Genomic DNA, 141,397 nt, shown 5'->3' on the forward strand with positions numbered 1-141,397 from the left:
TTGAAGTAAAAAGTATATCACAAAATTCTGTAGACATCGTGGTTGAAGTAAAAATCACACAATGCTGGAGAAGCTCAGAAAGTCAAACAGGGTCCTTTATTTAGCAAAGGTAAAGATAGAGAGCCAATGTTGGTCGGTAAACTAATGGAAAGTATTCTTAGAGATAATATGTAAAAGTATCTAGAGAGGCAGCGACTGATCAGGGACACCCAACATGGGTTTGTGTGGGGAAGGTCATGTTTGACAAATCTTGTTGAATTTTTTGAGGTGACTAGGAAGGTTGATGAGGGTACAGCAGTAGATGTAGTCTATATGGATTTCAGTAAGGCTTTTGATAAGGTTCCACATGGAAGATTGGTAAGGAAGGTTCAGGCGCTAGGTATTAATGTTGAGATAGTCACATGGTTTCAATGGTGGCTAGAAGGTAGATGCCAGAAAGTCGTGGTGGACAACTGTCTGCCAGGATGGGGGCCGGTGATGAGCGGTGTGCCTTAGGGATCGGTGTTGGGTCCCTTGTTGTTTGTCATTTACATTAATGATTTGGATGATGGTGTGATAAATAGGGTTAGTAAATATGCAGATGATACAAAAATAGAGGGAGTTGTGGATAGTGAAGATGATTTTTGGGGACTGCAGAAGGATTAAATTGCTGAAAGAGGGTGGATGGAGTTTAATACTGATAAGTGTGAAGTGCTTCATTTTGGGAACAATAATCAAAGCAGGACATAATCAGTGAAGGGGAGGAGATTGAGGAATGCAGAGGAACAGGGAGATCTTGGAATAATAGTTCATTGTTCTTTGTAAGTGGAATTTCGTGGATAGAGTGGTAAAGAAGGCTTTTCGTATGCTGGCCTTTATAAATCAAAGCATAGAATATAGGAGCTGGAAAGTGATGTTGGCTGAGATGGCCTGCTTCCGTACAGTAATTGTTATATGGTTATATGTTATATGGTTTTGGGCTTGAGCCCTTCATCAAAGTGATTGAAATAAAAACACAAGTTTCTCCAGCATTGTGTTTTTACTTTAAACAAGCTGGGTACCAGTTCCTTGACCACAACACTGCAGGTGGGTCTGGTGGATCTGATAGTCTTTTGAGGAAGAAGAAAGATGGTGGAGCACTGTAATTCACTAGGTAACAACCGTCAGCCTCATGTGTGTGTGTGTGTGTGTGTGTGTGTGTGTGTGTGTGTGTGTGTGTGTGTGTGTGTGTGTGTGTGTGTGTGTGTGTGTGTGTGTGTGTGTGATTTAAAACTTTAAAACTTCCCAAGATTTATATTACTCTGTGGAAAGAATGACCAGGTATTGTGACTTTCAAGGGCTGGAACGTAACACAGAGCTTTATCCAGGTACCTGGTCAGGACAAAGGTCAGTTTCCATGCGCTTGCATGGAGAGTCATCTGACCACCCAGATAGGAAGCAGGTGAAAAGTCACTTCCCACTGTCAATCAATGTCAGACCCACTCATCGGTAAAGACACTTCCAATTGGTCCTCCTCACCTAAAGTCACATAGGCCTACCTTGGCTGACCCACGAGCCGGCTGTAGGATAAAAACCCAGCACATGGGCTAGCTCACTCCCTTTTCACTTTGGAACTAATTTTAAACTCCACTCCAGGTTTTGAGTAGTGGGCAACACAGGATGACTAATTGTAAGGTGCGCGCCAGTGAAGGGTGGGGGCTATTTGAGGCATGCACCTGCGAGAGGAGTCTCACCCGTTGTAACTGGCAGATAGAGATATATAACTTTGTTAATTGGTGTGCCATGCCTGCTCGTCAGGGGAGGAGTGACAGATACTGTTGTTTGAACCTCCTAAATAACATGGGTATAGCTTAGTTAACTTGTAGCAGAGGATTACTGGTTTGCAGGCAGGTGACCATGTCTCCTGCTGCGCATTTGTGTCATATGTAAATAAAATTCTTGTGCTCAGGATTGTTCTCTCTGAACATGTTCTCCCACCAGAGTGCGAGAAAACTTGGCAAGAATGCAAGACACTTGGCCAGTGTGCGAGACACCTGTGAGAGTGGCAGCAACTGGGCAAGAATGGGAGGCACGGAGAGATTCAGAAGCATTTGGAGGGGAGAACTTGGTGAGACCGGGAGATACTTGTGAGTGTGGGAGGTGCTTGGCTGGGGGGGTGGAGGGGGAGGTTCTTGGCAAGAGTGTGAGTTCAATTAGTATATTTCCTCATGTATTTACCAATTTGTCCTAAAATTGATTTTCGCAGTTCCACCAACTATTTGTGTTAATGAGTTTCACATTCACACTGCTGGGTAAAATGTTTCTCCTGAATTCCTGGTTGGATTCATTTAAGTCTGAATTACTTGCGATGGCTAGTTTCAGCCTTGAGAAGTAGTTACTGCTTGTGGAATAAGTGTACAATAGAGACAGAGAACAGTCAGACAGTGATTTTATTTCTAACATCTCCTTCTTATCAATAAAAATTACAGATCAGAATCCAAACAAAATGCTAAAACTTCACATCAAAGATGTTTCACATCTCCTGATGAATTACAGACATGGGCCCTATTTTCATGACTTCTATGATTTTTTTTGGTGATGCCACAGCCACTATATAATAACATAGCAAGAAGAATAAGCAAATACTGTTTATGAGGAAATCAGAAAGTTTCAGATAGACTGGACTTGGGTCAATTTCTGATGCATTCGGTTATCTCGTTAATGTTGGATATTCTTGAGGCAGCAATTACTTAGCGCAGCCCAGGATAGTGCACAGGCAGAGGCAGGGAAACAACGTGAGAGGCTAAGGAAGAATTACAGCAGGGACAGGACGCTGATTCCTGGGTAGCCCAGCTCAATACGACAAAGTTGGGTTGGCAGTAAGAACTTCTGATTTTGTGGCTGGAGCACATAGAAGCCCAGCTTGCAATGAAGGAAGTGCATAACCTCACAAATTACCGAACCAGGATTTTACCCCATCACCAGCCACCTCAAAATCAACAGAACTGCACCTGAAGAAACTCATACTTGATGGAGGAAGGGTCAGGGCAGCACCAAGTTAACACTATATAAGCGAAGATGGTGGGGAATGGATGGGTTTGTGTTGTACACTACAAGTCTTCCCATTATTTCAGTTGGTGTTTGTGGCAGTGTCTAGCAGAATACAGTTTTTTCATTTAACACTTTAATGGGGTTCACTCCATTTATTCTCCCTTGTGGAAGAATTAATTGACAGGATACTGGACATATGGCATTAGGCACATCTGCGATCTTGATTAATGGCTGTTTTCTCTTGCTTTACTTGGTGCATCTGGGGATGTCACGGTACTGGCGACAGACACTTAGGCATTGTTTTTATTGCATACTACAAGTCACTATGTGTGGGCCAAAACTTGAGGAGACAGAGACTGATTTCTTTTCCTCATTGTGTACACTCAGATTGTTGCTGGGATGTCATGTGATGATTCATTGTATAAAGTGCAACTGCTAAGCTGTTACTCAGAGAGAAGCACGACAGGCTGAAGATGCTGTGATTGTAGTAAACACACCAAAATGCTGGAGGAAATCAGTTGGTTTTCTTTCCAGCATCTATAGGAGACAAAGATATATTGTCGACGTTTCGGGCCTGAGCCCTTCTCCAAGGAAAAATCAGAACAGGCAGAAGCAGGATAGATCAGGAAGTCTCAGAATTCAAACAATGGGGGAGGAATCGAGACCAACAAAAGGTGTTAATTGGATGTAATAAGGGAATAGGTAGAATTTATCATGTCAGTGTGAAAGGAGACAGAGAAAGGAGAGACAAAGGGGGAAAAAGGAAGGTGGGGTGGGGGTTTAACCGAAAGCTGGAGGTCAAATATTAATGCCTTCTGGTTGGAGGTTGCCCAGTCAGAAGATGAGACCCAATTTATGGGTGGTCTCAATCTGGCAGTGCATGAGACCATGGACAGACGTGTTGGCAAGGGAATGGGATGGAGAATTGAAATGGGTGGCCACTGGGAGATCCACACTATTGAGGTGGACAAAGCTGAGATGCTCAATAAAGCAATTTCCCAGTCTGTTTCCAGTCTCTCCGATGTAGAGGAGAGGGTCGGTGGAGACCGACTCTCTCTCTCTCTCTCTCCTTGGTACCAAGAAGATCGGATTGAGAATCGGAGTCAAGTGATTATTGTGTGGAAAAATGCTTCAACACCCTTGCTCCCACATAAGAGGAGTACAGGAAGAAGCAGTTTGTTTTCATCTAATAGGTATACAGTTGTTTAGCACCTCATTTTAATACTTTTAATTTTTGTGAGTGTAACCTGGTGGTTTGCTGATTCACTTGATGCACAGGAAATGTCAGAAGACATGGAAATCTCAGCTCAATTGAACGGAATCCAAAATGTCCAGTATATGCAGAATGACATTACTGCGTTAGTATGTATGTCATAATTTGGAAATGTTTGATTTGGATTGGGTAACTAATGTGCATCTTCCCTAACAATTAAATTGTGTAGCTCACTTGGAAAAAAAGACTTGAATGGCAAAACCAACTTATCACAAAAAATATTTAAAATACCTTAAAACATATAACAGTTTCAGCACATTGAATCATGGAATTTACAGGATTGAAAGAGACTAATTTGCCCAATACTTTTATGCTTTAAGAAGACTTAATACTCCATCCTAATCAATATCCTTCCATTTCTTTCTCCCTTGTCTTTATCCAAATGCACCTATCTGGTTCTGCTCCTCCTAGTGATGGGATGAACTGGGTCTTTCCATCAAATCTCCAAGATGGTCATGTTTTTCATGAGGTAAGCATTTAACAACAAGATGATCCTCAATAAAATGAAATGTTTGGAATAATGATTGTACAATGGCTTAGGAAATCCTAAGAACAGTCCCAACTCCCTGTGATGTAATCAGTCATTTAGGAGGGGATGTATTTTTGTCTGGTTTGTACAAGGAGACTAATATCAAAAGTGATTGGAAGTTGAAGGATACAACAGAAAGCCAGTCTATCTGTCCCATATCTCCATGCAAGCAAATAATTTTAATCATATATTGGCTGACAACCCTTTAACCACTCCATCCACCAATTGAAACAAATCTTGAATTTCGAATGAGCTTTGGCTACAATTCCAAACCCTGGGATTGTATGCCTTGAGCTCTCAAAAATCAGCTTCACTGAGAGTATTAAAGCCATGAAAGGAATTGTTCATTTACTGAGATTGTGAAAAAAGTTAAATTAAATTTAAATTTAGACCCACAGCAGGGTGACAGGCTGTTTTGGCCCACGAGTCCATGGCGCCCAATTACACCCAATTAACTTACAACCTCCAGTACGTTTCAAACAGTGGGAGGAAACTGGAGCCCCTGGGAAAAACCCACGCAGACATGAGGAGAATGTACAAACTCATTACACACAGTGAGGATTCGAACCCCAGTGTCGATTGCTGGCACGGTAAAGGGATTGCACTAACTGCTAGGCCAACCATGCTGCCTCAATATACCAGAGACAGGGGTTTTATTGTAAGACTTGAAACTACCAGTGAAATTGAAAGAGGAGGATTGATCCACTACATAGATGAGCTTCAACAGGAGATTTAATGTAATTCAACATTACAAGGTACTAAGAAATGACTGGCCTTGGAAGTGAGGAACAGGTAGCAGTAGCAGAATGAACAACATCCCTAGAGTAGTACCCTTCATAGCAGGTATATTTGCCAAAACCATTCCAGCGAGAATTCTCAAATATATAAAAGTATGATAAAAAGATGATCACTTGCAAAAAAATAAGGCCTCATTCAGTAACATATTGTACAGACACACAATCTTCTGTCCAATCTTCATATGCTCATAGTCAGGAAGAGCCACTGTTTAAATAAAAAAAAACTTATCAAAATTTGTTAAAAGGAGTGAAAATAATCCTGTTCAGCTGATATTTCTGTCCAGTAAGTAATATGACAAGTAAGTTGGGAGCACCTCTACTTCTCAGGAGTTTGTAGAGGTTTAGTAATGACATCGGAAACCCTGGCAAATTTCTACAGAAGTGTGGTGGAAAGTGCGCTGACCGGCTGCATCATGGTCTGGTATGGAGACCCCAATACCCCTGAGCATAAAGCCTTGCAAAAGGGAGTGGACACAGCCCAGGACATCACAGGCAAAACCCTCCCCAGCATTGAGAACATCTATGGGGCACACTGCTGTTGTAGAGCAGTGGAATCCACATCACCCGGCACACGCTCTGTTCTCACCTGCTGTTATCATGAAAGAGGTATAGGTGCCACAAGACTCGCACCACCAGGTTCAGGAACAGATTTATTGATATTTTTCCTCTCTGTATTACACAGTCAGTTTGTTTACATTTCTTTATGTATTTACATGTATACACATATACATTTTGGGTACATTTTTTGTCACACTGCCAGTAAGTGGTAATTCTGCCACGTCTGCAGGAAAAATAACCTCCGGGTTGTATGTGATGTCATGTATGTTCTCTGACAATCGATCTGAAATCTGAGCAGGAGCCCATCTATCTAGATCTATTTTAGGTCAACTTTCATCCTGCACTGAGAGTGCAGCTCAAAATAGTGTCATCTTTGAGTAGAAATATTTATAGTTGTTCTGTAGACGACTCAGGCAGGAGGTAAAACAGTGCAGATATACTTTTTTTAATACAAAATTATTTTAGATGAAAATTTCTCAGGTGGAAATAAACTATAAGGATCAGAGGAGAGGGAAGTTGGTCTAATGCATCCCTCTGAAGCTGTCAGATATTGTTCATTGTTTCTCATCTCCCAGTGGAATGGCTGCCTGCTATTGATAGTTAAGTATGACATCCCCGCTTCCACAAATGCTGGTGGTGTCATCTGTATAACTTAACACTTGGCCTGAAATATTTAACCCACAGATTTTCAGAGAGCTTTTTTAATGTATTTTTTTACTATATCTGTGAAAGGGACTCGTGTAGTTCACTGTCCAATGGTGCTGGTCCCGGGATAGATTTGAGTGACAGGATTGAGGGTTTGCAAAATGTTTTGACTGAAACAGTCACTTACCTGCATCAAGTTCAAAGTCACTTCACCAGTCTGCCGGGTATCACAAATCTTAAATGATCCTATATTGAAAACAGAACATGAAAGTTAACAATAAACAACACTGTGGTAGATGAAACACACATTTCAACTTCTGTTGGGATTCTGTTGACAACGTGGTTCAGTGAAAAAACACTTGATGAAGGGCTCAAGCATGAAACATTTTGGTTCTGTATCTTTACCTTTGCTACATAAAGGCACTATTTGACCTGCTGAGTTTCTCCAGGATTTGTGTGTTTTTTTCAACTTCTGTCACTCATTATCTATGTACAAAAATTAATTAAAGGTGCTATGTGATGATTTGAAGTATTAACAAGGAAATTGTGCTTGAATTTTAATTCTAGTTCTTATTGACTAAATTGAATTCTGGAATCACCTATTTACAGTTGAGTACTGATCGGGCAGATACGTTCCACCACCAAGGGCTAATGTAGATTGAATGCATCAAAATTGTATTCTATTTCATCTGGCCTGACATGATCCATGCTAAATTTTCCAAACAAAGATCATTTGTAGTGGCCCAGCGTTTCTCCTAAGAACAGGGGAAAAGTCCTTTAATTCCTCGTCGGTTACAGACATTTTTTTTAGCCATTTTCCCCATTAGTGGCTTGTGGATGGAGTCAGAGGATGGTAGTGGAGGGTTGTTTTTCAGACAGGAAGCCTGTGATCTGGCCCATTCTGCCCACTGTTGTTTGTCCTTCATATTAATAATTTTAAAATTTTGAATGTAAATTTAAATTTTAAGTTAGGCATACATCACAGTAACTGGCCATTTCGGCCCACAAGTCCGTGCCACCCAATTTACACCCAATTAACCTACACCCCCAGTATGTTTCAAAAGGTGGCTCCTCAACTCTTCCTCCGCCACATCGATGACTACATTGTTGCTGCTTCATGTACCCATGATGAGCTTGATGACATCATCCACTTTGCTGCCAGCTTCCACCCCAACCTCAATTTCACTTGGTCCATCTCTAGCAACACTCTCCCTTTCCTTGATCTCTCTTTCTCCATTTCAGGAGATACTCTTGACAGACATCTACAAGCCACCAACTCCCTCAGCTACCTCAACTACACCTCTTCCCACCCTCTCCCCTGTAGGGATTCCATTCCATTCTCTCAATTCCTCCATCTCCATCGCATCTGCACCCAGGATGAGGATTTCTATGCCAGATCATCAAAGATATCCTCCTTCTTCAAACAATGTGGCTTCCCCTGTACCAGCACTCACCCACATATCCTCCATTACATGCACATCTGCCCAGGCCCCCTCCACCTCCACACACAAGGACAGGATTCCCCTTGTTCTCACCAACCACCCCACCAGCCTCCAAATCCAACACATCCTCCTCTGCTATTTCCCCCACCCTCTACATGATCCCACCACTGCACAAATATTCCTCTCTCCTCCCCTCTCTGCCTTCTGCAGGGATGCTCGCTCTGTAACTCCCCTGTACACTCCTCCCTCCCATCAATCATCCCCTTTGGACCTACCCTTGTGACCACAGGAGATGCTCCACTTGCGCCCACACCTCCTCCCCATCACCTTTCAGGGCCTCAAATAATCCTTTCAAGTGAACTCGTGAATCTGCATGGATCATCTACTGCAACCAGTGCCAACAAATTTGAGATCTTTTTTAAAAATATCTTGCTGATGGGATTATTAAAATGAACATCTCGATACCAAAGTTTTTGATGCCAACAGGTACATTTGTTCATGGATATCAGCAAAATGAAAGAGAATATTCCAGCAATGTTGCTGCCTTACTGACTAGATGAACAAGAGGCAAAAATACATCAGAACAAGAGCATCTCCAAGGCACACCCCATCCTGACTTAGATATACATTGGTTTGCTGATTTGTTGGATCAAAATCCTGCAAGGACCTTCACCATCAATGTGCACCAACATCTTCCCAAAGATATCCTGTAACAAGGGATATGTGCTGGTCCTGCCAGAGAATATCCATAGCTTGTTGTCTGGGAATTACTCATTCCTGATCAATGTTCATAGAACATTACAGCACATAAACAGGCCCTTCTGCCTAACCCCAATGACGTGCACATGGACCCCTCCCATCCGTGTACCCATTCAAATTTTTCTTAAATGTCAACATTGAGCCTGTATTTACCACTTCAGCCGGCAGCTCTTACTGCACTCCTACCACCTCTATGTGAAGAAGTTCCCCCAAATGTTCCCTTTAAACTTTTCACCTTTCACCCATGTCCTCTTGTTCTTGTCTCACCCAAACTCAGTGAAAAAAGGCTGCTTGCCTTTACTCTGTCTGTACCCCTCTTAATTTTATCAAATCTCCCTTCATTCTTCATGCTCCAGGGAATAAAGTCCTAACCTGTTTAACCTTTCCCTGTAACTAAGTTCCTCAAGCCCAGGCAACATCCTAGCAAATCTTCTTTCAATCTTATAGATATTAATTATTGATTTCACCCCTCAACCAACATTATTAAAATAAACTAACTACTATTTGCAAAAGATTGGCCAGTGTGTTTCTTAAATTACAACATAACTGTAAAGTTCATTAGGAAGGATTGATTTTCCCAAGGGAAAAACAGCAGAAAAATCAGCGTGCTGTTCGAAACGTGGGATCATCTATCCAATAGCTTATGCTCTAATACTCACTGAATGCAGTCTCCAATCGAACCATGCAACGCAAGAAACTATCAAAATCGATTTGCAGGTATGCATCTGCATATCGGATGACCAGAATTTGCAGTAATTGGTTGTTGAGATGAAAACCTGATGACCAACAAGAGATTAGGTTTAAATTGAGATATCTAAGAACAGATGGAGGTGCACAGAACTTTTCAATCTTCTATTCTAGCACATTGGGTAAAAGGGATTGGGTAAAAGTTCAGAGGAAAGGGTCAAGCCCGAAACGTCAATTATGTATTTTTATCCTTGCAATATAAAGGACACTGTTTGTCCTGCCAGGTTTCTCCAGCATTGTGTTTTTACTAAAGAATTGCTGGAGGAACTGAGCAGGTCAAGACGGCGTCCATTGGTAGAAATGGTCAGTCAACATTTTGGTTCTGGGCCCTTTGCAAGGAACCTGGAGATAGTTATCCTAAGGGCCAGTAATTGTCAAAATGTCTATCTCTTTCTCTCTTCTCTCTTTGGCTTGGCTTTGCAGATGAAGATTAATGGAGGGGTAATGTCTATATTGTCAAGGCAAAGCACAAGCCAGGCCCAGCTGGTTCCTTACCAACATTCTTGACAGCAGATCGAAGCTTGTGAGCTGATATCATCCCTGATTTGTCATAGTCACACCTCAGGAAAGCATTCTGCAGAGGCAATGAAATCACAAAATGAGAACCAATGGATCACAGTCAAAACTGATTTCTTTTTCTTCTTTGCTTACCTTCCAAATGATCAACCGCTTCCAAAAAATCTTAAATTCTTCAAAACCAAGTCCTCCAATTTCATCTTTCTGTGTTGGCAAAACAGTCAAGGAAACACAAGAGTAACCCAAGAACTGCGGATGTTGGAACCTTGGTCAGACAATGAGAAGCTGGAGGGACTCAGGTGCCATTGAGAAAGGGTTCCCGACACAAAGTACTGAGTTCCTCTCCATGCCTGTCCCCCGAGTCACTCAGGCTTGCCTTTGTTTGCCAAGGAACATTTCTCAATATCTGAATTTTTTTTGATTCATGTATCTTTCATAGTTCACGTTAGATGACCAAAAAAAAACCCTAAAAAATACCTGACACCATGGAGTACTTCCTGCCATAGAAATTTTACATCACTAAATATTACTCTTGGTGAAGTTGTCACACTCTGCATGCTGGAGACCTAGTGCATGGTATTTTAATATGGCATGATAACAGTCCCTTCTGCCTATCCACCAAAATATGCTAATTAACCTACAAACCCTGCCCATTTTTGGAGATAGAGAGAAAATTTGAGCATCCAGAGCAAACCCTAGGTACTCTGATATTTGATTTAACAACCATACATTTTCTGGGGGCATTGAAGCTGAAGGATCCAGTGGTCACTAGGGTGCAGTGGCCAGAACTCTTGCCCATGTTATCAGCACATGGTTTCAAGCCCAATCCAAGAGACACTTGATACGACCTGGTGCTTTTATGGTGCCCTGCAAGAAGTCCTATACATTTATCCACATGTTACTCTGGCTTAAAACATTTGTATTCATTAAATGCAAAAAATTTCCAAATGATTAATTTTCATAAAGAAGTGAGCAGGTGGAGACACTCTGCTCCTCAAAGCCTGCCCCACCATTTAATATGATTGTGCTGGTCTGCCCTAGGCCTTGTTTCCTCATCTGTCCCCAGTTCCCCCAAGTGCCCTCAATTTCCTGACCTCCACTCATTTAACAATCAAAGTTAATTTGGCCTTTGCAATTTGAACTCATTTCAACTGGTAAAATGCTCATCAGGTTTGCAGAACCTTGACCACAGGATACATTGTACAGGGACACGATGCTGCGACATGTCTCAATGTCAAAATTCTCTATTCCCATGTTCATTTCTGCAAAACAAACACAGTTAGTGATGGATCAAAGTTCCCAGTCTGCTTAGCAGGAGGCCAACATCCAGTTTGCGCACAAGGCTCCTCAGCACCAATCTCTCTTGTGGCCATAAGAGTGCTGCTTGTCGCTTGATTCCATTGTAGGCCAAGGAGCACAGCGATTGACAGCCCCTCACGTTTTGTGGCGGGCTCCAGAAGAGGAAGAGTTCCCCAACCCAAGCCACACACATACCCTCCCACCTCAATATTCCCAGCCCACCCCCCCCCTCCACGGTCTGCTAATTCTGATTTAATTCCATAACCTTGCAGTGGGAACCTCTGGACTCCCAACGTTTGTAGGCCCCCGACATCAATATTACACCTGAGAGGTAGGGGACGGTGCCTCATCACTACGGGTAGCAAGGGCCAGACTAGCATAGTCCAAAAACAAACTTCAATACATCATCTTAACCTGAGTTAAGCTTCCGTACAAAGCGAGCACGTTCTTTCAAGAACCATATATGTGGGAAACTCACGTTTTGAAAACACATTGAACAAAATATTCTGAAGTTCATAAGCATTGATGATGAGATCCTGAAAGAGAGCAGTAGAAAAGGTTAAGGATGAAATTAAGTTGTGGTGGGTCAACGATCATCACTCCCAAGCCGAACTCCTGGTAATGTCCCATCTTACCTCCTGAACATACACCATCTTCACTCTGGATCCTAACCCATCCTTACTGCTGATATTCCCCCTTTCTCAACTCTCATGCATCCTTTCCTCCCTCCTAAAACCCTCACCCCTCATGCCTGGACCAACACGGTTCTCCCTCCTAAATCCCTTGTCCTCATGGCTAGACCAACTCGATCCTCCCTCCAAAATCCCTCATACACATGACTGGACCAACTCGATCCACCCTCCTAAATCCCTCGTCCTCATGGCTGGACTTTCCATTATCATCATTACAATTTTCTATTCTCACTCCCGATACTCTGGCTGCCCTATCTCCACCAAAAATCTTGTCCCCACTCAACAATCTGGGCCTCTCTCCCAAGCCTCACTCCCTCTCCCAACTACTCTCCTGATCCACTAGGCCATTTTCCTGATCCACCAGGCCATTTTCCTGACCCTCTGAATCCCTGCTCATAATGTTTGTTCTTGACATTCTCGTTCTTTACTTCTGAGACTCTAGAACACCAGTCCTGTGTGTTTAGTCCCACTCCTGTATATTTAGTCCCACTCCTCTGTGTTTAGTCCCTCTCCTGTGTGTTTAGTCCCTCTCTTGTGTGTTTAGTCCCACTCCTGTGTGTTTAGTCCCACTCCTGTGTGTTTAGTCCCACTCCTGTGTGTTTAGTCCCACTCCTGTGTGTTTAGTCCCACTCCTGTGTGTTTAGTCCCACTCCTGTTTTTAGTCCCACTCCTGTTTTTAGTCCCACTCCTGTGTTTTTAGTCCCACTCCTGTGTTTTTAGTCCCACTCCTGTGTGTTTAATCCCACTCCATATAACCCTATACAGCACAGAATAGGCCAGTTTGGCCCTACTAGTCCATGCCGGAACAAATCCCCGCCCTCCTAGTCCCAGTGACCAGCACCTGGTCCATACCCTTCCAATCCTCTCCCCTCCATGTAATTATCCAGTCTTTCCTTAAATGTAAATAATGTCCTTGTTTCAACCACCTCTGCCAGAAGGTTATTCCACATCCCAACCACCCTTTGCGTGAAGAAATTTCCCCTCATGTTCCCCTTATAATTTTCCCCCTGCAATCTCAAACCATGGACTCTGGTTTGAATATCCCCCACTCTTAATTGAAAAAGCCTATCCACGTTGACTCTCTCTGTCCCTTTTAAAATCTTGAACACCTCCATCAAATCCCCCCTCAATCTTCTACGTTCCAGAGAAAAAAGCACCAGGCTGCTCAACCTTTCTCTGTAACTCAAACCCTGACATCCTGTCAACATTCTCGTGAACCTTCTCTGCACTCTCTCTATTTTGTTGATATCCTTCCTATAATTCGGTGACCAAAACTGCACACAGTATTCCAAACTTGGCCTCACCAATGCTTTGTACAATTTCATCATAACATCCCAACTCTTGAATTCAATACTCCAATTTATGAAGGCCAACATTCCAAATGCCTTCTTCACCACACCATCTACCTGAGTATCAGCCTTGAGGGTACTATTTACCATAATTCCTAAATCCCTTTGTTGCTCTGCACTCCTCAATTGTCTACCATTCAATGTATATGACCTATTTAGATTTGCCTTTCCAAAATGGAACACTTCACACTTATCCGTATTAAATTCCATCAGCCATTTCTCAGCCCACTCCTCTAGCTTTCCTATATCTCTTTTTAAGCTACGGTAATCTTCCTCACTGTCCACAATACCACCAATCTTTGTATCATCTGCAAACTTACTTATCCAATTTACCACCCCTTCTTCCAGATCGTTAATGTATATAACAAACAATAGTGGACCCAGGACCGATCCCTGAGGAACTCCACTAGTCACCGGCCTCCAATTTACAAACAATTTTCTACCAGTACTCTCTGACACCTCCCATCCAACCATTGCTGAATCCATTTCACTACCTCCTTATTTATACCTAATGCCTCCACCTTTTTTCCTAACCTCCTGTGGGGAACTTTGTCAAAAGCTTTACTAAAGTCTAAATAGACAACATCCACAGCCTTCCCTTCATCAATCTTTTTTGTAACCCCCTCGAAAAACTCTATAAAGTTTGTTAAGCATGATCTACCCCTGACAAAACCATGCTGACTACTACCTATCAATCCCTGTTCTTCCAAATATTTGTAAATGCCATCCCTCAGAACACTTTCCATCAACTTACTCACCACAGACATTAGACTCACAGGTCTATAATTTCCAGGCTTACATTTGGACCCTTTCTTAAACAGCAGAACAACATGAGCCACCCTCCAATCCTCTGGCACTACCCCCGTGACCAGTGACATCCTAAATATCTCTGTTAATGGCCCCACTACCTGTATACTAGTCTCCCTGAGTGTCCTTGGGAATACATTGTCCGGACCCGGAGATTTGTCCACCTTTATCTTTTTTAACACTGCCCTCACTACCTCCTCGGTTATCCTTATATGATTCATGACTTCCCCACTATTTTTCTTTACTTCAACTGGTACAATATTTTTTTTCCTAGTGAATACCGAGGAAAAGAAATCATTTAAAATTTCCCCATCTCCTCTGACTTTTCACATAGCCTACCCTCCCTATCTACAAGGGGTCCAATTTTATCCCTCACTAATACCTATAGAAACCCTTTGGATTTATTCTTACTCTGCCTGCCAAAGCCTCTTCATACCTCTTTTTGGCCTTTCTAATTTCTTTCTTAAGATTTTTTCTACACTCCTTGTAGTCCTCTTTCAATTCCTCATCACCCTGCTGTTTATACCTCTTGTACACCTCCCTCTTTCTCCTAACCAAATTTCTAATATTCCTCGAAAACCAAGGCTCCCTATGATTTCCAGCCTTTCCTTTGATCCTCACTGGGACATATCTACTCTGTACTCTCCAAATTTCTTCTTTGAATATTCTCCATTTTTCATTTACATCCTTTCCTGAAAAAAATCATGTCCCACTCAATACTCCCCAAAGCCATTTTCATTCCTTCGAAATTTGATTTTCTCCAATCCAGAACCTCAACTTTAGGCCCTTCTTTGCTCTTCCCTAAAACTACCCTAAAACTAATAAGAGTTGTGATCACTAGACCCAATTTGTTCTCCAACATTAACCTCAGACACCTGACCTATCTCGTTCCCTAACACAGTGTTTTGTCCCACTCCTGTGTGTTTAGTCCCACTCCTGTGTGTTTTTAGTCCCACTCCTGCTAAATATCAGACAATATTTCTGCTCACCTTTCCTGAGATATGCTCAAACACAGCTCGGAACTGCTTCTCTTCTTCACTTTCCTCCTGAGGTGTCCTTTTTGGATTGGGTGGCTATAACAAAAGTTTAGAACCATAGAACATTACAGCGCAGGAACTGGCCCATTCAGTTCTTATCGTCGGTGCTGAACCATTTTTCTGCCTAGTCCTCATTGACCTCCACCCATTCCTTAGCCCTCTATACCCTCCCATCCATATACCTGTCCAAATTCTTCTTAAATTTTAAAACTGAGCCCATATTCACCATTTCAGCTGGCAGCTCGTTCCACACTCCCACCACTCTCTATGAAGAAGTTCCCCCTCATGTTCCCCCTGAAATTTTCCCTTAACCCATATCTTCTGGTCTCTTTCTTTCTCTAGTTATACAAATTAACTTTCATTTCCAAGTGTCATTTCCTTCAGGACTGATGTCAGTTAAATCTGACAGAGACAATGTGTGAGATGCCCACGTGAGAGACGCTATGTGGTAGATGGGTACCCAGGCACCTGCCTGTTTTTGCCCAGGTCCCTTTACTTCCTACGGATACTGCATCATCTGCTGAATTTCTTCAGCACGTTTGCGTAATGCCCTCAACCCCATCAGAATCGGAATTTATTGTCATGAACAAGTTGCAAAATTTGTTGTTTTGCGGCAGCGTCACAGGGCAAACATTCATATAAACCATCTTATAACCATAAATAAAAATAGTTCATGAAAAGTCAAAGTTAGGCAGTGTCTTTGGTTCATTGATTATCCAGGAATCTGATGGCAGTGGGAGGAAGCTGTCCTCGTGCCGCTGAGTCCTCGTCGTTAGGCTCCTGTACCTTTTCCCTGATGGTAGCAGAGTGAAGAGGGCATGGCCTGGGGGGTGGGGGGGGGTCTTTGAGGATAGAGGCTGCTTTTTTAAGACACTGCCTCATGTAGATGTCTTCAAAGGAGTGAAGTCTCGTCCCTGTGATGTCACAGGCTGAGTTAACAACCCTCTGGAAATATTTTTCTTGCCCTGAGCATTGGCACTTCTGTACCAGGTAGAGATGCAGCCAGCCAGAATGCTCTCCACGGTACACCTGTAGATGTTTACAAGACTCTTTGGTGACAGACCAAATCTCCTCAAACACCTCACAAAGTATAGCTGCTGGTGAGCCTTCTTCATGATCGCATCAACATGGAGGCTCCAGGACAGATCCTCGGAGATGTTGACACCCAGGAATTTGAAGTTCTTGTTTAACTCCACTTCACCTCTGCTGTGCATTCGAACCTTGCCCCTGCCACCTGAGCATAAGACCCTGGGCTGACAGCATCCGTGAAGAACCTAATGAATGACCCCCTTGTTGTCCCCATCTCTGGACTCTACCCTTTCAATGCTGTTAGAAGGTGCCAAGACATAAGAGGTCAGTGAGTTCTTGATGGTGCTCTAGGTCAACTTTGGTCTCTCAGCCAACAAAAGAAACACAAGAAAATAGATGAGGAAGCCAAACCAGCACCTCAAAATGGCTGATTAGCCCCAGACACCATTTCCTCTGTGTCAGCTCCTCACTCCTATCCAGTGATGTGTATGAAGGTAGGCAAATCTCATGAGCCCGATCAGGTACATCTGAAGGCAGTGTGGGAAGCCAGGGGGGAAACTGGATGTTGAGATTTTTGAGTCATCATTAAGTATAGATGAGATACCAGCAGACTGGAGGGTGACAAATGTTGGGCCTCTCTTCAAGAAGGGCTGCAGGGAAAAGCCTGAGAACTCCAGATTAGTGGTCGTTAAGTCACTAAAGGGTATTCTGAGGGAGAAGATATCTGTGCACTTGGATGGGAAAAGACTGATTAGGGACAGCCAGCACAGCTTTGGAAGTGGGAGGTCACGTCTCACAAACCTGATTGATTTTTGAAAATATGGCCAAAAAGGTTGACAAGAGCAGGGCAAGGCATTTGATAAAAGTTCCGCACAGTTGGCTGCTCTGGAAGGTTAGATCAAATGGAATCCCAGGAGAAACCGCAGAATGGATAGAAAATTGGCTTCGTGGTTGAAAGCATAGGGAGATGGTGGAGGGTGGCTTTTCAGACTGGAGGCCTGTGACTAGTGGTCTGCCACAGGGTTAGGCACCAGCCTTGGTTATCTATATCAAAGATTTAGAGGAGAATAGGCATGACATGGTAAACAAGTTTATGGATGACATTAACATGCCTGGTATTAACATTAACATGCCAAAGATCACAGCAGAGTCTTGATTGGTTGGGCAGAGGAATAGAGAAATGTGAAGTCTTGCATTTTGAGAGGTCTAACATTGATCGGGCCTACCCAGTTAATGGTGGAGATTGAGGGAATGTGGTGGAGCAGAGGAATTAGCATTGAGGTTAGCACAATGCTATTACAGTGCCAGCCACCCAGGTTTGAATCTGGCGCTGGCTGTAAGGAGGTCATATGTTCTTTCTGTGTCTGCTTGGGTTTCCTCCAGGTGCTCCAGTTTCCGGTTTCCTCCCACCCTTCAATAACTTACAGGGCTTGCAGGTTCATTGGTGCATTTGGGTGACAAGGGCTCATGGGCTGGAAGGGACTGTTACTGTGCCATATGTTGAAAAATTTAATTCAGTACAGGTACATAGTATCTTGAAAATTGTGTCACAGGTAGATAGGTGGTCAAAAAAGCTTTTGGCCTTCACCAGTCAGAGTACTGAGTAGAGAAGGTGGGAGGTCATGTGCAGTTGTACAAGATGTTGGTGAGGCCCAACAGTGTTCAGTTCTGGTCATGGTGCTGCAGGAACAATCTTGTTAAACTGGAGAGGGTGCAGAGAAGATTGATGAGGATGTTGCTGGGACTATAGGGAGGTTGAATCGGCTTGGGCTTTATTCCTTGGAGTGCAGGTTGATGAGGAGTGATCTCATAGAGGTGTACAAAATCATGGGGGGATTAAATCGGATGAATGCACTGAGTCTTTTGGCGAAATTTTTTAAAATTAAATTTACACCTACAGCACAGTAACAGGCCATTTCAACAAACAAGCCTGCGCCGTCCAATTACACCCAATTAACCCACAACCCCCGTTACATTTCGAAGGATGGGAGGAAACTGGAGCACCCAGGGAAAACCCACAGACAACGTACAAACTCGCTACAGACAGCACGAGATTCGAATCCCGGTCCCAATCGCTGATGCTGTAATGGAGTTGCGCTAACCGCTACAGCAACCGTGTTGCCCGAGAGTGGGGAAAATCAGTAATCAGAGAACAGATGTTTAAGGTGAGAGGGAAGAGATTTAACAGGAACCTGTAGGGTAACCTAATTGCACAGAGGGTGGTAGGTATCTGGAACAAGCTGCCAGAGGAGGTGGTTGTGGCAGATACTACTGAAACATTTAAGAAGCCTTTAGATGGATACATGGATAGGGTACATGTGCCAAACCCTTGCATGTGAGACGAATGTGGGTTGTCATGGGAAAATTGGGCCAAAGGCTTTATTTCCACAATGCGTGACTCTCTGATCTTCAAGTACCCTCAAAGATCCGGCCTCCACAACACCTCAGGGCAGGAAATTCCAGAGATTCCTCATCCTCTATATTATGTGCTCCATTTTTTAGTCCATTTTCATTTGTGTGGGACTGTCACTTTAAGAGAACAGATTTAAGAAACCCTGCAGGCTTTACAGTGTCTGAGAGAAGGCAGTGTCCTTAAAACCCAGGTGCAGTGACCATGTGACCAACAGATTAAGACTGAGTGCGCAGTTTTGCTCAGGGGCCGTTTCAAAGAGACAGCACAGGCGCAAGGAGCTCTTGGAAGAAATACTGTGCTGGATTGGCTTCATGTGTGGCTAGAAACAAACTCTCTGATTTCCTCCTGTCTGTGATAGAGGAATATGAAGGGCACTCTGGGACTAAAAGAGTGAAGGTCACTTTTGTTCAGTTGACCCACGGAAAGGGTTCTGAAGGCAGAAGAAATACTGCATTTGGATGGTGACCAGTGTGAGGGTCACTTGAGTTTGTCTGACCCACAGAAAGGGTGCTGGAAGCTTTGTGAGCATCATTTGTTTCGTGCTTCCTACGCCAAAGACATTTTGGTTGGCACTCATCTAAAAGGACATTGAGCTCAAAACAACTCAACAAGGGTTTTGTAAGTTGTAAACATTCTGTCAGCCCCGAACTCTTTCACCCACTTTGTGAACTGCTAATTTCATCTAAGGCCTGCATGTCACATCGATTTCAATTCTACGTGTCATCACTGAATTTCTGAAACTGAACTTTGAACTGCTTTTTGAGAATTGTGCCTTGAACTGTAGTGGCTTGGAGTATTCCACACACACACACACCAGAATATTCGCGTATAGATGGGAGTTAAGCTAGATAAGTTTAGAAAAGTTTAGGTCAGTGTAAATAAATTAGATAAGGTGTTATATTGTTTTTCTGGTCACCCATTTATAGGAAGGACATCCATCATTTGGAAGGGGTGCAGAGGAGATTCACCAGGATGTTGAGGGCTCAAGTGTAGGGAGAAGTTAGAGAGGCTGGGTATTTTTTGTTAGTGAGTCGAATGGTAGGGGTGATCTTGTAGAGGTTTATAAAATCATGAGGGGCATCGACAATGCCCTCAGTCTATTTACAGGGACTGAGTAGAACTAGTTTTAAGGTGAGAGAGGAGAGATTTAAGGAGGAACTGAGGGGCAACTTTTCACTCAGAGAGTGGTCTGTATCTGGAACATAATGTCAGGGGAAGCGATAGAAGCAGTAGAGGCTGTCTCATTAAATATATTTAAGGCAGATTTAGATTTTTGCACAATGATGGGGAAAAGGCAGGTAGGTGGAGCTGAATCCACAGCCAGATCACCCATGATCTCAGTCAATGACAGAACAGGCTCATAAGGCATGATGGCCGACTTCTGCTCCCATTTATATCCTACAAGGATGGGCTTTACTAGGAGAGTTGAATTAGTTGAAGGAGCTTCAGTGAACTTAATTGGGTTAAATGTCTTCTCACAGTGGAATTTAATAATATAATTGTGTTCAAAAGGCATTTGGACAGATTTATGGATAGGAAGGAATCAGAAGGACAAGGACCAAATGCAGGCAAATGGGACCATCCCAGAATGCAAATTTGGTCAGTATGGATGAGTTGGGCTGATGGGCCTGTTCTGTGTTGAGTGTCTCCATAACAGGTCAATCTGTCCCACTTGCTCCTGCTGCTATTAATGCTCCACTCAGTTCTCTGCCTGTTTTTCTAAGTCTATCGGTGTCACCCTCTACACCCTTCTCCCTTAATCCAGCCTCCTCTAACTGTATGTATGCTATTGATCTCAATTACACTCTGTGGTAGTGGCTTCTGCAATCTCGCTGCTCTTTGGGGAAGGAAGGTTCTTTCACTGCTGTCGTAACCTTAAGTTAGGGTTCACTTGCACAGTTGGGCTGTGGTTGAATAAGCTTTACTTCTTTGTGGAGTTCAGACAGACAGACTGTAACTGGGGCAAGTGCCACCTGCTCTCTCACTGACATGTTTGCCTCATGATTCAGGGAGTAGATTTAGGACGGAGATGAGGAGGAACTGCTTCTTCCAGAGAGTACTGAATCCATGAAATTCTCTGCCTGAGGAAGCAGTGAAGGCTGCCTCATTAAAGATCCAGTCAGATGTTTACTGATTAGGAGAAGAAAGGTTTATGGGGAAAAGGCAGGTAGGTGGAGCTGAGCCCACAGCCAAGGCAACCATGGCCAACTGTACTAAGTCGCATCGGGAGACTGAGAGCTCAGCAGAGCTGTGGTATTATCCACTCAGGACGTAATCAGGAACTTGGCCCTAATGAAGTAAATTCAGAGACCATCCCTAAATTGCTCAAAACAAATCAAAACCCTGCATTGGAAGCACAATCCAGTCTGTATTGTGCAGAAATGTGTGAACATCACCCCAATTCCCTGAATAGATAGACATTAAGCACCCACCTCTGGTAGATCTGCACCAATTTTATCTCCCAGTTCACTGCAAATGAAAAGCAAGTATTAGTCACAGCAAATGATCCACAGTAATTGAAATATATATCAAATAAGTAACACCTCAAAATACAGTTGGAGGGAGATAATGATACAAGGCTTGGAACCTGTCGAAGGAGAGGAGTTTTCGCTCCCTCAGTGCAGTTCTTACTATCTTTTGAAAGGGAGTGAAGACACATTTAATTGTCACTTAAAACAGAGAACTGGATTAATACTTCTATTTCTGAGGATGTGGGAAGAACAGGGTCTAAGTGGCTCTTTGAAAGAGCTGATTCATCCTGATGACCTGAATGTCCCATTCCGTGCCTTATCACTTCTTGATTAGTAAAGTCAACACAGACTTACTGTAAAGCCACAACTTACGTGGATTTAATTTGCTTCTCTGAAAAGATTCGAATGAGAAAATCAGCCTCCTCTTCGGGTTGAAATGTTGTAGGAATAATAACATATTCCCCTGGTGGAAGTTTAAATCTTCCACAGATTTCCCTCATGTTAATATATGTCTTACTCTTTGCTTGCGAAGCGTGAAATCGAAAGAACTCTTTCGGCAGATGGTCAACTCCACTTTCAGCCTGAAAAGCAAATTCCCTCTTTTAGTTTATTGGTAGTCATACTCCATGATGGTCCTTCTGTTGTAGAACACAATTACATTAAACAAACCACTGGGAGAAGACATTTAACCCAATAAAGTTCACTTTGAAACTCATCTTCAACAAATCCAACTCTCCTAGTAAAGACAATCCTTGCGGGATAGAAATGGGAGCAGAAGTCGGCCATCAGGTCTAACGAGCCTGTTCTGTTGTTGAATGAGATCACAGGTGATCTGGCCGTGGATTCAGCTCCACCTACCTGCATTTTACCCAGAACCCGTAATTTTGTACAAAAATCTAAATCTGCCTTAAATATGTTTAATGAGACAGCCTCTACTGCTTCCTGGGACAGAGAATTCAATGGAATCACTATTCTCTGGGAAAGTTCCTCCTCAACTCCATCCTAAATCTACTCCTCTGAATCTTGAGACTGCGTCCCCTAGTTCTAGTCTCACCTTCCAGTGGAAACAACTTTTCCGCCTCTATATTATCGATCCTTTTCATAATTTTATATGTTTCCATAAGATCCCCTCTTTCTTCAGGATTCCAGTGATTATTGCCCCAGGCAATAATCCGGTGGTTTGTGGTCATTAATATTAATGAGTAAGCTTTAATTTTTAATGACTGATTTTGAAGGTATACATTACCCAACTGCCTTAGTGAGATTAGTTGTGTGAGAGTTCTTCAGCAACAACTTGGGCTCTCCTATGCTGCCAAGTTGTCCATCTGAACAAGTCCCAATTGTCTGCACTTGCACTAAATCCCTCTAAACCTTCCCTCTCTATGTCCCTGTCCAGATGTCTTTTAAATGTTGGAATTGTACCACTTCCTCTGATGGTCCCGTTCCATAAACCCACCACTCTCTCTGGGTGGAAAAATTGCTCCTCGTGTCCCTTTTAAGTCTTCACTCTCTCACCTTAAATCCTTGCCGTTCAGCTTTCATTGCTTAATTTGTCCTCGGGTCTCTGGATTATGGCGATTTAACGACTGCACCACCACCATCGTGACATCTTTCCTCTTATTGAAATTGGGTGGCACAGTTGGGATAGCAGTTTGTGCAACACATTTACAGCGTCAGAGATTAGGACCGGGGTTTGAATCCTGTGCTGTCTGTAAGGAGCTTGAAAATTCTCCCTGTGTCTGTGTGAGTTTTACCTGGGGGCTCCGGTTTCCTCCCACCGTTTGAAACATACTGGGGCTTGTAGGTGAATTGGGTGTAAATTGGCAGCACAGACTCGTGGGCCGAAATGGCCTGTTACCGTGTGGTATGTCTAATTTTTTTTAAAAATGACGTAAGACAGAAAAACAGGTAATAAATATAAAGGGATAAATAAATATTTACAGCTGCAGTTAGTGCAAAAAAAGTGATGCTTCGATTGTATTTGGAAACTGAAACGAAACTCTGCACAGCACCTGGTAAATGGCAAACCCAATGGTCTGCAGCACCGCACCCTCCTTCCGCAGTTTGCGTCTGTTTTTCTGCATGAGAGCCACCACCACGGTGCATTCATTTTTGCCATCCTCCTGCTCCTCGTCCTCTTCCAGTAGCTTTATCTTGTACTGGGGGTTGATCCAGAAAGTCTCTGCAACCAAATCAGGCACACACTTCAGTCCCCATTATAAAAGGAAATACTCCGACATCCACCTTTATTCCACAGGACTCATTAATCCAAACTGATAACTCACTTGTCCAAACCAAAACATGGATCATTCACCTTCAGCACCTGGTTCATGAATGCAAAGGGCGACCAGGCACCAACAGAACTCTGTGAAACGCAAAAGTCTGCAGACACTGTGATTGGAGTAAAAACACAAAATATATTGCCGACATCTCAGACCTGAGCTGATTCCTTGAAGAAGGGCTCAGCCCCGAGACGTCGGCAATATATCTTTGTCTTCTATGGACGCTGAAAAGACCAGCTGAGTTCCTCCAGTATTTCAGTGTGTTTTTACCAACAGAACCTCATGCTGTTCTGAATTTTTTCCGATAGTGCTGTCAGTGTTTGTAATGTGAGAGGATCAAGGGCCAGCTAACCTCACATGAGATCTTTAAATACCACCCAAAAACCACCAGACAATCTGATCTTTTTTCTAAATATTGCTAACCCATGAACAGATGAAAGTTCAAAGTTACACTGAAGTATTGATAAATCTGGGCAAAAAGTTGCTTTCTGCATCCCTCCAACCATCTGAGATATCTGCACACTTTCAATTCTAGCGGCTAAGCCTAGGATCTGGAAATCCATCCTTAAACCCTCCAACTACCCTCTGGTCACTTAGTTAATGTTAAATCCTACCACTTGGACAAAATTTTGTGATACCAGACTTAAATTCGCCTTTCTGTGGTTCTATTTTGTACTTTGCCTAATTATGAAGTGCATTGGGACTATTCACTGCACCATGGGCATTATATAAATGTACATTATTTCTGTGTGGGTTCTGTGGGAGATGACAACTGAAATGAAGTCTGACATAAATGTGTTGTTTGATGATGAACTTGAAGGTGGATCTCCCCTATCGCTTTCATTTACCAACAGAAACTACTTCTATCAGTTTTCTTAAAATTGGTACTTGCTGACTTTCTCCCCACTCCCGATGTGTCAATGGGGTAAATGGGTTATTTTAAATTTAAACTTAGACACATAGCACAGTACAGGCCATTTCGGCCCACAAACTGTGTCGCCCAATTATACCCAATTAACGTTTTACACCCAATTAACTTACTCCATCGGTATCCTTCGAACGGTGGGAGGAAACTGGAACCCCTGGGGAAACCCATGCAGACATGGGGAGAACATGCAAACTCCTTACAGACAGCCTGGGATTCGAACCCCAGTTCCAATCGCTGGTGCTGTAAAGGTGTTGCACTAACCGCTACAACAACCGTGCTGCTCAAATTTAGACATTCAGCACGGTAACAGGCCATTTCAGCCCACAAGCCCATGCCATCCAATTACACCCAATTAACCTACTCTCCCTGGTACATTTCAAACAGTGGGAGGAAACCAGAGCCTCCAGGGAAAACCTATGCAAATATGGTGAGAACGTACCAACTCCTTACAGACAGCATGGGATTCAAAATCCAATCCCGTGGCGCCAACCACAACACCCCCTAACCGCTCTGCCAACCACACTGCTCCCTGATTTTGACTGGGTGTTAACTGCATCACTGATGTGAGCCTCGCAGGCTGAGCCAATATTTAATTGCCCATTCCTAATTAGCCTTGAGAAGGTGGTGAGGAGCTGCCTTCTCGAACCAATGCAGTACTTGAGGTGCGGGTCGACCCACAGTGCTGTCACAAAGGGAATTCCAGGATTTATTCCAAAACTGGGATGCTGTGTGGCTTAGAAGTGGTGCTCTCCATGCTTTAGCTGCCTTGGTCCTTCCAGCTGTCTGCAGAGTCTGTGCATCCTGCGGATGATACACTCTACAGCTGCTGTGTGCCAGTGTCAGTGGCAGAGGGAGAGGATGGTTGTGGATTTGGAGCTGGGGCTATCAAATGGGCTGCAATGTCCTGCATGGTATAGAGTTTCTTCAATAGTTCACAATTCATTGTCATAGAATAGTCTTGCAGGGAAACAGGCCCTTCAGCCAAATGGGTCCTTGACCACCCAGTTGTCTACCCAAGCTAGTCCCATTTGCCTGCATATGGCTCACATCCTTCTAAACCCACGGTTTTCAAACTGCCCCCCCAAACTCACATTCCACCTTAAGTAATCCCTATGCCATGGGTGCTCTGTGATTAGTAAGGGATTACTTAAGGTGGGATGTGAGTGGAAAGAAAAAGGTTGAAAACCAGTTTTAATTGTCCCTAATTGACTCGTTATGTGCACGGTTTCATAACTCCAAAGGAAATGGACCAATGACAAATTTTTCTCAAACAAAATATTTCAGTAACATTTGGGTCTAGAACATTTGGGAAAGGTTCTCAACCTTTCTTTCCTATTCAGATACCACCTTAAGTAATCCCCTCCATGTGCCTGTCCAAATATCTTTTGAACATTACAATGGCAGCCACCATGGGATGGGTACAATTATAATTCACAGAACACATGGATTTCTTAGTATGAATGTGTGAACCAGTCGGTATCCACCTTTAAAATAAATGCTTTAAAACATTGCCAGACACAATCAGTTGAGCAGAATCAGTGGGAGAGAAAGAATGACTGGTGTTTTGGGCTGAAACCCTTTATCAAGACAGGGGTTGTTTTAAACATTGTCTTGTTTCCAGAGCAATGGCCCATCAGAAAGCTGCAGTAAAGGCTGCCATGGAAATGAGGGATAATGTGGGAAATGGTGGGGAGGAGCAAATATCATCAATATGTGTAACTACAAGGCTTAGTGATTACGTATCTGCACCGTGCATTACGTAGAAAGCAGCAAAAGAAACATGATGGGAAATCCAACAACTGAGATAGGCTGAACAACAAGCTCCAAGGCTGGTAGGTGCAGAGGGTTATAGACTGAAGGATAGAGGACTCCTTATTCCTGAATCAACAATCTACGGCAAGATTTGCTCCCTTTTTTTGTTGAATATAGATCATATCTTTAAAATCCAATTTATTTCAGACAAACCAAGAAAGGACATACACGGTGAATGGTAGGGCACTGAGGAGTGTGGTAGAACAGAGGGATCTGGGAATACAGATACAGAATTCCCTGAGAGTGGCGTCACAGGTGGAAAGGGGTGTAAAGAGAGCTTTTGGTACATTAGCCTTCATAAATCACAGTATTGAGTATAGGAGTTGGGATGGTATGGTAAAATTGTATAAGACATTGATGAGACCAAATTTGGAGAATTATGTGCAGTTTTGGTCACCTAACTACAGGAAAGATATCAATAAGATAGAAAGAGTACAGAGAAGATTTACTAGAATGTTGTCTGGAGTTACAAGGAAAGGTTAAACAGGTTAAGACTTTATTCCCTGGAGTGTAGAAGAATGAGGGGTGATTTGATAGAGGGATTGAAAATTATGAGGGGGATAGACAGAGTAAATGTAGATGGGCTTTTTTCCACTGAGGGTAGGTGAGATAAAAACCAGAGGACGTGGGTTAAGGGGTAAAGTTTAGGGGAACACGAAGGGGAACTTTTTCACACAGAGAATGGTGGAAGTGTGGAACGAGCTGCCATCTGAGGTGGTAAATGCGGGCTCGATTTTAACATTTATGAAGAATTTGGACAGGTACATGGATGGGAGAGATATGGAGGGATATGGACTGGATGCAGGTCAGTGGTTGAGGCAAAAATAATGGTTTGGCACAGACTAGAAGGGCTGAAGGGGCCTGTTTCTGTGCTGCAGAGTTCTATAGTTTTAATTGCATGAATGGAAGCTGTAAACCCATTGAGATATGTCAGGCAACCTGTAATGTTATCAGGATAGAGCTCAATCCCATTTCCCAATGCACAATGGATATAAATAAAAGCATGATTGCAGGAATAAAAACCACATCTATTATTCGTAAATACAAAAAGGCAATTATACATCTCACTTCCAGGCATGTGTAATTCAATAAAAACACACCAAAGTCCTGAAGGAACTCTCTCAACGTCCTGGGGAGACAAAGATCCATTGCCCAAATTTCAGGCCTGACCCCTTCTTCAACGAATAAGCAGAATGAGCAAAATAACAGGAAGTCTCTAAATGGAGACAGCGCCGGCCGGGGGAGGCGTCCAGACCAACAAAAGAGGTTAATTGGATTTGATAAGGGGAAGGGTTAGAATGTCTGCGCGAAAGGAGATAGGGAAGGGAGAGACAGAGCTAGGGGAAGGCGAAGGGGTGAAGAAGTTGGGGGGGGGTGGGCGGCGGAATTAACAAAAGCCAGGGAAGTCAATATTACTGCTGTCCAGTTGCAAGGTGCCCAGACGGAAGATGAGGGGTTGATCGTCCAAATTGCAGGTGGTCTCAATCTGGCAGTGCATGAGAGCATGGACAGCCATGTCGGCAAGGGAATGGGATGGGGAATTGAAATGGGTGGCCACTGGGAGATCCACACTATTGCGGTGCTCAATAAAGCCATCTCCCAGTCTCTCTGATTTTCTTCAACTACTATTCATTGTGAACATTACCTAGGAAATTCCTGCACCCTCCTGCTGTGCAGCCTTTGATCCAGATCCCTTCAAAACAAGTCACATCCCACTTGTGACTGGTATTGTTGCTTAACGAGTCAGGTGTAAGATTGCAGACTTCCACTTTGCTGAAATGTCTCTTGAAATCATCAAACGCCATCCTACAGAAAACAGAGAAATAAATAAGTGAATGTGGGAGTTGTAGAGGGCAGGGGTGCCTCAACTGGAGGTTGGTAAAGCTAATTCAACACAAGTTTTTTGAAGGCAAGGTTGACAGATGCTTGTAAGGCTACGCAGGGGAGAGATTGAAATCGCAAATATTTTTTAAAGAACAATTACCATTACCAAACAGCCTCCATCCACACCAATGTTACAGGTCTTTGAAGTAAATGGTAGAGTGGAAAAATAAATCACATTGAAACAATGAGAACACAGGAAGAGGCAAGGAGAGGTCCCATGGAGGCTGCAGGCTGCTGGAATCTGCAGTCAAGGGGCTCGGACTGGGCTGCGGGCTACTGGAGACTGGCTCAAAACTGGCTGAAGAAGTACTGGCTTTTGGAACTGGGATGCGAGGGGATGCCGAGGGCGCTTTAGGGTTCCTAATCATATCAGAGTTTGGGATCTGGAGCTTGGGTTGCCGATGGTTTGGACTGAACTCTGTGTGGCTGCGGAGGCTGTGGGAGCACTGGATGTGAATCCACAGACACTCGATGACTCTGGGGGGTGGGGGGAATAACGACGACTTTCCTTTGTTTCTCTTTCTTTGACTGTAAGAGGCACTTCAGGCAATTTCTGCTGATGGTGAATCTGTCTGCTTTGCAGCAGGCAAAAGGCAGTTTCATGTAATATGACACTGTTTTTATTACATAACAATAAATTGAATCTTGAATCTTGAGAATGGCTTTCATTTTTCATCTACAGGGCACTTCTTGAATAGGAAATTATCAAATTATTCCAATTGGAGTCTAAGTTTTACACAAGACTATTTCAAATGCATGTTCTATGTGGGGGAAAAGCAGAAACGGCACAACAGGAAGTAGTCTTTGCTCTGTTGTGTTAGTTCTCTGGAGGTTCTCCAATCCAATGCTTCCATTGATGTGGTGATAAGAGGGGTTAATCAAGAAAGTCTGCAGATGCTGGGATTGAGTGCCACATGCAAATACGCTGGATAAACTTAAGGCTCACACGGCATCCGTAGGAAGTAAGGAGTAACCAATGCTTTTGGCATGAGCCCTCTGTCAGGATTCAGGAAAAACAGGTAGACGCTCAAATAAAAAGGAGGGGGGAGGGGAAAGGAGGGTAGGAGCACAGGTTTATGGGTAAGAGGTAATAAATAGGTGGATACAGGGACGGGACTAGAAAAGAAAGAAGCTGAGGTGATGGGGAGAGGGCAGAGGGTTAAAAAGGGTCACTCTGAGAGGTGAAGGAAGGGAGGAGTGTGGGGAGCTGGAGAAAAGGATTAGGGAAAAAGAGAGATTGGGAGAGGGGAAATTGGAGAAATCGGTTAATGCCATCTAGTTGGAGACTCTGCCCAGATGGAATATCAGGTGTTGTTCCTCCAATTTGTCAGCGACCTCAGTTTGAAAGTGCATGAGGCCAGTCAGACATGTCTTTGTGGCAATGGAGTGTTGAATTAAAATGGTTGGCCACTGGGAGGTCCTTGCTTTTGCAACGGACAGAGCAAAGGTGCTGAATGAAAGAGTCATGGAGGGAAATTCCTTCTCCTTGTATTGCAGTCATCCTCTTCAAACACAGCGTACAGGCAGGCCCTTTGGCCCACTCTCACCATCAAGAATCCATCTACAATGATCCCATTTGGTATGTAGCCTTCTTTGCTTTGGTGATTCAAATGCTCGTCCAGAGGCATCTTAACTGCAAGGACCCGCAGTCACTTCTCAAGTAGTGGGTCCAAACTCCAACCATCCTCGGGGTGAAGATATTTCTTCGATTCCCATGAAACCTCATACTCCTCACCTTAAACCTGTGCCCTCTGGTCTTTGGCACCACTTTACTGATTCCGTACCAAGGAAGCCACGTGTACACAAAGCCACGTTATCTGCATACACATCAAGAAACACGGGCTCCCGCAGGGTGCTTGCACTGTCACCTAGCATAGATAATTCCAGGAACCCTCTATTATATGGGCCACAGGTCACCTTCTACTTTCTACATTCAAAGGTCCCATCAAGCCCACTAGGGAATGTATCCCCTGATGGGACATGATTGAGACGTCTTTAAGTGGAAAGGAGAAAGTCGATCATCAAAGGATAAGGGGAAAGTTATGAAGAGAGACTGTGTATCACCTGCCACAGGAAGTGGTTGAGGTGAGTTCATTAGATATATTCAAAAAGGAGTTGGATGTGGCCCTTTTGGCTAAAGCAATCAATGATTGTATGGGGATCGTCCAAAGGAGGAATAAGGCTCTGAGGATGAATGGTCAGCCATAATTGTATTGAGCAGTGGAGCAAGCTCAAAGGAATCCTGCAGGAGGGCAAGGTGCAAGGGAACAGGCAGCATCCACTCCCCCATCACCCTTTCTGTCAGTTCAACGGGCATTCTTATGAATGAACTCTTTATTGGCCTAAATATCACCTCTACATGGCAGGGAGCACTTGATGGCACAGTGGAGCAATGCTGCCTCACAGCTCCAGTGGCCCAGCTTCAGTCCTGACCCCCGATGCTGCCTGGGTGGAGATTGCAAGTTCAAGTTCTCCTTGTCATGGCATGGATTTCCTTGGCAGCCCCAGTCTTCCCCCCACCACCCCCCGCGCCACAGTACTAGGATGTGTGGGGTTAATAAGTTAACTGGCGACTGTAAATTGTCTCATGTGCAAGCAAGTGGAAGAATCCGAGGGGAGTCAATAGGGAGGTGAGAATAAAATGGGATCAGTGCAGGATTCGTACAAATGGATGGACGATGGTTAATGCAGACTCTGTGGACAAGGGGCACAATGTCTGTGCTGCATCATGCCATGACTTGATCAATCAACTTTGCTAGTTTCTGAGGAGGCTGAAACGGGCCCTTTTATATCATAAACTTTGGTATACTTTACCAAAACTCGCCGTCATCTTTGGAGATCACGTTTAGCCTGCGGTAATCAGTGGCATCCACTGCCTTCCATTCAGGAGAGCTGGAAAGAAGAAGGGAACGTTATACCCTCTTTGTAGCAAGGGGCTGTAAAGTTCCTAAACTAGAGAATTGGTGTCTGTCTGAATTGGGCATGAGCTGAAATGCAGTTCGACTTAACGGTTTCTCATCTCTGCCTCCCCTCCAGAGGACCATTGTCCTGCTGAGAAACTGCCCCATGAAACATCGGTCTTGGGTGGACTGATCCCATGTTCATTGTGAATTTCAGTGGGATTTCATCTGCTCAATACACCCCCTGGATCCATGACAGCAGCAGTGGCTGTGTGGCCGGGCTTTTGGGGGCAGCTCTGGTGAGGAATTTCTTGCCCAGATCCCCATACAAAGCAAGTGCGCATTCAGCGCCCAAGCACATTGCTGTCGAGCGGGAAAGAGAGGCAAAAAAATCTGTTCATTTTTTAAATTTTGAATTTTAAATTTCAACGTACAGCGCAGTAACAGACCTTTTCAGCCCACAAGCCCGTGCCACCCAATTTACACCCAATTGACCTACAACCCCCGGTATATTTCATGCATAAAGACAAAAAAAAGCGTGTGAATTTGCATGGCCATGAACTGAGACAATCTAGAGCAATGAGTCCAATAACACCGATTGGGAAAGGTCAAACTGGCTGAGTTTTATTCCCACTCTCCTGCAGGAGTAACCTACAAGGGGAATTTAAGATGATAGATGTGATTCTTAGGGTTCATGTAAAGAAAACATTTCTACCTCTGGGGGCAGGCTACAAATAATTTATAAATAGATAATCATCGCTCGTAAATCAAGTGAAGAACTCGGGTTTAATCTTCCACATAGAGAGAGCGATGAGAATGTGGGAGTCACTGAGGTGAATCCAAGGATGACTCAAGACTGGCAGGATGGGTGGGAGGAGGTTCACAGAGACACAGAGGCAGAGCCTGTGCTCTGCCTTCCATGTACTCTCTCCAGTTGCGAGATTCCTGATGATTAAAGATGGCAGCAGATTATTTGATGAATTGGACTGTACTACAGTGATATAATTGCTCCTTTCTTCCCCATCACCTACTCATCACTCCAGGGTCCATTCCATTCCACTTGGCCCCAGGGATTCCGGACACGGATCATCAGCACTGGTCGACCTCTGTAGTTTACCTTCGAAAGAGAAATGCAAGGAAGCCATTGCTTATTTATATTCAGTCATAAACAAGACTAAGAGCTCATTTTAAAAAAAATTATTTATAAATATATATAGGCTTTTAGAGATATAGCACGGTAACAGACCCGACCAGGCCATGAGCCCATGCTACTCATCTTTGGAATGAGGGAGGAAGACCCAGCACCTGAAGGAAACAACGGGGAGAACATGCAAACTTCTTACAGACAGTGGTGGGTCACCGGTGCTGTAATATCATTGCGTTAGCTTCTAATACTACAAGCAAGGAATGACGATGAATAAAAGCACAGTTGAGTGAAGGGTTCAGAAACAGTGGAGTCTTTTCCAAACCTCTTCTACGCTGTATCTGGAATTGCAGGGGAGACTATCGGGGAACAGACTAGGGGTGTTAAACCCTCACTCGAGTTTAGTGCGACCCTCCACCCCCCCGAGACAGTGGGTTACTGAATTACTATTTCTCAATGGAAATGTTTTTTTTAAAAGCATAGAAAAGGTAAACAGCCCATTTTTTTTTTGCCCCAGGGTAGGGAAATATAAAACTTGAAGGCATAGATTTAAGATGAGAGGGGAAAGATTTAGAGGGCCTTCATACAGAGGGTGGTTGGTTTGAAGAAGGAGCTGCCAGAGGAAGTGGTAAATTGTGCACAGTTTGTTTTTTTGTGGTAATTCTGCCCCACCCACAGGAAAAAGAATCTCAGGGCTGTATGCAATGTCGTGTGTGTACTCTGACAACAAATCTAAAATCTGAAATCTAAAGGCAGGGACAATTATAACATTTAAGAGTCATTTACACAGGTACATGGATGGGAAAGGTTTATGGGCTGAGCTTGGGCAAATGGGGTGAGCTGGCTGGCATGGGTAAGATGGGCTGAAGGGTCTGTTTCAGAGTTGTAGAGCTCTATGATTCTGAGCAGGAGGTGGACTATTCTGAGTCTACGTCCATCTCAGAACTTGAATATGGTAGACCCCAAATCCATTCCCTGGAATAAGCCCCAGTGATAGGGGAGCTCCCCAGGTCAACCTCTCAGGTGTGAACTCCATTGTTCAGGAAATTTCTTGCTCCATCACTGGAAATTAAACAAGGTTTCCCAAGATTCCTCTCTATCCTAAGCCACATAACTCAGACAGATCGCAGGATGAGAGTGGACAGCCAGCACCTTTATCCCGGGGCATCAATAGCCAATAGTATTGGATCTCTGTTTAAAGGTGTTATGGCCCTTGGACAATTTTATTTTTGACTGAGGACAGGAATGAACCCACTGCGGGGGATTTGACAGATACTAGGAGCTGTAATAAGACTGGGCTACCACTAGGGAACTTTGACAGCTGACAAAGCACGGAACCACATGCTGGAAGTCCGTGGGCTTGAAGGACAGCGAACCTGTGGCTGTTAACCTCTCTCCACCACCAATGGGAAGAGCTGGAGGCAGCGCTGGGCAGTTAAAAATCCCCAGCATGCTAGTTTTGAAGGACTGGAGTGCAGGCAGTCAGACAGCCAGTCTGACTGTGCATGCTCACCCAGCAGCTTCAGCAAGCCACATGCTGAGTTGCTTTGTTCACGAGTGCTAGCACTGCCACCTGGAGCTGTATGTCAGTGGCTCACCCAGTAGTTTCAGTGGAAAAAGGAAGACTGAGCTATTTTGTCCATGAATTGTTCTGACAGCAGTTTGGGGTACTCTGATGCGCAGTGTGCGTGGGACTGACCAGAGCCTCTCCCATCCCCTTTTAAGTGAAGGACTTTGTGTGGCAGGAATCACGGGACCACTCAAGCCAGACTATTCAAAGGAGAAGTCTTGCATGACAGAAGATCACTTGTTAACCCTAAAAAGGACTTTGGCGGCATGAACCTCATGTGGTGACCAGGAGGTCATTGTGAAGATTCCTGAGTAAAGGATGGTTGTAGCCACCATATTTGAACCTTGAGCCAGTCTCGTGTTCCCTTAATGGGGTTGCAAGTCTATCGGGACCACAGTCACCTGGATACAGCCTCAAACTAAAAGACCAGTGGGCAAGGAAACAAATAATCCCAAGCCTGGAGACCAGATCCATGAGCTGTTCCTTCTTGACTGACAGACTTGACGTGATTTATGTGGGGGTTTTGTTTTGGGAATTTTGGTTATTTTTGGGGCATTTCAGCCTGGACTGTAATGGTCTGGGTTTTCTTCCACATATACTGTGTAATAGTTTGTTGTTTATATTGAGTTGCTATTAAGGCTGGTGTTCGGGTGTTATGTTTATTGGGTTAATTCTATTATTGTTAGCTGGTTAATAAATCTTGTGTTAAACTTAACCCATTTGTTTATGTGCCTCCAAATTGCTGCTGGGGAGTGTTACAAAGGTGAGTGGAGGAAAGTTTAGGGGAGATGTCAGAGGTAGAGGTTTCTGCACAAGAGAGTGCTGGGTGCCTGGCAATGTATTGCCAGGGGGTAGTGGTGGTAGACACTGGTACAAATGGGACATCAAGAAGACTCTTACATGGATGTGAGAAAAATGGAGGGTTATAGGTGAGGGAGAGAAGAGTTAGATTGTTGTGGAGTAAGTTTACATAGGTCACCACAACATCGTGGGCCAAAGGGCCTGTACTGTGCTGTAATGTTCTGTGATTCTATTCCAGATTCTAGGCTATAATGAGTCCAAAGAAATTCCCAAAGCCATTCCTGGGAAACCTTCAGGGAAATTGATGGATCAGAGCCTTACAAACCAGAGAAATTCCTGAATTAATTCCTGATGGAGCCAGAAAGGCCATGGAAATCCCTGGTCTGAAGCACGTCCAGGGAGATCCCTGATCTGTCTTTTGGTCCCAACTAATGAGAGTGTGAAGGTCCCTGGGACTAAGGGTGGGACATAGATGAAGATTCCAGTGATCTTGGGATCCTTTTCAATCAACTAGAAAGGCACATGAATATAGAATTGGTTCAGGTACCAGTGTCAGGTGGGAATGATCAGTGCTGTCAGATATCGCTTACTGGACAGTAACTCAGCAGCACCCAGTACCAAGGCCAGCATCTGTACCCTGATACTCATGGGTGCCAGTCTCATGATCCCAGACTGCAGCAAGAATGAGGATCAACATGAACGGAGTAACAAAGGCCAAACAGTGACCAATACAATGGATATTCCAGGCTGGATGCCCCATTATTGGAATATTTTATTTTTGATTTTCCAAAGACTCACGCAAATCCAATAAACAAAATATTACATTCTCTTTCCATGTAATATGATTTATAGAGTCCTTATTTTCCCCTCCTTACACCCTCCCTTCCCTATTCCTTAAATTATAAAAATACCAAAATATAAAAATACAAACAGGTCGACTACCTCTTATCCAAAATGCCTGGGACCAGAAGTGTTTTGGATTTTGGAGTACCATTTTAAAAATGCACTCATTCATTCAGACTTAAAGATACATGTATTCACATTACAGTGCAAATATTTACACTCTATAATCCACTACTTAAATCCACTATATTCCCTTCACCAATCGGGATTTCTGAACTCTGTTACGTATTATGTATTACTTTATGGGACCATGGACAAAAAAAATTCGGATTTTGGATCATTTCGGATTTCAGGTATTCAGATAAGGGGTACTCAACCTGTACTAGGCAAAGGAGTGAACAATACATACAACTCACTAATTCACTTCAGTGAGTCAAATTTGCCAATGTATCGAACAAGAGACTCCTGTAAGGAGTTCATACATTCTCCCCGTGTCTGTGTGGGATTTCCCCGGGGGCTCCAGTTTCTTCCCACCCGTTCATTGGGTGTAAATTGTAAACAAGTCCCTCTGTTCTACCGCACTCCTCAGTGCCCTACCATTCACCATGCATGTCCTTTCTTGGTTTGTCCTTTTAAATTGCAACACCTTACATTTATCTGCATTAAATTCCATCTGCCGTTAGGTGTAAATTGGGCGGTACGGGCTCGTGGCCTGTTACCGTGCTGCATGTCCAAATTCTAAAAAATTTAAGAACTTACCTGGTCAACACCAGTAATGGAATATGCATGACCTTTGATGAGTCCTGTCTGGGTCCGAGCTTCTGTCTCAGCCACGCTCGTAATCTACAAGGTTAAGAAGACTGCGCTTTAAAGGTAAAGGTTCCATGATTGTCACATAATACTACATTTAGAATGTAACATACATGAAATTCTTTATCTTTTGTCCACTGTAAGGCAGACAAAAAGTCACTACTTTGTCCAAAGCCCCTCACAAAAACCTACAGCACCTGGTGTTCCTCGGCTGTCTCCCCTCCAAGTATTGACCAGTCCAGTGCCTGCTTAGCTTCCAAGATGAGACAATCCCAGGTGTAATCAGGCAATTACGTACCTTAACAGCATGAATAATTTTGTCTGTCACTGTACCTTTAGACTCATTGACTTTTGACCAATTTTCTGCTTCACCTTTGTAGATCCTGATACCTAGTGATCCAGTATCTCAACCTTGAATACACTCGACACCCATCACTTTCCAGAGAGAAGATTTCCCAAGATTTATAACCCCTCTCAGAAGAGGAGTTTCTCTTCTCAACCCAAATAGCTGACTGCTGGACTTGAGGCCAAGCCCCAGCCCATTCCTCGACCTTCCATCCAAGGATGACAAGTCTCAAGCCATCTGCATTGTCAATCAGAATCTTGAATGGCTCAGTGAGATCACTACTCATTATTCTAATATCTAGAGCAGGGGTGTCAAACTCAAATTCACGGAGGGCCAAAATTAAAAACTTGGACTAAGTCGAGGGCCGAACTAAATACTTATTGAAAATTTTCAACAACATCTGCATGTTTTCTCTTCTTTCAACATATGTAATGTTAAACTTTTTCTTATTAAAATAAATGTTTAATAATAGTTTTGGATAAACTCTTTCCAGAAGCATTAACAAATGAGAAATAAAATATTCAATAAATAATATTTCTCTATAGAGGATTTGTCAAATGTTGCTAGTGTGCTGTCGAATAGTAAAATCTGAGGGCTATTGAGAATGTGGGAGAATAACATGATTCCTGAAACAATCAAATGGGTGACTGATTGTGGGCATGAACTCGAGCAGGGTTATCTGCCATGCCCTTTTTCCAATGGTACAGATATCCTTTGATTTACACACTTTTCAAGTTTTATGCCTAATGAGCTTGTATCCAGGTGCAGGACCATTTTTAACCAGGAATATATTTATCACTGTGACATGAAACTATTGGAAGATCGTTTTATCCTGAGATTAAAGTTCATAATACTTACTCAGGCCTGTGTGTGGGAGGGCGGGGTTTGCAGGCGATCAAGTTGGACAATGACAGTGCGGGGGCATCGGCTCTCGCTCCAGGGCGGCAACTCGGCGGATCAGCGGCCCCGTCACCGTGAGTCACGGGTCGGCCTGCGGCCGGGAGGGGGAGAGGGCAATGGTCCTGGCGAGGTCAGGCCCGAGGCCTCCGGTTCCGGGCGCTGGGAAGTGGCCTTGGCTTCCCCCGACACCGGCCAGGCCGCGCTGCGGTGGGGGGGCGGGCGGGGGGACACAACAGTGCGGGGGCATCGGCTCTCGCTTCAGGGCGGCATCTCGGGGGATCAGCGGCCCCGTCACCGTGAGTCGCAGGTCGGCCTGCGGCAGGGAGGGGGAGTGGGCAATGGTCCTGGCGAGGTCAAGCCCAAGGCCTCTGGTTCCGGGCGCTGGGAAGCAGCCTTGGCTTCCCCTGACACCAGCCAGGCCCCAAAACCAGAGTCCACGGTGAGACCCTGCAACGTAAACAGAGGAGGTGGGGGCGATTAGCAGGATGACGCCAACGCATTCTGGGATTTGTTATATTACTGTGCATGCCCTATACTGCGCGGCGGCCAGTGGGCCACCTCTAATACATTTTTGAAACGATCTTGCGGGCCAAATATAATTTGGCCCGTGGGCCAGAGTTTGACATGTGTGATCTAGAGGGTCCAGCTCACCCTTACTCAATCTCTCCTCACAGGACAAACCCTTCATCCCTGGAATCAATCTCGTGAATCCATGTTGTGGTGATTTCAAACCAGGATGATCTTTTTTGAGTTATAGAGCCCAAAACCTTGCTCAGATGTATTCTCTCCAGAATCCAGAATCAAGACTTCTTGATTAGTCATCGAATCCCTGACAAAATGAAGAAAATCCCAAAAAGGGAGGATGCTGAAATTCTGAGCAAAGAGGAGCTGGAGGGAACTCAGTGGGTCAAGCAGCATCCGTGGAGAGAAAAGGAGACTCAATGCTATCAGGCCAGGGCCCTTTCTTGAGTCCCAGACCCTGGTCTTAAAAAACAGTCCTGGCCCAAAATATTAAGTGCCCATCCTTTGTCTGTCTTTAACATATAGGGTCTTACCGCATATTGTGATCACATTGATCCTGACCTAATTGACCCATTGAGCGGGTTTGCTAATTTCTATGAATTTAGTCTCCTTCCTGACAATTCTAAGCTTATTGGGAGCCAGCAGATCACACTATGGGTTTAGGAACACCACTAGATTCCAAAGCCAAATCCCAGCGAAGTCCAGCCTCTGGTGGTCATAATGGGAACATCATAACCGATATATATGTGGCTGCTTTGGAAATGGGGCGGCCCGGTTGGCCTAGCAGTTAGCACATTGCCATTTCGGCACCAACGACTGGGAATAGGGTTCGAATCCCACACTGTCTGTAAGGAGCTTGCACATTCTCCTTGTGTCAGCGTGGCTTTTCCCCGGGGGCTCCAGTTTCATCCCACCATTCAAAATGTGCTACGGGTGTAATTGGGAGGCCAAAATGGCCTGTTACTGTTCTGTATGTCTAAATAGTTTTTAAAAAATTGTAATGAAATTGGCAGGATTTAGTTGATGATGGCTTGTGGCTGGATGGAAACGTGATGGTTTAAATACGGGGAGTTTCAGTGGCGGGCACTACATTAGACAGGGTTTTTTTGTCATTTCAAATGTATACTTTATTCATGGGACACCTCTTTCTCTACCTTAATTGTTTAATACACTCTTTTACAATATGTCAATGTCTTTCATTTTTCTTAATAGAGTCATGAAATTTGACAGAACAGAAACAGGCCAACTTGTCCATGCTGACCAAGCTCTCTACCCAAGGTTTGCCCCATAGGCCTCTAAATCTTTCCTACCCACATATCTGTCGACATTTCACTTAAACATTACAATCCTACTTACCTCTCCCATTTCCTCTGGCAGCTTGTTCCATGCACCCACCACCTTCTGTGTGAGTAAAGTGCCCTCTCATATCCCCTATAAATCTTTCTCTTTTTACCTGAAATCTATGTTTTCTAGTTTTAGATTCCCCGAACCTGGGGAAATAGACAATGACTTGTTTACATTAAGCCAAACACAATCTGCTGGAGGAACTCAGGGAGATAAAGAACAGTGGACATTTCAAGCCGATCCTCTTTATTGAGGCTGTGGAAAGGTCAGAGGCCAGTGTAAAGAGAGCAGGGTGGGATGAATGGGATGGGGGCCCTATGTGGGATTGGTGAACTAGACCGAGGTGAAACATGACAGTCAATGGCAGTAGATTAAAGGGGGAGAGAGAGGCAAGAAAATCCATGGAGGCGGGTGGAGGAGGATGAGCCAAACAGAGTGGAATGGGTGATGAAAAGACAAAGGTTTCCAGTGCTGGAAGACAGGTGACGTAAAGAGAGACGAGATGGAATCGGGGTGGAAGATTAATATAGTGGAGATTTGGAGATGGAGGGGAATGGAACCAAAGAGGAAGGGAGACAAGAATGGGTGGGGGGGGGTGGCTGGGTGTAAGTGAATGGAAAAGGGTTTAAAGTGAACATCTTCTTAGCAAATGCACAGTCCACAAAGATGTGGGGGACTGTCTCCTCTCCGTTGCAGTCATCTCAGGGACAACGTGCATTAGGGGTGATATTCCAGTCAAGCAGGATCTGACCAGGAAGACTCTTCTCTCTGCCCACCAGACCAGGTCCTGGTGCTTGATCATGAGCACGAACAGTGAGGCATTCCACCAGATGACCTGGACAGTCTGCTCAGGGAACCACACTAGATTATCCACCAAGTCCTTGCCCCTCAGTGTCTGCAGGATGTTCTGTGCTGTCGACTCCTCAGACAGTAACTTTGTTTATTCCTAAATAAGCTTTTTTCACAACAAATCAAATCTATAGAGTGCAAAGTATTTTTCCTGTTCGTATTTATTTGTACGTTGTAGTGTTAACCATTTATAGCACCTTTGTCACCAATATATCCTCAGAAGCTCTTGAACGCAGCTCACTGGTGTGATAGTACAGATCTATCACCAATGACAAAAGGCAAAGGAGGAAAAACCCAACACCCAACCCCAACCAACCAATTTTCCCCTGCAGCCGCTGCAACCGTGTCTGCCTGTCCCGCATCGGACTTGTCAGCCACAAACGAGCCTGCAGCTGACGTGGACTTTTACCCCCTCCATAAATCTTCGTCCGCGAAGCCAAGCCAAAGAGAGAGAAAGAGATCACCAATGTATATAGTGTATATAGTTACATTATCTAGACTGTGCTTACAGCGATTGGCTGAGAGCTAAGCCACGCCTACTGTTTGGGCCTTAAAGGGTTGTGTCCCTAGCCAGGTCGGATCATTCCGGACTGGTCGGCCACCTGTGAAGAGCTCCTGTCTTTTGCTAATAAAAGCCTTGGTTTGGATCAACAAGTCTTTGATTCTTTCGACGAGCTCTACAACTGGGTACAACTTTGAATACTCACGTCAATGGAGCATCCCAGCATGCAGTTCCGGTTCAGTGCCTTTTTAATGAGGGTGAACAAGTTGGGGGGTGCTTCGTTCAAATTAAACACCTCTCCCATCCCACCAGTGAAGTCTTCCATGGCCTCCAAGGTGTTGCCTCCTTTCAATGACTCATAGCTTCCATAGAGCCTGCCGAGGTATAGAGTATTTACACAAATGGAGCACTTGAGGTGAGCCCCCTCTCCCCTGCCCACACCACCATGTCCTTTCACCTTCTGCTTCCTCTGCACTCCTTCCTTGTCCCTATCTGCTGATACTGGGATCTTCCTTCATTTGCTCTCCCTGCCCCCTGCCAGAGGTACATCACCCAGAGCATCTTCCTGCACCTCAGTCTCCCAGATGGATGGAAGTCCCAAGCCTTGTATCATTGAATTAAGACATCCTTGCCTCTATACTCAAAACCCCTTGCAATATGGCCAATGTGCCATTTGTCTCTCTGATTGCTGCACCTATAACAGCAGAAATCAGATAACGGCAGGAAAGAAAGGATCCTTGAATCTGGTGAAGCGTGATCACATACTCGTGAATTTCCTCCATGACCAAAGGGGTGAAGGGTGTGCGGCTGGGATGCCATCAGTCTTTTATTCCATTGGCTGCTTTTACAAGGCAGCGGGAATAACAGACCATCCACCACCTCAAACACTGCCCCTTCCTCGCCACCATGCCGCAGTTGCAGTGCGTCCTGATTGTTAACCGAGAGCACCAATTCTCGAAGTCTGCTCTGACAGCTTTCCCGAGCCTGCAACCTCCACCCTCCAGCAGCAGGTGTACAGGTTCCCCTGCAACCCACACACCGCCTTGTCTGGAAGTACATTGCTTTTACTGAGGGGAAATCCTGGAATTCCCTCCCCAAAATGTGGCAAGAAGCCAGCTCACCAACCCCTTGCCAAGGGCAGTTAAGAATGGGGAATTCATGCTGCCCTTGTCATTGATGGTCACTTCTACATGGACAGATTTGTGAAGAATTTGGCGCTGACACTTACTTGGCGTAAGCTTTCTCCAGTAAGGCACTCCAAAATTCATCGTTACTGGCAGAATGTAGAAACACTAGGCGGTTCCTGAAGGTTGGCAAACGATCATCGATCACAACATCCACCCACTCGTTGTACTGCCAGAACTGGAGAAGAGCACAAGAAATTTACTGGCAGCAAAGACTGCATTCTTAACCCATTAATGGATGCCCAGGACCATGCTTAATGAGCATCACTGATTGGACAGGACTATGCATTAAAGCTCAAGTTACGTGGGAAAGCAGGAAACTCTGGGACTGGTTCTTCTCAGTGCAGTGAAGGTTGATAAGACATTTAATGGTGGTGTTCAGAATTAAAGAGATGACTACTGATGAAGTGGTTTCTATTGAAAGGATCTCAGACCAATGCAGACAAAGAAAATGTCTAGAATCTGTTATCCCTCCTGCCCTGTCATCCACCTCTCCCCAACCTTCCTTCACCAACTCTTTCATCTTCCTTTATTACTTTTTCTGCTCCTTACTCTCCATTTCCCTCCACCCTCCCTCTCCTCCACCTTCCTTCATCTTCCCTTTAACACCTCCCTCCATCATCCATTCCCCTCCATCACTCCCCCATCACTCCCTCCCATCCTTCACCCTCCCTGCCCTCTATTCCTTCCCTGCCTCCATCTTCCCCTCCATCACTCCCTCCCCTTCTTCAACTCCTCCCCCTCTCCTCCATCTTCCCCTCCATCACCCCTCCACTCCATCTTCCCCATCACCCAATCCCCTCCATCACTCCCTCCACTCCTTCACCCTCCCTCCCCTCCTTCATCTCTTCCCTGCTTCCATCTTCCCCTCCATCACCCCCTTCCCTCCTTCATCCCCTCCCCTCCTTGACCCTCCATGCCCTTCTTCATCCCCCCCTTCCTTCGCCACACCGTTTATCCTTCATGGTTTTTTCACCCCATCCTACCTTCCTCCTTCATCTCTTTCACAACCGCCTCTGCTGAAACCTTCCTTCCTGACACTGTCCTTGAGAACTTGTTGCCTTTGCCTGGATCCATCTCCATGGTACATGAAGTGTATTTCATAATGACCAGATTTCCTTCAACCCCTTTATGTTCTTACTGTTCCTTCCACCTGACCTTTATCCTCTTTTCCTCACCTTTCGCTCTTCTGTCTGCCATTTGGCCTCCCTACATTTTCTGCTGCTCTTTCCTCATCTCGCCCTTAGGACCATAGAACATGACAGCACAGAAACAGTCACCTGTGCCAAACCATTTTTTTTGCCTAGTCCCATTGACCTGCATTGACATAGCCCTCCATACCTCTCCTATCCACGTACCTGTCCAAATTCTTCTTAATGTTAAAATTGAGCCTGCATTCACCACCTCAGGTGGCAGTTTCTGTGTGAAGAAGTTCCCCCTCGTGTTCCCCCTAAACTTTATCCCTTTCACTCTTAACCCATGTCCTCTGGTTTGTATCTCACCTACCCTCAGTGTTTATACCCCTCATAATTTTAAATACGTCTATCAAATCTCCCTTCTATGCTCCAGGGAATAAAGTCCTAACATGTGTAACCTTTCCCTGTAACTCAGTTCCTGAAGTCCGGGCAACATCCTTGTAAATCTTCTCTGCACTCTTTCCATCTTATTGATATCTTTTCTGTAGTTAGGTGACCAAAACTTGCACACAATACTCTAAGTATGGCCTCACCAATGTTTTATTCAACTTTTACATAACATCCCAACTCCTGCACCAAATACTTTAATTTATGAAGACCTATATGCCAAAAGCTCTCTTTACAATCGCCACTTTCAGGGAATTATGTATCTGCATTCCCAGATCCCTCTGTTCTACCGCACTCCTCAGTGCCCTACCATTTACCATGCATGTCGTTTCTTGGTTTGTCATTTTAAATTGCAACACCTCACATTTATCTGCATTAAATTCCATCTGCCATTTTTCAGCCCCTTTTTTCAAGGTGGTCCAGATTTCTCTGCAAGATTTGTAAAACATCCTTGCTGTCCGCAACACCTCCAATCTTCGTATCATCTACAGACTTGCATGGAGTCCCCCCTCTCCTCTTCCTTTCCTTCTCCTCTCTGGCTGATCTGCCTTATGCATGCATTGCAAAGGACCCAAAATGCGTTGATTTTTGACCAGTTGTTCAGGAAACGTACCCGAAAGTGAAAGATCCCTGCGTAATTTCGGTCGAAGGTCTGATCAGGTGGGACAACCTGGTATAGCATCTTTTCGTTCAGGGTCAGTGAGGCGACAGCGGCAAGGAACCAACAGTCTCCTGGAGGAAGGGAAACGAGGTGGTAACAAACACTTGCAGTACAAAATCATGAGAGGAATAGATTGGGTGAACGAACAGAGTCCTTTGCTCAGAACAGGGGAATCAGTAACCTGTGGACACAGGTTGAAGTTAAGGAGGTGGTGAGGAAATATGGGGCAGTGAAGAAATAGGGGGGAGTGAAGAAATAGGGGCAGTAAAGATATAGGGGGCAGTGGGGAAATAGGGGATGGTGAAGAAATAGGGGGAGGTGAGGAAATAGGGGGCTCTGAAGAAATGGGGGCAGTGGGGAAATAGAGGGTGGTAAGGAATTAGGGGGCAGTGAAGAAATAGGGGGCAGTGAGGAAATAGGGGATGGTGAAGAAATAGGGGGAGGTGAGGAAACAGGGGGCACTGAAGAAATAGGGGGCGGTGAAGAAATAAGTGGTGGAGAGAAAATAGGGGGCGGTGAAGTAATAGGGGCAATGAAGAAATAGGGGCGATGAAGAAATAGGGAGCGATGAGGAAACAGGGGCAGTGAAGAAATAGAGGGTGGAGAGGAAATAGAGGGCGTAAATAAATAGGGGCAGTGAGGCAATAGGGGCGGTGAGGCAATAGGGGGCAGTGAGGAAATACGGGCGGTGAGGAAATACGGGCAGTGAGGAAATTGGGCTGGTGAGAAAATAGGGGGCGGTGAGGAAATAGGGGGCGGTGAGGAAATAGGGGGCGGTGAGGAAATAGGGGGCGGTGAGGAAATAGGGGGCGGTGAGGAAATAGGGGGCGGTGAGGAAATAGGGGGCGGTGAGGAAATAGGGGGCGGTGAGGAAATAGGGGGCGGTGAGGAAATAGGGGGCGGTGAGGAAATAGGGGGCGGTGAGGAAATAGGGGGCGGTGAGGAAATAGGGGGCGGTGAGGAAATAGGGGTGGTGAAGAAATAGGGGGCGGTGAGGGAAAAGTAGGCAGTCACCACAGCGCTACCACTAATCCCCTCCCCCCCACTCCACGGTGCCACCACTAACCCCTCCTCCCCCAACATTGTATGGGGTGGAGGTGCTCGGGATGTGATGTGTAGGCCAAGGGAATGGCAGCCTGAGAAATGTTGGGAACCTCTGGTTTTGAAGGATATGGGCCAAGCACAGGCACTGTGGGTGGGTCATTTTGGTCAGCATTAGCAGGCTGGACTGAAGAGCCTGTTTCCTCACCCCATGACTTGATAGCTCAGGAAAAGAAATTCTCCTGGGAACACAGGAACACTGAACCCATTCCATTCCCACCCCCCACCCACCCCCCCATAACATGGGGCATGGTGGACATCTCAGACCAGCATTCATTCTGGCTGCCTGGGACAACGTAGCTGCTGATAACTGGTGTTTCCTGCCCACATCCACCATAGAATCAAGAGACACGCTTGCTCTGTCCACAGAGCATCCTCTGGTACAGAAGAAAAACAACTTTGGGCAAACAATGAGCTGCTGGAGGGACTCGGTGGGTCAGCAGTATCCGTGGGGATTCTTTATCAAGAGTAAAACAGAAAGGGGTGACATTAAGAGCGTGAAAAGGAAAGGTTAAGGATTTGAGGAGGAGTCGAGAGGTGATAAGGTATTGGACAGAAGGTGGGAGAGGTGGAGAGACCGGTAGAGATGGAGCCAGCGAGTGGATGGTGCCGATCATCTTTCTGGCCCACGTCAAATAAACAGACATGTAGGAATTCAGTGCAATTTCTTTCCCTCAATTTCCAACCCCAAAACTCAATTGTAACACAAAGCAAAACTGCTAATCTAAAAATCAATCTGATTTGATACATTTCGTATCAAATCGGTATTAAATAAAGTTTCAGACTCACTGGAAATGGGACTATACTTGTTGGGATTCAGATGAATGAGAGGAATCTCATGCTGCTAACCCGAGACCCGAGCTTGTTCTGTGGGAGGGGTCATGGCATTGCTGCCTTTATTTGGGGAAATCAAGGGGGAGGAGCCACGGATACAGTCAGCAAGGGCCAGAGCCAGCCATACATGTTGTAGCACGACTGAAGGCGCTCAGAGACAAGTGAGGAGTACAGACACGCTTTTAATAGCTTACAACCAAAGGCCAGTAGTCACAATAGTCCTCGGGTGAATCTGAGGCAAGGTGGGAGAACCAGGGTTTATATTGGAGTAGGTGGGGGTGGAGCCCTGGGAGGAGCCAGCCATCTGAACTGTACATAGACAGTGAATTCCAGTTCACTACACATGTACGAACAGAAATACAGTGGTTCCACCACACCACGGTTGGTGAAACTAGGTCTAGGAGATCTGGGGGAGTAGATTTCAGATGGAGATGAAGAGGAAGTGCTTTTCCCAGAGAAAAGTGAATCCAAGTGTTTTAAATTTAGAGATTCCACACAACAGCAGGACCTTCCGTCCACGAACCTGACCACCTAAATACTCCCTTGTGATCAATTAAAGTGACTAACCCTGTAACCTTTAGAATGTGGTGGGGGGGGGAACTGGAGTACCCAGTGGAAACTCGTGGCCACGGGGAGAACGTACAAACACCTGGCGGATCTGTGGAATTCTCTGCCTAAAGAAGCAGAATTATCTCGTTAAATATATTTAATACTTCGATAGATGTTTGCATAGTTGGGGAATTAAGGGTTATGAGGAAAAGGCAGATAAGTGGAGATGAGTCCACAGCCAATCAGCTATGATCTTATTGAATGGTGGAGCAGGCTTGATGGGCCAGATGTTCGATTCATGCCCCTATTTCTTACATAATTATATTAAGGTTTCTATGGGAAGGTTTCAATGCTGTTATTTTGGAGAGGTTAAAGTGACTAATGACAATAATGTCCATCAGCTCAAGATACCATTTTTTTGTAAGGGAAACCAATGGAACTCATTCCGCAAATTCACTTACCCAAATCTCCCTGGCAGATATCTGTCCTTGTCGCACCACCAACAATAAACTTAGGGTTGCTTGAAATCTCCTGTAATCAAATCAATCCATTTTTAAATGTATGGAAGCATTTATAAAAGAGATCTCCAACAAGACTTAGGGCGGTACGGTTGGCGCAGTGGTTAGCGCAACGCCTTTACAGCACCAGCAATTGCGACTGAAGTTCGAATCCCACACTGTCTGTAAGGAGTTTGTACTTTCTCCCCGTGTCTGTGTGGGTTTTCCCCGGAGAATCCGGTTTCCTCCCATCATTCAAAACGTAGGTTAATTGGGCTGAAATGGCCTGTTACCATGCTATATGTCTAAAAAAAGAGTCACTTTCCTGCTTTTTCCGAGTGGACCTGCAAATCCTTATTTTTCAATTTTCTTTCCCGTTCTCTCTGCAAGTTACTGACAAATCTGATTCTGCGTCGCAACAAGCTGATGTTTGAACAAGACCACCTCCTCACTGCTTCCACTGTTACAACAGAACACAGAAACCACTGAACACAACTCAAGCCATCACCGAGAGCAAACTGCCCTCGGTTGGTGCCATCAGTACCACCTCTGCCTTGGGAAAGCCACCAACATTCTAAAGGACCCATTCCACCCCTGTGACACTCTCTTCTCCCCCACTTCTGTCAGGCAGCAGAAACATGAGCATGAAAACACAAACCTTCAGATTCGAGGACCATTTCTTTTCTTTGTTATATCTCTTGAATGGACCTCTCACTGGCAAAAGATGTTACCCTGTACTATTTAACTGGTTTTCTCTCTTTACCCTGCACCATGTCTTTGTAACACTATTTCCTGCATTATTTAACTTACTGTAAAATCCCCACACTGAATTTTTTGTTTTATTATTCACTACCTCCTGTACTTAAAAATGGGTTGACTTGTCTAGACAGCACTCAGTACAAAGCTTTCCACTGTACCTTAGTATGTGTGACAATAGACAATTCAATTCAACTTAAGTGACGTGTGCACACAATCCACTTCTTCTCATCCTTTAACTACTTTCTCTCCTGCTTCCCCCCTCGAATACAATGACTTAAACTACGCTCTATGTCGCCAAGTTAAACATCTGGACCACTTTCTGAGCACCAAAGTTTTTCCTGCAAGTTCAACCACATTTATCATTAACTACCTTGCGCCAGTTACTAGTAATAACATTTTCTATCTATTGATCTTAATCAGGTCTTTTTAATTAAAAAGGCATTGATTACATCAATAAAACAGCCCTGATCCGAAATTTTGACTTACCATTTCTCAGAATCAAAATCGGAATTTATTGTCATGAACAAGTCATGACGTTCATTGTTTTAAGGCAGCATCACAGGGTAAACATTCATATAAGCCACGCTACAAAAATAAATATTACAACAAAAAAATCCAAGGATGCTGCCTGAGCCCACTGTGTCATTCCAGATTCTCAATGTTTGCGCATTCATAAGATTGTATCTAAAGATCTTCTCGGTCATTGAAATCTCTTTTGCAACTTCTCCCGATATACACATACAAGTTTAACAGCACTGCACTGATTTTTAATTCTAATCCACTGGAATTGAAGCTCCTTGCTTTGGTCTGCCACTTGTATTAACTAGGGGTCGCCACCTTTATTTGTGTATGCCTTTGCTTTTCTATTCCATTGAAATATTTTCCAGAGAAAGTAGAGTCCATTGTCTTTTCATACACGTCTTTTCATCCCTCCTCCCCATCGGTGTGATCTACCGGGATTGTTGTCTGAAGAGGGCGCACAAAATTATTGTGGACCCCGATCCACCCTGCACACAGTATCTTTTAGCTGTTCCCGTTGGGGAAGAGATACAGGAGTATCAGAGCCCGCACCACCAGGCTGAGGAACAGGTTCTTCCCAAGGGCAGTCCTGTACAAAACAATTTTTTTGATCGATAAAATATTTGTCCTGAATGTGTCTTGTTTGTCTGCATGTGTGTTATGTCTGATTGTGTGCCTGCGTGTTTTGCATTGAGGACCGAAGAATGTTGTTTCGTCGGGTGGTACTTGTACAATCAGATGACAATAAACTTAACTTGACTTAACTAAAGGGCATTGCATCAGCACCCACACTGATCTTCCATGGAACTGATCAAAACTCCATGAAAAGTAGTGCCAAGGAGCACCCAGATTCATGTTAAAAACACGATGTCTGTGGTACTTGCTGGAATCTGCTGGGAAGTGAGTCAGAACAAAGCAACCTTCCCTAAACATGGGACCTCTGCAGAAATGGCTGAGAAAGGTGAGGCGGTATGTGTGGGCAACAACATTTGCTGGGGTGTCTGGACACCTCCATTAAGTTGTCCAGGTGATCAAGGGGCTAGTGGGAGAGCTGCCACTGATTGAGAGCCTGGGGGTCTATAGGTCTGTGATCAATGGGGCCAGGAATCGAGGGGACAATGGTGGGAAGATGGTCAAGGGAAAAACGATGGAAAGAGTGCTGGTCAAGGGGGCGGGTAGTTTGGTGAAACCACTATTGTATATATTTTCCATATGTAAATGTCATGACCTTTCCTGGTTGACCCTGCTCTCACTGGCTGGCTCATGACTCCTCTCCCTTTCTTCCCCATAAAGGCTGTCATACCACAAGCCTGCCCCCAGTTCGAGTCCGGGTCAATGTGAGCGACAAACACAGGGATGCTGTCCATCGCTTATAAATAAAAGCTTTCAGTTTCAACAACTTTCAGTCTTTGTGCAATTGATCATGCATCAGGTCGTGATTGAGAAGCTGGTGAATGAGTAAGGTTCTTTTGTCCCAGTTGGTGACTTCTAGGTAAAGTGATCGCATAAAGAGCATAAAAAAAGGGCTAAAATTCATTTGTACAACTTCACAACACCAACATAAATAGGTCAACATGATCAGAGCAATGTTTCTGAGTGATTTAGCACAAAGGTTTGTCTCCTGAATTTCTAGCAGAAATTTTGTTCTCTCTTGCACTTCATCCCCACTTTAAAGACCTCCAAATGGATGCCAACATTAACATACTCCTCTCGGTCTACAAGACCCTTGCATACAGAACATGCCTCCTGTAAACTAGAACCAGCCCTGTCAAGGTTCCTCTGAGCCCCTCAGAGTATTTTACCACCTGTGGCACAATATGTTGTGTTTTATATCGTATATGGATATGTTTTGGGAGATAAAGTGTGGCAGGGTTTTTAGTGCAGGTCAGATACAAACACTTCAAAGTAGATCTCATTTAAAATAATAGAGCTCTGCTCAAGCTAGACAGGCCTGGCTCCGAGGGCCTTTGCAAAAGGGCTTATAGAGACATCACTAATGGACTGATGTTTTGAAAAGCAGTCGCAGGCTCTCTGAGTGCAGTTTGCTGTTCAAAGAGGGTCATGCAGTTTTGCAAGCAGAGAGAGTAAAACAAGCTTTTCTCTGAGTGAGAGAGAAAGAGAATTCAGTTCAGCAGCAGCAGTTGGGACTGGAACAGGACAAGCTAGAAAGCTTGTGGAAAACCCCCATTTTGAAGACGAGTTGTGAGTGCCTAGTATAGCCTGGTCAAAGACCTCGTGGTCCATACAAGAGGAGAGGACAAGCTGCCTAATGTTTCACTTGAAATAAGAAAGAGGTAATCATTTGGAAACCCCTGATGGGGCAAGTTTCTTTGGCAAGACACTGACATGGATCAGTTTGTGACCAGCGAACAACATATTTTCAGCTTTTTGCAAAGGTTGCTGAGAGCTCCAGATAGCCAAAAGAAAAATGGCCTCTTATGCTCCAAAGTATATTAAAGGGAAAAGCACAAATTGCATACTCTAGTTTGACTACAGAGCAAGTGGCAAATTATGATATTGTTAAACAAACAATATTGAAAGCTTTTGAGTTGGTTGCAGAAGTCTATAGACAAAAATTTAGGAGTTTGGTGAAAACATGAAACCAATCTTATATGGATGTTGCTCTGGGAAAATCTGTATGTTCTGACCATTGGTGCACCTCAAAAGGAATAAATAATGATTTTGACAGATTAAGAGAATTTATATTAATTGAGGAAATTAAAAGGTGTGTTCCAAATGAGATTAAATTATACCTGGATGAGAGAGACCTGGGGACATGGCAGCAAACAGGTAGATTAGCGGATTATAATGCCCTGATTCACAAAAATACATTTCAGAATAGTGAACCTGTTCAGAAGGTTAATGTGGAACAGTTTAGTAAACCTGTTCAGAAGGTTAATGTGGAGCAGTTTAGTAAACTTGTTCAGAGGGTTAATGCGGAGCAGTTTAGTAAACCTGTTCAGAGGGTTAATGTGGAGCAGTTTAGTAAACCTGTTCAGAGGGTTAATGTGGAACAGTTTAGTAAACCTGTTCAGAGGGTTAATGTGGAACAGTTTAGTAAACCTGTTCAGAGGGTTAATGTGGAACAGTTTAGTAAACTTGTTCAGAAGGTTAATGTGGAACAGTTTAGTAAACCTGTTCAGAAGGTTAATGTGGAACAGTTTAGTAAACCTGTTCAGAGGGTTAATGTGGAACAGTTTAGTAAACCTGTTCAGAAGGTTAATGTGGAACAGTTTAGTAAACCTGTTCAGAAGGTTAATGTGGAACAGTTTAGTAAACCTGTTCAGAGGGTTAATGTGGAGCAGACTATTAAGTCTGAAATTAAGCCTGGTGAGAATGTTAAAAGAAAAGATGAAGGTAAGGTGAGAAAGGACAGAACTTCTGGATTTGTATATCATTTTTGTAAGAAACCTGGTCATGTTATTGCGAATTGTTTAGTGTTGAAAAAGAAACAAGGAGTTTTACCAGAAGCATGTATTCAGACAGTTGAATTTAAGGAGAGCAGATGTTTCAAACCTGGTAAGGGTGTTATGGATGTTTTCAAACTTTTGTATCATTGGGCCTGGTTTCAGTAAAGGAGGGAGAATCACAGGTTCCAGTTAAAATTCTTAGAGATACTGGGGCTGCTCAGTCACTGTTGTTGGAAAATGTTTTAACTCTTGATCAAAAGACTGACACAGGGGAGACAACTTTGATTAAAGGTGTTGGAGGTGAGGTAGAGTCAATATCTCTTCACAACATCGTGCTGAATTCAGAATTAGTTAAAGGGCCTGTTATAGTAGGAATAATTTCAAAGTTACCCATGCAGGGAGTCTCATTTTTATTAGGGAATGATTTGGCAGAGGATAAAGTTGGGTCAGTTTTGAGGTGAACAAATCAGCCTTGTAAGGATGATGTTGAGGAGAATTGTGAGATATATCCTGCATGTGCTGTAACCAGGTCTTTGGCTAAGAAAATGATGAGAGCAGAGGAAGATCCAGTTGGTAGAGACTTACCCAGTGCTTCTGAAATAGTCTTGAAAGAGCAGGTTAATTGTGAGAGTGAGGATTTCTCTTTGTCAAGAAAAGAGTTAATTCAGCAAAAGAGGACAGATACAGATCTTAGTGACTTAAGGACAAAGCAGTAAGTGAACAGGAGATTAAAGAAATGGCTTGTGGATATTACTTGAAAGGTAAATTGTTAATGAAACCTTATTATGAGGATAAGGGTAGTGGGGAACAATCTGTATCAGAGGTGTTATTTGTTGACAGGGTTGAGGAAGTTATGGATCATAAAATTATGGAATCAGAATCTTGTGAGGATAACCGTAAAGAAACCATGGTTCCTGTGTGCCTCAGCAATTTTGGAAAGATTAGGCCATCTTAAGTCACAAGAACAGATGCAGTTAAAAGAATAAATTTTGAAATATACAAATTTGTTTCCTGATGTCCCAAAAAGGACATCAGTAATTTATTATGCTGTGAATGTGGGAGAAGCAAGTCCCATAAAATAGCACCTATACAGAATAAACATTCAGAAGAGTAAAATCTTGGTTCAGGAGGTGGAATATATGTTGAAAAAAATCATTAGACCTTCGAACTCCGATTGGAGTTCTTGTATTCTGGTACCGAAACCAGATGGAACTGTTAGATTCTGTACAGATTACAGGAAGGTTAATTCAGAAACTAAAACAGATGCTTATCCTATTCCGAGAATAGATGACTGTATTGATAAAATTGGGAAAGCTAAATTTCTTACTAAGTTGGATTTGTTGAAGGGTTACTGGTGTGTGCCTCTAACTGAGAGAGGAAGGAATATTTCAGCTTACGTTACTTCATCCGGTTTGTATGCCCATGCAACATTCCAGAGGATGATTAATTTGGCAATCCAAGGGTTAACACATACAGATGATTATATTGATGACTTGGTCACAATAAGTGACACATGGGAAGAACATCTGAGGGAATTGGACAAATTGTTTGCAAGATTGTCCAAAGCAAACTTAACTGTTAATTTAGCAAAAAATCAATTTGAAAATGCTTCTGTAATATACTTAGGTCACGTAGTTGGTCATGGCAAAATTGCACCTATTCAAGCTAAGGTGAATGTAATTTCTGAGTTTCCTATTCCCAATGGCAAGAAAGCAGTGAGAAGGTTTTTAGGTATGGCAGGATATTATAGGAAATTTTGCTGAGGTTGCTTTTCCTTTAACCAATCTTATGAAGAAAAAGGAGAAATTTGTGTGGACTAAAATTTGTCAGACAGCTTTGGAAAATTTAAAGGAGATGCTATGCCATTACCCGGTTTTAAAATCTCCTGATTTTGACAGACCATTTTCTTTAGCAGTAGATGCCAGTGAGGGACCAGCAGGTGCAGTTTTATTACAAAAACATAATGAAATTGACCATCTAGTTGCTTATTTTTCAAAAAAATTCAATGTTCATCAAAGGAACTATTCCACTATTGAGAAGGAACTGTTGTCTATCGTGTTTGCTCTGCAGAATTTTGATGTATATCTTGGTACCTCTCATGAACCAATTGTGATATTTACTGACCACAATCCTCTGGTGTTTTTGAATAAAATGAAGAATAAAAACAGAAGATCGTTAAACTGGGGTTTAATATTGCAAGAATATAATCTGCAAATTAATCATATCAGAGGTACAAATAATGTGATAGCAGATTGTTTGTCAAGATGTTAAAATTGATCATGTATAGAAATATTTACTCTCAACATTGGGTTACTTTATTATAACATGTTAAATATTGTGTATTTTTATCTCTTTAGTGATTTTAAAGACAGTTTAGTTATAACTGAATTTTAACTCGAGTTAAAATTCCTTTGTAGGGGGAAAGAGTGACATAATATGTTTTTTTATATTGTATATAGATATGATTTTGGAGATAAAGTCTGGCAGGATTTTTAGTGTAGGTCACATAAGCCATGTTCAGGGGCCACAATACCCAACTGTAAAGCAGCCTATTATACTCCTATGCAGCTGTCGGATGGCCACCTGAAAGTGGAGAACCCGGCCAGGAGGTTTACCTACCCAACCCTTCTCCTGTAGGTATAATATCCTGCTCCAAGAATCCCCTGTTGCACTGAAAGCAGCTCAGGCAAAGCTGCTAGCAGCTTTCAGGTGCCTAGCAGTGGGCAGGCTGTTGACAGTCAGCTGGAGACCCACTGACAGCCCCGCTGCCAAAACCTACCCTCCCCGCTGAGGACACCTACCCTCCCCGCTGCCTGACAGTCCCCCAGTGTGGGACTACGGGGCTGGGGCAGCTGACGGGGAACTACAGGGCCTTATGCACGCAGACAAAATCCCGCTAAATTTAAAAGGTAAGAGCTTTCAATAAGTCAGGATCCTCAGGGATGGCCGCCCCAGCCCCGTACTCCCCTGCCGGCCGCCCCAGACCTGTACTCCCCCCCCCCCCCGGGTTACCCCAGCCCCGTACTCTTCCCTCCGGCCGCCCCAGCCCCGTACTCCCCGCCAACTGCCCAGCCCTGCAGTCCTGCGCCGCGGGGCTTCAGGCAGTGGAGAGGGGGCTGTCAAGCAGCGGAGAGATGAGCTGTCAGCTGCTGCCCCTGCTCAGAGCCGGCGTTTGCTCTGTGGCCCCTCTCCCCGCTTCTGACCTTTCAGATGGCAGAACACCTCCTTCAGTGCTGCCACCTGAACATTTCTTCACAGACACTTGCAGCCTGCTCTAGAGCCGCATTCTACAGGGGATTCCACCTGAAAGCGGCTATACAAACACTTCAAAAGAGGTCTCATTTAAAATACTGGAGCTCTGCTCAAGCCAGACAGTTCAGCTCCGAGGGCCTCTGCAAAAGCTTTGGGAAGGGCAAATAGAGACTTTACCAATGGATTGTTGTTTTGAAAAGCAACAGATGAAAGAACTCTTTGGAGCTGCAGGCTGTCTGAGTGCAGTTTCCTGTTCTAAGAAGGTCATGTGCTTTTGCAAGCAGAGAGAGTAAAACAAGCTTTTCTCTGAGTAAGAGAGAGAGAGAGAGAATTCAGTTCAGCAGCAGCAGCTGGGACTGGAACAGGACAAGCTGGAAAGCTTGTGTTAAAACCTCATTTTGAAGACAGGTTGTGAGTGCTTAGTTCAGCCTGGTCAAAGCCCTTGTGGTTCATGCAAGAGGAGAGGACTGGCTGACTAATGTTTCACTTGAAATAAGGGAAATAAAAGGAACTGTGGTGACGTGAGAGAAAGAGGTTATCATCTGCAAAACCCTGATGGGGAAAGTTTCTTTGTTAAGACACTGAAGTGGCTGATTAGAAGGGATCAGTTTGAGTCCAATGAACAACAAATCTCTCTCTGAAAACCGACAAGAACCTTCCTGAGCAGTAACCTTTACCTTTCAAACACCAAAGCCTGGTGAACTTTATAAATGTTCAATTCTGTGCACAGTATAAGAATTGCCAGTGAACTTGGAGGAATGAGGAGTGAGATTGGACTGTGAATCAAAGAACTTTTCTAAACTTATTCACACATTACAAACACATGCACTTAGAATTAGAAGGGGGTTAAGTAGATTAGTTAAGTTAATAGTAATAAGTTAGAGTTTGATCCTGTTTTCATGCTTAAAGGTAATTAAAAGCAACTTTTGTTTAAGCAACCATTTGTCTTGGTGAATATCTGTTGCTGCTGGGTTTTGGGGTCTGCTGGGCTCATAACACACCCAACCCTCCCTTCCCTCCACTTCACTCAGTGGAAACCCTCCCGTGTAGCTGGAAGAGTATTTTCCTTTTAAGAGCTGCCTACCAAGACCACACCTGCTGGGTTCTGTGCATACTGCTCTGAGAATTTGAAAGGTATCAGTAGCTGTGCCAAAACCAGTACCAGTTTCAGCACAATGTAACATAGGGGAGCCCATAATGTACCTCACAACCGAGGGTCTCCCTCTTTTATCTGACTTCACATAAATGTGGCTTTAATACCAAAATAATGCCTGATGAAGTTTCTAGGCCCTTCTCTCTGTCCTCTTCCTTATAATCCATTGTCATTTTGAATACTATCATAATTAAATAATTCCTTATCTTTCTCTAGCTTAAGAAAAGGTACAGGAGAATGGAGACGAGCATTCAGCGGCACAAGGACAGCTTATTCCCCACTGCCATCAGATTCCCAAATAATTAATGAACCAAAGAAATGGCTTTACTTTGACTTTTCATACACTATTTTTATCTATTGTTGCAAGGTGGTTTATATGAATGTTTGACCTGTGATACTGTTGCAAAACAACTAATTTCGTAGCTTGTTCATGACAATAAATTCTGATTCTGAAATAGACCCCTGTTCACCTGTACAATAAGTAACATTTAGTTTGTTTTTAACATCTGTCATGTTTGCTCATGGAACTCTCATTCATTAAAGACTAATGATTGGAATTCTGCCCAGCTTATGACTGAGAGTACAGACTCTTTCACCTTTTTCTTGGTAAATATTTATAGACAATGACACATTCAGCAGGAATGGTTCATTGTCAAGTGTACTGTCACTCGCCCTCGACTGTCATCAACCCAGCCCTTACTCGCATCTCCTCTATTTCCCACACATCTGTCCTGGCCCCTTCCCTCGTCCTCACCTACCCACCCACCAGCCTCTACATCCAACATATTTACACCACCGTCAACGTGATTCCACAGCCAGACACATCTTCCTCTGCCCTCTATCCACTCCACAGGGTCCGTTCCCTCCGGGAATACCTTGTCCACTCGTCCCTTCCCACTAATCTCCTCCTCGGTCCTAACCCTGCACCCACATCACATAGGGGGCTCTAAACAGACCCTTTAATGAAGCAACATTTATTTTGTGAATTTGCAGGTGTCCTCTATTCCATCTGCTGTCAATGCTGTGACCTCCCCTCTATTGGAGAGACAGGATGCAGACTGGGAGGTAGTTTCATCGAGCACCGTCGATCTGTTTGCTGCAATAGCAAGGATCTCCCAGTAGACAACCATTTAACTTCCACATACCATTCACACACTGACATGTCTATCTGAGGCCTCATGAACTGCCAAACGGAGGTCACCTACAAATTGGAAGAACCACTTCAACTATCAACTTCACTACTCTCCTCACTCCCCCTCAGAACACCTGGCCCTCCACTCTCTCCACACCAATCCGAACCTCACCATCAAACCTGCAGGCAAGGGTGACGGTGTCATGGCCTGGCGCACTGACTTCTATCTGGCTGAAGCCAGACGACGACTCTCATACACCTCCTCTTTACCCCTCTAGCAGGACCCCACCAAAACTCATCAAACCACTGTATCACACACCATCTCTGAACTCGTTGCATCCGATCACCTCCCTGGCACACCCCCCAACTTCATTGTTTCCCAAACCCTGTACCGCCCGTTTCTGCCTCCTACCCAAGATCCACAAACACAATTGTCCCGGCAGACCCATTGTGTTCGTATGCTCCTGCCCCACCAAATTGGTATCCACTTACCATAACTCTGTTTGACCCCCCAGACCAGTCCCTCCCCTCCTACATCCAGGACACTTCACATGCCCTCTATCACTTCAACAACTTCCAGTTTCCTGAACTCAATGCCTCATATTTGCCATGGTCATCCAATCTCTATACACCTCCATTCCCCATACTGAAGGCCTCAAAGCCCTTTGTTTCTTTCTGGTCAATAGAACCAACCAGTCCCTCTTCACAAAACCCTTCTCCGGCTGACAGAACTTGTCCTCACCCTCAATAATTTCTCCTTTGACTCATCGCACTTTAACCAGATTAAAGGGGTAACCATGGGTACCTGCATGGGCCCCAGCTATGCCTGCCTTTTTGTTGGCTATGTGGAGAAATCCATTCTACAAGCCGACACAGGCAAGGCCCCTCAACTCTTCCTCCGCAACATCGATAAGACTACTTTGGTGTTGCCTCATGTACCCATGATGAACTCGATGACATCATCCACTTTGCTGCCAACTTTCACTCCAACCTCAAATTCACTTGGCCCATCTCCAGCAACACTCTCCCTTTTCTTGATATCTCTGACTCCATCTCAGGAGACAAACTCTCGTCAGACATCTACAAACCCACCAACTCCTTCAGCTTCCTCATCTGCACCTCTTTCCACCCTGTTCCCTGTAGGGATTCCATTCTATTTTCTCAATTCCTCCATCTCCATTGCATCTGCATCCAGGATGAGGACTTCCATGCCAGATCATCAGAGCTGTCCTTCTTCAAACAACGTGGCTTCCCCTCTACCAGCACTCACCCACATATCCTCCTTTACCTGCACATCTGCCCTGGCTTCCTCCACCTCCATGCACAACAAGGACAGGATTCCTCTTGTCCTCACCAACCACCCCACCAGCATCCACATTCAACACAACCTCCTCCACCATTTCCGCCACCTACTACGCGATCCCACCATTAGACACACATTCCCCTCTATCCCCTCTCCACCTTCCACACGGACCACTTCTTCCATGACTCTCTTGTCAACTCCTCTCTCCCCATCAATCGTCTCCTTGGGACCTACCTCTGTAACTGCAGGACATGCTCCATTTGTGACCACACCTCCTCCCCCAGCACCATTCAAGGCCCCAAACAGTCCTTCCAAGTGAACCAACATTTCACGTGAACTTGCAGGGGTCATCTACTGCATCCAGTGTTTCCGATGTGGTCTTCTCTACCGAGACATAGACTGGGAGATCTCTTTGATGAGCCCTTTGGCCCTGTCCGACGCAACAATGTGGATCTCCCAGCAGCCATCTGTTTCCATTCTCCATCCCATTCCTTTGCTGACATATCTGTCCATGGTCTCACGCACTGCAAGACTGAGACCACCCGTATATTAGATGAACATCTCATCTTCTGACTGGGCACCCTCCAACTAGATAGCATTAATATTGACCTCTGGCATTTGTTAAACCCCCACCACCGTCCCTCCCCCAACCCCCCCCACCCCCCGCGACCCAGTTGTCTCTCCATTCCCTGGCTCCTTTCGCACAGACATGATAAATTCTCACCTAGTCCCTTATCACCTTTGGTTGGTCTGGATTCCTCCCCCATTAAATTCTGAGACTTTCTGATATATCCTGCTACTGCCTTTTACGATTTTTCTTTGAAGGGCTCAGGCCTGAAACGTTGCTGATAAATCTTTGTCTCCTATGGATGCTGAAAAGACCAGCTGAGTTCCTCCAGTATTTTGGAGTGTTTATTTTGTGTATTGCGCCTGGTCACAGGAGCACCCTTTCATATGAGTCATTAAACCCACACTGGTGTATAGAATAAGTCATTGCGTACATTAAAACGGTGGTTGATAGATTCCTGATTAATGAGGGTGTCAAAGGTGAAAGGGGGAAGGGAGGAGAACAGGGTTGGGAGCTGCTGTAACTGTAGTGCTGGTGTGGACCCATGGAGAGTGGGGAGCAGAGTCACAGTGCTCCCACGGGGTCCAACTGCCCAGTCTAACTGCCGTCAGCTCCATATAAACTTTAAACAGCCTGATAAAGCATCCAATGACAGTCTCATTTGAAATTCCATGTTTGTGGGGTCTGCGCCAAAGATGGCATCGCCTATAAGGGATTGCAGGCTCCAGGGAAGCAGAGGACTGGCACAGGGCACCACAAACCAGAGTAACCCCCCCCCCCATTTGAGAAGGAGAAGCAGAGGAGACAACCCACAGGACAATGACCACGGCAGCGGACCAGCGAGGGGTTCTGTGGTTGAAGAAACACATAGGTGGCGGGTGGGCTGTTGGTGAATCGAGGCGAGGAACCCATGGAGGCTGCGGGCTGCTGGAGGAGGATCAAGACTGGCTGAAGGAATGCCGGGTATTGGGACCAGGAGACAAGGGGATGCTGAAGGAACTGAAGGGTTCCTGATCGTGTCAAAGGTTTGAATCTGGAGCTTAGGTTGCTGATGGTTTGGATGGGACTCTGTGTGGCTGCGGACACTGCACCAGCACTGGAGGCAAATCCAGGGACGCTCGGTGATGGCACCAGCACTGGAGGCAAATTCAGGGATGCTCAGTGATGGCACTAGCACTGGAGTTAAACCCAGGGGCACTCGGTGACTCTGGGGGGAACTCGCTTTTGCTTCTCTTCCTCTGACTGTAAGAGGCGATTCAGGAGATTCCTGCCAATGGCGAATCTGTCTGCCCTATGGCAGAGGAAAACAAGATCTGTGTAATATTACACTGTCTTTATTACACAACAATAAATTGAATCTTGAAAATTACATCACCAATAGGCGGAGCAGACTCGATGGGCAGAATGGCCTTCTTCTGCTCCTATATGGCCAATGGTGGTGTAAGGTACATTAAGTTTTTTTTTCAAAAATAAACTTTATTCGCAATAAATTATTTACAAAAAAGTAAACAGTTCAAAGTCTTTTCCTTAATGTACATTGTTACATTCGTTCTCTAATTCTCTCATTACCACCACTGTGGCGCCTTGTCGTTACTCCCCCCTCTGTTTGAGGGGCTTCCCCTTGGTCTCGGCCCCTCAGTGCCTGGTAACGGGAGACCTCTAGACCGTGGTCCTTCCCCATAGAACCCTCGTGTTGGCTGCACCGAGCCTCAATGCATCTTTCAACACGTCCCCCTGCAGCCTGGAATGTGCCAGTCTTCAGCACTCACTCACCGACATCTCCGTGTGCTGAAAGACCAACGAGATTCAGGCAGACCAAAGGGCATCTTTCACTGAGTTGATAGTCTTTCAGCAGTTCTGGATGTCGGACTGTGTGCATCCCCAGGAATAGCCCACAAATCAGAGAGTCCTCTGTCACGCTGCCACTGGGGATGAACCTTGTATCCTTCTCCAAACACTCTTAGCCAATCTGCATTCTGCAGAGGTGGGCGACCGTCTCCACTGCACAGCAGTCATCATGGGGACAACTTGTGTTGTCAGTGATGTTCCGGTTGTATATGAAAGATCTGCTCAAGTAACCACCCCACAGTATCCATCGAGTCCTTGTCTTTCAGTGTCGGCAGGACATTCCGTGCTGTCCATTGCCTGATGTTCAAAGGTGTTTGTCTGGAAAAACTTTTCCACGAAGAATAGATGGTGTGACAAAGTCCAGCTGACTGGGACATTGCATGGCAATGGGGCCAGGCGCAACCTTCACAACACTTGGGTCATGTAGAACCTCAGCACTTGGTTCCCTGGTACTTTGGTTCCACACACAGCCTGACAGAGCCACACATAAAGTGGTCATCAGGATGAGGGGCACATTGGGTACGTCCTTGCCCCTATTGTCTGACGACTTATACATGGCGACCCTTCACTCCCTTTTCATTTTGGATGCCCATGTGAACCAGGAGAATGTTCTGGTGACCACAAAGGCAGAGTTGTGGGGGATGGGCACAACTGCAATATGTACAGTAGTTCTGAGAGCACCTTGCTCCTGATGACCAGGTTTTTCCCTGTATTAAGAGGGAGCGCCGCATCCACAGATCTACTTTCTGGTGGTTCTTTGCGAACTGTTCCAACCAACGTTTATTGTATGCCTCTGTCCCTCCAAACAAGATCCCCAACACCTTCAGGTAGACAGATCTGACAGTGAAGGGGATGGTGGAACGGTCAGACAAGTCACTGAAGAGCATTGCCTTGCTCTTCTTCTGGTTTATCCTGGCATCCGATGCGGCTTCATACTGGCCACAGATCCTCCCAGGATGAGGTCTTCCATGCCAGATCATCAGGGAGGTCGTCCTTTTTCAAACTACATGGCTTCCCCTGTGGCACCTTGGCCCTCACCAGCATATCCTCCATTACCCACACTTCTGCCCTGGCTCCCTCCCACTCCCACATGAAACAAGGGACAGGATTCTCCTTGACCCCATCTACCATCCCACCAGTCTCCACATCCAACATATCATCTTTCGCCATTTCCACCAACTACAATGTGATCCCATAACCAGTTGCATCTTTACTTCTCTCTCTCTGCCTTCCACAGGGACCACTCCCTCCATGGCTCCCTGACCATTCCACCCTTCTCACCAATCACCCCCCCCCCACCCCAGGCAGTGACTGTAGGAGATGCTCCACTTGCGCCCACACCTCCATCCTCACCACCTTTCTGGGCCCCAAACAGTCCTTCCAAGAGAAGCAACATTTCACGTGAATCTGTAGGGGTCGTCTACTGTGCGCTCTGGGAGGTGGCTTCAATGAACACCTTGGCTTGGTCCTGCCGCATTAGTTTGGATCTCCCAGTGGCAGCCCATTTTTAATTTTTTTAAAATATAGACATACAGCATGGTAACAGGCCATTTCGGACCACGTCCAATTTACACCCCATTAACCTACACCCCTGGTACATTTTGAACAGTGGAGGAAACTGGTGCCTCTGGGGAAAACCCACACAGACATGGGGAGAACATACAAACTCCTTAGACAACATGGGATTTGAACCCCGGTCCTGATTGCTGGCATTGTCATGACATTGCGCTAAACTCTACACCATCCTTTCAATTCCCTATCCCATTCCCTTGCTGACATGTCTATCTATGGTCTCGTGAACTGCCAGTCTGAGACCATTGGAGGAACAACTTCCCATCTTCTATCTCCAACCAACTTCCAGCAACCCTCCCCCAATCAATACTGTACTCAACCCTGTCTCTCCTGTCCTCTTATCCAATTAACCCCTTTTACCTGTCGATTTGTACTCCTCCCCCCTCCCATTCTTCCCCTTTCACCAGCCTTTTTTATATAGGGCCCTGTCTGCTTTATTGCTCATTCCTTGGACATGGCGAGACCTGCTGAGTTCCTGCAGCATTTGTATTTTTTTTAAACTGTAATCACAGCATCTGCAGACTTCTGTGTTTTACTCTACTGGACACAAATGCTGACCAGTCTGTGCGCCTGAACAAGGATTACTGTAATTTTTTTCTTTGGCTTGGCTTCGCGGACGAAGATTTATGGAGGGGGTAAATGTCCACGTCAGCTGCAGGCTCGACGGTGGCTGACAAGTCCGATGCGGGACAGGCATGTAATTAGTCTGCTGTAATTTCAAAAGGTGGGTACAATTATTGGCATGTTCTGTTTCCCTTCCTCTTTACACCCACAGACAATTGTCCAGTGTTCAGTAGGAGAAGGAACCTCAGGCTTTCCTGAATTAGGGTGGGGCTCCCCTTGCTTCACAGGATGAACAACATTTGTTGCATTTTTGGTTTTATCCTGCACTTCCATTGAGCCTTTCTCAGATTTTACTAACTGTATGGAATTTACATTGTAATCTGCCTAATGTACACACCCCAGGAGAGGCATGTGGGCTTCAGGATCCACTGCACAATGGGGCGGCGCGTTTGGCATAGCAGTTAGCGTAACACCGTTTCAGCACCAGCGATCGGGACCAGGTTTCGAATCCCGTGTTGGCTGTAAGGAGTTTGTATGTTCTCCCTGTGTCCGTGTGGGTTTTACCCGGGGTATCCAGTTTTCTCCAGCCGTTCGAAACAGGTTGGGGGTGTAGATTAATGGGGTGCAAATTGGGCGGCATGGACTTGTGGGACGAAGTGGCCTGTTAATGTGCTGTAGGTCTAAATTTAAATGTAGTGAGGCTGCTGCCTTTGTACAAGAGATACACCCAAGCTATTTGCAAGCTGGCACAGCCAGCAACATTATCCCATGCAGTATTCAGTACCGAATTGGCCACATACTACCAATGGTTCACCACAGACACCACAAAGTGCCTGGACCGGGTCAAAAACATTTCTGCTGTTGCTGGCCACCTCATGGGTGTCCTCATGGGTGTCCTCATGGGTGTCCTCATGGGTGTCCTCATGGGTGTCCTCATGGGTGTCCTCATGGGTGTCCTCATGGGTGTCCTCATGGGTGTCCTCATGGGTGTCCTCATGGGTGTCCTCATGGGTGTCCTCATGGGTGTCCTCATGGGTGTCCTCATGGGTGTCCTCATGGGTGTCCTCATGGGTGTCCTCATGGGTGTCCTCATGGGTGTCCTCATGGGTGTCCTCATGGGTGTCCTCATGGGTGTCCTCATGGGTGTCCTCATGGGTGTCCTCATGGGTGTCCTCATGGGTGTCCTCATGGGTGTCCTCATGGGTGTCCTCATGGGTGTCCTCATGGGTGTCCTCATGGGTGTCCTCATGGGTGTCCTCATGGGTGTCCTCATGGGTGTCCTCATGGGTGTCCTCATGGGTGTCCGGTTTTGTACTGGCAGAACTGTTCTGAACCTTCCCCCGTCTAACACAACATTGTGCCACTGGAACAAGGAGAAAGGTTCTGTTATTGTATGGGGGATGGAGGTGTCTCAAGGAATTCAGTGGGCCGATCAGTATCGGTGAGGGAAAAAGAATGATTGACATTTCAGGTCAGAACCCTTCATCAAGACTGAGGTCGATAATCAGGAGGAAGCTCCTTTGCCTGTGTTTGACTTGAAGCGTGGGGTCAATGTTCAAGATCCCCAGGAACATTCCTTCTGATCTGCATACCACTCTTCTGTCCTTTCCTTCCACCCCCCCCAACTTCATTCACAATCATGGGATTGTGATGGAGGAGCCAGGCACAGTTCCTGTTGGGTATAACTGTGAGAACCATTGTGTCAGTGCCCTGTTGCATGAACAGAACTCCAAATACAGACACTGGTTCCCAGATATTACTAAGGAAGACTCTGCAAGGTTAAATTCTCATCATAATCTCATAGTCGGATCAATTCACCTGATTGTCCTCCAGATGGGTTTCATCCAAGCTCTTCTGGGGGTGTGCTGGGATGTGTCAGAGGACAGTTAACAACCCAACACCTTGCCATGAGCCTGGATGAACATTAGTAAACCAGATGCATTTTCACAGCAATCTATTTGCTGGAGAGACTCGGCGGTCAAACAGTGCGCTTTATATAGAGATACATTACCAATGTTTGGGCTTGAGCCCTTCATCTGCTGGCTTTTTAGTACCTATTAATAAAACTAGCAATTTCTAAAGTCAAGTGAGATTTGGACTTGCATCTCCAGGCCACTGACCTATTGGTACTGTCACAACCAGGGCCAAAGGTGTTCCAGGCAACCCAGTGATCTGATCCAGCTGGAAATTATGTTTAAGATGTGTTTAAGATTCAAGAGTATTTTATTGTCATGTAATAAAACAGAAAATCTGACGTTATATAAAATTTCCTTTGTCCATCGTAAGGCAGACAAGGATTCGCTGTCAGCATAAACTGCCCAGGGCCCCTTACAGTCAGAGAAAGAGAAGCAAAAGCAAAAGAACCCCCCCCCCCCCCCAACAGAGTCACTAAGTGTCCATGGATTCACCTCCAGCATTCCCACAGCTTTCAATCCAAATCCTCGGCGACCCGAGCTCCTGATGCAAACCTCTGTCATGATCAGGAAGCCTCCAGCACCCTCTCGCGTTTCTACTCCTGGTACCCTTTCAGCCAGTCTCCAGCCCAACAGCCCACAGCCTGGTGTGAACCCCCTGATCACAGCTGCCAGCAGGCCACAGCCTGCATGGGTTTCTCGACCCGAGTCACCAAAAGCCCGGGCCTGTGTGTTCTTCAGCCTCAGACCCCCCCCCCCCCACCTCCTCGCTGGCCCACCGCTCTGGTCACGGTCCTTCTTCTCCTTCTCAAAAGGGGGATGGTCCCATTCTATGGTGCCCTGCACCTGTCCTCCACCTCCCCAGAGTCTGCAACCCCTCGATCATCAGCCCCACCATCTTAGCCCAGACCCCACTGCCGCAGGATTTTAAAATAAATGACTGTTGGCTACATTAACGGGCAGTTGAAAGCGTGTTAAGACCCGTTGGCTCTGCCTCCGCTCCTTGCTCTCCATGGGTCCACACGAGCGACAGTGCTGCCATTACGGCAGCTAATTTAGTTGGGACTTAAACCATTGATCCTCGAACTGAGGTGGTAAACACCGAGCCACAGCTGTTCAGCAACTTCCTCTGTCTCAGGAGGATGCTCAGTGTTGTGGTGTGCAGATTCCTGTGTGTCCCACATCCAATCGCACTCCACCCAGGCACCACCTCAATGGGAATGCAGTCATTCAGGGTCAGCTTTCATTACAGTGACAGTTGTCACACACCTATTGCATTCCTTTGGTGGGACCAAACCCAGATTTGTCACATGTGCTTTGTTGAGCTCATTCTTTCACTGCGCTGATGAATGTAGATTGCATCCAGAATCAAGGTATTAAAGGAACTCCTAATTTAAATTAAGAGGAAGGAGTTTTGAAAGGGGACTGAGAGGCAAGTTTTTAAATACAGAGTGTGGAACCTGGTACAATCAGATACAATAACCAGGTTTAAGGCACATTTAGACCGGCATTTAAATAGTAATGCAATGAGAGTTTATTGTTGTATACATAATGTACAGATTCACTGCAATTCTTATTTGCTACAGCCAAACACACCTAGAGTTCAACAAGAAATCCAGGGGTGGAGTGCAATATATAAATGTGGGCTGGAAAATCCCAGAAGGATGTGCAGCTTCCAGAGTAAGTGGCCTACGTTTTCTGACCCAAGTCCTTCATAAGAAGCCCAGGCCTGAAACCTTGGTTACCCTTTACTTTCTATGGATGCTGTGTGACCTACTGAGATCCTCCAGCTCTTTTGGGTGCTGCATGTAAAATGCATCAACTACCTAAGTGTACATTTTCCTTCCACAATACACCAAGACAGAGAAGGAGGCAATAAATTGAAAAGGATAGACAGATGAAGTTAGTGGAAGAAAAGAAGTGAAATTTCAGTGGTGCAGACAGGTCTTTTAGTGGCCCAGTAGTAGTTTATGGTTTGTGTTAGGGGAGTACAGGGGAGGGGGTTCAAGATCCTGATAGATGTTGGTTTTAAATAAAACTATTCCTAAACCTAGAGGAGTTGGACCAAGATTTGTTCCTTCTTCCCAAAGATAACAGCAAGAAGAGTTTGTGACCAGGGTGATGGGGATCCTTTATCAAGTTGGCTGCCTTACACCCCATGCCTTCAATGCTTGGGACATCAGTGCCCATGTTGGACTTGGCTAACCTGGCCACTTTCTGCATTCTTCTGCATTCCTTGACACTGCATATGATCTTCGAAACATTCATTGTCAAGGCATGGGCAAAAAGGTCAGCATGGATATGGTGGGCCACTTCCTGTGCTGTACAACTCCATAACACTATAGGACAGCAAACCAGGATTATGGAACCTCAAGGGACTGAATGTTTATTCACCCGATCATTGTTGAGAACAAAACCCAGAATGCACAAATTTAAACAGTTCCCTTTTCCACAATTTTTGCACTGCAGTTACAAGAAGATCGAAGGTGGAAGAGGTGGTAGGCTCCGAGACACAGCAGAGGAATGATAATGGATTTGGAAATGATGGATGCATTCCAGGCACCACAGGGAATGAAAGCATTGGGGAGGACTAGTCAATGCTCTTCAGCTGCAGAGGCTGTGGGAGGGCTGGAGGCAAATCCACAGACACTCAGTATCTCTGAAGGGGCTCTCTTTTGCTTCCTTTTCTCTTATTGCTGGCAATGCTCATGTCTGCCTTACGACAGACAAATGTTGAAATATGTCGTGTATATTATTGTTATGCAGCAACATGGTTGGCGTAGCGGTTAGTGCAACGCCTTTAGAGCTTCAGCAATCAGGAGTGGGGTTTGAATCCCGTGCTTTCTGTAAGGAGTTTGCACATTCTCCCCATGTCTGAGTGGGTTTTCCCCAGGGGCTCTGGTTTCCTCCCACTGTTTGAAACGGACCGGGGTAGTGGGTTAATTGGGTGTAAATTAGGCGGCACGGACTCATGGGCCGAAATGGCCTATTACTGTGCTGTATGTCTAAATTTAAATTTTAAAAAATAATAAAAGGAACCTTTGAATTTCGCAGAGAACAAGTGGGAGGCTTGGGAAGAGCAGCAGACTGCCAGGTACCTCAGTGTCACCTGCCACCTTAATAGGTGAGCCCCAGAAGCTAGTATGGATATGGGAGCAAATTGAGGAAAAGAGGTCAACAGTCAGAGGGTCACAGTCCTAATACTCTACACACTTAATGCTAACACTTCAGCAGTGCCTGTTCACAGGAGCTGCCTTCCATATTCATCATTGTACCCAGGTTTCTGTAACGCACAAGTCATTGAGTAGATTTAAAGCACAGATTGACAAGTTCTTAATTGGTAAGGGTTTCAAAGGTTACAGGGAGAAGGCAGGAGAATGGGGTTCATAGGAGAAATTCTGCTCCTGTGTCTTATGGTCTTAGAATAGATGCAAAAGGTTCCCCAGCTCTCATTCAAAGAGGAACGAGGAACCTCTCCCTGTTTGTTTGACCAAGATTCATTGCACAACCAACATCACTAAAAACCAGATAGATGTTATTACCTCAGCATCAGCTGCGAATTCTTATCATGCACAAACCAGTGGCCTTGATTCCCTACGTAACAACAGGACCAGGATTTTAAAGTTACCTCACTGGAAGTTGTGGAAGCTTAAGGAAATTTGGCATGTCTTCAACATCTCATCCCAATTCTTATTGATGCACCCTTGCTCCAACAACCTGTCCTGCTCTAACCAGACTGATGTTACAATCAAAAAAGTGCACTGAAGACTTCAGTTTATCGGAAGCCTGAGGAAGTTCAGCATGTCTCACCAACTTACCATAGAAAGTATCCCATCTGGGTGCATCACAGCTTGGTACATGAGCTCCTCTGCCCAACACTGCAAGAAACTGTGGAGATTAGTGAGCTGAGGCCACCACGCACACCAACCTCCACTCCTGCTGCCTTAGGAAATCTACCAACATGTTAAGGGACCCATCCCACCCCAGTCACACTCGCCTCTCCCCCCTCCCTTCTTCGATCAGAAGATGCCTGAGCTTAAACCCCACCCCCAGGAACAAGAACAGTTTCTGTCCTGCTGTTTGTTACCAGACTCTTGAAAGAACCTCTCACTGGAGACAGATCATGCCCTGCACTGGTTAACAGGGCATTCCTGCACATCCTGTACTTTTGTTTTATTCTTGCACTACCTGCTGCACGTGTTGACTTGCCTGGATAGCACGCAAAACAATGATTTTCACTATATCTTGGAACACATGACCACAAACAATTCAATTCAAAAGAGAAGGGTTGGCTTGAGAAGGGTGCCAGAGGAATCTAAAGGAATTCAAGAAGAACTCCCTTTACACAGAGGGTGGGAATAAGGAAGGAGTAACCAGGAAAAGACACAAGGAGCCAGGATTTGGAGACATAAGCCGACAGTTAAATGAGGATCGGAGGTGGAAGACTTGAAGAGAGCACAAGCATGGCATGCGTGAATTGCCCGTGAACTTACAAATATAGAACACAGAACAATACAGTCCACGTCTCTGGGTTGAACATGATATCCACACCAAACTAAAACTCAGCTACTTCCATATAATAGATATCACTTCATTTATGTGTCTATTAAACGCAACTATTGCGTCTCCGCCACTGCTCCAGGCAGACCTTTCCAGGGACCTACCACCCACCCTCTGTGTACAAAACATCCCTTTTAAACCCCTGTGCGCCCAACTCACCTTGAACATTTTCTCCAGAGTGAGAAGAGAATTCCGACTGTCTCCCTTATCATCGCTGCCCATCCTGACTTTATAAACTTCTGTTAGGTTCCCCCCCACCCCAGCCTCCTACACTCCAGAGAAAACTATCCATTTGTCCATACTCTCCCCTAACTCACATCCTCCAAACAAGGCAACATCTGGTAAACCTCTTTTATCCTTTCCCAAGTCTTCCTGTAATGGGGTGACCAGAATTGCACACATTATTCCAAGTGTAGCCCTACCAATGTCTTTACTGCCTTATTTTTGTACTCAATGCTCCACCTGATGAAGCAAAGCATGCGATACATCTCCTGTACCACCCTATCCACTTACGGGGCCATTATCAATGATCCCCTTGCACATCAATATTTTTAAGAGCCCTGCCATTCACTGTATACATTCCCTTTTCATTTGACCTCCTAAAGTGCAAAACCTTACATCTGTCTGGATTAAACTATTCCATTTCTGTATCCAATCTCTACCCTGCTATATTCTTTACTAACCTTCCACACTGTTCACAACTCACCCACCCACCTGCTTCTTCATCTATGTCTATCACAGAACTTATTTCCAAACCACAAGAGCAAATGTTTGGCCCAGCAGTAAAATTTGACTGAATCGGCAATGTCTTTAGTGAAAGAGTCTAAAACTTCCTGATTCACTGATACATAGAAGTTTCACTGATACCAGTGTGGGTGGGGCTGCAACTCGTGGCGAGAGTTATTCGCAATTTGTGAGGGTGATTCCAGACTGAAAATTCCAGCTGGCAGTGATTTCCAACAGGTATGGCCTCATTTACGTGGAAAGCAGGGTTGACCTCATTGTGATTCCCTACAGTTATGAAGGAGTTTGATGAGATGGAGATAACATTCCTACGATTAGTGGGCGTAAATATGAGAAAACCAACTGGGAATTCAAGAGAAACTTCGCTGCAGGGAGTTGGAAGAACTGGGAATTCACGATCACTTGGAGCAGCTGAAGTGAAAGGGATAGAGGGAATTTAAGGATGTGAATAGGGAATAGAAGGTAACACTGCGACAGAGATGAAAAATGCAATCTGTGAATGCTGTAACTTCAGTGCACACTGTTTGGGAAATATGGCTTATTTTTATCTCATTTTAAAATATCAATAATATGCATGTTCAGAAAAGATACACTGGAAATAGTAATCAATCAGTATGTGCCTTCCATACATTCCTTGTGTCATCAATCAGCACAACGGGAAAGGTACTCATTGCATGAGACTAAAGGTGGATGAGGGAGAGGCAGAGGGGTGGGTCAGAGAAGAGGACCAGAGGAAAGAGGAGGAAGAGGAGAAGTGGAAGGGGTTAGTCAGGAGTAGGTGAAAAGATTGAAGCACAGGAGTGGTGTGGAGATGGAGAGTGAAGCCAGGCGATATTTGTGTCAGTGGGAGGGGCAAGCCAGAGGATCACTGTGTTAACAGAGGTTAGTGCAAAGGAAGGGGAATAGCTCATCCGGAAGGAGTGTTGAGACCCTTATGACGTGTCGAGGATCATAGGGTAGGTATAGAGAAATGAAGGATGTGTCGTAGGATGGAGGGAGGTGTTGAGGGATGCATGTCAAGGAATGGACGTAATGAAGGACGAAGTGTCAAGATGGGGGGGGCTGCTGGTGGATGGGGGGGCTGCTGGTGGATGGGGGGGCTGCTGGTGGATGGGGGGGCTGCTGGTGGATGGGGGGGCTGCTGGTGGATGGGGGGGCTGCTGGTGGATGGGGGGGCTGCTGGTGGATGGGGGGGCTGCTGGTGGATGGGGGGGCTGCTGGTGGATGGGGGGGCTGCTGGTGGATGGGGGGGCTGCTGGTGGATGGGGGGGCTGCTGGTGGATGGGGGGGCTGCTGGTGGATGGGGGGGCTGCTGGTGGATGGGGGGGCTGCTGGTGGATGGGGGGGCTGCTGGTGGATGGGGGGGCTGCTGGTGGATGGGGGGGCTGCTGGTGGATGGGGGGGCTGCTGGTGGATGGGGGGGCTGCTGGTGGATGGGGGGGCTGCTGGTGGATGGGGGGGCTGCTGGTGGATGGGGGGGGCTGCTGGTGGATGGGGGGGCTGCTGGTGGATGGGGGGGCTGCTGGTGGATGGGGGGGCTGCTGGTGGATGGGGGGGCTGCTGGTGGATGGGGGGGCTGCTGGTGGATGGGGGGGCTGCTGGTGGATGGGGGGGCTGCTGGTGGATGGGGGGGCTGCTGGTGGATGGGGGGGCTGCTGGTGGATGGGGGGGCTGCTGGTGGATGGGGGGGCTGCTGGTGGATGGGGGGGCTGCTGGTGGATGGGGGGGCTGCTGGTGGATGGGGGGGCTGCTGGTGGATGGGGGGGCTGCTGGTGGATGGGGGGGCTGCTGGTGGATGGGGGGGCTGCTGGTGGATGGGGGGGCTGCTGGTGGATGGGGGGGCTGCTGGTGGATGGGGGGGCTGCTGGTGGATGGGGGGGCTGCTGGTGGATGGGGGGGCTGCTGGTGGATAGGGGGGGCTGCTGGTGGATGGGGGGCTGCTGGTGGATGGGGGGGCTGCTGGTGGATGGGGGGGGCTGCTGGTGGATGGGGGGGGCTGCTGGTGGATGGGGGGGCTGCTGGTGGATGGGGGGGCTGCTGGTGGATGGGGGGGCTGCTGGTGGATGGGGGGGCTGCTGGTGGATGGGGGGGCTGCTGGTGGATGGGGGGGCTGCTGGTGGATGGGGGGGGCTGCTGGTGGATGGGGGGGTTGCTGGTGGATGGGGGGGCTGCTGGTGGATGGGGGGGCTGCTGGTGGATGGGGGGGCTGCTGGTGGATGGGGGGGCTGCTGGTGGATGGGGGGGCTGCTGGTGGATGGGGGGGCTGCTGGTGGATGGGGGGGCTGCTGGTGGATGGGGGGCTGCTGGTGGATGGGGGGCTGCTGGTGGATGGGGGGGGCTGCTGGTGGATGGGGGGGCTGCTGGTGGATGGGGGGGCTGCTGGTGGATGGGGGGGCTGCTGGTGGATGGGGGGGCTGCTGGTGGATGGGGGGGCTGCTGGTGGATGGGGGGCTGCTGGTGGATGGGGGGGCTGCTGGTGGATGGGGGGGCTGCTGGTGGATGGGGGGGCTGCTGGTGGATGGGGGGCTGCTGGTGGATGGGGGGCTGCTGGTGGATGGGGGGGCTGCTGGTGGATGGGGGGGCTGCTGGTGGATGGGGGGGCTGCTGGTGGATGGGGGGGCTGCTGGTGGATGGGGGGGCTGCTGGTGGATGGGGGGGCTGCTGGTGGCTGGGGGGGCTGCTGGTGGATGGGGGGGCTGCTGGTGGATGGGGGGGCTGCTGGTGGATGGGGGCGGGGGCTGCTGGTGGATGGGGGGGGCTGCTGGTGGATGGGGGGGCTGCTGGTGGATGGGGGGGCTGCTGGTGGATGGGGGGGCTGCTGGTGGATGGGGGGGCTGCTGGTGGATGGGGGGGCTGCTGGTGGATGGGGGGGCTGCTGGTGGATGGGGGGGCTGCTGGTGGATGGGGGGGCTGCTGGTGGATGGGGGGGCTGCTGGTGGATGGGGGGGGCTGCTGGTGGATGGGGGGGCTGCTGGTGGATGGGGGGGCTGCTGGTGGATGGGGGGGCTGCTGGTGGATGGGGGGGCTGCTGGTGGATGGGGGGGCTGCTGGTGGATGGGGGGGCTGCTGGTGGATGGGGGGGCTGCTGGTGGATGGGGGGCTGCTGGTGGATGGGGGGGCTGCTGGTGGATGGGGGGGCTGCTGGTGGATGGGGGGGCTGCTGGTGGATGGGGGGGGGCTGCTGGTGGATGGGGGGGGCTGCTGGTGGATGGGGGGGGCTGCTGGTGGATGGGGGGGGGCTGCTGGTGGATGGGGGGGGCTGCTGGTGGATGGGGGGGGGCTGCTGGTGGATGGGGGGGGCTGCTGGTGGATGGAGGGGGCTGCTGGTGGATGGAGGGGGCTGCTGGTGGATGGAGGGGGGCTGCTGGTGGATGGAGGGGGCTGCTGGTGGATGGGAGGGGGCTGCTGGTGGATGGAGGGGGCTGCTGGTGGATGGAGGGGGCTGCTGGTGGATGGAGGGGGCTGCTGGTGGATGGAGGGGGCTGCTGGTGGATGGAGGGGGCTGCTGGTGGATGGAGGGGGCTGCTGGTGGATGGAGGGGGCTGCTGGTGGATGGAGGGGGCTGCTGGTGGATGGAGGGGGCTGCTGGTGGATGGAGGGGGCTGCTGGTGGATGGAGGGGGCTGCTGGTGGATGGAGGGGGCTGCTGGTGGATGGAGGGGGCTGCTGGTGGATGGAGGGGGCTGCTGGTGGATGGAGGGGGCTGCTGGTGGATGGAGGGGGCTGCTGGTGGATGGAGGGGGCTGCTGGTGGATGGAGGGGGGCTGCTGGTGGATGGAGGGGGCTGCTGGTGGATGGAGGGGGCTGCTGGTGGATGGAGGGGGCTGCTGGTGGATGGAGGGGGCTGCTGGTGGATGGAGGGGGCTGCTGGTGGATGGAGGGGGCTGCTGGTGGATGGAGGGGGCTGCTGGTGGATGGAGGGGGCTGCTGGTGGATGGAGGGGGCTGCTGGTGGATGGAGGGGGCTGCTGGTGGATGGAGGGGGCTGCTGGTGGATGGAGGGGGCTGCTGGTGGATGGAGGGGGCTGCTGGTGGATGGAGGGGGCTGCTGGTGGATGGAGGGGGCTGCTGGTGGATGGAGGGGGCTGCTGGTGGATGGAGGGGGCTGCTGGTGGATGGAGGGGGCTGCTGGTGGATGGAGGGGGCTGCTGGTGGATGGAGGGGGCTGCTGGTGGATGGAGGGGGCTGCTGGTGGATGGAGGGGGCTGCTGGTGGATGGAGGGGGCTGCTGGTGGATGGAGGGGGCTGCTGGTGGATGGAGGGGGCTGCTGGTGGATGGAGGGGGCTGCTGGTGGATGGAGGGGGCTGCTGTGGATGGAGGGGGCTGCTGGTGGATGGAGGGGGCTGCTGGTGGATGGAGGGGGCTGCTGGTGGATGGAGGGGGCTGCTGGTGGATGGAGGGGGCTGCTGGTGGATGGAGGGGGCTGCTGGTGGATGGAGGGGGCTGCTGGTGGATGGAGGGGGCTGCTGGTGGATGGAGGGGGGCTGCTGGTGGATGGAGGGGGCTGCTGGTGGATGGAGGGGGCTGCTGGTGGATGGAGGGGGCTGCTGGTGGATGGAGGGGGCTGCTGGTGGATGGAGGGGGCTGCTGGTGGATGGAGGGGGCTGCTGGTGGATGGAGGGGGCTGCTGGTGGATGGAGGGGGCTGCTGGTGGATGGAGGGGGCTGCTGGTGGATGGAGGGGGCTGCTGGTGGATGGAGGGGGCTGCTGGTGGATGGAGGGGGCTGCTGGTGGATGGAGGGGGCTGCTGGTGGATGGAGGGGCTGCTGGTGGATGGAGGGGGCTGCTGGTGGATGGAGGGGGGCTGCTGGTGGATGGAGGGGGCTGCTGGTGGATGGAGGGGGCTGCTGGTGGATGGAGGGGGCTGCTGGTGGATGGAGGGGGGCTGCTGGTGGATGGGGGGGCTGCTGGTGGATGGGGGGGCTGCTGGTGGCTGGGGGGGCTGCTGGTGGCTGGGGGGGCTGCTGGTGGATGGGGGGGCTGCTGGTGGATGGGGGGCTGCTGGTGGATGGGGGGGGCTGCTGGTGGATGGGGGGGATGCTGGTGGATGGGGGGCTGCTGGTGGATGGGGGGGCTGCTGGTGGATGGGGGGGCTGCTGGTGGATGGGGGGGCTGCTGGTGGATGGGGGGGGCTGCTGGTGGATGGGGGGGGCTGCTGGTGGATGGGGGGGCTGCTGGTGGATGGGGGGGCTGCTGGTGGATGGGGGGGCTGCTGGTGGATGGGGGGGGCTGCTGGTGGATGGGGGGGGCTGCTGGTGGATGGGGGGGCTGCTGGTGGATGGGGGGGCTGCTGGTGGATGGGGGGGCTGCTGGTGGATGGGGGGCTGCTGGTGGATGGGGGGGCTGCTGGTGGATGGGGGGGGCTGCTGGTGGATGGGGGGGCTGCTGGTGGATGGGGAGGGGCTGCTGGTGGATGGGGGGGGCTGCTGGTGGATGGGGGGGGGCTGCTGGTGGATGGGGGGGCTGCTGGTGGATGGGGGGGGGCTGCTGGTGATGGGGGGGGCTGCTGGTGGATGGGGGGGGCTGCTGGTGGATGGAGGGGGCTGCTGGTGGATGGAGGGGGCTGCTGGTGGATGGAGGGGGCTGCTGGTGGATGGAGGGGGCTGCTGGTGGATGGAGGGGCTGCTGGTGGATGGAGGGGGCTGCTGGTGGATGGAGGGGGCTGCTGGTGGATGGAGGGGGCTGCTGGTGGATGGAGGGGGCTGCTGGTGGATGGAGGGGGCTGCTGGTGGATGGAGGGGGCTGCTGGTGGATGGAGGGGGCTGCTGGTGGATGGAGGGGGCTGCTGGTGGATGGAGGGGGCTGCTGGTGGATGGAGGGGGCTGCTGGTGGATGGAGGGGGCTGCTGGTGGATGGAGGGGGCTGCTGGTGGATGGAGGGGGCTGCTGGTGGATGGAGGGGGGCTGCTGGTGGATGGAGGGGGCTGCTGGTGGATGGAGGGGGCTGCTGGTGGATGGAGGGGGCTGCTGGTGGATGGAGGGGCTGCTGGTGGATGGAGGGGGCTGCTGGTGGATGGAGGGGGCTGCTGGTGGATGGAGGGGGCTGCTGGTGGATGGAGGGGGCTGCTGGTGGATGGAGGGGGCTGCTGGTGGATGGAGGGGGCTGCTGGTGGATGGAGGGGGCTGCTGGTGGATGGAGGGGGCTGCTGGTGGATGGAGGGGGCTGCTGGTGGATGGAGGGGGCTGCTGGTGGATGGAGGGGGCTGCTGGTGGATGGAGGGGGCTGCTGGTGGATGGAGGGGGCTGCTGGTGGATGGAGGGGGCTGCTGGTGGATGGAGGGGGCTGCTGGTGGATGGAGGGGGCTGCTGGTGGATGGAGGGGGCTGCTGGTGGATGGAGGGGGCTGCTGGTGGATGGAGGGGGCTGCTGGTGGATGGAGGGGGCTGCTGGTGGATGGAGGGGGCTGCTGGTGGATGGAGGGGGCTGCTGGTGGATGGAGGGGGCTGCTGGTGGATGGAGGGGGCTGCTGGTGGATGGAGGGGGCTGCTGGTGGATGGAGGGGGCTGCTGGTGGATGGAGGGGGCTGCTGGTGGATGGAGGGGGCTGCTGGTGGATGGAGGGGGCTGCTGGTGGATGGAGGGGGCCTGCTGGTGGATGGAGGGGGCTGCTGGTGGATGGAGGGGGCTGCTGGTGGATGGAGGGGGCTGCTGGTGGATGGAGGGGGCTGCTGGTGGATGGAGGGGGCTGCTGGTGGATGGAGGGGGCTGCTGGTGGATGGAGGGGGCTGCTGGTGGATGGAGGGGGCTGCTGGTGGATGGAGGGGGCTGCTGGTGGATGGAGGGGGCTGCTGGTGGATGGAGGGGGCTGCTGGTGGATGGAGGGGGCTGCTGGTGGATGGAGGGGGCTGCTGGTGGATGGAGGGGGCTGCTGGTGGATGGAGGGGGCTGCTGGTGGATGGAGGGGGCTGCTGGTGGATGGAGGGGGCTGCTGGTGGATGGAGGGGGCTGCTGGTGGATGGAGGGGGCTGCTGGTGGATGGAGGGGGCTGCTGGTGGATGGAGGGGGCTGCTGGTGGATGGAGGGGGCTGCTGGTGGATGGAGGGGGCTGCTGGTGGATGGAGGGGGCTGCTGGTGGATGGAGGGGGCTGCTGGTGGATGGAGGGGGCTGCTGGTGGATGGAGGGGGCTGCTGGTGGATGGAGGGGGCTGCTGGTGGATGGAGGGGGCTGCTGGTGGATGGAGGGGGCTGCTGGTGGATGGAGGGGCTGCTGGTGGATGGAGGGGGCTGCTGGTGGATGGAGGGGGCTGCTGGTGGATGGAGGGGGCTGCTGGTGGATGGAGGGGGCTGCTGGTGGATGGAGGGGGCTGCTGGTGGATGGAGGGGGCTGCTGGTGGATGGAGGGGGCTGCTGGTGGATGGAGGGGGCTGCTGGTGGATGGAGGGGGCTGCTGGTGGATGGAGGGGGCTGCTGGTGGATGGAGGGGGCTGCTGGTGGATGGAGGGGGCTGCTGGTGGATGGAGGGGGCTGCTGGTGGATGGAGGGGGCTGCTGGTGGATGGAGGGGGCTGCTGGTGGATGGAGGGGGCTGCTGGTGGATGGAGGGGGGCTGCTGGTGGATGGAGGGGGCTGCTGGTGGATGGAGGGGGCTGCTGGTGGATGGAGGGGGCTGCTGGTGGATGGAGGGGGCTGCTGGTGGATGGAGGGGGCTGCTGGTGGATGGAGGGGGCTGCTGGTGGATGGAGGGGCTGCTGGTGGATGGAGGGGGCTGCTGGTGGATGGAGGGGGCTGCTGGTGGATGGAGGGGGCTGCTGGTGGATGGAGGGGGCTGCTGGTGGATGGAGGGGGGCTGCTGGTGGATGGAGGGGGCTGCTGGTGGATGGAGGGGGCTGCTGGTGGATGGAGGGGGCTGCTGGTGGATGGAGGGGGCTGCTGGTGGATGGAGGGGGCTGCTGGTGGATGGAGGGGGCTGCTGGTGGATGGAGGGGGCTGCTGGTGGATGGAGGGGGCTGCTGGTGGATGGAGGGGGCTGCTGGTGGATGGAGGGGGCTGCTGGTGGATGGAGGGGGCTGCTGGTGGATGGAGGGGGCTGCTGGTGGATGGAGGGGGGCTGCTGGTGGATGGAGGGGGCTGCTGGTGGATGGAGGGGGCTGCTGGTGGATGGAGGGGGCTGCTGGTGGATGGAGGGGGCTGCTGGTGGATGGAGGGGGCTGCTGGTGGATGGAGGGGGCTGCTGGTGGATGGAGGGGGCTGCTGGTGGATGGAGGGGGCTGCTGGTGGATGGAGGGGGCTGCTGGTGGATGGAGGGGGCTGCTGGTGGATGGAGGGGGCTGCTGGTGGATGGAGGGGGCTGCTGGTGGATGGAGGGGGCTGCTGGTGGATGGAGGGGGCTGCTGGTGGATGGAGGGGGCTGCTGGTGGATGGAGGGGGCTGCTGGTGGATGGAGGGGGCTGCTGGTGGATGGAGGGGGCTGCTGGTGGATGGAGGGGGCTGCTGGTGGATGGAGGGGGCTGCTGGTGGATGGAGGGGGCTGCTGGTGGATGGAGGGGGCTGCTGGTGGATGGAGGGGGCTGCTGGTGGATGGAGGGGGCTGCTGGTGGATGGAGGGGGCTGCTGGTGGATGGAGGGGGCTGCTGGTGGATGGAGGGGGCTGCTGGTGGATGGAGGGGGCTGCTGGTGGATGGAGGGGGCTGCTGGTGGATGGAGGGGGCTGCTGGTGGATGGAGGGGGCTGCTGGTGGATGGAGGGGGCTGCTGGTGGATGGAGGGGGCTGCTGGTGGATGGAGGGGGCTGCTGGTGATGGAGGGGGCTGCTGGTGGATGGAGGGGCTGCTGGTGGATGGAGGGGGCTGCTGGGTGGATGGAGGGGGCTGCTGGTGGATGGAGGGGGCTGCTGGTGGATGGAGGGGGCTGCTGGTGGATGGAGGGGGCTGCTGGTGGATGGAGGGGGCTGCTGGTGGATGGAGGGGGCTGCTGGTGGATGGAGGGGGCTGCTGGTGGATGGAGGGGGCTGCTGGTGGATGGAGGGGGCTGCTGGTGGATGGAGGGGGCTGCTGGTGGATGGAGGGGGCTGCTGGTGGATGGAGGGGGCTGCTGGTGGATGGAGGGGGCTGCTGGTGGATGGAGGGGGCTGCTGGTGGATGGAGGGGGCTGCTGGTGGATGGAGGGGGGCTGCTGGTGGATGGAGGGGGCTGCTGGTGGATGGAGGGGTGTTGGTGGATGGAGGGGATAGACGGGTGCTAGCAAATGGAGGGGGGTAGAGGGATTGAGGGATGGATGGGGTGCTGGCAGATGGGGGAGTAGAGGGATTGAGGGATAGATGGGGTGCTGGCTGATGGAGGAGTGTTGTGGGATGGTCCTGGTGAATGGAGGGGGTGTTGAGGGAAGGAAGGAGTCATGGGATCGAGGGAGTTGAGAGATGGAGAGGGTGCTGGCAGTTCAAAGGGGATTGAGGGATGGAGGGGATCGAGGGACGGAAGGGGGGAAGAGGGACGAAGGGGGGAAGAGGGACCGAAGGGGGGAAGAGGGACCGAAGGGGGGAAGAGGGACCGAAGGGGGGAAGAGGGACCGAAGGGGGGAAGAGGGACCGAAGGGGGAAGAGGGACCGAAGGGGGGAAGAGGGACCGAAGGGGGGAAGAGGGACCGAAGGGGGAAGAGGGACCGAAGGGGGGAAGAGGGACCGAAGGGGGGAAGAGGGACCGAAGGGGGGAAGAGGGACGGAAGGGGGGAAGAGGGACCGAAGGGGGGAAGAGGGACCGAAGGGGGGAAGAGGGGACCGAAGGGGGGAAGAGGGACGGAAGGGGGGAAGAGGGACCGAAGGGGGGAAGAGGGACCGAAGGGGGGAAGAGGGACCGAAGGGGGGAAGAGGGACCGAAGGGGGGAAGAGGGACCGAAGGGGGGAAGAGGGACCGAAGGGGGGAAGAGGGACCGAAGGGGGGAAGAGGGACCGAAGGGGGGAAGAGGGACCGAAGGGGGGAAGAGGGACCGAAGGGGGGAAGAGGGACCGAAGGGGGGAAGAGGGACCGAAGGGGGGAAGAGGGACCGAAGGGGGGAAGAGGGACCGAAGGGGGGAAGAGGGACCGAAGGGGGGAAGAGGGACCGAAGGGGGGAAGAGGGACCGAAGGGGGAAGAGGGACCGAAGGGGGAAGAGGGACCGAAGGGGGGAAGAGGGACCGAAGGGGGGAAGAGGGACCGAAGGGGGGAAGAGGGACCGAAGGGGGGAAGAGGGACCGAAGGGGGGAAGAGGGACCGAAGGGGGGAAGAGGGACCGAAGGGGGGAAGAGGGACCGAAGGGGGGAAGAGGGACCGAAGGGGGGAAGAGGGACCGAAGGGGGGAAGAGGGACCGAAGGGGGGAAGAGGGACCGAAGGGGGGAAGAGGGACCGAAGGGGGGAAGAGGGACCGAAGGGGGGAAGAGGGACCGAAGGGGGGAAGAGGGACCGAAGGGGGGAAGAGGGACCGAAGGGGGGAAGAGGGACCGAAGGGGGGAAGAGGGACCGAAGGGGGGAAGAGGGACCGAAGGGGGGAAGAGGGACCGAAGGGGGGAAGAGGGACCGAAGGGGGGAAGAGGGACCGAAGGGGGGAAGAGGGACCGAAGGGGGGAAGAGGGACCGAAGGGGGGAAGAGGGACCGAAGGGGGGAAGAGGGACCGAAGGGGGGAAGAGGGACCGAAGGGGGGAAGAGGGACCGAAGGGGGGAAGAGGGACCGAAGGGGGGAAGAGGGACCGAAGGGGGGAAGAGGGACCGAAGGGGGGAAGAGGGACCGAAGGGGGGAAGAGGGACCGAAGGGGGGAAGAGGGACCGAAGGGGGGAAGAGGGACGAAGGGGGGCAGTGGGACCGAAGGGGGGCAGTGGGACCGAAGGGGGGCAGTGGGACCGAAGGGGGCAGTGGGACCGAAGGGGGGCAGTGGGACCGAAGGGGGGCAGTGGGACCGAAGGGGGGCAGTGGGACCGAAGGGGGGCAGTGGGACCGAAGGGGGGCAGTGGGACCGAAGGGGGGCAGTGGGACCGAAGGGGGGCAGTGGGACCGAAGGGGGGCAGTGGGACCGAAGGGGGGCAGTGGGACCGAAGGGGGGCAGTGGGACCGAAGGGGGGCAGTGGGACCGAAGGGGGGCAGTGGGACCGAAGGGGGGCAGTGGGACCGAAGGGGGGCAGAAGGATAGACGGGGCAGAGGGATGGGGGGTTAGTGGGGTGGGGGAGGGTAGAGGGATGAAGTGGGTGTCAAAGTTGGGGGCCAAACATTTATGGCGGAGATGGAGAACTTGGGTCTGAGGTGGTTGGTCGTGGATGACCTGACTGAATGGAACCGGGTCTCCGGCAACAATGTCCACCCCGATTCCTTTTTATTTCTTCCGTCGTGGTCCTCTGCAGTGTTACGTTCGGACCATCTGCATGTGTGATGCCTTCAAACTTCACCCTAACCGAGGGGTGTTGGAATAAATATGAACTCATGCAAAAGTCGGCAAACAGGATCCAGATTCAAGAACCAACAAACAACACCCAACTTCGGAAACTGGTGGACAAACCAAGTACATTTGTTTGCAGATAAACGTCTGCACCGTCCACAAGGTGTTCATGCTCAGCGCCGAAGCGCCGCCAGGTGTAACCGAGTCCTGGAGCCCGGAGTATGGAGCCCGCAGCCCCCGTCCCACGGAGCCCGCAGCCCGCGCCCACCTTGGTCAGTAACTTACCTTCGGCCGCTTCCACTCGAAGTTCACCGGCGGTTTCTCGTTGAAGAAGAGCGTCGATTCGTCAGCTGGGAACTCCGGGTCCTCGTACAGGACGCCTTCCCTCAGGCACTGGTTCTGCAGCTCCTGGTAAGTGGGTTTCCTGGCCTTGATCCCCAGCGACCCTCGGTCTTTCACCGCCCTCTTCTTCTGGGAGCCCCCGCTCGCCGAGGTGAACACATAAGGCATGTCTGGAGCGCTGCGAGCGAGCCGACCTGATCAGGGTGTCCGTCCGTCAGCTCACCTGCCGCTGCAAGACTTCGCCTCCTTGCCGGCGGCTCCTCCCTGTCCTTGCACATCCCCGCCTCTCTCCATTTCTCCTCCTCCACGTTGTCGTGTCAGCCGGAAACCTGACACTCCCCGCCCAACGTTTAATCCCTGCACTCCTCCCCCACCCCCCCCCCCCCAACTTCGCTCAGACTCCAGAGTCACCTCCCCCCCCCCCCACCCCCCGAGGATTAGAGCTCATTAACCATCACGCTGCACCTCCAGACTTCACTTTTGAGGTTCCTGCCTTGGGACACTCAAGAGACTGGAATCTGGAGCAATCTCTTGTTCATCGAGTCCAGTAGCATCACGGGCAGAAAAAGAATCATCAACGTTTGAGACAGGAACTGTTGGGTATAGCCCTTAACTCACCCCACAGATGCACACAACATTCAAGACACTCACCACAAAGGTATCAGACATGTATCAAGGTTTCATGGGTTTGTCACTGCACCGCGGCCAGTGCCCAGGCTGTTTCCTTCCCTTGACTTTTCCTGGTTGGGATGGGATGGAACTGCCCCCCGCTCCCCCACCGATTGAGGGACAGATAGGGGAGGTAGGACGGTGAGGCGCAATGATCCACACTATAATCGTGCTCCGATGAAATTTAATTATGGTTGCCAAATTTTAAAAAAAGTGATTTTCTCCAGGGGAACACAGCTTTCTATTTCTGGATTCCAGCGAGTAATGCTCAGGCTGGAGTTGTATTTCTGGTAACCGCTATGCACTTCCTGGCCACTGCCAATGGGAACATTACGAATTGGATTTGAAAGTTATTGTAAATCTTATGGCCATTATGTTTTCCAACAGGAACAACTCTGGATCCCGTGGGAATTCTTTACCTATAATTCTTTCTAGGATTTGGCCTAGTTCCACCCAGAAGGGTCTCGCCTTGGTACATGTTCAGGTTGCGTGCACAAAGGTTCCTGTCTCAATGCCACATCTAAAGCATGGTCTGACAATTCTGGTTTTAATCTGTTCAGTGTTCGTGGCGTCAGGTACATCTGGTGCAGAAAGTTGTATTGTACCAGCCTGTACCACGTATTAATGATTGCAGTCATACTGACCCGACGTAAGTCGGACCACCACCACTAACCGACCCACCTCTGCCTGCTTTAGGTCCTTCCACTTGGAGCAAAAAATACATTACCAAGATGAACTTCCATGTGTACCCCCTTCAAATCATGGCCTCAATGTCACATTGGTTGGGCCACAGTTGGACTTAATTTGTCCTGTAGAAAAGATATTATCTGAAGGTAGCAGTGGAACATCTTATTTGATAAATTATACTTATGCCTGAGTTGTTCAAACGACATTAGCTGCCCCTGCTCGTAACAGTCCTCTACGCACATGATGCCATTGCGACGCCAGGTATCCAGGATCTTGTTACCCACTGTCAATGGTATTAATCTCTTTGGAAACAGGGTGTTTTTGGGGACAGCCCAACTATGATTCCTCGATATTGGTTAATTTTATTCCAAATGGAGATCATTTGTTTTAGTACAGGGGTGTCTGCTTTAATTGTATTAAACTTTTTCTTACAAACAAAATCAAAACAGTCCCTCCCTTCCTCCCCCTTTCCATACATGTGAATCCAAACACCATCTTTTAAATATATAGAATACAATCAGGGAAACCATGTTTACATATATATAATAGTTGCATTTATAATCCTTTTTTTAATTACTGAATTTGGGCCCATGGTAACAGGCCATTTCGGCCCACATGTCTCTACTGCCCAATTGCACCCAATTAACCTACGATCCCCAGTACGTTTTGAAAGGTGGGAGGAAACTGGAGCCCCCGGGAAAAACCCACATAGACACAGGGAGAACGTACAAACTCCTTACAGACAGCACAGGGTTCAAACCCTGGTCCTGATCACTGGTGCTGAAACAGTGGTGTGCTAACTGTGCCGCCCTAGAGATTCAAGATTCCTTCAATGTTATATACACAAGATCTGGTTTCCTTTGCTTTTCCCGGTAAAGGCACACAAAGAGGCACCACTGTGAAAACGAGAGAGAGAACCAAGGCTTCCTGCACTCCTATAACCTCTGTAGCCTCGTGGCCTCCAGTTGTCTGGAGTTGTACTGGTCTAGATTCCTTCCCCACTGTCTGAATTCTGAGATTTCCTGTTTCAGGCTCATTCTGCTTCTTCCTTGAAGAAGGGCTCAGGCCCAAAACGTCGGCAATGTATCTTTGTCTCCTATGGACATTGAAAGACCAGCTGAGTTCCTCCAGCATTTCAGTGTTTTTAAGACAATCACAGCGTCTGCAAGGGTTCATCTTTCGCTCAGCCTCAAGGCATCCAAATGAATGACTTAAGTGAACAAAGAGAAGTTGGAGAGACTTAATGTCAGGCTATGTCCATGGAGGGAATGTTTTGGGTTGGGACGCTTTATCAGGGGGAGGGGGGCAAACAAAAAAGTGGGAAATGTGAGAGGTTAGAGAGGGACCAGGGGGACTGAGCAGAAGGTGGGAGGGATGGTTATTTATAACAAGTAAAAACACACAGAAATGCTGGAGAAACTCAGCGTCCATAGGAGACAGAGATATATCGCCGATGTTTCGGTCCTGAGCCCGTCTTCAAAGAAGAAGCAGAATGATCCAGAAGTAGGAAATCTCAGAAAGTCTCAGATTTCAGACAGTGCTGGCTGGGGGAGGAATCCAGACCAACAAAAGGTGGCAATTGGATATGGTAAGGGACGAGGTAAGAATTTATCATGTCTGTGCGAAAGGAGATAGGGAAGAGAGTGACAGAGCTGTGGGAAGGCAAATGGGGGAAGAAATGAGGGGGAGGTTAACGAAAGCCAGAGAAGTCTATACTCAGTTGGAGGGTGCCCAGTCGGAATTTACAGGTAGTCTCAGTCTGGCTGTGCATGAGACCATGCACAGACGTGTCAGCAAGGGCATGGGATGGAAAATAGAAATGTTATGGATGGTCTCAGTCCAGCTCATTCTGCTTCTTTCCTGAAGAAGGCCTCAGGCCCGAAATGTTGGCAATCTATCTTTGTCTCCTATGGACACTGAAAAGACCAGCTGAGTTCCTCCAGCATTTTGGTGTGTTTTTACTACAATCAGAGTCTTCTGCAAACTTTCGTGTTTCACATGGTTATTTATAACTCCTTTTCCCACTACTATTATAAAGACGTCATTCTGCTTTAATCATTTTAAAAATTATTTAATATATTTTTAATGAATGGATTCATATTTCATTTAACGCAAATTCAATGGAAAATGCAATGTCTGAGGGTGGCAGGATAGGGGTGGCATAGTTGACATAGTGGTTAATGCAACGACTTTACAGCGCCAGAGATCGGGACCAGGTTTGAATCTCACGCTGTCCGTAAGGAGTTTGTACGTTCTCCCTGTGTCTGTGTGGGTTTTCCTCCAGGAGCTCTGGTTCCCTCCCACCCTTTAAAATGTACTGGGGATAGAGGTTAATTGGGTGTAAATTGGGCAGCACAGACTTGTGGTCCAAAATGGCCTGTTACTGTACTGTAACTGAGCCTGCAATTTATGTATATGATCACAGCTTTAAGGCCACAGGAAATCCAGATATGATTCAGCGAAAGGGTGTTGTATGAAAAGGGGCTGGATCATACTTTATTGACAACTTGAAATACTATCGAGTTAAAAACTAGTTAAACTGGACAAACACAGCAAATTCCATGAGGTCAGGGAGTGTCTCACTTGTACATTTCTGTGAAACTGCTGCAGTCCCATCCACCCAAAACTATTCTTTCCTCTTGGCTGTTACAATGAGCACATATTGGATGAAGGACACGGATCCTGAGAAGAGTGATGTGTCTGCACAACCAAAATGTTAGACTTTTTTTGCTTTAACTGAAACTGTGAATTTTGATTTATCCATTATTTAATTTTCTGTCTTAGCATTTGTGGTATTTATGTTTTATGGGTGAAGTTGCTGCATCTAATGCACCTGCCTCACTGCAGCAAATAAGAATCTGCACATTGTACGTCCGTGAATGGCAGTCGCCTCACATTCCACATTGAACATTGAAACTTGTGTAAAGACCAAATTACACATGTATCTGGTCAAGGAGTTGCTAAAACTAATTGCAATTGGAACAAAGGAAACAGCAGTTATTTAATACCACTCAATTCTACAAACATTTTTGTGCAATAATCCAGAATATTAAAAAAAAGAGAGTACTGCAATCTTCAGCAAACCAAGCGATAACGAAGGGACTCCAGTCAGGCAGCTCATGGCTAGATATGGTCAGTCAATGTGTCGAGTCGGGACTCTTTATCAAGACTCTATATTTCAGTCATTCCCTTTAGTATTATTGGTTGAAAGCTAATCACAGTCTTAGAGTTTAGAGAGAACAATCCTGATTTTTATCTGTGGGTTCTTTTAGATCCACTGCAAAGATTAATAGAAGCTTGCTTTGTCTTCATGTTCAAAGGCAAGCTACTCTGGCAGTGCACTATTCCCTCAATACTGCTTTCATTTCAGCTGGCAACCTGAGTGGCAAAGCTCCACGCCCTTATTTAAACTTTACGTCCCCAGTGAGACACACTCTGAATCATCGGTGGAATTGCCACTGGATCATATATCAATGCTCCCAATCAAAATTTCTGCAAGCCCATCCCTTGGGTCCTCCTTGTTTCTGACATACCAATCATCGTGGAGAACATCAATAAGCTCGACCTGAATGATATTCAACACAAAAATGGGAAACTATGTGTAATCTCATGATTTTTGGTTGCACTGGTTGCTTTCCTGCTCTGAGTTGGAGTGTTGGTCCAGGCCCCCCTCTGGACCATCTGAGCAAATGACATGATGAAAGGAGTTTGTCATATATATAAGTACACACGTGAAATTCTCGTTAATTGCAGCTGCAGAAGTTATGTAAAAGATGCAAATGAACATTAAGTATAAATGAAATTCGCTTGAGAGAAAAAAATAAATATTCACAGTGGTGTTAAAAATGTGCTGTTCAATAGTGCAGGTGGATCATCAGTGGGCTTGCAACAGTGTTAAGGTTCAGGTGATAGAAAGATGTTCAAGAGCCTGATAGCTGTTGGATAAAATCTGCGCTTGAACCTGAAGGTGGCCAGACTGTATCTTCTCCCTGAAGGTAGTAGCCTTCAGAGATTGTGACCAGGATGCAGGGGGTTCTTTCTGATGTTGGTTGCCTTCTGGAGGCAGCATCTCATGCAGATACCTACAACAGATGGGAGGTCGATGGCCATGATGGACTGTTAACGTTCGGTGGCCTTCTAGGCCTTCGAATGACCAAGCAAGCAAATGATGCAAGACTTTCCACAGGCAGATACCTTTATCACAGAGTGTACAAAAAGTAGGTTCTAGTCACTCTTCAAAAGTAAAAACACAAAAGTCTGCAGGCACCAGGGTTGAAGTTAAAAAATGTCAGCAGATGCCTGAACAAAAGGTAAGAGGGGAGTAGAAAAAATGTCAACAGCTGTGCCTTCCATCCTGTATCCACCTATTACCTTCTGCCTTTGCAACCACATTCCTCCCCCCGCCCCTCCTCCCTTACCTCTTGTTCAGACACCTGCTGATATATTTCCGTACCTTGATAAAGGGCTCAAGCCCGAAATGTTGGTTCTATATTTTCTATCTTCGCTACATAAAGGACACGGTTTGACCAGCTGAGTTTCTCCAGCTTTGTGTTTTTACTCCAGTCACCCTTCCCCTTGCCTCAACCTGTGTCCACTGAGATGTTAAACCCAAGCTACCTCTGCCCATCAGATGGCACCATAACACTTACTTCTTTCTTTTTAAAAATATTTTTATTGAGTTTAACAAAAATCCTTCACACAATGTGAGCTAATGATAACATAAATCAAATCCTATCATATACATATCACATATCCACGTAAATTAGAGCATAACCATAATTATTACATTAACATTTCATTGAGAGCATGAAATTCTGAAATTATAATAATTAAACAATTAAATCATAACCCATACTATGTCCAAAATATTATACTGAATAGAAAAATTATACAAATAATACACATAAAATTCCTTTATATAAGAGATTTTATACTTCTTTGATGTGATGATCTGGATCTGTGATCTGTAGTTAAACCTCCTTTTACTTAATAATAATTTTTTTAAGGAAGAACATGGGACTTTTTTATGTTCAGGCCAATACGATCCTTCAAACAGCATCGTGGTAATTCAATTTCTCGGCCCTTCAGCTGAACTGAGAAAGAGGGAAATGAAGAGGGTCAGTCGGCAGTGGGTGAAACAAAGGGAATTTCTCCAATAGAGTGAAATAATATGACCATTAAGATCAATTGAAGCTTCGATTCACCCTTTCAGATAAATCCCCCTTGTTCAACCCATAGCGCCCCTTCACCTTGTCCACTTCTGAAGCTAACTGACTTCCCTCTCTTTCCCAGTTTTGTTGAAGGATCCCGGATCGGAAACCTTTGCTCTTTCTCTGACCACTGATGCTGCCTGACATGTTTTTTTCCCCTATGTTTTGTTTATATGAGAGGCACAGCTGGCATAGCGCTTAGCTCAGCGCTGTTACAGTGCCATTGATGGGGACCAGGGTTCGAGCCCCATGCTGTCTGTAAGGAGTTTGTATGTTCTCCCCGTGGGTTTCCCCTGGGGGCTCCAGTTTCCTCCCACCTTTGGAAGTGTACCGGAGGTTGTAGGCCAAGTGGGCTCGTCAGACAAAACGGCCTGTTAAATTTAATTTTTTTTTAATTAAAAACTCCTGATGCTTGAATCTAGTGCAAGGAATAAGAATCAGGTGGCACTAGGTGGGTCAGCCAGCATCTCTCTCACTTCATCCATGGAAGGAAATCTGAATCTCAAAAAAATGACTCGTAACCTGTGACACCGACTGGGTCCCTCCAGCTTCACATTGTTTTCCATTTTTATTTCAGATTTCCAGCATCTACAGTTTCCTTTTTGATGTCCATCAAGATGACCTGATCATTATTGCACTTGTATTTTTGGAGTTTGCAACAAGCAAATAGGCTGGCATGAATCCATACCTTATTGGATTTGGAGCATTTTGGAAGCACATGAGGGTGGGAAAGGTACGAGTAGGTTTAATGGGTTGGCACAATATTGTGGGCTGATGGGCCTGTAGGGCCTGTACTGCACTGGATTATTCTGTGTTCTAATACAAATACATATTCTTTCCTGTCAAGGCAGTTTAAGGTCTATTTGAATGTAATCAAAGTGGTTTGTTTATCATGGACAGCCCAATCGTTAATAATTAACTCAGCAGGGAAAAGATCACTTTATAAGAAATGTGCACAGAATAGCCAAAAGCAACGGTCAAAGTTTCAGAAACGGTAAGTGACTTCCTAATCATAAAACTAATAGGATTTAATTTTTTTCCTCAGGTTAAGGGGTGGCTCTGTTCTAAACAGGGCCTCTAACATCCAGTGGGACACATTGATTAGATTAAGGGGTAGTTTTTACAATGGCAGGTGGGCGAGATGCGGCCCCTCCACTGAGAAGAATCTGCTCCCTTCGGCCTTGATCAGAGAGGATGGGGTGGAGAGGTGAACTGCCAGTCTTGAAAATGGTTTTTCACTTTGGAGTGAGCAGCTGTCAACTAGGGAGGGGGTGTCGGGCAGCAGGGAGAGAGGGAAAAGAAGGTTAGCATAGTGGTTAGCACAACACTTTTACAGCTCCAGTGACTGGGACCGGGGTTGGAATCCCACACTGTCTGTAAAGAGTTTGTTCTCCCTGTGCCTGCATCCTCCCACTGTTTGAAATTGTGCAGCCTGGACTCATGGGCCAAAATGGCCCGTTTCCATGCTGTATGTCTACATTTATAAAGTGTATAAATTTCTGTTTCAGTATTTTTATTACATTTTATAATAATGATACAACAAGTAGAAGTCATATTTATCTAAATATAGAAATTATATGAAAAAGGAAATATATAAGAAAAGCTGTTACATATAAACTAGATATAACAATCAAACAAAAAAAAGGAAATAATCAAGTCATCATTTAATCAGTCATAACATGTGACTGATTGAAAAAGATTTTAAAAAGAGTAAATTGATACTATACTACAAATACTACCCTTTCCCTGCCAAAGTCATTTGGTCAATACATACAATTTCACTACCATTAAAAAAAGCACACACACAAACTCACAAGGCAAGATCTAAATGATCTTATAGATTATTTTTAAAAATTAATAACAAGACCCCATGAAAAGTTTAAATCTGTTACATTAGAGCAACATCTGATTTTTTTTCCAAGTTAGATATGCTGTCATGTCATATCACCATTGAGGGACAGCATCTTTCCATCTCATCAATATTGATCGTCTCGCAATAAGGGAAGAGAAAAAGACAACATGGGATTGAGACAGAGTTAATTTCAAATCAATTACCATAGTTGATCCAAAAGCAGCAATTAAAGGATTAGGTATAAGATTTACATTAAAAACTAAAGATTAGGTACCAAAAATATCTTCCTAAAATTTGGAAAGAAAGGAACAAGACCAAAGCATATGTAATAAAGTACCTTCTTCAGTGTTACATCTATCACCATTCAAGAAATATTAGGATAGAATTGAACTTTAGAAAAGTAGACTTGATGTACGACCTTAAATTGTAGAAGCGAATGACAGGCACATAAAGAGGAGGATTTTTAAAATCAATTTTAAGATCAAATCCCATGTAGAATCTGAGAATGAGAGCTGAAGATCTTGCTCCCATACTTTTTAAACCTTATCTCGGGAGTTATCCCTAGACTTTAACAGTAAATCATATATACTGTATATCAGCTTTTTTTGATTTGGTTTAAAATTATAAATGATCCCTTTTGTATTTATAGCAAGGGCCTGAGGAAGTCTCAACAATAGTGACTTCAAAAAACTCCTAATTTGTAAGTATCTAATGAAATGATACTTAGGTAATTTAAAATTAAAAGATAATTGTTTCAATGAAAGTAAATTATTATCAATAAGTAAATCTTGAAAAGATTGGATACCTGACCTAAACCATTCATGAAAAGCAGAATCTTGCACAGAAGGTGGAAGAAAAGAATTAAATAATATAGGACTAGTAAGTAAAAATCTTTGAAATCCACAAGCTTTTCTAAATTGAAACCAAATTCTCAAAGTATGTTTAACAACAAAATTATCAGTTAATTAGGGAACAGAAAAAGGTAATGGCGTTCCAAGTCTCAAAATAAGAGAATTTTTTTTAGTAGAATTAATTTCTAAATTAATTTAATTTGGAGCATCCATTCCACCCCTATAGTGAATCCAAAAAATGAAACATCTAAAATTAGCTGCCCAATAAAAAATCTAAAATTAGGTAAGGCCAAACCATCTTTCCTTTTAAGGTTTTGAAGGAAAACTTTATTAAGACAAGGATACTTATTTTTCCAAATATATGAGGAAATAAATGAGTCAAGTGAATCAAAAAAGGTTTTAGGGACAAAAACAGGAGCAGCTTGAAAAATGAACAAAAATGTAGGTGAAATATTCATCTTAATAACATTAATTTTCCCAATTAAGGACATTGAAAGAGGAGACCACTGAGATAAAGACTTCTTAACATGATTCAATAAAATAAGAAAATTCTCTTTAAACACATTATTACAATTTTTTGTAGTGACACCTAAATAATTAAATTGATTTTTAGCTATTTTAAAAGGAAAGGTAGTATTTAAAGAACCAGATAAGTTCAATATAAAGAATTCACTTTTCTGAAGATTATAACCTGAAAATTGGCCAAATTGATGAAGCAGTGAAAAAAAATGGATGGAATTGAATGATCAGGATCTAAAATGTACAGCAAAAAATCATTTGCATATAAAGAAACCTTATGAACACTTCTGCCTCTGAAGATTCTAAAATATCATTTGATTGGTGAAAGGCTACAGCTAATGGTTCTAACGCCAAATTGAATAACAAAGGGATAAGAGGACAACCTTACCTAGTTCCACAGAAAGATGAAAAGGTTTGGATTTTAAGGAGTTTGGAAGGATTGAGGCAAGATAAATATATCGATTTAATCCAATTGATAAATTTAGGGCCAAAATTAAATTTTTCTAACAATTTAAAGAAGTAGTCCCATTCCACCTTGTCAAAAGCTTTTTTTGGCATTTAATGAAATAACACACTCAAAGGATGAGATAGGAGGAGAATAGAGAATATTCATTAAGTGACATATAAAACTGTGAATAATGACCCTTAATAAAACCAGTTTGATTTTCAGAAATAATGAGAGCCATAATGTTTTCCAACCTACAGGCCAATATTTTAGACAAAATCTTAGCACCAGCATTCAAAAGAGAAATTGGTCTACATGAAGAACAATTAGATAGATCCTTATTCTTTTTGGGAATAAGTAAAATTGAAGCTTCATAAAATGTAGCAGGTAAATATAAATTTAAATCCTGTAAAAAAGTTAAGAAGCTGTTCAAAAAAGCCTGTATCTCTAAATTAGGGCCATAAACATTGACAAAAACTGTCCATTTATTATAAAGTTTACCAGATAAAATCAGATAACATTATATTTAATAAAGGGAATGGAATGATCCAACAATATTGAGACACCACTAGACTTAGCCATAAAAGCTGAGTGAAAGTGCTGTCCCTTCCAAAATCTTAAAAGACGAGAAGTATCAGGTAAATGATAAAGATTCTCTTGTTAAAAAAAAATCCCTGGTTTAAATTTTTTAACATTACATCATTTTATAGGATGGTTTAACCTATGAATATTCCAATTAATTACTTTAGCCATTCCAAAAATGTAAATCTAATATTACAAAGAGAGCCAAGTTAAGATCAATATAATTAAGCAGCACTAAAATTGTAAACATTCTGAAAAGACAACCATAATTTGGACAAACTAATATATCTTCACATAGGAAACACACTCTAAAACTAACCCCGCAACCATATATTCCAAGCTAGCACTCAGAACAGCAAACTAACAAAAAAACTAACAAAAAAAATCTCTCTGTTGGCACCACTCCTAATTACTGGGAAACTAAATCATACTTCCATTGAAAACTAAACATATTTTGACTAGAAATAAGACAGCAAGGATAAAAAAAAATGTATACTATTACCAAAATTGAAATTACAAAACAAAGTTTATGGTATTTCAAAGTAATAACCTTAAGAAAAGTCCTAATAAAGAATTGTTAGTTCTAAAAAAATGAAAAAGGTAAAAGAAGAATTAAAATCCAACAGAAGGAATAGAAACAAAAAACAGGACTTTACCCCAAAATATAAAGATAGTACAAAAAAATCTGAAATAACCCAATTCCAAAGAGTATCATATTCAAACAAATTTAAATGAACATGCAAGAACTGAATGATAATGATACAGAATGAGATACATCAAACATTGAACAACTGAAGCAGAAGGGAATTCTTTCAGAAACTGCAGAGCAACCTTAGGGGAACAGCCATTTCCTTGTCTTATGCGGAAAGGTGATGCGAAGTCGAGTTGGAAAAAGCAGTGAAGGTTTGAAACCGGCTTTATCAAGTTGAGACGTGACTTCTGTGCATTGAGTGCATTCCTTCATAACCTCCATGGGGTAGTCTTCAACGATATGAATTTTCTGCCCATGACACTGCAACGACCCTCTACACCAGGATTCTCAAAAGAGTTGGTCTTTAATCTGAAAATGATGTAGGCAGAGAATAATCAAGTGAGGCTTACCACCGGAAGCTGGTTTAGGAATTAATGATCTATGCACTCTGGTAAGGTAGGCAGAAACTCTTGACCAAACACCTCACGGAGAAACTCAGCAAAGAATTTGGTAAGTTGGCCAGATTCGGTTTCTTCTTTTAATCCAATAACTTTCAAGTTGTTTTTTTTCTGATCCAAGCCTCAAAATCCACAACTTTCTTCAGTAAAATAGTGTTAGTCTTATTTAATTCGGCATTATTTTGTTGTCCTGAAGTTGAACTTCCAGAAATTCAGCTGATTTTTAATGATCCCTAATTTTCTCATTGTGAGTTTCAATAATGACCCCATAGTTCATCCAGTTTACTAACAACCTGGGTGATAGATGTTTTAATATCTTTTCCATTATGTCTAGATTCTTTAATGTCATTCTTCAGTTCCCTTATATATTCCAGAACCATAGAGATTGATTCCACGGTGATAGAGGCTTCTTCTTCTTTCTTTCCAGCCTTGGCAGCTCGTGTAGTCATGTTAAATTAGTTTAAAGAGAATTTTAAGAAGAAAAAAAAACAAAGGAGAAAATAAATTTGGAAGAAGGGTATGGGAGCTGGAAGAATTCAAAAGGTTAGGAGCAAATAATGAAGGTTGTTACCCCATGAGCTGCCAGCAGGGAACTCCCCAAAATGTACAATTTTAATTTATAAATTTATAATTTAAGGGTGAGAGAAGGAGCTGAGAGGGGAATTAGGCAAAGAGGGGAAAGAGGAAGAGGGACTGAGAGGGAGGAGGACTGAAGAAGGGAGAGGTGCGAGAAGGTGACCACAGATAAGATTGTGTGTGTGGATATATGTGTGCGAGTAACAGAACCTGACCTCCAGTCATCTTAGACCTCCTTGGCATTGAACTAAGACCTTCCCGTATAACTGGTGCACCACTTCAAAATAATTCACTTACAGGCAGCTTTTACTCCTTAGCACCTGTAGTTGTCGTTGAGGGACAACAGAACATGCCAAACCTCCTTAGTCTTCAACGAAGGTAGAGGTGTTGGTGCGGTTTCTTAACCGTGGGGTCGGCATCAGGTCAGGTCACTGGAGACATTTATTCCTAAAAATTAGAGTCTATCCTACTCTTTTGACTTTGATGCCATTATTGTGGTCAGAGTTAAGTCTCCGCTCCCTCTCCTGAGTCAATGATCATCTCCTACACCTTAATGACATTGAGAGAGAGCTGGTTTTCTTGACATCATCCCACTGGATCTCTTTCCTGTATTCTGTCTCATTATTATCTGAATATTGGTGTTGCCAGCAAAATTGAAGGTGGAGTTGGAATGGTATTTAACAGTTTTGTGTGTGTAGAGAGTATATTAGGGTATTGAGTACACATTCTTAAGGAACGCTGTGTAATGGCCATCTGAGACAAAACAGAAATAATTGAGAGAATGAGATTGCTTTGTGAGCCACATAATGGGCTGGAGGACATCCTTCTCTGCCACAGGAAAACACAAGATGGCAAAGGTACGAAAACATCTGGTTATGATCTGGATCTCACGGCCAATTAGCGTGGTGGAAATCAAATCAAACAGGCCTTTCAAAATAAACTGGATAGGAAATGGATAATCCGCATTGTTTTGAGATAGTGGGGGGATGGGATTCTCTCCCAGGAGTTCCATGGGCTTGATGGGCTCCTATGATTATGAAATGAGAAGGTCATTTCAAAATGGCTTTGAAAGAGTAAAGGTTACCCATTTCCAGCAATCCAAGGGTCAAGGACCATGAGTTTAAGGTGACAGAGAAAACCTAGTGGGCTGCTCCAATCCAGAAGGCACAATCAAAGAAAGCATAATGGAAATGGATTCAAAAGTCAGTCTCAAAGGGAGCGCTTGAAATCTGTTGAGCAAGTATGGGTGGATGGCACTAATTGAATAGCTCTCAAACAAAGTGGTCAGTAAGACTGTGATGGGGAGAACCTCCACCTCCCTTGTCATTCCATGATGCATGATGCCCTTTCCAGATTATCTCATAAATTACCAACTAATCGATCAGTGATCTCCTTGTGATCTTCTGGTCTGCACTTTAAAATTATCATCCTCTGCCACCTTCTCCCCTCCTGTGTATGTGGCACCTTCCAGTTGAACAATTCTCTCAACTTATCTGCCCCTTCATTTAAATCCTGGTGCACGTGCCTCCAGCTGCCTGTTATTGAATTCTCCATCTGTCCACTTGTGTCGGGAAGAATATCGGGTTTGGTGGGTTCACAGAGAGATGAGTTTGAACACAAGTATTAAAATCACCAATAACTTAAATTAAAACACGGGAGACAAACAGGAGAACGTTAAACAGTACTCGGTTACTATTTTACTGAGTCATTCACTTTGGACCTAGGTTGGACTTCAACAATAGTGAACCTATAGTCGACATGTTCACACACTTGAATACACACACTATAAACAGGGACTGTTACACACCCAGTTCCCTTACCAACGGAGGTACAGCTCTCTGCAAATATTGATCGATCGCAGTACTATGGCTCAGCTTCAGTGTAGGGCACACCTTACCCCTGACACATCCAGCGATGTCCACAGTATTGACCTGGCATGGAGCGATGTCCGGGGCTTGGACCAGGAGGCAGAGAGAAAGAATCTGCTCTGCATTTTTGTTATATACAGTGCTAATCTGTGCTTCTAGCCAATAATGACTGGAGGTTATTTAAATTAGCCAATGGCAAGGTGTGCATTAATGTGTGGCCAGACTCCAACCTTGATTGACAGGTGATGTGAATTCCAAATAAGTTTCAGACAGGGAGGACACGTGACCACCCACAATCTACAATATAACAGACAGGCAGGTTTCCTCCACATACTTCTCTCATAAAACACATGAAAGAGGAACAGAAGGCCATTTTGCTTCCTTGAGTCTGCTCCACAAATTACTATTATAGGTGATTGAACTTGATCTCTACATTCCCACTTAATTTTGACCCCTCCCCCCCTTCCAACATTAATAATCTAACTCTGCTTTACAGATAGGAAAGGTTTAGCAGGATATCGGCTGAATGGACAGAAATGTGATTAGCTCGGGTGGACAACATGGTTGGCGTGGACAGGCTGGGGTGCTGGGTGGTTTATGTGCTGTAAAACTAAAAATACCTCAAGGTTCTACCTCTGCCTCCATCAAGAGAAAATGAAGTACTGCCTTGCCTTAAATGGGCATTGCCTTGTACCTCAACAGTGATCATTTGTACACTCTCCTCGAAGAAGATCCTTTAAGCCATTTTTCATCTATTACCACCACTCCCCTCCATCCAGGACTCTGCTCAAAGTTTATGGGCCCCCTTCCCTGTGAAGCAGTCAAGTTCTGGTGTTTCTGTACTTCTCTCCTGCTGAATACATAAAAATAATTTTAAAATGTATGTGGCATGAGGTGTAAAAAAAAACGAGGCTTTTTCTTATATGTGTTGTGACCCCCCCAGGGAAGGGGAGCAGATGTACAACTCCCATTGAGAATGGCTGCGCTCCTGAAAAATTACTCCTTTGGCCAAGCTGACAATCCGCTCTGTGGATCATTGACCAAGGATGTTTAATTGCAAACCAAGCCTAGTCCATCACAGGCACTGACCTCCCATCTATTGAAGACATCCATGAGAAGTGCTGCTTCAAGAAGGCTGCCAATAAGGAGGAGTCACATGATGGAGTAGTGGCCAGTCAGGAAAACCAGCCCTCTCCAGGAAAATAGGAAAAAAGTTAGGAAAAAGCAAAGCATAACAAAAAAAAAATAAGAAAAAGAAAGAAGATGGCTCCCAAGAAGGAGAAAGTAAAAGCAACTGGAAAAAAAGAAGTAGAAAAGTTGCCGGAGAAGATAGAAGAAGGCCTTACCTGCACGAAGGAACAGGACGCTGTGGTGGCAGTACCTGCCCTGCGGAGTCGCGACCCACCAGCCGGTGCTCTACAAAAATGCGCAACCAAAGGAGAAAGAGGACACCGGCGGGACGGTGGCTCAGCAGAGGAGCGGGATGTCACAGAGTGAACAGTGCTAGTTAACTCTGATGATAACTGGCTGAGGGACGCCCAACACCAGGACGCTCAGCTGGAGTACGAGGAAGCCAGTAGAAGAGGGGGCGATGAAACAGACGAGGGAGATAGACGGAAGAATGACCGACAAGAAAATCAACGTCAAAAATCAACAGATGAGCAGCCCAGGAGGGGAGGACCAGCAACAAGAGGCCCAGCAAGAAAAGGCCCGACAAAGAGGTACAAGCAGTTCATCAGGGAAAACAGAAGAGACACAGACACAAAGAAGAGAAGAAGAAGACACAAACACAGATACAGGCACAGAAGAAGAGGAAGAAGAAGATCTTCACAGAGAAATAGAAGGTAAAACTGATGAACAGAATATAGATAAAGTATTTTTTGAAGAACAAATGAGATCACTAAAAGAATGGTTATTAGAGTTTAATGCAATTAAAAGGAAAATGAAAAGAACAGAAGATAAAATGCAAAGGTTAGAACTGGTAATGACAGAAATAGGGAAAAGAATAGAGAATGTGAAAGAGCAGGAAACAGCTGCAGAAATGGAAGTGAATGACGTAAGAGAAAAATTGGAAGAAAGTGACACAAAAAATTAGATACACAAGAGTTGTTATCTTGGAAAATTGATATGTTGGAAAATTATAGTAGGCGAAACAACATAAAAATAGTGGGCCTGAAGGAGGGTGAAGAAGGCACAGACATGAAGGAATTTATAAAAGGATGGATCCCGAAGGTCCTGGGAACAACAGAAATGCAAGAAGAAATGGAAAGAAAACGGGCACACAGAGCATTAGCTCCGAAACCGCAGATACAGCAAAATCCAAGATCCATCTTAGTAAAAGTTTTGAGATACATGACAAGAGAAAATATACTGGAGTGGGCAAGGAATAAAGTTAGAAAAGATAATAAACCATTGGAATACAAGGGTCAAAAAATATTTTTTACCCAGACATGTTTAGAACTGAGAAAGGAGCGAAATCAACTTTATGGAAAAAAGGTTACAAATTCATATTAAAACATCCAGCCTTGTTTAAAATATTTATACCCGGGAAGCAAAACAGACTGTTCTCGAAACCAGAGAAAGCACAAGAATTCGCAGAACGCTTGCAGGACAGGAGAAGAGATGAGAAATGTAACAAGAATGGCGATAAAGTATATATAAAGATGTAAAAACAATGTATATGTAAAGAACTAAAGAAGGAAAAGAGAAGGGAAGGAAGGGAGTAAGGGGGGAAAAAAGACGAGAGAGAGCTTTGTTATATATGTTTAAAAAAAGTGTTTTCTGAAGAGGGCTGGGTAGAGGGGGAATAACCGTCACTGCAAAATCAGTTGATGCTGTGAACAAGATCACAATCCAAATGAAAAAGGCCCGGCAAGGGATATGGGGCAACTCAAAGAGGGAGGGAACTTTTGGGGTCAAGGTATTAGCGGATATGGGAACTGCGGGGATACTTTTTGTTTTAAATGTGTTATTGTACATTAAGTGTAATAAGAGAAAACTAAGAGAAGAAAATGGGGATAAGGGGGATGGAAGTGGTGAAGAGGTGGAAAAGAGGTGTATGCAAGATATAAGATGGCCATGTTGAACTATATGACTATAAACATTAATGGAATACATAACCAAATTAAAAGGAAGAGGCGACTAAATTTGTTGAAGAAGGAAAAAATAGATATAGCATTTGTGCAGGAAACGCATCTAACTGAAGCGGAACATAACAAATTAAAGAGAGACTGGGTAGGACACGTAACAGCAGCATCCTATAATTCAAATCTAGAGGTGTAGCCATACTAGTTAACAAAAATATACCAATCAAAATAGAGGAGGAAATAATAGATCTGGCAGGGAGGTATGCAATGATAAAGTGTCAGATATACTCAGAATTTCGGAATTTGCTCAATATATACACACTTGTACAAACACCTAAAGTTTATAAAGGATATTTTTTTGAAGATTGCAGACACACAAGGAAATATATTGATGGGAGGGGATTTTAACCTTAATTTGGACCCAATGTTGGATAAAACTGGACAAAAGACAAATAAAAAGAATAAAGTAGCCAAATTTATGGTTAAATCAATGCAGGAAACGAAACTTATGGATATACAGAGGAGGCAACACCCAAGAGAGAAGGAATTTTCATATTATTCGAGTAGGCACAAAATTTACTCAAGGATTGATATGTTTTTGTTGTCAGCCCATATTCAAGGGAGAGTCAGGAAAACTGAGTATAAAGCTAGACTACTATCAGATTATTCACCTCTATTATTAGCAATAGTACTGGAGGACATCCCACCAAGAACATATAGATGGAGGTTAAACTCCATGCTACTTAGAAGATAGGAATTTAGGGAGTTTATTGAATGCCAAATTAAAACATATTTTGAAATATAACACAGGATCAGTGAAAGACAAATTTATATTATGGGATGCAATGAAAGCCTTCAATAGAGGGCAGATAATAAGTTATGCGACTAAGATGAAAAAGGATTACAATCAGGAAATAGAGCAGTTGGAAAGGGAGATAGTAAGTACAGAAAAGGAATGAGTAAAAAGGGATAATATAATGAAAAGGAGAGAATTGGCGGACAAAAAAATTAAATATAAAACATTACAAATGTACAAGGTGGAGAAGAACATAATGAAAACAAAGCAAAAGTATTACGAACTGGGAGAAAAAACACATCAAATATTCGCCTTGCAACTTAAAACAGAACAAGCTAAAAGAATGATACTGGCATCAAGGAAAAAGGACAAACAAATTACATATAATCCAACAGAGATTAATGAAAATTTTAAGGAATTTTATGAACAATTGTATCAAACTGAGAACGAGAGGAAAGATGAGAAGATAGAGGAATTTTTAGCTAAAATTGAATTGCCGAAATTGCAAGAAGAGGAACATAACAAACTAATAAAACCATTTGAAATAGAGGAAATACAGGATATATTAAAAAAAAGCTGCTGAACAATAAAACACCAGGAGAAGATGGATTTCCAATAGAATTCTATAAAACATTTAAAGAGTTATTAATTCCTCCTCTCCTGGAAGTAATGAACCAGATAGAAGAAGCACAAAACTTGTCAGATCCATGTAAAACAGCAATAATTACAGTAATAACAAAGACGGGGAAGGATCCATTAACACCAGCATCATATAGACCAATATCTCTACTTCACTCAATATAAGATAATAGTGAAATTATTAGCAAACAGATTGGCTGATTATGTACCTAAAATAGTAAAACAAGATCAAACTGGATTTATTAAGAAAAGACAAACACTGGACAATGTCTGCAAATTTATTAATCTAATCCACGCAGTTCAAGGAAATAAGAAACCAAGAGTGGCTGTTGCTCTAGACGCAGAAAAAGCCTTTGACAGAGTAGAGTGGAATTACTTATTTAAAGTATTACAGAAGTTCATTCTACCAGAAAAATATATAAATTGGATTAAAGCATTGTATAATGGACCATTGGTGAAGGTAACAGTAAATGGATATGTATCGAGTAACTTTAAATTAAGTAGGTCAACTAGATAGTGATGTCCACTATCCCCCTCATTGTTCGCCTTAGCAATAGAACCTTTGGCAGTACTGATAAGAATAGAAAATAAAATAAAAGGGATAAAAATAAAGGGGAAGTAATATAAAATCAGTTTATTTGCAGATGACATCATAGTATACCTAACAGAACCAGAGATATCAGTAAAAGAATTACATAAGAAATTGAAGGAATATGGAGAAATATCAGGGTACAAGCTCAATGCAAATAAAGTGAAGTGATGCCATTGAGTAATGCCGATTGTACAGAATTTTAAAAAGAATCACCATTTAAATAGCAAGCACAAGCAATCTGATACCTAGGGATCAGGTTAGATAATAACTTAAGCCACTTGTACAAACTAAATTATCAGCCACTAATAAAGAAATTGCAGGAAGACTTAGAATATTGGAAAGAATTACTGATAACATTGATAGGGAGGGTAAACTGCATTAAAATAAACGTGTTCCCAAGGATACACTACTTATTGCAAACATTACCAATTCCTTTAACAAAAAAATTTTTTAAGGAACTAAAGAGAATAATAAGGAAATTCTTGTGGAAAGGAAGAAATCCAAGGGTAGCGTTAGATAAATTAGCAGAGAGGTATAATCAAGGTGGTTTACAGTTACCAAATTTTAGAAATTATTATAGAGCTGCACAATTAAGGTATTTTTCAGATTTTTACCAGACAAGGGAAAAACCAGACTGGACTAAGATAGAACTAGATAAAATAGGGGAGAAGGTACCGGAACATATACTTTATAAGTGGGATGAAAAGCTGGTGCAATATAAAACTCACCAATACTGCATCATTTACTTAATACATGGAAGAAGATCCACTTAGAAAGAAAAAAAATGAATGATCAAATACCAAAATTACTATTGACACAAAATTCGCTAATCCCTTTTACAATAGACAACCTTTCCTTTAGAGAATGGGAGAGAAAAGGAATCAAAAGAATAGAAAACTGTTTTTTGGGAAATAATTTATTAACATTTGAACAGTTGAAGTACAAATATGGAATAACTCACGGTACAATGTTTGCATATCATCGATTGAAAGCTTATTTAAAGGATAAATTGGAAAACAGACTGAGATTACCTGAAGGAAGCAGCTTTGAATATATGATTACAGACACAATGATAATTAAAAGATTTATAATGAATATGTATATTAAGCTGCATGATAAGGAAAATTATGAAATAAGCTATAAACCTAAACACAAGTGGGAAAAGGATCTAAACATAAAGATAAAAAATGAAGTATGGGAAAGGTTATGTTCTGGAACTATGAAGAATACAATAAACACAAGGTTATGCATGATACAGTATAATTGGTTACACAGGGTATATATCACTCCTCAAAAATTAAAAAAATGGGATTCAACATTATCAGATAGATGTTTTCGCTGTAAGAAGGAAATGGGAACAACATTACATGCAACTTGGGCATGTACGAAAGTAAATATGTTTTGGGAAGAATTAAATCAGATACTAAATAAAATTACAAAAAATAACATATGAAAAAAAAGAGATATTTCTTTTAAGTAACATAAAAAGTAGAGAATTAGGCCTCAAATTGGATAAAGTGAAATAAAAATTCATTATGATAGCCTTAGCGATAGAAAAAAAATGTATAATGTCAACTTGGAAAATGGAAGAAAGCCTGAGAATACAGCAATGGTACATGGAAATGAATAAATGTATTTCATTGGAAAAAAATAACATATAATTAAAAAAATAAAGTCACAATGTTTGAACAAATTTGGAAACATATCAGAGAGAGCTTGCCTATGACCTCCATCCCCTAAAATGAGAATGAAAATGATAAGAAGACAAAATGACTAGATTCAGTGTGTAATAAATAGATGACACATTTTTCTTGTTTATTTTCCTTTATGTAAAGATATTGTTTTATGGTTTTATTGTATTGTAAATGTTGAATATTTATGGGTTTTGGAGGGGGTGGGTAGAGGGGAGGGAGGGAAAGGGGGGAAAAAAGGGGAGAAAAGATCACTGTGTAAATTTAATGAGAAACTTTTGTACATATTTTGGTTGATATAGTTCACAGTGTGAAAAATTAAAAATTATATAAAAAAAAGAAGGCTGCCAATATCAGAAAGGCCCCCATCCAAATCTCTTCCTGCTGCCACCTTCAGGCAAAACATACACAAGTCTGGTATCTCTCAATTCAAGAATGTTTTTTTTCCCAACAGCTATCACATCTTGAATCTCCCCTTCCTGCTCTAATCCTAAACTACTCAAGGATCACTAAAAGATCTGGCTGCACGATTAAAACATCACTATTGAAACATCACTTCTTTTGGACTAACTGCAACTGTTATCAGGGACCCACATCACCCAGCACACCTTCTGTTCTCGCTGCTGCCTTCAGGAAAGAGGTATCAGTGCCACAACACTTGCACTACCAGGTTCAGGAACAGCTGCTACCCCTCCACCACCAGACTCCTCAACAACAAACTCAATCAGGAACTCATTTAAGGGCACATACTTTGCTCATTATTTATTACTGTGCATTTATACATCTTTAATTTTAAAAATTTAAATTTAGACATACAGCACAGTAACAGGACATTTCTGCCCACGAATCCGTGCCGCCCAATTTACACTAAGTAACCTACACCCCCAGTGCATTTTGAACGGTGGGGAAAAAAATCAGAGCCACCTGGGAAAACCCACGCAGGGAGAACGTACAAACTCCTTACAGACAGCGCGGGATTCAAACCCTGGACCTGAACGTGGGTGCTGTAACAGCGTTGCGCCAACTAAGCAGCCACAGTTTGTTTACAGTTTACAGTTACTGGTAATTAAAACTTCTGCCTGGCTCGAAATAAACTTCTTTTAAAATATTTTTATTGAGTTTAATAGATAAAAAAAACTTATTCATGGTCTTCTAATTAATAAAATAAATCAAATCATGTCATATACATATCACACAAAAATTGTAAATCAAAAGTGTAACCATAATTATTTGCTTAACCTATCCCATTCAAAACATTAATTTCTATAATTATATTGAGTTAACAGTCAATCCATTCCTCATAATATGACCAGAATTAATGTTGAATAGAAAATAGATAAGACATAATTAAGAATTCTTTATATAAATAGATTTTATAGTTCTCAAGTATTTTCATCTTATTCTGCGATATGATCAATATCAATGATCCACAGTTAAATACCTAGTTTATCTAGAATAAAAAAAGGAGAAAAAACCTTAATAATCCAACCCCTCCCTCTGAACAGGTTAACGAACAACCTTCAGGTACCAGACAGGGAGTCTCTGGAACATCCGTCCACCTTAAATTTTCACTTTGTGATAATGATCCATGAAAGGGCCCCACATCTTATCAAATTCAAACTTTACATCTTTGATGTCAGACCTGATTTTTTTCCAAACTTAGGTAAGACATGATATCATGTAACCATTGAATATGAGAATTAAAATAATCTAAGAGTTGTATGTTGTCATGTGGAGGACTATGGACTTGGCGCCGGTCAGTAGGACTAGATAGAAAAATAGTTTGGTACAGACCAGAAAGGCTGAAGGGGCCTGTTTCTGTGCGGTAATGCTCTATGGTTGAATGTCTCTACAGTACTCTAACAATAACTTTGTGATTGGTTGAGTATTAACCCTTTCATATTTATCATCTCCTTTTCTGTCCCATGGCATATCATGGTAATTTAACTTACACTATCATATGCAGCGAGATAACTAATGGAAGATTTTTTCTCTCTGATTCCAGTATTGGTTGAGAAGAGGAAGAGGATGAAGGTGATCATCTCCTTCCTTTGGATTGGGACTCTCTTGGAACCAGGAGAACCTTCCCGGCCCTATATTCACCCATTTTCACTGTTTAGCTGCAATCAATCTATGTCCCGCATGGAAGTGGATCAGGAAGAGAGCTTCCTGCCTAGCCTGATTGAAGTTAATGAGATGCAAGCCAATGCCTCAGGGAAGTTGTGGTGGAAGGAGAGGGAAAAGGAACAAGTGCAGCCCAATCCCAGTAAATGGAAAACCTTATCCAGAGTCCAAACCAGTCTTGGCACTGCCTGGTTTCCCCTCTGGACCTCGCGTGAGGACTCAGGGGTCAAGATGTTCATCCCCATGTACCTCCACATGATCCTGGCTGCCCTCTACCTGGGCACAACTGGGTCAACTGCCAACAAGTTCCAAAACATTTTGGGCTTCAAGGATGACGGATGTGGAGGGAGCAGCGGCAGCAGTCAACGTACTCAGGACATGCATCAGCTCCGGCTGCTTCTCCGAGATGTCCTTGCCCACCAGCAGGGCTCCTTGTCTACTGGCACCTGGATGATCTTCCAGCAGGGACTGCGGCTCCACCAGACATTTCACCAGGACCTCCAGCGCTTTTATCCCGAGATACAGCTAGGAGCCGTCAACTTCAGCCAACCCCAAAGAGCTGAAGGTTTAATCAATGACCTCCTTCAAAGAGTGACTGCAGGCTGTCTGGACAACTTGGTGACTGGCCTCAGCCCTCACACCAATCTGCTAGTAGCCAGTTTTGTTCACTTTAAAGGTTAGGCTCCGTGAAATGAGAAGCTTGTCAGAAGATACCCAACATTTCTAACAAGGACCTGGCCACTGGGAGGAAGTCAGAGAAAACTCCACTGTTTTGTTGGTAGATCTGAAGATGCAGGGGTCTAGTGCAGAGCACAGAAGTGCTGGAAAAACTCAACAGGTCATGCAGTATTCATGGAAGGCAAAAGGCAACTCGAAGAAGGGCTTGGGCCCAAGATGTTGACTGCCTTTGACCTGCTGAGTGTCTCCGACACTTTTGTGTCTTCCACTGTTTTGTCCAGTTGATTTCATTCCTTGAGTTGAGTTATAAGATTCACCAGACAGCACAGTTGGAAGGTCTTGACCGTGAAGATTAAGGGATAATCCATTTGATGGTAAAGAGTTTCCTGGGCCCAGTGACAAAAACAGTCGCAAAATGTGCCCAGAAAAGGTTTGCAGGAGCCATTTTTGTCCAGTTTCTCCTCAAACTGATTGTAAAAATTACAAGAACCAACAAGTTACGCAGCTCTTTTTGCTGTTATTGACTAAATTGATTTTTTTTACACTAAATTTAGCATTTTAATTGGAGAGTTCAATTCACGAACTTTCTGCAACCCTATTTAAAGCAAATGGAAATAATGAACTGGGCAGAACTATTACTGGATATTAGATTTTTTTTAAAAGGTGCTTGTTATTGTCCCTGCATCTGTGGAAAACCTTATTTATAATCAATAATAGATAATACATACAAAATACAATGTAATACATATTTTAGCCCATAAAATCCCCCTCCCCCATCCCTATCCCTACCACCCCATCCAACCCCCACTAACCTATCCCCCCCCAAAAAAAGAAGAGGAAAGGAAAGATGGAGGAGAATAATTGAAGCAATCCATTCAGATATGTGTCGTGGTTTGGGACCACACCACCCATGTATGGGAAAATATTTTAACAATTAGTACGCATCTAATCCATGTACTAATCCATGTACGGGCTCCAAACTTTAACAAAAAAAAGATAATTATTTTGTAAATTAAATGTTTTCTTCTCTAAAGGAAAACATGACCTCATCTCCATATGCCATCGTTGATTATTCAATTTAATCTCATTCTTCTGTGTAACTGCAAGACATTTCTAGCTACTGCTAAGGCCAACCTCAAAAAGGCAATTTGAAATGTATCTAATTTTAACTCTAAACAGAATGATTTAATATTGCCCAATAAAAATATCATAAGATCAAGTGGAATTTTAAATTTAAATATAACTTCCAAAAATTCTTTAATTCCAAAAGGGTTTAACCGTCTCACATAACTAAACCGAATGTAAGAAGGTTCCTACTTCCTTATGACATCTAAAGCATAAATCTGAAGTGACATATTTAAATTTATTCAATTTCTCAGGAGTTAAATATAATTGATAAATAAAATTATAATGTCAATCTATACCTCATATTCACAATTTTAGTCACACTATCTTCACATATCAACGTCCACTCATCTGGGGATATAGATATTCCCAAGTCTTTCTCCCATTTCACTCTAGTCATATCTACATCTGGCTTGGGGGGTTTAACCTGCAATAAATTATACATATTTGATATAAAACCCTTCCTAGAATCATCAATAATTAAACTCTTAAATTTAGATCTTCTAGGAAGATACAAAGTGCGCCCAAAATTATCTAACAATAAAGCTTTAACCTGATAATAAGTAAAGAAAGTACTCAAAGGTACATCATATTTCTCTCTCTTTCTTTGAAAAGAAATAAAATGTCCTGCCTCATAACAATCTTCGACCAATTTCACTCCTTTTTGTTCCCGTAACTTCGATAATTGATTGTTAATCATAAATGGTAAAAGCTTATTTTGAAATAAAGGCGTCTAAGCTGAGATTTTACCTTCCATACCTAAAAGCTCATTCTTATTTATCTATAACTCAAGCAAATGTTTTAACACCGGTAAGTTATAACTACGTAATAACTGAGAATTCCATCGATAAATAAATTGGTCCATCCTCTTTTCACCAATTTGAGATAATTCAATAGTGGCCCAAACCAAGGGGCCACCCACTTGAAACATTCTAGTTATAAATATTAATTGAGCTGAATCAAAGTAATGTTGAAAATTAGGTAATTGTAAACCACCCAAAGCATATTTCCATGTTAATTTTTGTAATGAAACTCTCGCCATTTTGTCTTTCCTCAAGAATTTTCTTATCAAAGAGTTAATATCCTTAAAAATTTTATAAGGTATCTTGCACGGAATGGATTGAAACAAGTATTGAATTCAAGGAAACATATTCATCTTGATACAATTCCACTGTCCTCTTAATGTTATTGGTAAATCCTTCCCCCTATTCAAATCATCTTTAATTCTAGTCAATAATTCATCGCAAATAAATTATCATAATACTAATACCCAAATATTCAATATGATCTAAATTTCAGAATATGTCTACATGACGAATAATCCATCTCCGCCAAAGGCATAATTTCACTCTTCTCCCAATTTACCTTATCACCAGATAGCATTCCATACTGTTGCAAACATCCATGTAAGGTCTCCAAAGGATGAGTTAAATATATCAACACATTATCTGCAAACAAATTTATCTTATGTTCATTAGAATTCACCTTAATACCTGCTATCGCATTATCTTGCCTAATCATCTGCGCCAGAGGTTCAATAACCAATGCAAACAGAGCTGGTGGCAAAGGACAACCCTATCTAGTTGATCTAGTCAATGTGTAAAAAGTAAAGATATCTGTCCATTCGTCACCACTCTCGCAGTGGGGTTTTTATATAAAGCCTTAATCCAACCAGTAAAATGGGGCCCAAATTTAAACTTTTCCAGGACCTTAAACAAAAAGCCCCACTCAATTCAATCAAAGGCCTTTTCAAAGAAATTACCATCGGTCGGTCAGATTGCTGCAGTGAAATATTAATCAAAGAAATCAATTTTACTACATTATCTGCTGAATAACAGTTCTTAATAAAACCTGCCTGATCCACATGAATCAAATCAGGTAAATATTTTGCCAATCTATTAGCCAAAACCTTGGCTACTATCTTATAGTCCACATTTAACAAAGAAATAGGTCTATATGATCTCACATTCAAGGGATCCCTATCCTTCTTAGGAATCACAGTAATACTGTAATTGCTTTAGAAAAAGAATCCGGTAAGGAACCAACTTTAGCTGCCTGATCCAGAATATCCTTCAGCAAAGGAACTAACAAATCTTGGAACTCCTTATAAAATTCGGAACCCATCACCGCCAGGAGATTTACCGCTTGGCATATTTCGAAGTGTCTCTGTTAATTCACTAACAATAATACCAGTACAGGTACACAATCTTTTATCTGGAACCCTTGGGGGACAGTATGCTTCGAATTTCGGATTTTTATGGAATTTGGAAAGCCAGATTTAAACCCACCCGAATTGTGCTGCCGTATCCACCCCCACCCCCTTCCAGTCGCGCTGCCATCTCCCCTCGCCCGTCTGACTCGCGCTGCTGGTCTCACCCCCCCGCCCACCCGACTCGCGCTGCCAGTCTCCCCCCTTCGCCCGCCTGACTTGCGGTGCCGGTCTCTCCCCCTCACCTGCCCAACTCACGCTGCCAGTCTCTCCCCCTCACCCGCCCGACTCTCACTGCCGTCTCTCTCCCTATTTGCCGGATTTTGGAGCTTTCCAGATTTTAGATGTCCGGATAAAGGATTGTGTACCTATATCTAAATCCTTAACATCCATATCATTTAAAGTAGGCAAAGTTAAACCAGATTAAAAAATCATCAATAACTACCTCATCCTGCCCTACCTCAGATGTACACAACTTCTTATAAAACCTCCGAAACTCATCATTAATTTCCCGAAGCTTATAAGTAATTTTCGACTGATGCCAAATGGCATTTATTGTCCTAGATGCCTGTTCTGTTTATAACTGCCATGCTAAGACCTTTGCGCTCTCTCCCTTAACTCATAATACCGTTGCTTAGTCCTCTGTAAAAGCCTTTCAAATTTATAAGTTTGTAATGAATTATACTGCAATTTTAAATTTACTAATCATATTTTTTATCCTCCATTGAAACACATTGTAAATCTTTCTCCAGAACCTCTATCTTCTTCTTGTCTGTGGAAAACTTGAACTTAAATTTAAATTCATACATACTCCACGGTAACAGGCCCACGAGCCTGTGCTGCTCATTTACACCCAATCTACAACCCGGGGCTGGTACATTTTGAATGGTGGGAGCAAACTGAAGCCCCCGGAGACATGGGGAGAACTTATCAGCTACAGACAGTATGGGATTCGAACCAAGGACCCGATTTCTGTCACTGTCAAAGCATTACACTGCCCTTGTTCCTTGAAAGGTCATAGTTAATAGAAACATATACAGCTTTGTGAGGTGGGTGTTTTATGAACTGGTATGGAACATGGTGGAAATTCAATTATTGAAGGTGATTTGTGCTTAAAATTTCACTCACATTTACTCTGGCAAAGCTGTACTACTTATGAATAACGTAGCTTCACCTACCTGACCCCCTCCTCTGTTGCACAGAATGATTGACGATTTCAACAGTGTAGACGGAGGACAAAATATTTTCCTCTAGCAGAGGAGACTACATAAAATTAAAATTAGGTGAAGGTATGATGTTGTGAATCTGGAACCCTCTCCCTCAAAATGGTGTTGAACCTTGGGTTAAATTGAGCATCTCAAAATTAAGTTTGATCGCTTTTAATGAGCAAGGATGGGGATGAGTCTTGATACCACAGGTGATCAGTCATGGTCGAAATGCAAGCAAATGGGATCAACTCGGAATGCCAACTTGGCTAACAGGGATACGCTGGGCTGAAGGGTCTGTTCTGTGCTGTACAACTCTATGATACACTTCAATAATCAAAGAAACTGAATACCTTCCTCCTGCTCCTGTTAGTGCGATTTCTCTTGGTATTTTTAACATTTTTATCTGGCTGGCTCTGAGGTGTTTTAAGAGTTCTTTGGTAAGGTTGCAGGGTTGGAGAAGGTAGCAAAAGATTTTGAAAATTACTTTGATAAAGTGGTGCATAACAAAGGTAAAAAATGTGGCTCTGAGTAGAGATAACTTCACCATGCAAAGTTTTAAGGGATTAAGATCGGGAGTAATTCTACATAAGAGTTTTCTCGTCGCAAGTTTTTGACAAGAGAACTTGTTGTATGGATTTCCATGTACTAACTGGAGACCATGTATGACAATTGCTTCCCACGATAATGATGAATGGTCCAGAGCTGGCAACATGCAAGGATAAATTAATCCAGCATTAATAAATGGACAGAGGACTGGGGCCCTACGTAGGCAGGTTAGTGCAATCCTAGGGATCTAGATTTTGAAAAAAATGATAATATATGATGCATTTGTACTGTGTTGGGATTATAATACGTTGCAGGGAATCTCCTTTAAACCACTGCTGTGAATCTAAGGTGCTCCATTACTGTGCTGGGGACTTTGGTGATAAATTAATCCAGTGATGGAAATGCATAACAAACAATTCTTGGAATTCAGAAAATTGATAATGCTAATTTGAAATCCTGTGTAGCAACAATGATGAATTAAAGGTGATTGGAATATTCACTGATCGTGTGATCCAGTACAGGAACAGAGGATGAATTAATACAGTGTTTCGAATCAATGTGGCAGCCCTGGGAAACAATGACATTTAATTTAACCAGTGTTGGAAACAAGTTACGTAGGGTTTGGAATACACATACTTAAACCATAATATTTACCTAGTGCCGGGAACCACGATGATGAACTGATATGCTACATGACATGTTACTTCTGTGTTAGAAACCCATCATGATAAATTGAATCAGTGCTGTGTGCTTGATAGACGCTGGGAACCCATAACAGTCAATTGATGCACTACTGGGCTGCTACTGCATGATCTGGCTCTCCAACTTATCTGGGGGATCTATGTTGAGCTGATGCCACAAATGAATGATACAGAATCAGGCACCTATAATGAGAAGTTGCTTGACTCTTGAACTATACGATGATTGGTTGATTCTGAGCTGGGAATCATAAGCTGACGATTAGTTAACATAGTGCAAGCCATCTAAAATGGTACAGTAGTCTATTGCTTTAATTACATGTTGAGACATTGCTAGGAAACTGGATGATAAATTGATGCGATACTGGGAAGAAATAACGAGGAATAGTTCCTGAGTTAGATACCACGATGTTAAGTTCAAAGTCATGCAGCACAGAATTAGACCCTTCGCATTGACCATCAACAGCCCATTTACATTAATCCCATTTAAAACAAAATCTTCCCATATTCCCATCATCTCTTCCTGATTCTATATGATGGGAGCAATGTGAAGCAGCCAATTAACCTAGAATTGTTCAGAATGTGTTTGGGACACGGGAGGAAATCTGAGAAACCAGGGAAATCCCACGTTAGAGTACATGCAAACTCATCCCCAGAGGTTGGGATTGAACCTGGGTCGCTGGTAGCTGCTCTAATTGCTGCTTCACCGAGGAATTGTTCAGTTCCTTATTCTTCATTATAGTTGTGCCTTTCTTAATCTGTGAGAAACCCTCTTTGATGCTCACTACATGTGCCAACATACCCATTGAAATGCAGTGATCAGAGAAGCACAAACCCTTTAGCACACCATATTGATACTGACCATCGAGTTTCAACCCATACTGACCCCAGCACTTGGCAATTCAAGGGCCCAGCTCCTCCCAGACATTTCACTCTCCACTGCTAGGAATCTACCAGTGCTGTAAATTCTTAACTATAAATTAATGCAAGGCTGTTGCATGCATCACCCTGTGTTCCCAAAGCTTGGAAGCAATAATTTCGCAATCCTCAGTTAGTATGCTGACTGATATACACAATTCTGCTTGCCTTCCAATACTTAAATGAATTTGAGGCTGGCAGGTGAGCTTGGAGGGCCTGCATTTCTATGGAAATTGGAGTGTGGGTTAAAATTATTTTTCTTCTCTCAGGAAAATGGAAAACTAGATCTCAATGTCATGGGACGGAACTTTTGGATTTCTACAATGACGCGGGGGACAAAGCCCGAGTTCCAATGACTATTTGGTGTGGATGGCTTCAGTACAAAACTAATCCGGAGTATACAGTGGTTAAGCTCCCGCTGAGTGAAAGAACATACATGATGGTGATTCAACCAGTGCAACCAGCCATGATGGGGAACGTCGAGAAAGCTTGGCCAGATGTCAGAATCTTTCAGACCGGGTACTCAGAATTACATTGTTTTAGAGATTCATTGAGCTTATTGTAGGAAGCCTAACAGGACTACACCAGCCTCACACCTTCCTATTTACTTCATCTTCCCTTTCTGTTCAGACTTTCCCATCTCTATCATATGTTTACGAGGCTTTCCTAAAATACTGAAAACCTCCATTATCTTTTTGGTTCTGAATTCCATACACTTACCAACTGTAAAACTTCCTTATTGGCTCTTGAAGAGTCGATCTTGCATTTACGACTTCTAGTTTGACCCAAATTTTTACTGGCTAGTAGGTGCCCGAAACAGGCTGCTGGGTGTGGTAGTGGAAGCAGGTACAATAGCAGCTTTTAAGAGGCTTCTAGATAGAGAGAATATGAAGGGTCAGGAGGGATATACATTTTGTAAAGAGAGTTTTTGACACATTTGCTTTCATAAGTCAAAGTATTGAGTACTGTACAGGAGTTGGAATGCTTTTTTGACATTGTACAAAACATCGGAGAGGCCAATTTTGGAGTATTGTGTGCAGTTTTGGTCATCTAACTATAGGAAAGAAATGAACAAGATTGAAAGTGTACATGTTCCCAGGACTAGAGGAACTGAGTTAAAGGGAAAAGTTGAATAGCTTAGGACAGTGGTTTTCAAACCTTTTCTTTTCACTCACATACCACCTTAAGCAATCCCTATGTAGGATTACTTAAGATGGTATGTAAGTGAAAAGAAAAAGTCTGAAAATCACTGGGTTATGGCTTTATTCCTTGGAATGTCAGAAAATGATTTGGTTGAGGTATATAAAATGATGAAGGGTAATAGAAAGAGTGAATATAAAGAGGCTTTTTCCATTGATACTGGGTGAGGCACAAGCCAGAGTACATGAGTTAAGGGGAACTTCTTCACTCAGAGGGTGGTGAGTGTGGATCAAGGTGCAGGTGGAAGTGGAGAATGCAGGATAGATTTCAACGTTTACCAGTAAGTAAAATTTGAAAAGAGATGGGGATGGGAGGGGTGTGAAGGGCAATGGTCCAGGTGCGGGTCGATGGGTCTAGGCAGAAAAATAGTTCAGCGCAGACTAAATGAACTGAAGCGCCTGTTTCTGTAGTGTTCTATGTGCAAGCAGCAGAGTTTTAACTTGATTTGGAGGTCATGTTCAGCACAGAGAAGTGGGCTAAAGGGCCTGTTCCCATGCTCACTGCTCAGTGTTCGAGTTTGTTCTGAAGTCTGCAGAATGAATCAACACTCTATGTCAACCCAATCAGACCCTTTCAGGATCTTGTAGCTTTTTAAATAAGTGGTTGGTCTTATTGGCATGCTAAAATGAGCCCATCAATCTAGCCCAGTATTCAATGGATTACTAAGAAACTGTGGAGCTGTAGAAGGTCTTGAGCTTACATATTATAAAAAAAACAACATTCTTTCTTTTCATCGGCTCATCATAAAATCTTCTCTTTTAGCCTCAAAGTTTTCAATCTTCCCTGATTGTTACAAGCTTTCAGTTTTGGCATCGTCCTTGTGAACCATTTCTGTGTCTCTAGATCCTTTCAATATGAAGATGAGACTATTCATAGGTTACATAGACACACTTTATCAATTCCAGCCCTCCCAGCTGGAGCCACAGAGTGGGTTTGCTCTCTTTAGGTGAAAATCCTGCAATGCAAGAAATCTGAAATGAAAGCAGAAGCCCTCAATCTCGTGCATAATTTGCAGAGGGGGAAACAGAGTCAGGTTTCAAGTTGAAGACATTTTAACAGAATCCTGATGGAAAGTTCTCGAAGTGAAACATGAACTGCACATCTCTTTCCACCAGTGCTGCTTGACCTATCGAGTGTTTCAGCATTTTTTGGGTCTATTATTTCTAATACTGACAGGTCCTGATGTATGGTTCTATCAAAGTCAGTGGAATTGGTAATGCGAAGGACTTCAGATACTGGTATCTGGAGCAAAAAAAAAGTGCTGAAGGAAATCAGTGGATTAGGCAGCATCTGTGAAGGTAAAGAAATGGTAGATATTTTGGGTCAAAACTGCATCAGAACTGATGCAATATCTTGTTGCAAAACAATCTTCTATCTCCACAGATGCTGCTTAGCCCACCAAGTTCTTTCAGAGATATGATCAGTGGAATTAAAGATGAACATGGAATAAAAAAACTGGCCATGGAGCCTATTTTGTCTTCTGCCCCAAGTCTACATTCATCCCCCCAAAATGTTGGCTTGTGTGTCCAATTTTTTTATATTTGTGAAAATGTTCTTTTGCGTTCGCCCTGCAGGTTTGTAAGGCTTGTAATGCCACGCTTTGCATGGGAAGGCACATACAATGCAAAAGAGATGTTCAGACAGATTCCAGATATGCTGGGAGGTCAAGCCAATTTCTCCAAATTAAGCAGTGTCCAACATTTGGTGCCAGAACAGGTAATAAACACCTAATCTGCAGTCAAGAACAGATTAAAACACGTTCACTGTTCCGACCTGGAGATGTTCTTCCACCCTCCAATACCAAATCCTTTCCCTTTTATCACCAATTGCCTGTATCAGCTTATCTGCTGCTAAAGACCTTAAAATAAAGGTGTGGCTCTTCCAACACTCTCCTGGCCAGACCACCAGGTTTGTCCTCTCTAAGCTCTGCTATGTTTTTTTCTAACGCCCTGTTCTTCATGACCCATGGTGATTCCAAGAATTTAAAATGCTCATCGAGTTTTTAAATCCCTGTGTCTTTGCCCCTCATTTTCCCCTGAAAAATCCTCCTTTCATTAAGTCCAGTAAAATTTCTGCAATGTTCCTATAACACTATCTATAATACCAAAAGGCTGGAGTTGCAGGACTCGTACTGAGGGACTTGGCTTATTTGCCTTTATTAGGGGATTCCAAAGAGTGGAGTCACCAAGGGAAGGTGGGCCAGCCACACATATGAGCCAAACATATACACAGTGCCAGTAACCAAGTAAAAGTGTACAGTGGTGTATCACCACAGTTCCAAATCTAACTTCTTGTCCATCTGTGATGTTTAATCAACTCCACAAATGGTCACTGTGCTTACAAGAACCAACATTCTTAAATTACTCCCATCTCCCTCCTCTTGCACGTAACTCCTTTTCAACTGAGCTTTTAGCCAACAGCTATAATAGCTCATGTACCTTGGCATCAAATTTTGTTTGAAACTCTCCGATGTATAAAAAGTGTTTTCGTTTGAGTCTCTGAGTTTTTAATAGTCTTTTTTTTTTAGGTTCTACAAAGCATCATTTTTGAAATCACGGAGGAAGAGATTGAGCCAATCACTACTGAAGATCTTGCAGTCAGCAACATAACCGCAACAGAGATTCGCATTGACAAGCCATTCCTTTTCCGAGTTTACGATGAGACATTGGACATATTGCTGCTCCTTGGTAGAGTAAAGAAGCTGCCCTTGAAATCAGAACTTAAAAAAAGTAATAATGTACAATGTAGTCAATAGAAAGATCACTGGAAAAATAGTGAAAAAGAGTATCCATGGAAAGGGGAAGGATGGGAGACAATGGGATGATAGCAGAGAGTTCAGTAGTAGTTTATGAGGAATGGGGCAAATAGCTTTTTTCTGGGCTGCAACTTTCACAATTATGCTTTTGAATTAGTACAAATACATCATTTAATAAATAAATGTCTCTATTCATGACATAATAAAGTAAAAATGACAAGAAGGAATACTCGGTTTTACATATTAAGATGTAATAATAAAAATATTGCATCAACCTTTGCCATTGGAACTAAGCTCCTTATTTGTAATGTCCATCCCACGTGGTCTGTAAGGAGTTTGTTTATTCTCCCTGTGTCTGCATGGGTTTTCCCTGGGGGCTTTGGTTTCCTCCCACAGTTCAAAATGTACTGGGGGTTGTAGGTTCAATTGGGCAGCATGGGGCAGAAAGGGCCTGTTACCGTGCTGTATGTCTAACATCAAAAAAAAGAGTTCAGTAGAAATTTCACCACAGCAGAAGCAAAAACAAAATGCTTGCTTGCAACATCACAATGAGGTGTTCTAATCCAAGCTCAAGCAATCTCACATCCTACTCAAACGTGAGAATTGCAATTCCCACAGAAAGCCCAGTATCAAAAGTTTTGTGCGGAAGATTGAATACTTCTCCCAGCAATCCAGGTACATGCACCTTCCATCGACAATAATTTGGAGGGATGGGAACTTGAGAGGTAGGACAGCAAAGGGGATTAAAATGCTCAGGCAAGCAAGCCTGTAAAGAAAAACAGGAAGGGCAGGTGAATGGTCACAGCTAGACTGATGCACTGAAGTGTTTTTATTTTAATGTACTGTGGATAAGATAGATGAACTTCGAGCCTGGATCAGTACATAGAATTATGAATTTGTGCCCGTTAAGGACAGGATTGACAGCCCAAAGTTCCTGGGTTTTGTTGTTATAGATGGAATAAAGAAAGAGGTACAAGAGCCAGAACCATAGGATTGCCGATTAGGGAAGAGTGTCACAGCTGCACTGAGAGACTCAATAGTGGGCTCAACTACTGAGGCAGGGTGGGATAAGAAAGGTGGTCACTTTGATTGAGATATACTTAAACCAATAACCATCAGGAGGTGTAAGAACAGATTATGGTTACAAAAGCAACAAAGTCATCGTAGTGGGACATTAACTTCTTAAATATTGATTGGGGCTTCCTTGGTACCCGAGGATTAGATGGGGCAGAACTTGTTTAGTGCATCCAGGAAAGGTTCTTGAAGCAGCAGGATGGGGGCCATACTGGACCTTGCACTGGCAAATTAGCCCAGCCAGATGATCAGAGTTTCAGTGCATTTTGGGAATAGTGATCACTCGTTAAGTTTCAAGATAGTTATAGACAAGGAGAGGATTGGGTCTGGCAGAACAGCACTAAATTGGGGGAGGGCAAGTTATGATAGGATTAGACCAGAGGTAGGGGGAATAAACTGGGAGCAGTTGTTATCAGGCAAGCCCACAACTGACATGTGGATTTAAGTGTCCGCTAATTTGAGTCCAGGAGCAGCATGTTTCAGAGAAAAGGGAAAGACATCAAGGTAGGAAAACTTTGAGAGAGTGTCATGAACTTTGTCAAGAAGAGAAAAAGAGGCAAACGTGAACTTCAGAAAGCTACAATCAGATAGGGCCCTGGACAAATCTAGTTATTGTGGGAAAGAGCTCAAGCAAGGCATTAGGAAAGCCAAAAATGGGGCACGAAATGTCCTAATGCTTAATATTCCTAATCAGTCAAGGTTCCCTAATCCTGCCAGACTTGCCCTTCACTAGAACAGGGACATGTTGGCCCCAACATCTCCATCACTCTTTTACAATCCACCCAGTTGCCAGACATCTGCTAACATCCCCTCCCAAACAATCTTTGAATGTTCCTATCTAATGCCATCAAAATTAGTTTTGCCACAATTTCAAGTCTTTAATTTTTTTGTGAATGTTTTATTTAAAAGTTTTTCCTTACATTTAATTAATAGTCATACAATAAGTGATTAAATTGAAAAAATTCCCTCATTACATGATGGTTATAACCCCTCCTCTTCCCAATCCCTACCCTCCCCCCCCCCCATAGAGAATAATATGTGTAAAGAATAATATATAGTAATAAAAATAAGAAAAGTAAAAAGTAGTATAGTATCTTGGATACTATTTATTTTTCTTATTTTTATTACTATATATTATCATCCCAATCCTAAATGTGAATCCTATTTCCAAGTCACTGCAATACATTTCCTTGCTACCGCTAATGTTATTTTAACAAATTTCAATTGATATGTTGATAATTTCAATTTAGGCCTTGTCCCTTCTATATTTCCCAATAGGAATAAATCTGGATTTAGCGGAAATACTGTGCGCAAACTTGTTCTGAGAAGTTCCCTAGATCCAACCAAAAAGGTTTTACCTTGGAGCATGACCAAGTTGAATGCAAGGAAGTTCCTATCTCTTCACCACACCTAAAACATTGAACTGATACATCTGATTTTATTCTATCCCATTTTTGTGGTGTAAGGTATAAATGATGCAAAAATTTATGCTGAACTAATCTATATCTTACATTAATAGTACTTGTCATACTATCTTGACAGAGATCTGAACATCTTTGCTCATTAATTCGTTCAAATCTAACTCCTATTTCTGTATTCTGTTTAATAGTTCACTTCTGCAATAATAGATATATTGCAGAAGGGAATTTCTTAATATTTGCTCTCCTAATAAGAGTTCTCACCCACTACAAATGGATAACCGCATCTCTAAACCTGACTTTTCTCTTAAACATGCCCTCAGCTGGAAATAACAGTACAAGGTAATGTTAGGTATTCCATATCGGCCTTGTTCATAACAATCTTCCATACTTTTAACACCCTTACCAATCCAAATGATTGAAAATCGATGATCTTTTGAAAAAGGTACAAGTTGGTGTTTGAATTAAAGGCATCTTAGGTGATATATTTCCTTTCATTCCAATTTCATAATTTATCTTCTTCCAAACAGTAATCAAATGTTTAATTTAATCTTTAATTTGTGGATGAATCCGACCTTTTTACACAATAGAATTATGGTCACTTGGTCCCAGTCTCATTTGCCCTGTCTCCGGTAGGACCATTTATATACTGCTTGAGGAAAACTTCCTGAACTAAATAAATACATTCTGCCCATCTAATCTGTTAGCACTGCAACAGCAACATATTGGGAAAGATTAAGAATTAGTTGATGGACAGAAACCAAAAGGTCAGATAGCTGTGAGAAGTTTGGAACTACGGGATTTAGAGTTCAGAGTGGAAATCACCTAATTACAATCTGTACAGTTGATTTGAACAAGCCAAATTAGGGTCACCTATCCAAGTTTGCTGAGGAAACCAAGGTACACGTAGTTAGCTCTGGAACATAGTGCCATAATCATTTGATGGTTGGAGCAGGCACCAGTAGCCCAATGACTTCCTTCTTCATCTAATTCTTGCATTCTAACTAGCAGCCAGGAACAGTACAAAACCTGCAAACTTGTGATTGAGGTGTTTGAGGTGAAGCTAAAATAAATGGTTTGATTTTTTTTTGTGCAGTTACGACAAGCAATGACACACTGTACTTGTGTGCAGATAACCAGATGCAACACTTAAAGAGTCTGCCATCTTTTCAAAAATAAACCTTGCATTTTCTTTTATTTTTCACACTGTGAACCATATCAATCAAAATACATACAAACATTTCCCTCTTACATATACACAGTGGCATTTTATCCCCCTTTTTTCCCCCTACCTTCCCACCCCCCTGCAAACCCATTAAACATTCAACATATGCAATACAATAAAACCATTAAACAATGTCATCACACAATGAAAATAAACAAGAAAAATGTGTCATCTACTTTTACACACTGGATCAAATCGTTTTGTCTTCTTATCATTTTAGAGGATGGAGGTCCGCGGTAGGCCCTCTCTGTTATGTTCCATGTATGGCTCCCAAATTTGTTCAAAAAATGTGACTTTATTTTTTTAATTATATGTTATTTTTTTCAATGGAATACATTTATTCATTTCCATGTACCATTGCTGTACTCTCAGGCTCTCTTCTGATTTCCAAGTTGACATTATACATTTTTTTGCTACAGCTAAAGCTATCAAAATAAATCTTTTTTGCACTTCATCCAGTTTGAGGCCTAATTCTTTACTTATATTACTTAGAAGAAAGATCTCTGGATTTTTTTGGTATGTTGCTTTTTGTGATTTTATTTAATATCTGATTTAGATCTTGCCAAAACTTTTTCACTTTCTCACATGCCCAAATTGCATGTACTGTTGTTCCCATTTCCTTCTTACAGCAAAAACATCTATCTGATAACGTTGGATCCCATTTTTTTAACTTTTGGGGCATGATGTATAACCTGTGTAACCAATTATACTGTATCATGCGTAACCTTGTGTTTATTATATTCATAGTTCCAGAACATAACTTTTCCCATGTTTCATTTTTTAACTTTAAGTTTAAATCTTTTTCCCATTTTTGTTTGGGTTTATAGCTTATTTCATCATTTTCCTTATCTTGCAGTTTGATGTACATGTTCATTATAAATCTTTTTATTATCATTGTGTCTGTAATCACATATGCAAAGCTGCTTCCTTCTGGTAATCTCAGTCTGCTTCCCAATTTATCCTTTAAGTAGGCTTTCAGTTGATGGTATGCAAACATTGTACCATGAGTTATTCCATATTTGTACTTCATTTGTTCAAATGTTAATAAATTATTTCCCAAAAAACAATTTTCTATTCTTTTAATTTGTTTTCTCTCCCATTCTCTAAAGGAAAGTTTGTCTATTGTAAAAGGGATTAGCTGATTTTGCATCAATAATAATTTTGGTATTTGGTAATTTTTTTTCCTTTCTAAATGAATCTTCTTCCATATATTGAGTAAATGATGCAGTACTGGTGAGTTTTTATATCATATCAGCTTTTCATCCCATTTATAAAGTATATGTTCTGGTACCTTCTCCCCTATTTTATCTAGCTCTATCTTAGTCCAATCTGGTTTTTCCCTTGTCTGATAAAAATCTGATAAATACCTTAATTGTGCTGCTCTATAATAATTTTTAAAGTTTGGTAACTGCAACCACCTTGGTTGTACCTCTCTCTTAATTTATCTAACGCCATCCTCAATTTCCCCCCTATCCACAAGAATTTCCTTATTATTCTCTAAGTTCATTAAAGAATTTTTCTGTTAAGGGAATTGGTAATGATTGAAATAAGTATTGTATCCTTGGGAAGACATTAATTTTAATGCAATTTACCATTAGTGGTAATTCTTTCCAATGTTCTAAGTCTTCCTGATAATTTAATTTGTACAAGTGTCTTAAATTATGATCTAATCTAATACCTAGGTATCTGATTGCTTGTGTTTGCCATTTAAATGGTGATTCTTTTTTAAATTCTGTATAATCCGCGTTACTCATTGGCATCACTTCACTTTTATTTGCGTTGATCTTGTACCCCAATATTTCTCCATATTCCTTCAATTTCTTACGTAGTTCTTTTATTGATATTTCTGGTTCTGTTAAGTATACTATGATTCCATCTGCAAATAAACTGATGTTATACTCCTTCTCCTTTATTTTTATCCCTTTTATTTTATTTTCTGTTCTTATCAGTTCTGCCAATGGTTCTATTGCTAAAGCGAACAGTGAGGGAGATAGTGGACATCCTTGCCTAGTTGGCCTACTTAATTTAAATTCTTTTGATACATATCCATTTACTGTTACCTTCGCCAATGGTACATTATATAATGCTTTAATCCAATTAATATATTTTTCTGGTAGATTGAACCTCTGTAATACTTTAAATAAATAATTCCATTCTACCCTGTCAAAGGCTTTTTCTGCATCTAAAGCTACAGCCACTGTTGGCTTCTTATTTCCTTGAACTTCATGAATTAGATTAATAAATTTACAGACATTATTCGCTGTTCGTCTATTCTTAATAAATCCAGTTTGATTTTGTTTTACCATTTTTGGTACACAATTGGCCAATCTGTTTGCTAATAATTTTGCTATTATCTTATAATCTGAATTAAGTAGAGATAATGGTCTATATGATGCTGGTGTTAGTGGATCCTTCCCCGTCTTTGGTATTACTATAATTATTGCTGTCTTACATGAATCTGGCAAGTTTTGTGTTTCTTCTATCTGGTTCATTACTTCCAGGAGAGGAGGAATTAATAACTCTTCAAACGTTTTATAGAATTCTATTGGGAATCCATCCTCTCCTGGCGTTTTATTGTTCGGCAGCTTTTTTAATATATCCTATACTTCCTCCATTTCAAATGGTTTTATCAGTTTGTTTTGCTCCTCTTCTTGCAATTTTGGCAGTTCAACTTTAGCTAAAAACTCTTCTTTTTTTATCATCTTTCCCCTCGTTCTCAGTTTGGTATAATTGTTCATAAAATTCCTTAAAGTTCTCATTAATCTCCATGGATTATATGTAATTTGTTTATCTTTTTTCCTTGATGCCAATACAGTTCTTTTAGCTTGTTCTGTTTTAAGTTGCCAGGCTAATATTTTGTGTATTTTTTCTCCAAGCTCATAATACTTTTGCTTTATTTTCATTATGTTCTTCTCCATCTTATATGTTTGTAATATTTCATATTTTACTTTTTTGTATGCCAATTCGCTTCTTTTTGTTATATCGTCCCTTGTTGCTAGTTCTTTTTCTGTACTTACTATCTCCCTTTCCAACTCTTCTATTTCCCGATTGTATTTTTCATCTTAGTTACATAACTTATTATCTGCCCTCTAATGAAGGCTTTCATTGCATCCCATAATGTAAATTTGTCTTTCACTGATTCCATATTTATTTCAAAGTACATTTTAATTTGGCATTCAATAAATTCTCTAAATTCCTGCCTTTTAAGTAGCATGGTGCTTAATCTCCATCTATATGTTCTTGGTGGGATGTCCTCCAGTTCTATTCATCAACAGGGATGAATGATCAGATAGCAATCTAGCCTTATATTCAGTTTTTCTAACTCTCCCTTGAATATGGGCCGACAACAAAAACATATCAATCCTTGAGTATGTTTTATGCCTACTCGAATAATATGAGTATTCCTTCTTCCTTGGGTGCTGCTTCCTCCATATATCCATAAGTTTCATTTCTTGCATTGATTTAACCATAAATTTTTGGCCACTTTATTCTTTTTGCTAGGCTTTTGTCCAGTTTTATCCAACATTGGATCCAAATTAAGGTTAAAATCCCCTCCTATCAATATATTTCCTTGAGTGTCTGCAATCTTCAAAAAAAACTTTCATAAACATTTGATCCTCTTCATTAGGTGCATATATATTGATCAAATTTCAAAATTCTGAATATATCTGACACTTTATCATTACATATTTCCTTGCTGGATCTATTATTTCTTCCTCTATTTTGATTGGTACATTTTTATTAATTAATATAGCTGCACCTCTGGCTTTTGAATTATATGATGCTGCCACTACGTGCCCTACCCAGTCTCTCTTTAATTTATTATGTTCCACTTCAGTTAGATGCATTTCCTGCACAAATGCCATGTCTATTTTTTTCTTTTTTTCAGGAAATTTAATAGCCTATTTCGTTTAATTTGGTTATGTATTCCATTAATATTTATAGTCATATCGTTCAACATGGCAATCTCATATCCTGTTTACACCTCATTTCCACTTCCTCACCACCACTATCCCCCTTTTTCCCATTTTCATCTTTCACTTTTCCCTTTTTGAACTCAATGTATGACAACACATTTAAAACATAAAATACTTTAACAATTCCCATATCTAATATTCCCTTAACCCCAAATGTCCCCCACCCCCTCTGAGTTTCCCCTTATCCCTTGCCGGGTAACCACAACTCCCCTCTCCATTTGGATTGCGAACCCGCTCGCAAGCGTCAACTGATTTCAAAGTGATGGTTATTCTCTCCCACCCAACACCCCCCGAAAACTTTTTTCTTCACATATAACAAAGCTCACCCTCTTTTTTCCCCCTTATTTCCTTTCTTCCCTTTTCTTTCCTTTCTTTAGTTCATTATTTTTACATCTTTATATGTATTTTATCGTCATTCTTATTACATCTCTTCATCTCTCCTTCTGTCCTGCAGGTGTTCTGCAAATTCTCGTGTTTCCTCCGGATCCGAGAACAGTCTGTTTTGCTCCCCAGGGATAAATATTTTAAGCACAGCTGGATGTCTTATCATAAATTTATAACCTTTTTTCCATAGGATTGATTTTGCTATATTAAACTCCTTCCTCTTCTTTAAGAGTTCAAAATTTATGTCTAGGTAAAAAAATATTTTTTCACCCAATGGTTTTTTGTCTTCTCTAATTTTATTCCTTGCCCGCTCCAGTATATTTTCTCTTGTCGTATATCTCAAACGTTTTACTAAAATGGATCTTGGTTTTTGATGTGTCTGTGGTTTTGGAGCTAGAGTTCTGTGTACCCTTTCTATTTCCATTCCTTCCTGAATTTCTGTCATTCCCAGGACCTTTGGGATCCATTCTTTTATAAATTCCTTCATGTCTGTGCCTTCTTCATCTTCCTTCAGGCCCACTATCTTTATGTTGTTTCGCCTACTATAATTTTCCAACATATCAACCTTTTGAGCTAACAACTCCTGTGACTCTTTAACTTTGTCACTTTCTTCCCATTTTCTTAAGTCATTCGCTTCCATTTCTACAGCCATTTCTCATTCTTCCATATTTTCTAATCTTTTCCCTATTTCTGTCATGACCAGCTCTATTCTACTCACTTTTTGTTCTGTACTTTTCATTTTTCTTTTCATTTCACTAAATTCTAACGTCAATCATTCTTTTAATGCTCTCATTTGTTCTTGAAATTTTTTTTTTCTATATTCTGTCCAGCTATTTTACTTTCTATTTATCTGTGCAGATCTAGGTCTTCTTCTTCCTCTTCTTCTGTGTCTGCATCTGTGTTTGTGTCTTCTTCTTCTCTTCCCTGTATCTGTGTCTCTTCTGACTTTCCTGATGAGTTGCTTGCCTCACTTTGCTGGGCTTCTTCTTGCTGTTGGTCCTCTTCTTCTGGGCTACTCATCTGTTGGGCCTCCTGCTGCTGCTCTTCTTTCCTTTCACTCTCTTTCCTGTCACTTTCCTCTTCCAGTTGAGAGCCCTGGTGTCGGGCAACCCTCAGCTGGTCGCGTTGTGTTTGCCTGCTCTTCAGCTGGGCCCCCCTCCCGTCGGTGTTCTCCTTTTCCTAAGTGAGTGAACTTTTGTTTGGCTCAGAGAGCCATCTTTGCAGTCCAGTGGTCAGGGGTTCATGACTCTGCGAGGTTGTCACCAATCTTCGAGAACGGGCTCTCTTCTCCACGACGGCTCCCTGTTTCTTCATGCAGGTAAGGCCTTTTCCTTTCTCTTCTGGCTTCTTTTCTTTTTTTCCCATTGTTTTTACTTTTTCCTTCTTGGGAACTTCTCTACAACTTTATCTTTCATTTGTTATGTTTTGTGTTGGTTGAACTTTGTATTTTCTTCACTTTATTTCTTCTTTTCTGGAGAAGGCTGGTATTCTCCTACCGGCCACTACTCCATCACGTGACTCCTCCCAACCTTGCATTTTCAATGCAAGTTGGTGCAGCAAGAATTCTGCATCCTCACCAAAAGATTCCACTCCACAGATTAAATAGTTTGTTGTTTGTAGCATGCTGTCACAGAAACATGTTTATCTTCAAAAGATTCGAGATTCCTCTGTTGTCATGTAATAAGTGTAATGTTACACGTAACTTGCTTTTGTCTGCTGTAAGGCAGACAGATTCGCCATCAGCAGAAATTGCCTGAAGCGCCTCTTACAATCAGAGAAGGAGAAGCAAAAGAGAGTTCCCCCAGAGTCACCGAGTGTCTGTGGATTCACCTCCAGTGTTCCCACTCCAGTGTTGTGCCAGTCTCCAGCAGTTCAGTGCCTGGAGCGAATTTCTCGACCACAGTTGCCAGCAGCCCACAGCCTGCATGGGTTCCTTACAACAAGTTGTCAAAAATCTGCTGCCTGTGTGTTCTTCAGGCGTAGAACACGTCACTGGTCCACCACTGTGACCACCGTCCCATGGGTCGTCTCCTTTGCTTCTCTTTCTCAAACAGGGGAATGGTCTCCCAATTTTCTGGTGACAGTGTTCTACCTACCAAGAGTTTGCAACCCCTCCTAGCTGTTACCGATCATAGGGGCTGCCATCTTGGGCAGAGTTGTTGTTGGAAAATAACTTTTTTTGAATATTTTATTTATATTTTCACGCAAGCTTGTACAACCACATACAGTGTCCTGCCAACAACCGCAGCTCACATTCAAATATACATATATTCATTCTCTTTATGACTATATATACAAGCCCCTGTCTCTACCAAACCCCCATCCCTCCCCTGCACATAAAACAAGAAGACTCACTCAAATTTCAACCAACAACAACAAAACTTTAACACCAGGAAAATAAATAACAAGGGGCGGGGATTGTCGCAGCTCAGTGGGTGGCCTCATTCCTGACTTTCCTTGATCGGGATCAGTGTGAGGGAGGGGGGAAACCAATCACCGCCATGTGCCTATGTAGTGCATATATGGTTGCCATATCTTATGAAAGGTGCTGTATTTGTTTCTCAGGTTATGTTATTCTCTCCAGGGGGATGCAGCTCTGCATTTCCTTGTTCCATTGTTCGATACCAAGACTAGAGTCGGACTTCCAAGTCACCACAATGCACTTCCTGGCCACTGCAATTAACACAAATTGGATTTGAAATTTCGACAGCTTCATTGTAAGCCTTATGTCCAGTATATTTCTCAGCAGGAACAACTCTGGGCCTTGTGGGAATCACTTGTCTATAATTTTTTTTCCAGCACTTGGCCTAGATCTACCCAAAAGGGCCTCATCTTGGCACATGACCAGGTTGCGTGCATGAATGTCCCGGTTGCAACGCCACATCTGAAGCATTGGTCTGAGAGTTCAGGTTTTGACCTGTTTATTTTCTGCAGCGTTAGATACAACTGGTGCAAAAATTTAGACTGGACCAGCCTGTACCTTGCAATGATGACCGTGGTCATGCTTTACTGGCTCAAGTCAGACCAGCATCTCATCAATTGTAATACTCAAGTCAGAGTCCCATCTTTCTCTCAACCTATGAAGGTCCAGTTTGGGTCCCTCTGACTGGAACAGGCAGTAAATGGCCGAAATAAATTTCTTACTGCTCCCCCTTTGAATCAAGGCCTCTATGTTACTACATCGAGGTAGGGCCATACTTGGACCCAATATGTTCCATAGAAAAGACCTTATTTGAAGATAGTAGTGGAATGTCTGATTTGGCAAAGTGTATTTATTTTTTAGCTGCTCAAATGACATTAATTGTCCCTGCTCATAATAGTACTCAATGCACCTGATTCCATTACAGCATCAGATATCTAGGATCTTGTTCATGGTATTAATTTATTTGGAGATCAATTTGTGCCCAGGATGGTACACCTCCACCCTGAAAGAGGGAGGCAATGTATCTCAACTGAGCTGCCCAATAATATTTTTTGAAATATGAAATTCTCAATCCGCCTAGACTGTAGTCCCATGTTAATTTTTCCATCAAGACCCCTGGCACCTTACCCCCTCCCCAGAGAAACTTTCTAACCTTATGTAGCAGTTGTTTAAAGAAACCCTGGGGCAATGGCACAGGCAATGTTTGAAATTTATACTGGAATCTTGGCAACACATTCATTTTGAAGCAGTTAACCCTGCCCACCAATGTTATGGGCAGGGACATCCACCTCTTTAGGTCCTCCTCGACTCTCTCCAGCAAGGGGGTGTAGTTTAACATGTATAGATTATTCAAGTTACCATCAATTTTAACTCCTCCTGCGGCCACTTTAAATTACTATTTTCTTTAAATTGACTATAATTATCCTCGGTGAGTGGCATCACCTTGCTCTTTTCCCAATTGATCTTGTACCCAGAAAGTTTCCCATAGTCCTCCAGTACCACGTGAACTCAAGGCAAAGAAGTCACAGGGTATGTCAGATATATCAGTACGGCATCAGCAAATAAGTTAATTTTGTGCTCCTCCTGACCCACTCTATAACCCTTAATGTCTGGATCCTGATGAATGGCATCCACCAGAGGTTCCATTGCCAGCACAAAGAAAGCTGGTGACAGCAGGCTCCCTTGTCTATTAGATCTGGTAAGTGGGAAAGCTGAAGAGATCTGCCCATTGGTTACAACTTTCACCTTGGGTGCATGGTATAACGTCCTGATCCAATTTTGAAAAGTTGGTCCCAACCCCTCCTTTTCCAGCACCTTAAATAAAAATTCCCACTCCAGTCTGTTAAAAGCCTTCTCTGGATCCAAGGAAATAGCCAATCCCCTCTCATTTCTAGATTGTGCCAGTTGCATTACTCTCAGCTGTCTGCCAATATTGTCCATTGCTTGTCTCTTCTGCACAAAGCCTGCCTGGTCTTTGTTTATCAATTTCGGCAAATGCAACACCAATCAATTTTCCAGGGCTTTGGCTAGGATCTTGTAATCAGTATTCAGCAGGGAAATTAGCCTACAAGAAGAGGACATGAGTAGATCTTTACCCTTCAAAATCGTCATAACAAGCGCCATTGTGAAAGATTCTGGGAGGGTCTATGTTTCCTTTGCCTGGTCTATCACCTCCATATACAGAGGCATTAATAAGTCCTTAAATTCTCAATAGAACTCAGGCAGAAATCTGTCCTCCCCCGGAGACTTGCCTGCTTGTAGTGCACTCAATGCTTTACCCAGCTCTTCCTCTGTAAAAGGAAGATCTAATCCTGCCTGTTCCTCTGGATTCAGGTGTGGGAGATTTAATCTGGCCAAGAACTAATCCATTTGATTGGGATCGCCAGTCAATTCAGATTTATACAATCCTTCATAGAATTCCCTGAAGGTCTCATTAATTTCCTTTGGTTTATACGAGACCTGGCCATTCCCCGTTTATATTGTATTAATTGTTCTAGAGGCTTGATCTGCCCTCAACTGCCAAGCGATGACCTCGTGAGCTCTCTCCTCCAACTCATAATACTTTTGTCTCGACCTCATAATGGCCTTCTCCATACTATACATCTAAAGCGTATTATATTCAAACTTCTTGTTTGTGAGAGCTCTATAATGGTCCTCCGAGCCTGATTCTTGAAACCCCTTCTCTAATTGGGTGATGTCATTTTCCAATTCCTCCACTTCCCTCATATAATTTTTCTTGACTGTCTTTGTATACCCAATTATTTGGCCCCTCAAGTAAACCTTAAGTGTGTCCCACAGAAGAAATTTACCTGGAGTAGAGGGGCAGTTATCCTCACAGAACAGGGTTATTTGAGTTCTTATAAAACTACAAAACTCCGGCTTTTTCAACAGTGAAGTGTTAAGACGCCACCTGTATGCTGTGCCTTGCCTATCTGGCATATCTATAGTCAAAACCAAGGGGGAATGATCTGAGAGAAGCTTTGCCCTATACTCAGCTTCCATGATTCTACCTTCCAAAAGGGCTGAAGCCAGAAAAAAATCTATTCTAGAGTAGGAGTCATGTTGTTTTGAGTAAAATAAGTAGTCCCTCTCTCTTGGACGCTTTCTCCGCAATGCATCTATCAAATTCAGCTCCTTCATGCAGTCAGTGGTGGCTTTCGCTGCCCTGGTCCTAGTTATCCATTTTGTGGATTTATCCAGCACAGGATCCAGACATAGATTAAAGTCACCCCCTTTTAGAATATTTTCATCCCCCTCAGCCAATCGTAGGGAAATGTCCTGTATAAATTTTTCATCATTATAGTTGGGGATGTACACATTCATTAGGGTCCAGGATTCTGAATATATCTGACAGTGTACCATAATGAATCTTCCCATTTTGTCTGTAATCACCTTCTGCACCAGAACATTCTTCCCCACTAGAAGTGCCACTCCCCTTGCCTTTGAGCCTAACGAGGAGGATATAACCTGACCCACCCACCCCCTTTTTAGCTTTTGATGTTCCCGCTCGGTTAAATGCATCTCTTTTTTTTTAAATTTTTTATTTTTTACACAATAAACCATATTGACCAAAATACATACAGATATTTTTCTCTTGAATATATAGTGTCATTTTCTCACCTTTTCCCCCCTCCCTTCCCTCCCTCCCTCTCCCCCTTCCCAGTTATTCAAAGTTCAATCTATAAGATACATTAAATCCGTTAAACAATGTCGTCACTTAATAAAATAAACAAGAAATTTTTATCTTTTACTTTTATATACTGAGTCAGTTCATTATGTTGTCTTCTCCTTCTGTCATTTTAGGTGGTGGAGGTTCAAGGTAGGATTTTCTATTGTATTTCATGCATGGTTCCCATATTTGTTCGAATATTGTGATGTTATTTCTTAAATTATACGTTATTTTTTCTAATGGAATACATTTATTTATTTCTATGTACCATTGTTGTAGTCTCAAGTTGTCTTCTAATTTCCAGGTTGACATAATACATTTTTTTGCTACAGCTAGAGCTATCATAATAAATCTTTTATGTGCTCCATCCAAATCGAGCCCAAATTCTTTATTTCTTATATTACTTAGAAGGAAGATCTCTGGGTTTTTTGGCATATTGCTTTTTGTGATTTTATTTAATATCTGGTTTAGATCTTCCCAAAATTTTTCCACTTTCTCACATGTCTAAATTGCATGTATTGTTCCCGTTTCCTTTTTACAGCGAAAACATCTGTCTGATATTGTTGGGTCCCATTTATTTAACTTTTGGGGTGTGATGTATAGCCTGTGCAACCAATTATATTGTATCATGCGTAACCTCGTGTTTATTGTATTTCTCATGGTTCCGGAGCATAGCTTTTCCCATGTTTCATTCTTTATCTTTATGTTTAGATCTTGTTCCCATTTTTGTTTAGGTTTACAGTTTGTTTCCTCGTTCTCCTTTTCTTGCAGTTTGATGTACATTATCATTGTGTCTGTAATCACATATTCAAAATTGCTTCCTTCTGGTAACCTCAGACTGTTTCCCAATTTGTCCTTCAAGTAGGTTTTCAGTTGGTGGTATGCAAACCTTGTATCGTGAGTTATATTATATTTGTCCTTCATTTGTTCAAAAGATAATAATTTATTTCCCGATAAACAATTTTCCATTCTTTTGATCCCTTTTCTCTTCCATTCTCTGAAGGAAAGGTTATTTATTGTGAAAGAGATTAGTTGATTTTGTGTCAATATTAATTTTGGTATTTGATAATTGATTTTATTCCTTTCTACATGAATCTTCTTCCAAATGTTGAGCAGATGGTGTAATACTGGTGAATTCCTACGTTGCACCAATTTTTCATCCCACTTACAGAGTATATGCTCAGGTATCTTCTCCCCTATTTTATCTAGCTCTAATCTGTCCAATCTGGTTTTTTCCCTTGTTTGATAAAAATCTGATAGGTATCTTAATTGTGCTGCTCTATAATAATTCTTAAAGTTTGGTAGTTGTAAGCCTCCTTGTTTGTACCATTCTGTTAATTTATCTAGTGTTATCCTCGGTTTCCCCCCTTTCCATAAGAATTTCCTTATTTTTTTTAGCTCCTTGAAGAATTTCTCTGTTAGGTGAATTGGTAATGATTGAAATAGGTATTGTATCCTTGGGAAAATTTTCATTTTAATACAGTTTCCTTCCTATCAGTGTTAGTGGTAAGTCTTTCCAGTGCTCTAAGTCGTCTTGTAATTTTTTCATTAATGGCTGATCATTTAGTTTATATAGATGGCCGAGATTATTATTTAGTTGTATACCTAGGTATCGAATTGCTTGTTTGCCATCTAAATGGTGATTCTTCCTTAAACTTTGTGAAATCCGCATTATTCATTGGCATTGCCTCACTTTTATTTGCGTTGATCTTGTACCCCGATACTTCTCCATATTCCTTCAATTTTTTATGTAATTCTTTTATTGATATTTCTGGTTCTGTTAAGTATATTATAACATCATCTGCAAATAGACTGATTTTATATTCCTTCTCTTTTATTTTTATTCCTCGTATTTTATTTTCTGTTCTTATCAGTTCTGCTAGTGGTTCTATAGCTAATGCGAACAGTGGGAGGGAGATAGTGGACATCCCTGCCTTGTTGATCTGCTTAATTTAAATTGGTTTGATATATATCCACTTACTGTCACTTTCGCCAATGGTCCCTTTAATCCAATTAATATATTTCTCTGGTAGGTTGAATTTTTGTAGTACTTTGAATAAATAATTCCATTCTACTCTGTCAAAGGCTTTCTCTGCATCTAAAGCAACCGCTACTGTTGGAATTTTGTTTCCTTGTACTGCATGGATTAAGTTAATGAATTTACAGATATTGTCCGTTGTTCGTCTTTTTTTAATAAATCCAGTTTGGTCTAGTTTTACTATTTTTGGTACACAGTCGGCCAATCTGTTTGCTAATAGTTTAGCTATTATCTTATAATCTGTGTTAAGTAGAGATATTGGTCTATACGACGTTGGTGTTAGTGGATCTTTCCCCGTCTTTGGTATTACTGTAATTATTGCTGTTTTGCATGAATCTGGTATGTTTTGTGTTTTTTCAATCTGGTTCATTACTTTCAGGAGAGGAGGAATTAATAAGTCTTTAAATGTTTTATAGAATTCTATTGGGAATCCAACCTCTCCCAGTGTTTTATTGTTCGGTAGTTTATTTAATATCTCCTGTATTTCTTCTATTTCAAATAGTTTTATTAATTTATTTTGCTCCTCTGTTTGTAATTTCGGTAGTTCAATTTTAGTTAGAAATTCATCTATTTGGTCTTCTTTTCCTTCGTTTTCAGTTTGATATAATTGTTCGTAGAATTCCCTGGAGTTTTCGTTGATCTCTGTTGGGTTATATGTAATTTGTTTGTCCTTTTTCCTTGATGCCAATACCGTTCTTTTAGTTTGTTCTGTCTTAAGCTGCCATGCTAGTATTTTGTGCATTTTTTTCTCCTCGCTCATATTTCTGTTTTGTCTTCATTATGTTCTTCTCCACCTTATATGTTTGTAGTGTTTCATATTTTATTTTCTTGTCTGTCAATTCTCTTCTTTTAGTTGTATCTTCCTTTATTGCTAATTCTTTTTCTGTATTTGTTATTTTCCTTTCCAACTGTTCTATTTCTCAATTGTAGTCCTTCTTCATCTTAGTTACATAACTTATTATCTGTCCTCTGATGAATGCTTTCATTGCGTCCCATAGTATAAATTTATTTTTCACTGATTCCATATTTATTTCAAAGTACATTTTAATTTGTCGCTCAATGAATTCTCTAAAATCCTGTCTTTTAAGTAGCATGGAGTTTAATCTCCATCTATACATTCTTGGTGGGATGTCCTCTAGCTCTATTGCCAATAACAGGGGTGAGTGATCTGATAACAATCTAGCTTTATATTCCGTTTTCTTAACTCTTCCTTGAATGTGGGCTGATAACAGGAATAGGTCTATCCTTGAGTATGTTTTATGTCTACTCAAATAATATGAATATTCCTTTTCCTTTGGGTGTTGTTTCCTCCATATATCCAAAAGTTGTATTTCCTGCATTGATTTAATTATAAATTTGATTACTTTGATCTTTCTGTTAGTCTTTTTTCCAGTTTTATCCATGCTTGAGTCCAAATTAAGGTTAAAATCCCCTCCTATTAGTATATTCCCTTGCATATCTGCGATCTTCAAAAAGATATCTTGCATAAATTTTTGATCTTCTTCATTAGGTGCATATACATTGAGTAAATTCCAAAATTCTGAATATATCTGACATTTTATCATTACATACCTCCCTGCTGGATCTATTATTTCCTCTTCTATTTTGATTGGTACATTTTTATTGATTAATATAGCTACTCCTCTGGCTTTTGAATTATATGATGCTGCTGTTACATGGCCTATCCAATCTCTCTTTAATTTCTTGTGTTCCACTTCAGTTAAATGTGTTTCTTGCACATTTTTTCTTTCTTCAGTAAATTTAACAGCTTCTTCCTTTTGATTTGGTTATGTATTCCGTTAATATTTAAAGTCATATAGTTCAAAATGGCCATTTCATACTTTGTTTATCGTTCCTTTCCATTTCTCCATCACCACCTTCCCTTCTTATCCATTTCTGCTTTATTTTTTTCAACACATTGTAAGACAACATTTCTAAAACATAAAATATTTCCACTATTCCCATATCTAAAATTCCTTTAACCCCAATAGTCCCTCCCCTCTCTGAGTTGCCCTTTGTCCCTTGTCAGGCAACCACATCTCCCCTCTCCATTTGGATTTGCGAACCCGCTCGCAAGCGTCAACTGATTTCGCAGTGACTGTTATTCTTCCCCACCCAGCCCCCCCCCCAGAAAAGATTTTAATCTTCATATATAACAAAGCTCACTCTCTTAATTCCCTCCTTACTTCCTTTCTTCCCTTTCTTTCTCTTCTTAGTTCTTACTTATATTTTATTCTTCTTCTTCATATATAGTTTGTTGTCATTTTTGTTCTTGTTATATCTCTTCATCTCTCTGTCTGTTTTGTAGGTGTTCTGAAAATTTTCGTGCTTTTTCCAAATCCGAGAACAGTTTGTTTTGCTGCCCCAGGATAACTATTTTAAGCACCGCTGGATATTTTAACATAAATTTATAACCTTTTTTCCATAGGGTCGTTTTTGCTGCATTAAACTCTTTCCTCTTCTTCAGGAATTTATAGAAAAAAATTTTTTGACCTTTGTATTCCAGTGGCTTTTTGTCTTCTCTTATTTTTTTTATTGCTTTCTCCAATATATTTTCTCTTGTCGTATAACTTAGGAATTTTACTAGAATGGATCTTGGTTTTTGTTGTGGTTTAGGGGCTAATGTTCTGTGTGCCCTTTCTATTTCCATTCCTTCCTGTAATTCTGGCCTTCCTAGGACTCTGGGGGTCCATTCTTTTATAAATTCTTTCATATTTTTGCCTTCTTCATCTTCCTTAAGGCCCACTATCTTTATATTGTTTCTTCTATTATAGTTTTCTATTATATCTATCTTCTGAGCTAACAGCTCCTGTGTTTCTAACTTTTTTTAAAATCAGATTCTTCTAATTTCTTTTTTAAGTCATCTACCTCCATTTCTATGGCTGTTTCTCGTTCTTCCACCTTGTCTACTCTTTTTCCTATATCTGACATGATCATCTCTAATCTATTCACTTTTTCTTCTGTACCTTTTATTCTTCTTTTAATTTCACTGAATTCTTGTGTCGGCCATTCTTTTAATGTTTCCATATATTCTTTAAAGGAGACGGGAGACGTTCGGAAAGCTATGGGAGAATAATCAGCAAGGGTGACTATTGTAGAGGAAAGAGTGGGAAGGATGGAAGGTAACATGGAGATTGGAAAATGGGTCAGGGAGAAAGAAAAATTATTGGACAGACTAGACACCCTTGAGAATTTTAGAGAAATAACCAAAATTGTAGGAGTGAAAAAGGAGATAAAAGGGAGGGATCCAATAACATTCTTTAGAGAATGGATCCCAAAAATACAGGGAAGGGAGATAGTAGGGGGGGCCCTTCAATAGAAAGGTTTAATCACTCTCCCCTTCCAAAGCCGGGTCTGGGACAGAAACTCCGATCTGTCCTGATTAGATTGGCCACTTTCCAGGAGAGGGAAAAAAATCTTACAGGCAATGGCCCTTGGAGCAAGGGAGAGGGGTGGCCCTGTGGAATATGAGGAGGGCAAAGATCTTTTCTATCCAGATGTCACCATGATGCTCCTTATTCGATCCAGTTGGGAAAATATTGAGGCATAAAAGAATTGGATCAACTTTATTGTATCCAGCAACCCTGAAAATATTCTAGACAACAGGAGGGAGAAAGTTTTTCACTGAGGCCAGAGAGGCAATGAAATTCATCAATTCTTTGCCCACTGCCCAAAAAAATCCCCAAGGAACATGGGGAGAGAAGGGGCTTCAAGCCAAAGGTTGTGTATATAGCTGGCTGTCTACAATGGAAAAATAAGTGAAACAAATACTACATGGGTTTAACAAAAGTAAACTTTTTATTAAGAAAAAAATGTTTTCTGCAAGATTTGGGGCAACTAAGTAGGTGGGAGCATAGAAGATGGGTGGATAGGGCACACCCCTGAATGAGAAGGGCAGTGGCGTCAAGAGGCTTTGTATTGATGTCATGGGGGAAGGGAGAGTTGGATCTGGGGGCAGGGTGGGGGGAGGGATAAGGGTCATATATTATTTGTTTGGAATTTTCTTTACATTTTGTCTTAATTTTTTAGGATTTATTTTATATTTGGCCAGCAGGATCAAAAGAAAAAGCACTTTGGATTGGACAAAAAGTAAGTATTCAGTGAGCGAGGTTAGGGGGTGGGGGATGGCAATCAAATGAAAAAGAACTGGGGCAATGGATGAAACAATCAAGTTCTTGAACTTTAATGTTAATGCTTTAAATGGTCAGTGAAGAGAGTCTTGGCACACTTTAAAAAAATGAAGGTGGATGTGGCCTTCCTGGAGGAGATCCACATTACAAATAGTGAACATCAAAAACTTAAAAGAGCCTGGGTGGGACAAGTGATAACGTCCTCCTTTAGCTCCAAGGTCAGGGGAGTAGCTATTTTAATAGGGAAAAATGTCCCAGCAAAGATCACCTGTGGTCAGATTCATAATGGTACACTGTCAAATATATTCCAAATCCTGGATACTCATGAACATATATGCCCCTAATTTTGATGACGAAACATTTATACAAAATGTCTTTTTGCAATTGGTGGAAGGGCGGGAAAATGTTTTAATAGGAGGGGATTTCAACTTTTGTCTGGATCCAGCAATGGATAAATTAGCCAAGTGACAAGAGCTAGGAGGGCAAAAACAACACTGGCTTTCACTAAAGAGTTAAAACTGGTGGATGCTTGGAGATGATGCATCCAAGGGAGAGGGATTATTCCTTCTACTTGTAACAGCACGACTCTTACACCAGAATTGACTAATTTCTTGACTCAGCTCAGCTGAAGGGTAGAATTGGAGAAACTGAATATACAGCTAGGCTACTATCAGATCATTCACCTTTGACTCTAACTATTGTCATGCCAGATAAACAGGCCACAGCAAACAAGTGGCACCTCAATCTGCTGCTATTGAAAAAAAACTGGAGTTTTGCAGCTATATTAGAGCTCAAATAGAAATGTTCTGCGAAACTAACTGTGCCTCCACTGCTAATAATTTTTGCTATGGGATACATTAAATGCCCATCTAAGAGGACAAATAATTGGATATACTAAAAGAGAGTATATTAGGGAGGTCAATGAATTGGAACAAGAGATAACTCAATTGATAAAGGACTACCAAAGATCAGGCTCTGAGGGAACGTACAGAACATTAATAAACAAAAAGCTCAAGCACAACACTTTCAAACATATAAAATGGAAAAAGTGATATTAAGATCTAAGCAAAGGTACTATGAGCTGGGGGAAAGAGTTGAGGGCAGAGGAATCGGCAAGGACAATCAAGGCAATTCAAACAGGGCCAGGCAGGATTTCTTATAAGCCTAAATAAATAAATTAAGTGTTTAGACAGTTCTACATGGAATTATATAAATCTGAGTCGAAAGGGGATTTGGACAAAATGGAATAATTCTTGTCCAACCTGGAATTGTTTTACCTAGAATCTGAGGAGCGAGAGGAGTTAGACACTCCCTCCTTGGAGGGAGAAATACTAAAAGCATTGAGCTCGCTGCAGACTAATAGATCTCTGGTGGAAGGATAGATTTCTATTTAAAATTCAGGGACCTGTTAATGTCACTATTGATGTATGTGGTGGAACAGGCAGCTGAGTCCCATACCCTCCTGGAGTCTTTGTCAATGGCAATAATTACAGTAATTCCTAAAAAGAGTAAGGACCCACCAAAGTTGTCCTCCTATAGACCAATCTCACTTTTGAACACAGACTACAAGATAATAGCTAAAGCTTTGGCAATAGGTTGGCTCAGTATTTACCAAAACTAGTAAATCCAAATCAGGTGGGGTTCATGTAGAAAACACAATCAGCAGACAATACAAGTAAGTTACTTAATATAATACACCTAACACAATCAAGTATAGCTGTGTCACTTAAGGCTGAGAAAGCTTTTGATAGATTGGAGTGGGATTTTTTTTAGTGAAAGCACTGGAAAAACTTGTATTTAGTCATTCATTTATAAATTGAGTTAAAGCATTGTACAACAAATCCAAGGCCAAAGTTATCACATGGCCAGACATCTTCAGTTTTCCCACTTACCAGATCCAGTAGACAGTGCTGACGGCTATCCCCTGCTCTATTCACATTGGTGATTGAACCGTTAGCAGAAACCATTCACCAGGATAGAAGCATTAAAGGGTTTAGAGTGGGACAGGAAGAACACAAAATTAATTTGTTTGTAGTTGATGTTTTGATAATATTTGACAGAGCCTATAGGGTCATTGGCCAGATTGCAGAATATACTAGAGGAATGTGGCAGAATTTCAGAATATAAAATTAATAACAATAAAAGTGAAATAATGCCACTAGCGAATGGGGAGTATGAGAAATACCAACAGGAAAGCTAGTTCAAGTGACTACAAAAGGGGATGAAATATTTAGGAATATGGATAGATAAGAATTTAAAAAATTTATATAAATTGAATTATCTCCCCCTACTTGGAAACATTGAGGAGGACTTACGCAGGTGGATGCATCTGTCTATCACGTTGATGGGCAGGGTTAACTGCATTAAAATGAAAGTGATGCCAAGGCTACAATATCTCTTTCAATCTTTGCCCATACCGCTGCTCCAGTTTTTCCAAAACACTTGGTGGATGTGTCAGACAATTCCTGTGAAGGAATAAAGTAGCTAGTCTCCTTGGACAAATTGACCTGGGACTATAGCCTGGAAGGGATGAGACTCCCAAATTTAAAAAAATATATATTATTGGGCAGCCCAGGCAAGGTTTATCACCTCATCTTTTGAGGGATATTGTTTACCCTCCTGGGCATAAATTGGTCTACACACAGTAGGGGAGGAGATAGCAGGAGACATTATTTACAAATGGGATACCAAATTAATAATACAAAAAACAGATAATCCAATATTAAGGCACTTAATTCGAACATGGCAAAAAAATAAACCAGATTATTTGGTTAAAGTAGGGTTATCCCCTAAAGCACCCCTAACTCTGAATAAATTAATCCCTATGACTATAGGTAATAAGATCCTGGTCACCTGGTGCCAGAAGGGGATTAGGTGTGTTGAGGACTGTTATGAGAAGGGGCATCTTTTGTCATTTGAACAATTAAAAAACAAATTAAACTCATCAAACAAGACCTTTTTCTGCTATCTTCAACTAAGATCTTTTTTGAGGGACAAATTAGGTCCATCTATGGCCCTGCCACTGTGTAGTGATGTGGAGGCTCTAATTCAAAGGGGGATTACACATAAATTTATTTTGGCTATGTATCCCTATTCCAAAATAAGAACCCAAAACCAGGTCTCCAAGAGGTGAGGCAAAGATGGAAGTCGGGTTTGGGAACAATAATTCCTGAATGATGCAGGTCTGACCTTTGCCAGGAAACATGAAGGCAGTTACTAATGCCAGATATAGACTGGTGCAATACAAACTTTTGCACCAGTTACACCTCATGCCACAAAAATTACTCAAGGTCAAACTGGAAATCTCAGACGTGCTTTAGATGCAGCAGACAAGAACTTTTGTGCATCAATGTGGCTATGCGTTAGGGTGAGACCCTTTTGGGTAGAATAGAATATCACCAGGACCCAGTCTTGTTCCTGCTAGGAGACAATACGGAATGTATGTCCAAGATTGTCCAAACACCAAATTCAATTTGTGAAGGTCGCCTTGGTGGTGGCCAGGAAATGCATAATGGTTACCTGGAAATCTGACTCTCATCTAAGCATACCAAGATGGAGATGCAGAGATGTGTTCCCTTGGAGAAAATTACTTACAACTTAAGGGGGAGATATGGCACATTCATTGAGGTATGGCAGCCATACCTGCGGCACATCAAGACGCAGGTGTGATTGACCTCTCCAGAGCCTTTATCAACAGGAACAACTGGCTCTCACAAGCCTTGAAACACTGAGAATGAGGAGATAACTTGGAAATCCTGCCTGCTCCCCCTCCCTCTTTTTAAAAAAAATTCCTTCCCTTATATACATATTTTTAATAATTTGATTTTGCTCGGGTTGAATGGGAGAGCGGATGAATGACGGTGGGGGTTGGGAGCTAGGGAAAGACGGGTAGGGGGAAGGAAATAGGGAGGACTCTGCAATGATCTATAAAAGGGGAGGATTGCTCCCCTATAACATTTGGTCAATACGAGTCTGTAAAACTATAAATTAAATTTAAACCACAATAGTCCCATCCAGCTCCAATCCCCCCTGTTTTTTTCTTTGTCTTCTTTAGCCTTTCATTCTGCTATTATTTCCTCACTGTTACTTTCAAAGACCATCATTGACTTAATTCCATACAATTTTCTCTGCTTCATATTTAAAACAATCAAGAATGTCTACAAATGGGATCCAGGTATACCCTATCATGTAC

General features: G+C 44.0%; 2 protein-coding genes across 5 annotated transcripts; one reads left to right on the top strand and one right to left on the bottom strand.

Annotated features, from left to right (window-relative positions):
• Positions 1–2,390: 2,390 nt before the first annotated feature.
• capn9 (calpain 9) lies at positions 2,391–82,472 on the bottom strand. Its single transcript, XM_069885047.1, has 20 exons — positions 82,138–82,472; positions 47,183–47,252; positions 44,190–44,308; positions 42,038–42,171; positions 41,015–41,183; positions 36,296–36,379; positions 32,210–32,295; positions 31,093–31,170; positions 28,040–28,200; positions 23,385–23,554; positions 21,745–21,953; positions 21,334–21,370; positions 15,412–15,495; positions 12,053–12,110; positions 11,473–11,537; positions 10,411–10,479; positions 10,255–10,333; positions 9,672–9,788; positions 6,999–7,057; positions 2,391–5,813 (listed from the first exon to the last, which is right to left on the bottom strand). Exons 1-20 carry the CDS (start codon positions 82,360–82,362, stop codon positions 5,787–5,789), a joined length of 2,100 nt encoding a protein of 699 aa, XP_069741148.1. The 5' UTR covers positions 82,363–82,472; the 3' UTR covers positions 2,391–5,786.
• Positions 82,473–89,666: 7,194 nt separating this feature from the next.
• Positions 89,667–121,038, top strand: agt (angiotensinogen). Of its 4 annotated transcripts, XM_069885050.1 has the most exons (6): positions 89,702–89,754; positions 91,262–91,312; positions 105,412–106,206; positions 113,182–113,431; positions 115,687–115,828; positions 116,640–121,038. In XM_069885050.1, the coding sequence occupies exons 3-6, from the start codon at positions 105,435–105,437 to the stop codon at positions 116,865–116,867; spliced, it is 1,392 nt and encodes a 463-aa protein (XP_069741151.1). In that variant the 5' UTR covers positions 89,702–89,754; positions 91,262–91,312; positions 105,412–105,434; the 3' UTR covers positions 116,868–121,038. The 4 variants fall into 4 exon arrangements, with proteins under 4 accessions (XP_069741150.1, XP_069741151.1, XP_069741149.1 ...); XM_069885049.1 differs by lacking the exon at positions 91,262–91,312 and having other exon boundaries at positions 89,667–89,754; XM_069885048.1 differs by lacking the exons at positions 89,702–89,754; positions 91,262–91,312 and adding an exon at positions 104,973–105,069.
• Positions 121,039–141,397: the final 20,359 nt, after the last annotated feature.

The sequence above is a fragment of the Narcine bancroftii genome, chromosome 6 (assembly GCF_036971445.1).
Source record: "Narcine bancroftii isolate sNarBan1 chromosome 6, sNarBan1.hap1, whole genome shotgun sequence".
Taxonomy (NCBI): domain Eukaryota; kingdom Metazoa; phylum Chordata; class Chondrichthyes; order Torpediniformes; family Narcinidae; genus Narcine; species Narcine bancroftii.

Bases quoted from the DNA above. Each gene is read 5' to 3' on its own strand.
- capn9 (XM_069885047.1), bottom strand. From the start codon at position 82,362: ATGCCTTATGTGTTCACCTCGGCGAGCGGGGGCTCCCAGAAGAAGAGG. The intron at 41,184-42,037 runs GTAAGTGTCAGC...ATACCTCGGCAG, and splicing joins CTGGAGAAAGCTTACGCCAA to GCTCTATGGAAGCTATGAGT. The intron at 15,496-21,333 runs GTGGGTGCTTAA...CTTTTGTTATAG, and splicing joins TTGGTGCAGATCTACCAGAG to CCACCCAATCCAAAAAGGAC.
- agt (XM_069885048.1), top strand. From the start codon at position 104,988: ATGATCCATGAAAGGGCCCCACATCTTATCAAATTCAAACTTTACATC. The intron at 105,070-105,411 runs GTAAGACATGAT...CTCTGATTCCAG, and splicing joins TGATTTTTTTCCAAACTTAG to TATTGGTTGAGAAGAGGAAG. The intron at 113,432-115,686 runs GTACTCAGAATT...TTCGCCCTGCAG, and splicing joins GTCAGAATCTTTCAGACCGG to GTTTGTAAGGCTTGTAATGC.